The 105,942-nt window shown below is 43.2% G+C and overlaps 5 protein-coding genes across 5 annotated transcripts; 2 read left to right on the top strand and 3 right to left on the bottom strand.

The window, feature by feature from the left end:
* Positions 1-1,687: 1,687 nt before the first annotated feature.
* On the top strand, positions 1,688-74,566 carry kcnt2b (potassium sodium-activated channel subfamily T member 2b; the record flags this gene model as incomplete). The annotated part of the gene is made up of 28 exons (XM_080043766.1): positions 1,688-1,782; positions 29,424-29,503; positions 31,355-31,457; positions 32,635-32,683; positions 33,220-33,279; positions 34,003-34,077; positions 34,322-34,405; positions 34,877-34,971; positions 36,624-36,804; positions 40,320-40,484; positions 46,447-46,583; positions 47,093-47,156; positions 48,356-48,464; positions 62,653-62,761; positions 64,107-64,259; positions 64,349-64,602; positions 65,047-65,368; positions 65,908-66,013; positions 66,097-66,269; positions 66,778-66,849; positions 67,037-67,171; positions 67,272-67,383; positions 67,759-67,860; positions 67,972-68,055; positions 68,427-68,555; positions 69,441-69,786; positions 74,234-74,318; positions 74,419-74,566. The coding sequence occupies 28 exons, from the start codon at positions 1,688-1,690 to the stop codon at positions 74,534-74,536; spliced, it is 3,597 nt and encodes a 1,198-aa protein (XP_079899892.1). The 3' UTR covers positions 74,537-74,566.
* A 2,118-nt stretch (positions 74,567-76,684) lies between these two features.
* On the top strand, positions 76,685-81,015 carry LOC307262491 (C-signal-like). The gene is made up of 6 exons (XM_080043382.1): positions 76,685-76,876; positions 78,195-78,249; positions 78,400-78,587; positions 78,676-78,837; positions 78,930-79,040; positions 80,777-81,015. The coding sequence occupies exons 1-6, from the start codon at positions 76,733-76,735 to the stop codon at positions 80,888-80,890; spliced, it is 774 nt and encodes a 257-aa protein (XP_079899508.1). The 5' UTR covers positions 76,685-76,732; the 3' UTR covers positions 80,891-81,015.
* Positions 81,016-81,056: 41 nt separating this feature from the next.
* On the bottom strand, positions 81,057-84,856 carry LOC307262490 (E3 ubiquitin-protein ligase TRIM35-like; the record flags this gene model as incomplete). Its single annotated transcript, XM_080043381.1, has 6 exons — positions 81,057-81,645; positions 82,066-82,184; positions 83,011-83,033; positions 83,114-83,344; positions 83,946-84,041; positions 84,326-84,856. The coding sequence occupies 6 exons, from the start codon at positions 84,854-84,856 to the stop codon at positions 81,086-81,088; spliced, it is 1,560 nt and encodes a 519-aa protein (XP_079899507.1). The 3' UTR covers positions 81,057-81,085.
* Positions 84,857-85,547: 691 nt separating this feature from the next.
* gipc1 (GIPC PDZ domain containing family, member 1) lies at positions 85,548-92,041 on the bottom strand. The gene is made up of 7 exons (XM_080043290.1): positions 91,861-92,041; positions 90,870-91,405; positions 89,901-90,086; positions 89,604-89,784; positions 88,623-88,735; positions 87,921-88,002; positions 85,548-87,798 (listed from the first exon to the last, which is right to left on the bottom strand). The coding sequence occupies exons 2-7, from the start codon at positions 91,167-91,169 to the stop codon at positions 87,647-87,649; spliced, it is 1,014 nt and encodes a 337-aa protein (XP_079899416.1). The 5' UTR covers positions 91,170-91,405; positions 91,861-92,041; the 3' UTR covers positions 85,548-87,646.
* A 1,635-nt stretch (positions 92,042-93,676) lies between these two features.
* dnajb1a (DnaJ heat shock protein family (Hsp40) member B1a) lies at positions 93,677-98,119 on the bottom strand. Its single transcript, XM_080043124.1, has 3 exons — positions 97,543-98,119; positions 96,148-96,737; positions 93,677-96,012 (listed from the first exon to the last, which is right to left on the bottom strand). Exons 1-3 carry the CDS (start codon positions 97,751-97,753, stop codon positions 95,782-95,784), a joined length of 1,032 nt encoding a protein of 343 aa, XP_079899250.1. The 5' UTR covers positions 97,754-98,119; the 3' UTR covers positions 93,677-95,781.
* Positions 98,120-105,942: the final 7,823 nt, after the last annotated feature.

Genomic DNA, 105,942 nt, shown 5'->3' with positions numbered 1-105,942 from the left:
GATGAGTACTTACTTCCGTGAAGATTTTGTGTATGGATCGATAGGATACTTTTCCTACTCAACCGCCCCACAATGCATTGCGTCTTTTCAAAAGGCATGGAAGGTGTTTCTTTTTAATTCTTTATTGCTTCTGTATACTTCATTGTAACCGATCCGACGAATCTTGCATACACAATCGATCGTAAAGTAGACAGTATGGAGTATATACATATTGAATATATGTAGGAGGGAGGCTGTAGTATGGCTTTTCGAACACAGCCAGTAAAACCAGTGATATGCTGAATATGTTTCCTAATAGAGAATGCAACAGTTCAGATGTTTCTGAGTAAGAATTACAGTGACAGTACAATTAGGGATATGAGCTGGAATTAAGGATGGCATAACAACATTGATAAAACAATTGTTCAAAAACGTAATCTTAATGGAAAATCATTCTTATCTGTTGTTGCTTTTTATTCTCTTCAATTCAATTGGCAATAATCCTTTTGACCCTCTTAGGTCAGGTTGTGTTTGGAGCGTACAGATGTGCTGGTTCATCAAGGCTGGATTGTGCTTGATTAATATTAATCTATTGGAGTCAATTTGAATAACACCTGTTGTCTGCGGCTTTAGGTCAACGGTCCTCTTAAGCACCGCAATTGAATTTTATTAGGGATTCTATTATGACCGAAAGCTCTACAAGAATAAACCTGTGAGATGTAATGAGTGGCAGGCTGACTAATCAGCACAAATGTGTAGTTCTACCATATAAATGGTCAGTTTTCTGCATAATGAAAGAATAGTTGTACTTGTACCACTGATTACAAGTAGGCCTAAGAACTAAATCAAATATTCATGGGGGTTAGTGAACTAAATCAAATATTCATGGGGGTTAGTGTACTACGATAAAAGTGAGTTCATGGTAACATTTTGTATTTATACAATCTGATAGGCCACATTCAGAGAAACTTGTAATATTGAATATAATGATTGGTGAGAGAGCAACCTCATTTAGAGCTCAATTGGCAAGCTTGGACAAAGGAAATTGGATGTGTTGTGTGCAGAAAGAAAATCCCCAGCATGTCATATGTGCCTCCTTAAACTAGTTCTAAAAAGATATACAACTCCATCATTTTAGGAGCCCAGGTAATGCAATACACAATAGGTAGGCCGACAACCCTTATACATCCAGAAATATAAAAACAAACATGCAAGATAATAAACATTGTACATAATTAGAAATATATTTATCTTTTTAATTGTTGCTTGTTTACTATTTCTGAAATTAAAATATGTCGACCCAACGGTTAGCTACACATTTGAAGCCAGTGCGTCCATGCGTAGCTCAGGCAGGGAGGACGCTGCTGCTGAGAGAGACAACCAGTTGCTCTCCAGCTGCACAGTCAAAGTGGAGCCTCCCCTACTCACCGACGGATGCACATCACCGACCTGTTGCCTCAGCGGGGAGAAAAGTAGAGCTGCATTGTGACGCTGCCAACTAAAATCAAATAAGAAGTAGACTAGATGTATCTGTTAATGAGGAAGACCACGGACGATGTTATGAGGTTTATCAATGTGTCCGTTATTGATCTTCGTTTCCAATAGCAGAAGGAAGGAAGAGCAGCGGAGTGGCTTTGGGGGGTTCAACCTTCCTGCTGTGGAGGTGGGCTGTTCGGTTATTTCTGTCTCTGTGCTTCGGAGGAAGAGGATGACCATGGTGGAACTGGAGAAGGAGGTGCTCCCGCTGCCCCCTCGGTACCGGTTCAGAGACCTGTTGCTCGGGGACTGGCAGACAGACGATAGGTAAGGATGCAGCAGCTACTTGCATCGTTTACGCACGGCGCACTGAATACGTTGCGCATCTGTGCGCCACGAGTGTGAAAGTAATCGCTTGTTTTTGCGTTTGCATTTTCTCTCTGTGATCTTGTTGATTTCTCTGTGTGAGTGTGCTGGAGTATTTTAGTGCCAGCTGTTGTTGAGGATGCTGCAACAGGTTTACTCGTTGCCCTGCGTGCGCAGAGGCGTCTGTGGCTGATACCACCAGAAGCAATATTATAATTAAACCATAAGAGAAAACTCCTGAAAAGAGGAAAAGATACTTCCTTTTAATTCAGGATTTTTTATGTCAGTTATTTTCATTTATTAGCATATTTGAAGAATTCCTTCGGTGGCATCGGCCAGAAAGGAAATGAAAAACGTGCAAGTGTGACCAACAGTATGCCCTATTTGTGATACTACTCGTAACATAATTCCTGAGATTTACGGTGAACCACCTGCTACCTGGACAGGCAATTTCAAGTGGGTGCTCTTGGTAACTGGAAATTAACCTTTGCTTACACTCCGTTTGCAGGGTCGCGGATTTAATGTGTTATCTGATTTACATCGCTTAATTTAGCAATTTCGTCAAGCTTACTAATGGAAAACCTTAACCTCCATTTTACGCATGGTGTATCGTGTTGCTAGGTAGAAATAAGAACCAAAACATTTGATTTTGGACTTGAATGGCTGTTGTAATCGAGGAATCTTGAAAGCAGAGGTCAAACCAGGTCCATCCATTGTCAGGCTTTATACAGAAATGCTGCTGCATTCTATTTTAGAAGTCTTTCAATAATGCTTACCATTTCATTGAATATATCCATTTAAAATCATCCATCCCTCATTGGTGATAATTAAACTGTGTTTCTTGATCTGGGATGTTATGAAACATAAACTGGCCTACTCACTCTGCCTGTGCTCATTGGCCTTCTGTAATTTGTCAGCTATTATATATTGCCCAAGGCCTAATGTTTCCGAATCACAGTTCAGCTTGACCCTCAGTTTCCCGATTAGAGTGACAGATGGGTTGCTGCTTGTGTCTTGGAAAGAACAAAGGACTTTGTATAGTCCAGGTCCCTCATCCTCTGAAAGAGGTGAAAAAAACATGGATACTTTCACCAAATAATTGTAGCAGAAAGAGCATAGGAGCATAGTGGATGTGGGTGATAGAGGCTACTGCGACAGTTTGAGGGAACTATGTGTGTTGGCCATTGCCCTATGGGCTGTAATACCCTCTAAACACATAATGTGGATGAGTGTTTTCAGGGATATCCTGGTGTCAATAACGTTAAGGGCTCTAGAAGGTCCTGAGGTTCAAATGAATCTTCTCTGGATTTGAACATTGGCTTGCCTTTGTCATGGTGCAGAGCTGTAATGACCAGTGCAGACATGCTGCCTGCTTAACTATTAGGTAGATCCTGATTAGGAGTATTTGTCTCTAGCAACATAGGAGAGTGCTTTTTATCTCCGATGTGTATAACCGTGATTGTGTGTGTGCATTTTATATATGAACGTTTCATCACTTGAGAGAGAGAGAGAGAGAGAGAGAGAGAGAGAGAGAGAGAGAGAGAGAGATGGATTAACAGAGGGTCAAGATGTTGATCTCAGGGAGTATTAACAGCTTTTAAATAGACTGATTAGAAGGGAATTGATCGCTTGGATTAATAGTGACATAAAGCTTAATTAAGTCCCAATCACACAGTTTGTTTTCAATGTTCTCACGGTTGCCTTTAAGTCAAAGAAGCAGACCCACATGGGCACAGGTGCAGGGATAGCATCATACATTACGACCCTGTCCCAGCACAAAGACACATGTACTCATCAAAATGTCAACATGTGCACACTTATCTGCTTGACACATGTAGTTGCACTGTACTCTGGGAAAAAATACCTTGCTGAAACCAATCATCCCTTTTTCATCAGCCTCCTTGGGCCTTCTCCCTGTCCTCTTCGACTCTCAGCTGTGTGTGTGTGTGTGTGTGTGTGTGTGTGTGTGTGTGTGTGTGTGTGTGTGTGTGTGTGTGTGTGTGTGTGTGTGTGTGTGTGTGTGTGTGTGTGTGTGTGTGTGTGTGTGTGTGTGTGTGTGTGTGTGTGTCTGTCCCTCTGTCCCCCTTTATGATTGATGTCCTCCAATACCAAGCTTTTCCCCCCTTTCAAGGGCTCTCCTGTACCTCCATGGAATACATTATGCTGTGGCCGTTTAAAGGCCCTTAGTTGAGGCAATTTTTAAGTACTATACTTTAATTTGAACTGCTCTTAATTTTTCAAATGAGATTTGGCTAAAATATTCAAAACTCAGAACCCAGCATGGCTTCATCTCATTTTGACAAATTGTAACAAATTCAGTTGAAACAATCTTATTGTCCCTGACATGATTTGAATAGTGGTCTTCTGCTTAACCCATTGATGACTATGGCAATCTAGGATGCATGTCCTTAATGCCTGAGGGTTTTCTGAAAAAATAGTACGAATTGTCAAGTCTACCAAAACCTTAATATCTAAGCCTGTGTAGCACATAGAAACATGAAATAAAATACATTTAAAAGTTAAGGTTCACAGGTTTTATTTAAACATGCTCCCTTAGCGCTTACAAACCAACAAATATTTAAAAAAATCGTCAAAATTAGATGAATTAGAAAATTATTAAATATTGTTAATAAATAGATGCGATGTGTTGTGTGATTTTCGTCAGTAGTCTATAGTAGACCTTGATTCTGCGCACCAAACGCCACTAAACTGTTCTGTCGCCGACATAGCTGGCGTATTTTTTTTATTATTTTGTTTTATTTTTTATTTTTTTGATTGACATGATTTTCGGCAAACCACACAACTTTTGGGTGGTCACGTGGTCTTAAAAAAATCAACAAAACCCACCTCATGTGTATTTGAACCAATGACAGTGCATTCTATGCTGGGAATGCCATGAAAATTAGATAAAGTAATAATGCTGCGCGACGCAGCATCAGGCAGGAGAGCCAATGTGGCATCGCGCAGCAGCCGTCATCAATGGGTTAAAGGCCAATTATCTTTATCTATGTAGTTCCACCCAACCCATGACATTCCTGCCGGTACAGAAATGTGTTCAAGGACAAAGAAATAGTAACATTTAACAGTATTATGACTTCAGCACCATTTATATTGAAAAAATAAATACGGATCTTTTGATGAGAATTTTCCTAGTCAGGGGATGTGTCTGGTATTGGCCTAAAATCAACATGATATCTAGCCCTGAAATGGATCAATTTGTGGTGGCTTGTGGATATAAGAAGTCTCTTTCTATGTGTAAATCTCATCACAGACTGGTTCAATCAGTAAAGAAAGCTCGCTGTCTCTGTCTTTTCACACAAAAGCTCCAATCTTCCAATCCTCAGACTCAGTGTTTACAAATGATCGTTTTACATTTTGAGAATTTTCAGAAGAATACATTTTCTGTCTTAATATAGGGGAGGACGGGGAATGTGAGACATCGGGTAATGTGAGACACCCCCTGTATTCTAGGACATGGAACACATTTATGGTAATGTGAGATATATGTGTAACACTTTATTTGAAGGTGTATTCATAAGACTGTCATTACACTGTCATGACACCTGTCATGAATGGTTATGATTGTTGTCATAAAGTGCCATTCGGTCAATTATGTCACGTTTAATGCAACATTGACATTGTCTGAGATATCTTTGTTATGACAACCTGACATAAGCTAAGACAAAATAATTTGTCCATGTCTTTGTAATGACAACCTGACATTGTTACGGTTAAGTTCTGGACCCAAGAGCAGACAGAGGCAGTTGTGGATATAATAAAAAAAGGTTTATTTCAACGAGGTGGGGAAGCAGGTGGTGAGTGGGGAAGCCGGGGCGGAGAAGCAGGTAGGTAAGCTGGAGGTTGTGGTCCGGGTAACTGCAGGCAGAGGAAAAAACAACGTTAGGGTGGTGATCACAAAAACACGAGGACACGAGATTAGGACGAGGTAGAATACTTGTAGCCAGGCGTGTATAGTTACCACTGTAGTGCATGGTACGAACTGGCAACGACAGCAGGGAAGCCAGAGGTGATATAGTCGCGATGATTGCTGATGCAGACCAGGTGTGCCACAGAACAGAGGGAGTGGGAGTGGCAAAAGGAGGAGGAGCGCACAGCAGCCAGCTGTGATCACCACAGTACCTCCCCCTCAACGGACGCCTCCAGGCGGCCTAAGCTTCTCCGGATGAGCCTGATGAAACTCACGGACGAGAGAAGGGTCGAGGATGAGGCCCCGCGAGATCCAGGTTCTCTCCTCCGGCCCGTAACCTTCCCAGTCGGCGAGGTACTGAAAACCCCTGCCCCGCCGCCGTATGTCCAGCAGCCGCCGGACAGTAAAGGCCGGATGATCGTCAATCAACCGGGGAGGAGGGGGGGGGGGGGGGCATCCGGGGGAGAGAGAGGACTGGTGGAGACTGGCTTCAACTTGGACACATGGAAGGTGGGGTGAACGCGCATAGAAGGGGGAAGCTTGAGCTTCACAGAAGAGGGATTAATAATGTCAACAATCGGGAAGGGACCAACAAAACGAGGGGTAAGTTTTTTAGAGCCAGTCTGCAGCGGAAGATCCTTCGAGGAAAGCCACACCAGTTGCCCCACCCGATAGGCAGGAGCGGGAGCCCGGTGGCGATCCGCGATGCGGCGGTTCTGTTCCGCAGAGCGCAACAGAGCGGAGCGAGTACCCTTCCAAACCCTGCGGCAACGGCGGAGATGGTGCTGGACGGAGGGGACGGAGATGTCGTCCTCTTGAGCGGGGAACAAAGGTGGCTGGTAACCAAGGGAACACTCAAATGGGGACATGCCGGTGGCTGCGCAGGACATCGAGTTGTGGGCATATTCGATCCATGAGAGGTGGTCACTCCACGCCGTGGGGTTGCGTGCTGCCACACAGCGCAGAGCGGTTCCCAGGTCCTGATTGGCCCTTTCAGCCTGCCCATTGGTCTGAGGGTGGTATCCAGACGACAGGCTGACAGAGGCCCCCAGCGCACGGCAGAAGGACTTCCACACCTGGGAGATGAATTGGGGACCCCGGTCGGAGACGAGGTCCGCGGGAATCCCATGTAGGCGGAACACATGCTGCACCAGCAGCTGGGCAGTCTCGGTGGCAGAGGGGAGTTTAGGGAGGGCAATGAAATGAACAGCCTTAGAGAATCTGTCCACGACTGTGAGAATGACTGTGTGGCCATTAGAGGGGGGAAGACCAGTCACAAAATCCAGGCCAATGTGAGACCAGGGCCGGCCAGGAACAGGAAGGGGGCGTAGCAGACCAGCAGGGGGTTGGTGAGAGGACTTGGCCCGAGCACAGACCGTGCAGGCCAGCACAAATGCCCGGGTGTCAGCGTCCATAGCTGGCCACCAAAAGTGCCTCTTCAGTAGGGAAAGGGTGCGACCCACGCCAGGGTGACAGGCGAAGCGCGATGTGTGGCCCCACACCAGAACTTGAGACCGCACCGAACTGGGGACAAAAAGGCGGTTAGGAGGGCCGTTGCCCGGTTCTGGTTCGGTGACCTGGGCCTCCCGGATGAGGGACTCTATCTCCCAGGTAACAGCAGCCACGTTGAGACAGGAAGGAGAGAGGATAGTGTCGGGGGGGGCCGGTGTGTTCACAGTGCCAAACTGACGAGATAGGGCGTCAGGCTTTACGTTACGGGACCCGGGCCGGTAGGTGAGGGTGAAATTGAACCGCCCAAAGAAAAGGGACCACCGGGCTTGGCGGGAATTTAATCGCTTAGCTGTCTGGATGTAAGACAAATTCTTGTGGTCGGTCCAAACCACGAACGGCTGTTCTGACCCCTCAAGCCAGTGCCGCCATTCCTCCAACGCCAGTTTCACAGCCAGCAGCTCTCTGTTACCCACATCATAGTTCCGCTCAGCAGGAACCAGCCGGCGAGAGAAAAAGGCGCAGGGGTGAATCTTCTCATCAGAGGCAGAGCGCTGGGACAGGACCGCCCCCACCCCAGTGTCAGATGCATCAACCTCCACAACGAACTGCCTGGAGGGGTCCGGTTGGATGAGAATGGGGGCAGATGAGAAAAGCCTTTTAAGCCCAGAGAAGGCAGCGTCCGCCTCCGGCGTCCAGGAAAACGGGAGGGCAGGAGAGGTGAGACGGGTGAGAGGGGCTGCAACCCTGCTGTAATCCCGGATAAATCTCCGGTAAAAATTGGCAAACCCCAGAAACTGCTGCAGTTTCTTGCGGGAATCGGGGATGGGCCAGTCTGTCACTGCAATGACCTTCTCGGGGCAGGTCATCACTTGCCCGCTCTCAATGATGAACCCCAGGAAGGATACAGAGGTGACACTGAACTCACACTTCTCGGCCTTTACATATAGTTTGTTCTCCAACAGCCGTTGAAGAACTTGACGGACATGCTGAATGTGTTCCTCCTGGTTGCGGGAAAAAATCAGGATGTCGTCCAAATAGACAAAAACTGAGCGGTTGAGAAAGTCCCGGAGGACGTCGTTAACCAGGTTCTGGAACACAGCAGGGGCATTAGTTAGGCCGAAAGGCATGACGAGATACTCAAAATGGCCGAGGGGGGTGTTAAAGGCCGTCTTCCACTCATCGCCTTCACGGATGCGCACCAGATGATAGGCATTACGTAGGTCCAATTTGGAGAAGACTGTGGCGCCCTGCAGTGGCTCGAATGCGGAACTGATGAGGGGCAAAGCATACTTGTTCTTCACTGTAATGTTATTAAGACCCCTGAAATCAATGCACGGGCGAAGTGACTTGTCCTTCTTGGCCACAAAAAAGAAACCTGCACCAACAGGAGAAGAGGAGGGTCTCATGAGGCCAGCCGAAAGAGAATCCTTAATGTACTTCTCCATGGCCTCCCTCTCAGGACGGGACAAGTTATAAAGGCGACTACTGGGCAAAGGGGCGCCGGGGAGGAGATCAATGGCACAGTCGTAGGGGCGATGAGGAGGCAGGGTGAGCGCACGACACTTACTAAATACCTCTCCCAGGTCATGATAGATTTGGGGAACCAAGGAGAGGTCGGGAGGTTCCTTGGGCAAGGGAACATCTCCCACTGCCGGAGACAGGGCAGATTGTAAGCAGGTGGAATGACAAAAAGTGCTCCAACTCACCACCTTGCCAGAAGACCAGTCAAATTGGGGATTGTGCCGTTTGAGCCAGGGGTGCCCCAGCACCAGGGGAGTGAGGGGAGACAGGATGACATGAAACTGCAGTATCTCGTGGTGATTACCGGAAACAATTAACTCAAGGGGCTTAGTACGGTGAGTAATAAGGGCCAGGTGACGGCCGTCTAAGGCGTTAGCATTTAAGGGAGTGGGTAATTGTTCCAATTTAATGCCAACCTGAGACGCGAAGCCGGCGTCAATGAAGTTCTCATCCGCTCCAGAATCCACCAGGGCTGACACAGGAAAGGAATGCCCGAGGGACAGGAGAGTGGCATCCAGCAGTGAGCGAGAACAGTGAGAATCGGGGACGGAGGGGGCGTGGCTCAGCAGGGCCCCGAGCCTCACTGCCGAGCCCTGTCTTTTGGCAGTGACGGACAGGTGGAGATGAGATGCCCGGGCAGCGCACAGTACAGACACACTCCGGTCTTAATCCGATGAAGCCGCTGTGCCTGGGTGAGACGTGTGCGGCCCAGCTGCATGGGCTCCTCTTCCGTGACACCATGCGTCACGGGGGCAGAGAGGGTAGTCTTAGGGAAGAGTGGGGAACAGGAAGCAGCGAAAGCCGGAGGCACGGAGCTGCCCGCCTTCTCCCTACGCCGCTCGCGTAGACGATTATCCAGCCGGATAGAGAGGGAAATCAATTCATCGAGAGTGTCAGCTTCCTCCCTAGTAGCCAGCTCATCCTTGATCGACTCACCGAGACCGGAAAGAAAAAGCCCACGTAGTGACTTGTCGTTCCAGCCCGACCTGGCGGCATAGGTCTTGAACTCAACAGAGAACTCAGCTACACTGAGCCCTGACGTAAGGAAATAAGCCGCTTGGCGGCGTCCCCTCCCTCTACTGGGTGATCAAAAACTTTCCTCATTTCCGCTACAAAAAGGTCAAAATTGTCATTAACTGGAGAACTACTGTCCCATAATGCTGAAGCCCACGCTAGTGCATTACCCTTAAGTGACCCCATAATGTAAGCGATCTTAGATCTTTCAGTGGGGTAAGTGAGGGGCTGCTGACTGAAAACTAGGGAACATTGGATCAGAAAGGCTCTACACGTACCCATGTCCCCAGCATAGCGCTCAGGCGCAGGAATGAAGGGCTCACGGGCTCGTGGCAGGTGTATCGGAGGAGTGGGAGCAGGCGGAGGTGCCGCTTGAAGTAGAGGCACTGTGGTGAGGGGAACCAGTAAGTCCAATTGCTGCCCCATTTGAGTGACACGGGTAGCGAGATTCTCAAAAGCCTCCATAGCGTCCCGGAGGGCTTGGCTGTGCTCAGCCACCTGAGTGCCTTGGGCGGCGAGAGCTCCACGGATCTTGCCAAATTCCGCTGGGTCCATTTTGGCCAGTTCGTTCTGTTACGGTTAAGTTCTGGACCCAAGAGCAGACAGAGGCAGTTGTGGATATAATAAAAAAAGGTTTATTTCAACGAAGGTGGGGAAGCAGGTGGTGAGTGGGGAAGCCGGGGCGGAGAAGCAGGTAGGTAAGCTGGAGGTTGTGGTCCGGGTAACTGCAGGCAGAGGAAAAAACAACGTTAGGGTGGTGATCACAAAAACACGAGGACACGAGATTAGGACGAGGTAGAATACTTGTAGCCAGGCGTGTATAGTTACCACTGTAGTGCATGGTATGAACTGGCAACGACAGCAGGGAAGCCAGAGGTGATATAGTCGCGATGATTGCTGATGCAGACCAGGTGTGCCACAGAACAGAGGGAGTGGGAGTGGCAAAAGGAGGAGGAGCGCACAGCAGCCAGCTGTGATCACCACAGACATAAGCTAAGACAAAACATCTTATTGATGTCTTGATTATGTCTACTTGACATTAACCAATAATATGACCTGTCATAAACATGTCATAGTAGACTTATTTATCAAATGTAAATTAACTATTTCCATTTATGTGGTAAGATTATATTAAACTGTCATATGCGGAACATTGGGGGCGGGACCTGATAAGCCTTTGGCTTCTTCCGTCTCCCTTCGGACAACACAAAGTATGATGTATGAATATTTGCAAGAGAAAATTGTGTATTGTGTGGAATTGTCCGAAAGAATAATAAATAAATAAATAAAATAAATAAATTTTGACATTGACTGTCATGAGACCTTTATTACACTGTCATGAATGATTCTGTTGGCCTCAAGTAAAGTGAAACCATTTGGACATTTCATTAACATGTCATGAAACGTTATTACACAGTCTAATGCCTTTATAACATGCTCATGAATGATTCTGTTGGCCTCAAGTAAAGTGAAACCATTTGGACATTTCATTAACATGTCATTAACTGTTATTACACTGTCTAATTTTGACATTTACTGTCATGAGACCTTTATTATACTGACATGAATTATTCCCTTTGCCTCAATGTAAAAGAATTTGGACTTTTAAGTAAATGTTATTACACTTAATTACACACACAACAGTGTTAACTGCAGTAGTAGCCCCTTTATAGATGTAACATGAAGCATGTCAGTATTACATGTGAAAATACCTTAACAAAGGCAATATAAGTCAAGACAGTCTGTTTCATTTTCTTTGAGACACTAAACAAAAAATATATACAAACACTTAAAACCGAAATAAGAACCACTTTAAAATCAAATGATTTGATTTTATTTTATTTTATTTGGACATGGACATGACAATGACATTGGACGAACCAGATGCAATGTTTTCAGTGTGTTAGCATAAATGCTAGTTTACAACACCTGTCCACAGGAGGCTTTTAAAAACAACAAAATAAACAAGTCAAAACAAAAACAAGATCAAAATACTGATAAAAACTGACAATTAAAAGAGTAAAAATGCAGTATACAATGAAGTACAGAGCAGCAATATAATAAGTCAAATATACTGTATATATAAGATACGTAGAGTAAAACAAAGGCAGCATGATCAAACAATACACCAGTTGTAAATTATTTGTGTGAGCACTGTTGATTTGATTTGAGCCGTTGTTTAAGTTCTCTGTTAAAAGTGCTGCTATTAGTCTCTAGTTTTAGACTAGTGGGCAAGAGGTTCCACAGTTTAGCCCCCTTTGCAGAGAAAACAGACTGCACAAAATGCACTTTCCAGTCCTTAAATGAGCAATCCAAAGAATAAAACAGTGGCTTTAAAATAAATAATATATGTTATAATGGCTGCTAAAAATCACCAGGAAGAGATCAGCTTAAACACAAAAGGAGAGCAAATGGCACTGAGCTTTTAAACTTTGTGGGCATGTTAGATTCAGCATAACTAGTGCAAACTTGTAAGTGAATACGGTGCTTAAACAGGCAGATTGCAGATCAGCAAATCATAGAGCTATTAGCACACACAATAATAACAGAAATATACACTAGATCAGGTTGAAGTAAATAAAAGATACATCAAATAAAAGAGACAGTGTAGGCCTACTGCCCTGGCAGTGCGTAGTATGGAGCATGACAGCGAGCTAACATTTAAAAGCCCAATAAAGAATAAAAGACACAAGGCTTGACTTTTATTGTTTCTTTGTGAATCTTGTATTGGTAGGTTTTTCTTTGTAAAACTGTAAGGGTGTATTCACACATGGAAAGTCCGTTAGTTCACTTGCTTTGGTCCAGACCAAATAGAGTTTAGATTTTTTCTTCACTTTCATATTGCCCCTTTTGCAAGTGAACCAGCATTACGAAGCAAAACCACACGTGATCTGAGGTCATTCATTCATTGGACAGACATTCTGAGGTGGAGAGAAGCAGGAAGAACAAAGTAAAAACTGCGAATTTATCATTGATATAATATTGGGTTAAAAATAATAAAAAGGCCTACATCTAGCCTATACCTATAAATAAAGAAGAAAAACATACAATTATTGTTGTTTCATATGGTTATAATATGTAGCCCCATGTCAATGCCACGTCTGATTAAGCTGTGTACCAGCTTGGTGTCAGTTCGGCGCAGTTCAGCTCCAAACTGACACGGGGACAGTAGGCTATTGACGGTCCCGTTGGGAAGAACAATAAAAACACACACTTCATGCAAAGCGCAGCGTGAACCTGTTGGCACTGTAGGCTACGGGAGACGCTCCTCTCCATCTGATCGCTGAACATATCAGCATGTGTACGCGTCATTATCAACTGTAATATTTTCGCTCGGGGCTCCCGGTCAAACCACAACTAATCTTCCTAACAACGGCGACAACAACACTTTCCCATAATGTGAATCTGATGGCAATTTATTAAAAAAGAAAAGGCACAGCGCTTCCTGCAATTGGGTCGGATCGAGTCCGGCCAAATTCACACCACAAACGAACTGCAGCAGAGTGCGTTTTGAAGCGCATCGAGACCACCTCTTCAGCTAGGTCTCGGAGCGTTTGTTTGGTCCGCCCCCGAGTGCGATTGCTGTATTCACACATGTCTGAAAGATGCGCACCGAAGGCGGAAGTGCACCTGAGTTCGTTTCAACCGAACTAAACAAGGTATGTATGAATACACCCTAACATAGACATGAAAAAATAAATCAATATACACAGAAAGTACCAGACCTATACAGACAGTAGACAATACACAGTAAGTAGTATATGGTAAGTATACACACAGCTATGCTATTCCTATTTAAGTATTAAACAACACATGACTGTAAAAACACAGCTTAGCATGTATGACAAAGTATAGTGAGCTACCAAACAATTAGCTTCTGTAGTAGTCTACCTGCTAGCTAATAGAGCCACATGTGCAATCAAATAAACATAAAAGTAGCTTACTTTACATTCTTACACCTGAAAGCTAATGTAGCCAACACTACAAACTATCAACACTTACAGACAAATAGTCTCCTAGGCAAAGGCGTTATAAAGAAATACCCAGCAGCATTTATCTGTAGACTATGCTGTTCCTGTAGTCTGCATACAACTGTGAACAAAATGTAGGCTACATGAAACACCGGAGATTTGGCGCCAGATCCTGTATGCTACACATGAGGGCTCACTCTGACACTTTTTCCAAAAACCAAGATAAAATTAAAATATTAACACTTAATATTCACTTAGAAAAACTGCTATATAACAATAATTGCAATTGCAATATGTCAAGACAGTCTGTGATGCCTTAACTATAAGTCTGTGTATATTGATTTATTTGTTCATGTCTAAGTTTTACAAAGAAAAACCTACCAATACATTCTTTTATTCTTTATTGGGCTTTTTAAATGTTAGCTCGCTGTCATGCTCCATACTACGCACTGCCAGGGCAGTAGGCCTAAACAGTCTCTTTTATTTTATTTATTTTATGTATCTTTTATTTACTTCAACCTGATCTAGTGTATATTTCTGTTATTATTGTGTGTGCTAATAGCTCTATGATTTGCTGATCTGCGATCTGCCTGTTTAAGCACCGTATTCACTTACAAGTTTGCACTAGTTAAAAGCAGTCTCAAACTCACACAACATATCCGCAGCGATCTTTGATGTTTACTATCACGGCTTCGACGTTGCATGCACGTCACTGTCGTCATCCGGTTACGTCCGCCCCAGAGCACCATACAAAGGGCTCTGGCGCGCCCATATTAGATAGAACCAATTGAAACGTGAGCCCGGATTTCTGGTCTTTTTGAAAAAGCTTCAACGGAGAGTGTCCAGACCAACAGGCGCAGCAAACTTAATTTGCCAGCGCCTAGTGGCAGGTCTGGGAATGCCAGGCTATGAGACAGGTAGTTTTTTTCTCAAATTGTGGCAGTGGGGTAAAGTGAGACAAAGGCTGTGGGGTAAAGTGAGACAGTGTCTGTGCCCTATTTTAATGAATCCATTATATTTGAGGTAGCAGCAAGGAGACTAGTTTGAAAAGACAAAATACAATGTGGGTTGGAGGTGGGGGTTGATGGTTGAAGGGGTGTCAGCAAGGGCATGGTTTGGCACGTATGTATGTGGGGGACACGAGAGTGACCTTTAACATCAATAGACTCTAAGAAATATGTCTTTATTAAATGAATGATCCCAATAAAACAAATGCAGAAAAAAAGACTCAAAAGATGGAAAATGACAGCTGGGTCTAGTCCTGTTCTGAGTCCCAGACTGTTCTGGTTCTGATTGCCCTTTGCTCTGACCCCCAGACTCTAGCTGACTCTAAGGGTCCTGTGTTCTGACCCCCAGACTGTGTTTTAATCTAACTGGTTCCATCTGTCATTTGAATGTAAATTATTAAATATGAATCATATGTTGTATTTGATCAGAGTTACTTTCAAGTGTTTAGAAGAATGTTTTGCATTCTGTTACTAGTCCGACATTAGTTTTGGAATATTTGGTTTTCAAGCTAGCCGTCAGGATTCTAACTGTTACAATGTGTGTTGTTATGGTAGTTTCAGAGTGTAAAATGTAAGTGGTTCAGTTTTCCCCCTTGATTTTTCTGGTCTGTCTCAGTTTACCCCACAGCTGTGGTAAAGTGAGACACATGACAACATTTTTTAAAACAATCATATTTTCACTGCCCTTTGTCTTGAAAAAATTCAGCTAATTCCCATTTCTAGGAAACATCCTGAATTAATGGGAAATGTGTAAATTTGAGTGATAGGGGAAGGTGGGGTGATTTGTGCATTTTGGAAGTTGCAAAACCCCTTGTTTCTAGAAAACCGTGGAAGAAATTGGAAATGTGACCACATATTTAAGAAGAGCCATCCATTTGACTCATCCTGTAAAGAAGGGAGACACAAGGAATAAGATATAAGCACATTTAAGCTCAAAAAACTGTGTTTTGCCTTTCAAAGTAAAATTTCCATGATCAAGGTTTTTTGATTATTGTGTCTGAACAATTATAGACACGTTTGAAAACATTTGACACATGTTTTAGTGCTTTGTATGCTACACTTTGAGTCTATATAGTTAGCACAATGTCAACCCTAAATTGCTGCATCATGCCTATTATCCAAAATTCTGGGGATGGGGTGATTTGTGCGCAAGGGCCTGGGTGAGTTATAAGTAAGTAAGTAAGTAAAATGTATTTATAAAAGCACATTTATGACAGTTTGCACTGTCCAAAGTGCTGTACATAGTGCATTCAGTAGGTAAACAATGAAGGTAAAATAACAATAACCAAAATAAAAGACGTAAAGCCCATACATCCACATAAACACAGATAGTAGTGCAGAGGTAAGTAAGTAGTGCAGAGGTTAATGGGGAGGAAACACCAGGGTGTACATATGGGTTTTGAGCCTTGATTTAAAGGCAGTAATGTAGGGGGAATCACATTTGTCAGGTGGCAGTTGGTTCCACAAGCACGGAGCAACTAGTGCAAAGTACATTTCTGAGAGTTGTGCCAGTGGCATGGCTGTATACGCTGGTCACCAAAAGAAAGTGATTGTCTACAGTAGCTCAGAAGAGAGTGACATCTCAATTCCACTTAACGACACCACTGATGAGAGTTCAGATGGCCAGAAAGATGATGATGGTGACTTTGTCATTGTGACACAATGACGCACAAATCACCCCACTACGTGGGGTGATTTGTGCGACAAGACAACTTTTTTTCCGAAAGCTATATTTCTTAAACAGTTTATTCCAGATCCAAAGTTTTTATTGCCAGGGATGCACAACATCCTGAAATATATGTACATATTTGAGTTGGAGACTTAACTGTCAAGGCCTCACTTTAAAATCACTTTGAGTAAAAAGTTGCACAAATCACCCCACCTTCCCCTAAATCATTTTAGCTCGCTTAGAGGGGAGCAAATGTAAAAAGTGTCTGAGATTACCCCGTTCTCCCCTACTGCAATTACAGTGTTTCAGCATGGAGACCAATATTCTCAGAGTTTATGTTTATAACAGCCTATAACACACACACACACACACACACACACACACCCACACACACACACACACACACACACACACACACACATACACACACACACACACACGCCTCCCAGCACAGCAGAGCTTGTATTTCTAATATGTCAGAAGCTAAATTAAACACTAAAGAGTCTCCATTGCTCCACAAAAGAAGCGGGAGCTTTCCTCAGTCCAGAATGATCATTACAAATGTCTGGCTTTTGTACTTGGAACAATCTCCGACTGGCTGTCACTTCCACATCTTCTCTCTTCTCAATCTCCATCACAGACAATTCTCTGCTTTCCTTTCTTCCCATGCTCCTAGTCAAGCCTTAATCTAGTAAAGCCACTGAGAATGTTATCCATCATTATTGTCAATATCCATACCAGTTAGTCTGCTTGGACACCTGAGTACTTTGCTAAGCTTTTCAGATCTCATGTGCTGTATGTCTGAGTCACATCATGTATACGACGGTTTAAAAATGTGATAGCCACTGTATCACTGTCAAGAATAGTGTTAAGAGTCTACAGATGGCTTGTAGGATGAGAGGAGTCGCTTTGTGAGAAGGTGATTGGATCAGATTTTAGGCTGGGCGAGAGGAAGGCGGTGATAAGGGAGAATGCCCACCTCATAACTTCATTCATGAGTTGTACACATGCCCCAAAGACACCTTACTCAATGTATTCACATACAACCAGTATGTTGTATGCTCTGCATAGTCAATGGTAAGCTGAGATCATAGAGTGGGGTAGGCAAATAACACAAGCATCGGGCCTGATGAATATCCTTTCCTTTCAATTAGCAAAAGCTTCTAAAACAACATCCTACTCGATTTTATTGAAGAGGAAAGGTTGCGAGTAGGCCTGCACATTACGCACTGGTTGGTCTGAGAAGAAATGAGAGGGCATGGTGGGAGGGTGGAGGGCTCATACCATAGTTTTATACAATGCTCATACACAGTGATCCTGTAGCTAAGAATATTGTGCACAGGATGCCTGGTGAACACAAGCCGACGGTCTCTTTGTGAGAAGGTTGTCTACAGTACGGATTGCCTGAGGCACAATCTGAGGTCATTCCAATGTATTGTTCTTTGCAAGCCCTTCATCCCGAGGCTATGTGTACAGTACAAGATTTAGACACACAGCCTATGGGATATACTGTATGTCAAAGCATTATCCCTTTTCATTGTAATGACTGCTGAGCTGTAGCCTAGGGCTGTACAGAGAACATAGTCAGTGCAGGGTGTGTCCCTTGTGGTCATCTATTCTAGACTTATGGCTCTTTTTATGTTTTAGATCTGTTTTAGCCCCCACTCTGCATTAATAAGCTACTGCGGATGTTGAATTCCCTAACCAGCCCTTTGGTTGGACGAACACTTAAGAGCCGTCCTGCTGTGTGGATACTATAACACACACAGCCATGGGCCTAACTAGCATGTATCTGAGCATTTGATGGCTCTAGCAAAGTCGATTTGGCTGGAAGGCCCAATGTTAGGGTGGGGGCAGGGAGCTGCTGCGCCACACTGGTGTTGGGGATTACGGACACAGTCCACTGATCAAATCTCCCCTATTCCCAAACTGTGTTAGCTTAATACACAGCAGGACTTTCAAAATATCAAGCAGCCTGAGAGACACCATGGGCAATAGAGACGACTCCTCTTATGTTTCACTCCTGCGTCGCATCCTCAAAGCGATTATTTCAAGACGATGAATGATATTGTGTTGATTTGATCAAATGTTGATCAAAACGCCTTCGCACATCTGAGGCTAATTTAATCTGAAGGGACATGAAGATAGAATGTCATTGGATGGCTTTTAATAAAGTAAAGCATCAATTTAAGCCATATTTTGTTTCATGGTAGAGGGATTAATTGGATGTTCTCTAGCTAGCAAATCTGAAGAAAAACCGAAGCAACTTGTGTGTCTTGTTCCTTCTTCAGCTTACCGGTAATAAAAAGATATCTGGACAGACCCTCATAAGCAATACATAGTGAGTGATTATTTATGGGAAGAGTTAGGTAAGGCTGGTTTCCATCAGGGAGCTGGAAGGAGAAGTGGCTGGAGGACTCCTGCTGATGGTGTATGTAAAGTTTTAATACAGGAACCCAGCAGTTGTTCAGGAAATGGATTTGACTGAACACTACAGCTAGCTTACTAACTAGGAATATTCTGTGGGATATATTACACATTTCTCGTCAATGATGGCTGTTATTTTCCTCCAGTGGGGTGGAGAGAGTGATTGTTTTGTTTACACTATAGACATGTATACACAGTAGTTTGGTCATGACATAGACAGATGATTGGTTGAATCTTAAAAGATAGACAGGAGACCCCTATTCAAATAGACAAGGAGAGAAAGAGACACTTCCAAGGTCTCAGTCATCCGTAAGTTATTATGAAAGAATGTTCATGCTTGTTTTCATGCTTGTTTCATTGTAGAGGTGAAATACATTTGGTGGTAGCACTAATGGGTATGCGCTGATCATTTTCTTCATCTGACATGACTGAAAAGGACCTTTCTTTAGCAAGCATTTGTACACATATTATAATTTTTCGTTTCCTTTTTCTTCATTATTCTTCTCCACCTGCTATCAACACAGGCTAATGTGCGAGATGGTTGTGTATCTGGGTCAGGGACAAGCCGTTCTGTCGACCATTGGTTGTGTGAAGTAGAGAAGTACACCTTGCCTCTGTGAAGCTGTTAGAGCCACCCTGTGGTGATGTGCGATGTATTGCCTCTTGCCATCCCATAGAATTTTCTCCTGCCCCCATTTGTGATCTGTGTAGCCTACATTATCACTGCATGTTTCTGTCTGCTTCACTCGTTAAGCTATGTCCTCTTTTCTCAGACAATGCTCTATTCACCCCTTCACCTTAAGATCTGTGTTCATTTCATACTGGTTTATGGCCATCAGTATTTCTCTAGAATTGTTCTATAGAAGCTACACGTGTGCTCGAGTCAATAGGAACAACGTGCTTAAAAAATAAATAAACTGCCTGGTGCCTTATTATATTTGTATTCATGTTAGCCCTTTTGTAATTTTGACATTTGAGAGAGTTGTATCCTTCTTTACGTCCACAAGGCACAATAGAAGTGGAAGGCATCCCCCATCTGAAATTATAACATGTATGATTGATTTTCTCATAAAATAATTCTTTCTCTTCCCTTACAGCATATCATTATATTTATTCAGGAGACTTTTTCTTTTTCAAATATGAATTTATTAATATGTTTTCCTTTACTTTTCACTTGGTGGTCTCATTTCTTGTTTTCTTCTTCTTCACTGGTATGAATACTACAACATATTATTGAGTTGTGTGTGGAGGTTGGTGATACGCTCTCTTTGGGCTTGCATATAGTTTGGGGCTTCTTTAATCCCACAACGGCCATTGTGGTGACATTATGGAACACAGGCATGGGGAAGCATCAGGAAAACATCCCTCTCTCTATCTCTCTCTCTCCCCCTCTCTCTCAAAGATCATCCTCCGGTTGCCCCCTCATTCTTTCTGTCCATCTGTCTGTTTATCTGTCCACATTTTTTTTTTTGATTTGTCATCGTGATGTGCTTGTGTGTCTTTTCTTTTGAAATAATGCTCTTTATGAGTATTGAATGTGTTATTCTCACTCATCCTCCCGGTCGATTGAAGAGCCCGACGGTCAATCTATCCCACAGCTCAATTCTTTACTGCGCTATATTTCCACTTTACTTTTTATCCTCTGTTGTACACTCAAGTGGGAAAGCTCTCGCTTAGAGGAAACTATCAAGGGCAAAACGAGGGCTGGAATAATCTTTCTCCTGGGTAGTTGTCCCACCTCTTTATAGAGTATGAAAGGATTGAAGCACTTTGATGAATAAAGACGCAGCACACGGATGGCTGGGCTAAGAAACGTGTCACCTTAAGTGTCTTAAGCCAATAACAAACAGGCAATAACAAACTGGAGGTTTAGCAAAGGATAGACATGGAGGTGCAGTGCCTTGTGGATTTGCTTGATGGAAAGCAAACATTAAAGCTTTTATTATTTTGCTTTGTTATGAGGATGAAACCTGCCATAAGGCTGTTCTACTGTTACTGTTCTTTATTCTTATCAGTCTTTAACATTTGTATCATTACAATTTTGATCAGGACATATAAATCAATTTGTTAGTAGCAAAGTCATATAGGGGAGAACGGGGGAATCTGAGGCATCGGGTAATGTGAGCCACCCCCTGTATCTAGGCAACGGAAAACATTTGTGGTCATGTGAGATATATGTTTTCAAGCCCCTCTCATTTCCCCATGGCCCTGAAAGAGAGGACCTCATGGTGCTGTGGTAAGCATGTTTTTTTCACCAAAATATCCTGGTTTGTGCGCGTCGCCATCTTGTGAGATTTTTACTCCGCCTCACTCCTCTTGCCGAAAAGGGGAATCGACGTCACGTCGGGGGGAGGGAGATAGCTGACGTATACCTCCGAGGCAAAGTGAGGGACAACGGGCGGAGAGCTGTCACTCTAGAGAACGCGCCAATACATTTTAACCTCCAAAAGAATAAAAACTAGCGTGGGCCAAAAAAATTCACCCCCCTCAGTGTTGTCATGGAGATATGACCTAAACATACAGACTAAACTGGTTTTGTGGCCCAGGCTGTAAATAGGTTTAATAAGACTTTGAAAACGGCCTATCTAACAAGTGAGTCAAAGAAAAACTGCTCTCTTGGCGCCACCCCCAGTGGCACTTTCTGGTTACTACAGTTGTAGGTCACTTCCTTATTGGATGCCGGTAAAAATCGCTGAGGTTGGGGCTTGGTGTTGATGAACTACCAACATATGAAACCATGTGATGCTGATAACTGAAGATTAGCCTGAAATGCTAAGAGAGGTAGTTTTTTCTCAAATTGTGGTGGGGGAAAGTGAGCCAAATGCTGTGGGGGAAAGTGAGCCACTGTCTCACTTTCCCCCACCATTCTCCTGTGTTCTGAGTCCCAGGCTGTTCTCGCTGGTTCTGATTTTCCTGTGCTTTGACCCCCAGACACTAGCTGGCTTTAATGGTCCTGTGTTCTGACCCCCAAACTGTGTTCTAATCTAACTGGTTCTATCTTTCATTTGAATCTTATTAAAACCTTTTGAATTATAATATGTTGTATTTGATTTTGTTCAGAGTTACTTTCAAGTGTTAAGAAAATTTGCTTTGCTTAATTGACCAAACCCCATCATTCTTTTACTGGTCCGACATTAGTTCTGGAATGTGTGGCTAGCTTTCAGGATTCTTACTGTTACTGTTACGGTTGGGTCTGGAGGACACAGGCGCAGAGACAGTGTGAGTAAAAGAAGATTTATTTTAGGAGAAAACCAGCAGGGTGTTAGGACCGGGATCCGGGGAGGGAAACTGGCTGGCATGGGGGTCCAGGGAGAGAGCAACGGGGCAAGTCCAGGAGCCTGAGTGGAAGCAGGCTAGAGCGGGCAGGCAGGAGGGGTCCGAGGAGTAGTGCTGGAGAGCTAGGGCTGGAGCTGGTGGCTGGAGTCAGGCCGGGAGAATGTGTGAAAAACAGAAGCTACAATCTGGCAGTGTCTGGAAGGTAGGCCCGGGTATAAGTAGCGCAGTTGATGAAGATTGAAGGCAGCTGCGAATGTTGTTAATTGACTCCAGCACACCAGGCTCCACCCCTGCAATTAGCTCAGCACACAAACACAGGTGAAAAGGGAAAACACATATAAGGCCAAGGAGCCCAAACGGGATCATGACAGTACCCCCCCCTCAATGAGAGCCTCCAGGCGAGCCACCGGGCTTCCCTGGGTTGTCCCGGTGGAACTCCTTAATAAGGGAGGGATCGAGGATGAGCTGGCGAGAAATCCAGCTCCTCTCCTCAGGACCATAACCCTCCCAGTCCACCAAGTACTGAAAGCCCCGACCACGGCGGCGAATATCCAGGATCCGCCGGACTGTGTAGGCGGGGTGATCATCAATCATGCGGGGAGGTGGAGGGGGTGTAGCTGGAGGACACAGAGGGCTGGTGGAGACAGGCTTAAGCTGGGAAACGTGGAATGTGGGGTGAATCTTCATAGATAATGGCAGTTTTAATTTGACAGCGGATGGGTTGATAACAGTTTCGATTTCAAAAGGACCAATGTAACGTGGGGACAGCTTCTTAGACTCAGTGTTGAGTGGGATGTTTTTTGAAGAGAGCCAAACCTTCTGACCTGGTGTGAACTGTGGTGCTGGAACCCGGTGTCTGTCTGCCATGCGCCGATTGCGCTCGGTGGAACGGAGCAGGGCAGCGCGAGCGTCCCTCCAGACCTTACGACAGCGTCGAAGGTGGGCCCGGACAGATGGCACCGCGATGTCGCCCTCCTGTGCTGGGAACAGAGGGGGTTGATATCCAAGGGAACATTCGAATGGGGACATACCAGTAGCTGCACTTGTCAGGGAGTTGTGGGCATATTCAACCCATGGCAGGTGAGTGCTCCAGGAAGACTGGTTCCGAGTAGTTACACAGCGCAGCGCAGCTTCGAGGTCCTGATTGGCCCGCTCCGTCTGCCCGTTCGTCTGGGGGTGGTAGCCTGAGGAGAGACTGACAGAGGATCCTAACTCACGACAGAAAGCCCTCCATACCTGGGACACGAATTGTGGACCCCGATCGGAGACCACGTCAGCAGGGATCCCGTGGAGGCGGACCACATGCTGAACCAGGAGATCAGCAGTCTCAGACGCTGTAGGAAGCTTGGGCAGAGGCACAAAATGGACAGCCTTGGAAAATCTATCAACAATGGTGAGTATGGTAGAATTACCTTCGGACAGCGGGAGACCAGTGACGAAGTCGAGACCAATGTGACTCCAGGGGCGCCCAGGCACCGGGAGGGGACGGAGCAAACCTGAGGAGGGTTGATGCGAGGACTTACTGCGTGCGCAGACAGTGCAGGCGAGCACGAAGGCACGGGTGTCAGCCTCGATGGTGGGCCACCAGAAGTGTCGCTTGGCCAGGGACAGGCTGCGGTTAACACCCGGGTGGCAGGAGAAACGTGAATTATGCACCCACTGGAGGACCTTGGAGCGGACAGCACTTGGCACGAACAGCCGACCCTGCGGCCCGGTTCCCGGATCCGGTTCCTCCCTCAGCGCCTCTCGGATCCGTGCTTCAATCTGCCACCTGACTGCCCCCACCACACAGCCAGGGGAGATGATGGTATCGGGACTGGAGAGACCGTGGTCAACGGCAAACTGTCGGGACAAGGCATCCGGCTTCCCATTCTTGGACCCTGGTCGAAAGGTGAGCTGGAAGTTAAATCGACCAAAGAACAATGCCCAGCGGGCTTGGCGGGAGTTAAGGCGCTTGGCGGACTGGATATAGGACAGGTTCTTGTGATCAGTCCAAACAATAAAAGGGATCTCCACCCCCTCCAACCAGTGCCTCCACTCCTCAAGCGCTAGCTTAACCGCTAGCAGTTCCCTGTTGCCGACGTCGTAGTTGTGCTCTGCGGGAGACAGGCGTCTGGAGAAGAAGGCACAGGGATGAAGCTTCTGGTCCTCCGGGGAGCGTTGAGAGAGGACCGCCCCTACCCCGGAGTCCGAAGCGTCGACCTCGACCACGAACTGTAGAGCCGGGTTGGGATGAATGAGAATGGGGGCTGAAGTGAACCGCCTCTTCAGTTCCACGAACGCCGCCTCAGCCTCAGGGTTCCAAGAGAAGGGGATAGCTGGGGAGGTAAGTCCAGTGAGGGGAGCCGCTACTCGACTGTAATCCCTGACAAACCGTCGGTAGAAGTTGGCAAAGCCCAAAAAGCGCTGGAGCTGCTTCCGGGTCACGGGTTGAGGCCACTGTGCCACCGCCTGTACCTTCTCGGGGTCGGCCCTCACCTGCCCTCGCTCTATGATGTACCCCAGGAAGTCCACGGAGTCCACATGGAACTTGCACTTCTCTGCCTTGACATACAGCTTGTTTTCCAGGAGTCGCTGTAACACCTGCTTCACGTGTTGGACATGTTCCTCCTGTGAGCGAGAGAAAATCAGTATGTCGTCCAAGTACACAAACACAGTGCGATTTAAGAGGTCACGGAGCACATCATTAACCAAAGCTTGGAAGACAGCGGGGGCATTAGTGAGACCAAAAGGCATTACCAAATATTCAAAATGTCCGAGGGGGGTCTTAAATGCAGTCTTCCATTCGTCACCCTTCCGAATGCGGACAAGGTGATAAGCATTGCGGAGATCAAGCTTGCTGAAAACTGTGGCACCGTGGAGGGATTCAAAAGCAGAGTTAATTAAAGGCAGAGGATACTTGTTCTTGATAGTGATATTGTTAAGACCCCTATAGTCTATGCAGGGACGCAGGGAACGATCCTTCTTGGCCACAAAGAAAAACCCAGCCCCGACAGGAGATGACGAAGGTCGGATAATACCTGAAGCAAGGGACTCCTTGATGTATGTCTCCATTGTCTCTCGTTCAGGCCGGGACAGGTTATACAGACGACTGGATGGCAAAGGAGCACCTGGAAGAAGATCAATAGCACAGTCATAGGGCCGGTGAGGGGGCATAGAGAGAGCACGTTGCTTACTAAATACCTCTCCCATACTGTGATATGCGGCAGGGACTTCAGACTGGTCAGGGGGCTCAAGCTTTAAAGGCACAGTGGCTCCCTCTGCTGGGGAAAGGGCGGACCGCAGGCAAGACGAGAGGCAATAATCACTCCAACTTAGTACACGACTAGTCGCCCAGTTGATGTGGGGATTGTGTAACCTTAACCAAGGCTGACCCAAAACTAAGGGAGTGTGAGGGGAAGAGATAATGTGAAACTGTATTACCTCATGGTGGTTGCCTGACAGGACAAGGCGAAGAGGCTCTGTGCGATGGGTAACCCGTGCCAGCAGCTTCCCATTAAGTCCCTGGGCATTGAGGGGAGTAGCGAGCGGTCGAGTGGCAATACCTGCTCTGGCAACGAAGTCTGCATCCAGAAAGCTCTCGTCAGCTCCAGAGTCCACCAGAGCGAACAGTGAATGGGTTTGTTGGTTCCAGGAGAGCGTAGCCCGCAGTTGCATGCGAGATTGGGGGAAAGGTTCCGATGTGATCTTGTTCACCAGTATTCCCACCGTTACTGGGGAGCACTCCCTTTTGGCCGCTGGGGACAGGAGCTCAGGAAGTGACCGGGTTGAGCGCAGTAGATGCAGAGCCCTTCATTTATCCTCCGAAAACGCTCAGCATTGGAAAGTTTGGCTCGGCCCAGCTGCATGGGCTCCTCTGCCGAGGAGGAGGGAAGGACCAAGGAATCAGGGGACTGACTGGAGCTACGACCTGGGGAGTGTCTTATAGGAACTGAGGGAGAACGGGAGGAGAACGGGTCATGAGACCGCCCGGCTCTTTCCCTACGACGCTCTCTAAGGCGATTATCAAGTCTGATAGCTAGGGCCACTAACTCGTCCAAGCTAGCTGATTCGTCCCGAACTGCTAACTCATCCTTAACTGGATCGGCTAGTCCGTTGAGAAATGCCCCCTGCAGAGCCTCATCATTCCACCCCGTCTCTGCCGCTAGCGCTCTGAAGTCTACTGAATACTCAGCTACGCTGTGGGTACCCTGTCGAAGTGTGAGGAGTCGCTTGGTGGCATCCCTGCCGCGCACCGGGTGATCGAACACCTTCTTCATCTCAGCCAAAAATAAAGCAAAAGAGAAACAAACAGCTGACTGACCCTCCCATACTGCTGATGCCCAGGTTAATGCTTTACCCGTGAGTAAACTGATTATATAGGAGATCTTGGCTCTGTCTGTGACATAGGTAGATGGCTGTTGCTCAAACGCTAAGGTGCACTGAATCAGAAAAGGCCTACATGCCCCAAAGTCACCTGAATAGCGCTGCGGCGCCGGGACACGGGGTTCACGGGCTTGGGGAAGCGGCGGAGCCGAGGCAGGACCCTGTTGAAGACGACCGGGGTCGGCAGGAGATGGGGGAGTGAGGTGTGCCGAGACAACGTTGAGTTGCTGCCCCATAGCAGTAACACAGGTGGAGAGCCCCCTTAACGTGGAGAAAACATCTCGGAGAGTCTGCTCGTGTTTCCCTACGAGCACTCCCTGCACTGCCAATGCCTGGTGGAGGGAGTCCGTCTCTGCTGTGTCCATGTTTAGGGCCAGATTGTACTGTTACGGTTGGGTCTGGAGGACACAGGCGCAGAGACAGTGTGAGTAAAAGAAGATTTATTTTAGGAGAAAACCAGCAGGGTGTTAGGACCGGGATCCGGGGAGGGAAACTGGCTGGCATGGGGGTCCAGGGAGAGAGCAACGGGGCAAATCCAGGGGGCTGAGTGGAAGCAGGCTAGAGCGGGCAGGCAGGAGGGGTCCGAGGAGTAGTGCTGGAGAGCTAGGGCTGGAGCTGGTGGCTGGAGTCAGGCCGGGAGAATGTGTGAAAAACAGAAGCTACAATCTGGCAGTGTCTGGAAGGTAGGCCCGGGTATAAGTAGCGCAGTTGATGAAGATTGAAGGCAGCTGCGAATGTTGTTAATTGACTCCAGCACACCAGGCTCCACCCCTGCAATTAGCTCAGCACACAAACACAGGTGAAAAGGGAAAACACATATAAGGCCAAGGAGCCCAAACGGGATCATGACAGTTACAATATGTGTTGTTATGGTAGTTTCAGAGTGGAACAAGTAAGTGGATCAGTTTACCCCACAGCTGGGGTAAAGTGAGCCACATGACAACTTTTTTTAAAACACTCATATTTTCACTGCCCTTTGTCTTGAAAAAATTCTGCTAATGCCCATTTCTAGAAAACATCCTGAATTAATGGGAAATGTGTACATTTGAGTGATAAATCATTTTAGCTCGCTTAGAGGGGAGCAAATGTAAAAAGTGGCTCAGATTACCCCGTTCTCCCCTACATTTATTTTTAAAGAAAATTATATAATGCTGCATATTCCATTTCTTCCCATCTCTGCCTATTTAATATGGATGATTATTTATATTTTCTTGAGATACTAATGATTATGGTTCTGTGTGCTCATTGCTACCATGGTATGGACTGTTGGTTGCTCTGTGCATGGCATGACATTATATATACTGTATATACAGTATACTATATATTGTGTGTATTGTTTTTGCATGGTCTTCTGTTTTCCGTCATGCGTGCAAAGCCTTACATCAGGCTGTGAAGGGAGCCTTCAACAAGCTGGAGTGGGCTATTGGCTTCACTGGTTAAATGCACTTACCAAGTATGTGTTTGCTCACATCTGCTCATGTAAGAGGTAGGGAAAAGACAAAATTACATGTTGCCATAGCAACATAAAGGGAAGTCCCCCCCATCCCCAAATGTTACTGGGAAAGTGCAGCATTGCTTTTGGTCTGTATGTGACTCTGTGGGGGGCTGGTATATCGCATCATTCTGGAACCCTGAAAAGACCGCCACAACCCCCTCCTCTCCTTTTCAACAGGAGAATGGATTGTGGTTGTTCTGCTTCTCTTTCATCTGTCTGTGTGTTGTGAGGAGACCACCGGGGAGCCAGGCCGTGTTTCATCCTAGACCTGAGTCATCCCCTCTTCCCTCCATAGGATGAAAGGAGAGATACTGAGATGTTTCCCCCTGAGGTGCTCAGACAGGAAATACAGTCACCCTCAGTCTGTCTGGTTAGGTGTCTATACACATGGAAGAGGGTGTCTCTTTGTCAATTTAATCTTGTCTGTCCATTAACATCCATGTCAGATGGGCGTGTGAACAGTCTGATAATCCTAATGATCTGGTTGTGTACTTTGGGCCTGTGTGTGTGTGTGTACCTGTAACAGGGGGGTGCCAGGATGGAAGGGGAGAAAGAGCAGTAATTATGGCCTCCCAGAAACATCAGAGGGAAGTAATTTGTTGCTCTATATTTAATCAGTGGAGATAATGAGAGTGACTGCAGCTGACCGGGCCTATGGGCAGGCTGACAAGCGGGAACACCATTTCCTCCAAAAGCCCATTAGTCTTTAATGCAGCCAGACACAGTGTCTTATTTCCATACTTTTCACTCTTCAAATAATCATTATCGGCCGTTCTATCTCCAATTTCCTCACTTGTACACTTTTTCGTCTTTCTTGACCTTTATTATATTTTTCCTTTGTCCCAGCTCAACTTCTTTTCTCTCTTTTGTTTCTTGACTCTGTACAAGAAAGTATTTAAAGGTTCAGTAAGTGGAATGGTCAGTTTAGCAAACTTCCTGTCAGTGACTGCAGTTAGCAGTCCCCTCCCTCATCCCCACGTCACCACATTAATGCACTGCGGTCTTCAAGTAGCGAGTTATCTAGCATCATCTCAGATCTATAAGTGCGATAAAACATGATAAAAACCATCAAAACAGACATTGGGAAGGATTTTTACCTGCTCTGCTATAGGCGCATACACATTCACCCATCTGTCGCACTGCACGTGCACCGGCAGTGAGACGGGTGCCGGTTTGTAGCGTTCTCACTTCTGATTGGTTATTAGTAGTGGAATCCCCGAAAAGTTTATTTGCCGATTACATGCAGAGCGAGTGACTGAGAGATCGGCTTTATAAAATGCGCACACTATACAGTATAAGTGATCACTGTGTGAATAAAGAGTGATTTAACACTTATATTAACATAAATAAATTGCTTACTTCACCTTTAATCTCTTTAGTCACCTGTGTACTTTTTCCTCTTATTCTCCCTGGCACCCTCCTGATCTCTCTCTCTCTCTTCCTCTGTTTCTGCCCTCTCTCTTTCTTCCTCTCTTAGGGTGCAGGTAGAGTTCTATGTGAATGAGAACACTTTCAAGGAGCGCCTCAAGTTGTTCTTCATCAAAAACCAAAGATCCAGTGAGTTTTTTTCTCATATGAAATGTTTTTATTTGTATTTATTTTTAATGTACATGAATGTCACTACGCATTGTAATTTAATGTAACTTTATTTGAACAGGGACAGTGTACAAAAGAAACATTAACCTTGTTTAAAACAAGGAGAGATGTATTGTACCAGGTTTTAGCAAACTGCTATATTCCACCTGTAGTCCCTGGGAAGGTAAGAACAATATACTAAATACTAATACTAAACTAAACAAGACACAATAATATCTAGACATGGGATTAAACATTAAAAGGATAACAAGATATAATGATATAAATACATAGGATTAAAAAAAGTTCACAAAAAACACTACCTTACATATTTTATAAAAAAATATACCCCTATCCTAGTTGCACAAAATTCTATATATGAGTACAGATCTGTTGCGCAAGCAGCCAAGCCTTTGTCAGACGGGAGAAAGATTTAAAAAATGTATCGGTAATTAGATCTGATACAGAGACTGTTCCATTGTTTGATGCCTACAGAGGAGAAGGACGACTTTCCAACTGTGGTTTTGCATTGTGGGATTCTGCATTCTCCCTTAGTTGTTGACCTGGTTGCCCGTGCTGAAAATTCTGAGCCCAGTGTCACAAAGTTCCTTAAGGGAGGAGGTGCAGCATTGTGTATGATTTAAAAAATTAAGCGCACATTAGCATACACAATGCGATTTTCAAAATTAAGGAGATTGTGTTTATCCAGGATTTTGCAGTGGTGATATTGACGAGTTTTTTTATCATGAATTTTAAAGGTCACATATTATGCTAAATGCACTTTTTAAATGTGTTCTAACATATCCATGGGTCCACGGTGTGCCTAGAGACTGCCAAAATATTTTAAAAAATAACAATCTCTCCTTTTCTCACTCTCCCCCTTTCTGAAACCCCCACCCCTCCCCCCCAATATACTCCAGTCAGAATTCTCCTCGTTTCTGACCTCACAAACTGGAAAGCCAGAAGCTTCCACTGTGCAGCCCACTCCCCTATTTCTTATTGGTCCACGGCCCTGACAGACAGAGGGCGAGGCGTATCTGGCTTCGCTTCCGTGCAGTTATCTAAATATTCTTTGGGCTCCTTTTATTTAAAAACAAATGTCTTGCCTTTATATTTATTTTATTTTTTATATTTTATTATTATATTCATAAAATGGTAACTAGAAACAGGTGTATATGTTTTTTTTATTTTAAATAATATTTTGTTAATAGTAATATAGTGATATGTAAAGAATCCAAGATTACCTTTCAATTGACAAGATAAAATACAGTTACATTACATTATAACTTCTTCTCTATGAGGCCAACTATTGCCATGTGTCATTGTGATTGAGTTTTGGAGAGAGCAATCTAAGGGACTGGAGGATGTTCTGGTAGTGATGATGAATGGTTTATGAGCTGCTATTGTTCCCAAAAACGATTGTGTATTTGTGTGTTGTGTCTGTATGTGGATGTACGTTGCATTACACTACGGGATATTCATAAACCAAGCAATCAGAATAAATCTTTCAAATATCTTGAAAAATAAAATAAAATACAGCTGTGGAAAAAATTAAGTGACCACTCCACATGTTCAGTGTCTCTTGTTTTACTATTTATAGGCATATGTTTCAGTAGAATGGACATTTTTGTTTTATTTAATAAACTACTGACAACATTTCTACCAAATTCACAAAATAAATATTGTCACTAAGAGCATTACCATGAAGTCATGTATTAATATAGATTGAAGAATAATCCAGACTGGTCTCTTCATTTTTTCCGCGGCTGTATGTCTTTAAAAATTGTAGCTGCTGATATTTTTTTCAATGGCTGCCTTCTTTTTCCATTGCAGGTCTTCGAGTGCGAATGTTTAACTTTTCTCTGAAGGTGCTCAGCTGCCTCCTCTACATTGTCAGAGTCCTGTTGGACAACCCGCAAGCGGAGAAACAGGACTGGTGAGAGAAATGGCGCTAGCAGGGGGCTTAATGAGGTGAAACAAAGACTCTGTGAGTGTGTGGAGGCCAGGAACAAGTGCATCAGGTCAATAGATGAGATAAAGTATTGCATGGTTGGAGAGATGTGAGATGATGGTGTGAGAAGACAGGGGGGTGGAGATGCAATCACTATCCTGATATGGACTGAGAAGAGGAACTTGTTGGCGGTTGTAAATGTTTTTCTGATTGTCTTTTTTATTCCCTCCTGCAGCGCAAGCGGAGCAAACTGCACCAAACAAAACACATCCTCCCATCCCTGGAGTGAGTTTGACTGGTAAGCATGGGAGTCCCTCACATAGATAATATACTGTATAAAGGTCCCTCATTAGGATTGAGGGTTTGACTGGTAAGCAGGTGAGTCTCTCATTGGGATTGATGGCTTGGGCCTGCATACAAGGACTGTGCAAACCACACGCCCTGGAGGATTGGCCTCTCCCACCCCGCTTGGCTTTTCGGAAATGTTGTGTAACAGATCAATGCAACTGCTGATATTGAGCATTTCATATCTTAAGCTCATGTGTCACAATCGTACTGTATGGATTACCTGTCAACCTAACATGTATGTAGTGCCAGTGCGGCCCTAATCAATAGCGATGTAGTGGAGATAAAGCCTGGGATATACATCAGCAGGGGAGGAACCAGGAAGTGTATGCTGACCTTAGGCTATACCAGTTCTTCTGCTCAGGGACCTATTGATCTAATTGGTTGGCTGGTGACACTGGCTAAGCTCTGGCTTCTCATGAATAAGGAGCCTGACAGAGTGAGCTCAAGGGAAGGGATGGGCCTTCTCCTCCTGCAGCAGATTCTTCGGAGCAAATTTAGAGCGCGGGGCAGGAAAACATCAATGACATGCCCGAGGGTGTCGTCTTTCACAATAAGGCTTTTCCATTTCCATGTGACTGTGTGAATATTACTTTCTCCTACAATATGAACTCATCGGCAGCTGTCCACTCCTTTGTTGTTCACTTGTAAAGAGCCTAATCAGGCTTCATGTGGTGACATGAGACGTGTACACGGTCCCCTGTTAAGTGTCATACTGTTAGAAGATAATTGTAATATTTGATAGCCTCTGTCTTGGTTTTTTGACGCACCCCTCTCCTTTACTCACTATTGTTTGCTTTTTTCTTCTGCCCTGTAGGAAACTGATCATCTGGGTGGATAGACCTCTGGCTCTGTGGGCATTACAGGTCAGATACAGATAGACATAGGTGCACCTCATCAATTTGGGATTTGTTTAACAGTGCACTTTATTTCTTTGTTTACGTCGGAGCATTTCAGCGCTTAAATGCTCGAAATCTGATCATTCTAAATTGCTGTGAGAATTCACACTTATACTGTGTGAGATGCATTCTCTGTCAGACACGACATCGTCTCTTAAACCTGTTCCCTCTGAAGATCAATCACCAGCACGCCTACTGATTCCACCCACGTTCTCCTCTTCCATTTCTGCCACTGCTAATTTCTCTGGGCTCTGTTCTCTCTCCAACTCTCTTGCCTGCTCTGTGTCTACTCTCCCACTGTGTCTGCATCTCTCTCATACATTCAAAAAGCTATTGTAGTAAACAGTATTGACCGAGCATTACAGATACTACAAGTATTACAAATGATAACAAATGGGAACAACCAGAACAACCCCCCAATTATCCCAGGATTAGAAAACAATATGTACATATAATTTATAAAATAATGCTAACAATCATTTGCATGAACTCTCTCTTTGCAGGTGCTTGTGGCTTTCATCAGCTTCTCAGAAACTATGCTGCTCCTGTATCTCAGCTATAAGGTGAGTTACCAATGCCCCCCATCCACAATGGCCTGTGGCATTGATGTCCACAATGTGTGTCGGGGGTGAAATGCAAACGGATGGTGTTGCTTTTAGTCGAGAATGCAGAGTGTGTCCTCTCTACAAAACTGAAGATTTAGTTTCTCCCCTGATGCTGCTCCTTTGCTCTTGCTTTTGGAGAGCATCCCAGCATCCTCAGCACCAACCTGTTAGTGACAGACCAGAAAGAGTTTAGGGGAGGCCCCTGTGATGCTACAGTAGGGAGGTGTGGTGGGGGGGGGGAGATGGGGGGTTGCCCTGCCTTTGAAGTACTATAAGCCTATAAAGGGCTAACTCTGCAGATGATTCTGGAGGTTAGAGGCCTTAGCATTTAGAGCCGACTGATTCCTGTGGACATACCACATGCCCGTCCACCAACAGGACTCAAATTCAGGTCAGACATATGCAGGTGCAGGTGCAGGTGCAGGTGCAGGCAGTCACATACAATCAGCCCTGGTGAACATCTTAATTTAACCTCAACGCTTAGTGGAAGGAGTTTTCTCTTGAATGGCACCAGGGAGTTTTACAACCTTTATACATAGTGATCTATTCTGTTGTGCAAAAGCCGGTTAATTAGTCCCCTTTCACTCTCCTGCAATCGGGCCTTTTATTTGGTAATCCCCCCAAATTGGTGCATGACAATGGAAATCTCCTGACCCCAGTGTGTATGGTTTTTGTTTCCAGGGCAACGTTTGGGAGCAGGTATTACGTGTCCCCTTCATTCTGGAGATGATAAGCGCCATCCCCTTCATGATCACTGTGAGTGGAGGGATACACATTACACCAGCACACCACTTAAGCACCACAGTCCCATCCTCCCTCTTTGAACGCACACATCACACGTTTGATACTTGCCACAGTAATATACAGAAAGGACATGACAACAGGCACATGCTCACGTCGCTGCTTTCCTTGCGAGAGACCCTGTGTCTGTTAAAACAGCGTCTGAATGAGTGATGAGACCAAAGAGTCAAGAAAAACTGAAGCTTTCGTTTCTTGACAGGTGATTTTGCCCTCCTTCAGAAATCTCTTCATCCCTGTATTTCTCAATTGCTGGCTGGCCAAACACGCCTTGGAGAACATGATAGTGAGTGAAGCGCTATCCCCCTTTTCGATGTTTTCCTTACAGTACTTTCATCTCACCATCTCTTTTGTTTTGTATCATTGTGTCATCATGGGATTGCCCCGCTTTGTCCCCACCATGTCAGCTCACCAGCTTTTCTGAGACACAAAATCAGTCACACAATCTTTAAAGTTGCACATGGGTTTGAAATAGAAGCTTTTACACATCTCCTGCCTCCATCTCTCTCATGACATCCAACAGACTCAAGCTTGCATCACATTTTTAAATCAGTCTTCTCACACTCTTGTCCATGTATTCCAACACTTTCATCATCTGCCATTTTTCATCTCCTTTTTAAGTGCATCATCATGTGTCGGTCATCTATATATTGTATCTTTTTCTATTGTCCACCCCCTGCATTGTATCATCATTTAACATTGGAGCTGTTTGGCTCTTGTGATTCCTATCCATTAACTCATATATGTCTCTCTGCAGAACGATCTCCACAGGGCCATCCAGCGGACACACTCCGCCATGTTTAACCAGGTGGTGATACTCATCAGCACACTGGTCTGTCTCATGTTTACATGGTGGGTACACACTTGCTGATGACACTGATCTAGGGGAGGGGTTAATAAGAAAAGAAAAGAGACATTTAATGGAGGTTGGATAGGAAGTGAAAGGTGTCAGAGCTGTGGACATGGTGAGGACAGGAGCAGAGCTAAGGGTGAGATGGACAAGAGTCACAATGCAATAGTGTGAAACATGAACAAACAAAAAGAAGAGAGGAGAATAAAAATGCTGCTCCTGTAGCTGAGAGCAAAGGGACAGAGGGCAGAGAGGTAATTGGCAGCTGTGAGAGTGAGATAGTGCTCTGAAATGACAACTGGCCATTGCTTCAGGATGTGTCAGCTTGCTGCATATCTGGTGTGAAAGCCTGAGGTTAAGCCAGCACATTCTACACACAGCCATTTCAGGGTTGACATTTTCCTTGATGACTAGAGGAGTCCTAGCCTGGCTCCACCCGCCTACCTACTTCCGCCCAAATTTCATTTTCCCCTCAGTAGTCAGTCTGGGGCTGGGGTGTATTTGTAATAATAATAATGGATTGGATTTATATAGCGCTTTATTTCTCTGTGACTCAAAGCGCTTTACAGGGTTTCATTCATTCACACACAGTCATACTGGTGGTGGTAAACTACAATAGTAGCCACAGCTGCCCTGGGGCAGACTGACGGAAACGTGGCTGACATTCAGCGCCAACTGCCCCTCCGACCACCACCTCAAACATACAGCAGTCATACACATTCACACAGGCAAGGTGGGTGAAGTGTCTTGCCCAAGGACACAACAACCATGACACAGGTGGCCGGGCGGGGATCGAACCGCCAACCCTTGGATCGTTGGCCAACCCGCTTAACCACCTGAGCCACAGTCGCCCCAAAAGTGGGATCCTGCTCAAATCAGATTTCTGATTGTCCAATCAGCGAACAGAGCGAGGCGCTGAGAATGATGACGTCGAAGTCGCGCTCCAGTTTCAGTTGAATGCTGCGTTCCTTTATACTCGGAACTCAGAAATGTCCGACTTGGTAGTTCCGAGTTCCGACCTGTCTGTGTTCCAGTGCATCTGCTCGGGAAAGTATGGACGCCTACAACCTTTCTCATCCAAATAACTAAACGTTAGGCTCTAGCAAGTTACCGTTGCCAGGTACCAGTAGATCCATAGACTACAATATGTAGTGAAGTCGGAAATTTCCGAGTTCCCAGTACAACTGGAACGCACCGTCAGAAGCCGGCTCATGACATACGTAACGACCAAACGTTATGCGATTGGTTGGCTGATCCAGAGTGGCACTGGGCAGATCCAATAGTTCAACACCTGTAGCGACCTTCTGTACAAATGAAATGAAGTACAATGGTCTGGTTGGACCAGGCTAGAGGAGTCCCTTAAAGATCACAATAATATCTGCACCTTGTACTAGCACACCTAAATACTAAACAATATGCAATGTCCCGCAAAAGCGTTCAAGCATGCATCCATCTCCACACACACACACACACACACGCACACACACACACACACACACACACACACACACACACACACACACACACACAGGAGTGAAAGGCAGCTGTCTGTGTATAATGGCCCCAAGGCGCACCTATACTTCACCCAGCATGTGTCTCTTTCTCAGTGATGCAGACACTTGCTCTTCTTACTTCCTCCATTTTTTCCCATCAGCATCTGTGGTATCCAACACCTGGAACGAGCAGGCAACAACCTGACCCTGTTTGACTCACTCTACTTCTGCGTTGTCACTTTCTCCACGGTGGGCTTTGGAGATGTCACCCCCAAAATATGGCCCTCGCAGCTACTGGTGGTCATCATGATCTTTGTGGCGCTCATTGTGCTTCCCATCCAGGTGAGAATCACTCATAATCGGGTAAATAAACAAAGTTTGTGTTCTGCGCCTGCTCGGAATCCCTGCCGGGGAGACGACGTATTAAATAGAAGGGTTGTTGCCGGAAGGGAACCGGACGTGGCTCTATAACCACTTGTTGAAAGGACTACAGCGCCACCTAGCATAGCGGAGTCAGCCATGCTCCGGCCATTTATCCGATTCTCTGAAAGGCCATGTTATACTCAGACAAGTGACGCGGTCCGTTCGAATGGCAAGTTCGGTATATGTCTTAATCCAATCTAGTTGTCCCATGGAAACGAGTGGTGTTACCAGATAAGATCAGATCAAAAAGGAGGTTTCATTATGTCTGAGGTTCAACTGTAATGCAATGTGATAAAGAAGGTATCACTATAACAGAAAGCTTAAAAAGGGAATTTTTAAGAAAGTGATCCCAAAAAACCTTTGATTTGATGAGTCACAGGGAAAAACCATCCCGACCATCTTATGTTTTGAATTGAACTTTAAGGTTAGCCAAGAGAACTCTACAAGGCTGACCTCCAGTTTATATGGCGGTAAAAACAGATAAACTGAGTACAGTTCATGTGATCAGAGAAATCTTAAAATCCCTCCTAAAACTAAAAATAGCCTTGTTTTTCGCAATCCTCAAAAGTAAATTTGCTTAATTTACAGTAGTTAGGGAGAAGCAGTAATACTGATAATTATTTTATGCTCCCCCTTGTACAATCATTTAATGAGTCATTGCATCCTACGTAGATATACAACAATATTTTTCAGAGAACAGTGGGAGTGTCTCCCTTGCTCGTTTAATTCCCAAAATCCCTCTCCTGTCATTTAGCCGCTCCACAGAGGGAACACACATGCTATTTGTTTATGGACTGAGAAAAACTAATGAAAAAAAACACATTATATTGTATTCTAAAGGTTCAGTTGTTCCTTAAATGTGTTCAAACCTTTTTTCCCTGAGTTAGATGGCATACATGCCTCTGTCTAAAAAAAATTCAATATGCTTAAAGGAGGAATCTCCTCAAAGTGTATTTTTTATCTGCAGCCAGACGGGAGTAAAACTGATGAACAATTCACAAATGATTTTGTTTACTGACAATCTCGTATATACTGTACTTTAAATCATAAGCATTATGTCTAGAGCTGCACACTTAGCATGCCTGATCAATAGCTATTGAACATGCTCTCCATTGCCTATGGCTAGCTAGTTGCAAGTATTTTCACAAAAAATAAATAGAATGCAGATGTCACTGAACTTGCATCAGCCCACTCCAAAATGGCAACCCGTGATTCACAAACGTGAATGCAATGTCATCCTCCCTATTCCCTCTCCCCATCTTTCATCCATAAATATCCCTTGACATTTAGAAACTGGCCCCCCTTAGCCCCAACCCGAACCTCCACCCTGTGGGTGCTGTGTGTGACTCCGAGTCCTGCAATGCCCAGTCTCCAGGCTGCACAAGGAATCAACAGAATCAGGATTCACAAACGTTTTTTGTCTTATTGATGACTTTATTGCACACATTACTGGCCATTTTGAACGTTGAACAGGATTAATTTAAAATGTGTTAAATTCTAAAATTAAGGCAATTTCTCTCATTTGCAAATCAGTGTCAACAGTTTGCAGACTCATACCAAAATAGATACTTGATTGTTGTCAACAGCACATGGTGGTATGGATTCCTGGGGTTTGCTGGCATCTCATAAAATGATTACAGATGATTATATCCTGCCGGAATGATTTCTTCCCACAGAAGGATGGCACTCAAATGAACTGTGTCTATCAGTGATTCTTGAGAAGTGGGACAAAACAGGGTGCAATGTTGAAAAAATACAAAAAAATCAACACCGTCAGATGTCACCACCGTCAGACAGGAAATCTGACGGAGTTGACATCTGACGGTGTTGACATATTTAACGTTTCTTGAACAAAACAAATGGAATTAATCTAGTTAGCCATTTGGTTTTACTTTTGATGATTGGTGCTAGTATGAACTACTTCAGGAATATAAAATTATCGAAACATTTCAAATAACTTCTTCAGAAATTGTAAGTCGGTGTTGACACATCATGGTTGTGATGCATGACTTTCAAGATTTGGAATGTAAAATATTCTAAAACTACAACACTTATCAGAGCCTGTCTGACTCTAATGTACTCTGCAGAGGTAGAATGTGACAAGAGTTCCTTCATAGTGACAGCTGCCCCTTATTTTGGCTGATTTTATTACATTTTAATGGATTGTCTGACGGTGGTGACAAAAAGTGTCCCACCACTTTGAAACCATATGAAACATGAATGTGTTGAAGAAAAACAGTTTTTTATTGATATGAGAGAGTATTTAGTGTTGCTTATGAAAAAAGCTCTTTTTAATCATTAAAGTATATTTTTAATAGGTTTTATTGCATATGAAAGATTCAAACCTTCTCTGTGGACACACTGTTTTGGACGTCGTGAGAAGATAACAGGTGTCATATATTTGACATAATAATGATAAAATTAAATTTAAGGGGATAATTGTGCTCCAGACATTCTATTCTTAATCCCTAATAACATCTAACATTTTGAATATTTTTATTTTTAAAGATAACAGCAGTTAGATAGGTGAGACAGCCTTTTGTCCCGGTTCTCAAGAATCACTGCTATATAATTATGTTCTCAGCCAAGGTTTATGTTTAAGAACATTATCAGCTGTTATTTATGACTGTTGCTGCTCAAGCTGACAGAGGATTCATTACATCAGCTCGTCTCCTGTTTAGTATTGACTTCAGGTCACTTAAATCAAGAAGATAATCAATGTAAATGATGTGTGTAGGCTAATGTCCAACAAATGTCTTAACACCATAAAATGGATAAATAAATACGGTTTGTGGGAACTGCACTTTCCCTAAATGCACAGTGGAGGAAATTAAAAAATATGTTGACCTTTAGCGTTAATGAGGTTGAAAGGTGAAAGAAGGGCTGAGTGAATGATCATCATTTGTTCATTTGTGTTCTCATTGTCTAATTCTGGAAAACCTTCTGAGCTCTGCTTGTCGCAGGTGGACTGCAAAGTAATCAGAACCTTTTTAATCTGTGCTATGAATACATTCAAAGCAATGGGTTCACTATACATTCGCTGTGTATTTTTTGGTGAACATTTTGTGTAGAAATAGAATTCTCTTGAATTTATGACATTTTATCTATAAAATAGCTACGTAAATCCATCCATCCACCCATCTTCCACATCAGATAAATCACAGCTGTGCAATTTTGCATACATCTTATTACTATTACTCTGGGCTCTCATGTTCCATTCAGCGAACCATCCTGAACCAAATCTAGACTCTTCTTAATTTAATTCCCCCCCCCCCCCCACCCCCCCCCACACACACACTCTCCCTAATCAAACGGAAGCACTATACAGTACAAGCATTGTTATCTTTCATATACCACCTGGCTCCTCCCTGTAATCCAACTAACTAAATCCAATTTCCATCTGTTGAATGTGATGGATGTCACCCTGGATGCAGTTTGAGCAGCTGGCCTTTCTGTGGATGGAGCGGCAGAAGTCTGGGGGGAACTACAGCCGCTACAGGGCCCAGACGGAGAAGCACGTGGTGCTGTGTGTCAGCTGTCTCAAGATCGACCTCCTCATGGACTTCCTCAATGAGTTCTTCGCTCATCCCCGACTACAGGTCTCTCTCCAAACGCTTCTCAGTACAACTAGAGCAGGGGTGGCCAACCAGTCAGAGACAAAGAGCCACATTTTTTACTGTGTTACTGCAAAGAGCCACATCGTACACACGGGTACACACAGTGGCGATTCCAGGAAATTTTGACTGGGGGTGGCCAAGGTGGGCCACAGAGTTAGAGTGGGGTGGCCATCGCCCCCCTGAATGAATAGCATGTGATATGCTGTACAACCAATTCAAAGATGATTTATAATCCAAAATGCCCAAATCATGTTAGTATCCATTGTAATGTTTGTCAGAAAACTAAACCCCTGAAGGGGGGGTCTGGATGCATCCCCCCCAGAATATTTTTTTGTGTTTTTAACATGTAATCTAAGCATTCTGGTGCATTCTGGCGAAGATAATAAAGGAAAAAGTCAATATTTATTTCAGCTCAGATGAATAGTAAAATTAGCAAGACAACATAACTTGCTAGCAGCCAGATGCCTAACAACTGCACGGAGGGACGGATGACCACTAGCTTTTGACCAAATATCTTGCTAAAAAAATAAACCTTTATTTATGAAAGTCTGCCCTTGCTAAGAACATGTTACACTCGCTAACTACAAACTTTAATTTTTTTATTCAGATTTAAAAAATCTGCTGGGGCACGTGTCTATACACATGCATGGGTGGCACGCATGTCACAAGCACACTTATGCTGTTTTCAAGACCTTTGCTGACCAGAGACCAGTTCTAGTGGCCACAGTCCTACCATTAATTTAGTAATTGAAAATTGCAAACTGATCTCATATCAGTGGATTGGAGTGTTTGTGTGATGAACTTGGCAACTACCTATCAAAAAAAGTTAAGAAAGAAAAAAAATATACATATCATCTCTGAACTAGGATACATATCAGGAAAAAAATGTAATTAAAAAAATTAAATTAAAATAAAAAAATTTATTTTCGCGGGGAGCTTGCACATGCATGCACAAGCATTATTTATTAAAAAAAAAGAAAAAAAAAAACAGGGGGCCCCACACTAGGACTTGCAACGGGCCCCCAGATCGTTAAGGCCGCCCCTGTGATAATGACAGGACTGGACTCCTACAGTACTAAAGACGACAGGGCAGTCATTTTCAACAATGAACATTGTGTGCACTGCCTCACCAAGTCCACAAACAAAAATATAACAATTTAAAATAGCGTTTTTCTCTTACTATGCATGTTGCTTTGTGGGACTTACTTTTAGCATGGAGAGAGCTGAAGTGGCGCCGAAGATTTGAAGCCTTGAAATGCGCAAATGACACCTGGCATATAAGGCAGAATGGCCTGCCATAACGTTCAACAACAAATATGAACTCTCCCACTCTGTTTCGGAGCGAACTTGACACAAATAGTTTACTCACGGAAAACCTCCCTCCAAGCTGAGCGGGCAGTTTTATGTTGCGTCCGCACCAAACGTTTGCGAACGTTATGTTGCGTCCTCAATTAAAAATTTGCGAACAGGCATACACATAGGGCCTACACATTAATAAAATTAAAAATTAAATAATAGACAACATGTAAAATGAACGTAAGAGCCGCATGAAACGTTTGTGAACATGCACACACATAGGCCCACACAAAAAAAAAAGTATAAAAAAAAAAAAAAAAAAAATGATAATCACATAATTTGATATGAATTGAAGAGCCGCACGAAGCTGGGCAAAGAGCCGCATGCGGCTCGCGAGCCGCGGGTTGGCCACCCCTGAACTAGAGTCTGTTGGGGGGATCTTGTGTTTGTGTGTATTTGTTGTCTGTAATCCTCTCCATGAGCCCAAGCAGCTGAGGTTAATGCAGAGGATTAAATCAGCAATAGAGACAGTGCGGAACGCGTCATAATTGGAGGCCACGCCCATCGTGGGGGAAAACAATTCACAGCGCTCCATTCACTTTGTATTGAATGACACAGTATTCTGCAAACAAAGTTAATAAAAACGTAATAAGACATGCCTTTCACAAATACACGTTACTTTCTTTAAAGCCACGACTCTTGTCTGTCTATACGAGCTGTTTTTGTGAAAAATTATTGAGTAATTTTCAATATCGAGACAAAATGCTGTATGCTAGGCTAATGTTAGCCTTCTGCTGTAGGCTTGCTAATGTCATGGTCTGTCTTTGTCCTGTCTTGTTTTGGTGGTTTCCTGTTTTATTTTGGTAGTTCTGTCTTGTTCCTCCCCATGTCCTGTCAAGCTTCCCTCGTGTTTGATTACTGCTCCCTCCCCTAATGTGTTACACCTGTGTCTCGTTATGTCTTGTATATATACTCCTTGTGTTCCTTTGTTCCTTGTCTGTGCATTATGGTTTGTCCTGTCATTGTTGGTGAGTCTCGTCCCGTGTTTCTTGTGTACTGCGCTCTCTCTGTGTTTTTTTGCCTTTTCGCCTTTTGGGAGTTTTTGTAATTTTTTGAGCCTTAATAAACTACCCTTTACTTTTTACGTTCTGCATTTGGGTCCTGCATGCCTGCCTGTCTGCCTCACCATAACAGAATGCACAGATCAAAATTGGACCCAGCAGACGCTCTTTTTTGCCGGGAGTTATTTTTTATTATCAGTGCCATGGACGGCTGGGAGAACACTCCCAGTAGGAAGGAGCAGGTGTATGTGTTGGGGCGTACATACAAGGCTGTCGCTGCTAAGCCCGAGTTGGAGGGCGCCTTACCCGAGTGGGCAGTCGAGCTTCTCAACCCCACCGTTTTTTGGCCTGAGAGCTACATGCCACTGCCATCAGACTTTTGCGACCGTCCTAAGCCTCCGCGCTCCAGCCTCCAGCCACTGCCTCCGGTTCCCTGCTTCCAGCCACAGCCCCCGGTCCCCAGCTTCAAGCCTCTGCCCCCGGGCCCCAGCTTCAAGCCTCTGCCCCCGGGCCCCAGCTTCAAGCCTCTGCCCCCAGTCCCCAGCTTCAAGCCTCTGACCCCGGGCCCCAGCTTCAAGCCTCTGACCCCGGTTCCCTGCTTCCAGCCACAGCCCCTGGGCCCCAGCTACCAGCCCCCTCCTGATTTAAGGACTATCAGAGTGGGGGTGGTGAGTTTGGATTACCAGCAGTTTCCACAATGCTCTCCAGCTCCCGAGTTGACTCCGGCCTCCAGCAGCAAGCTCCAGCCTCCGGCCTCCAGCAGCAAGCTCCAGCCTCCGGCCTCCAGCAGCAAGCTCCAGCCCCAGGCTTCCAGCAACAAGCTCCAGCCCCAGGCTTCCAGCAACAAGCATCAGGTCCCGGGCCCCAGCAACCAGCACGTTAGCCACCTGCCCCAGCACGCTAGCTACCAGCCCCAGCATGCTAGCTGCCAGCTCCTGAAGGAACCTAAGCAACCACAAGACCACTGTCCAGTTCCTGAGCCCACTCCACGTTTTCGTGAGGGAACCCGCCCTCCAGGCCTGCCAGGGGAGGCCTGTTTTCTTCGCCTCGCCCCCTGCTCGAGGGGCCCAGCCCCCTGTTTCTGCCTGAGAGGTCTTGCTCCCTGCTCGAGGGGCCCAGCCCCCTGTTTCTGCCTGAGGGGTCTCGCCCCCTGCTCGAGGGGCCCAACCCCCTGATCCTGCCTGAGGGGTCTCGCCCCCTGCTCGAGGGGTCCTGCCCCCTGTTCCTGCCGGAGAGGTCTCGCCCCCTGCTCGAGGGGTCTTGTCCCCTGTTCCTGCCTGAGGGGGACCGCCCTTCGCTCCTGCCTGAGGGGGACCTCCCTCTGCCCTGCCTTCCTCCGGGGGCCTGCCTTCGCCGTAGCCGGCCGTCTGAGTGGTTCTTCCTTCGCCGGTCTCCTGCGGAGGTCCGTCCTCGTCAATGCCGGCTACCTGTGGGCCTTCGCCGATGCCGGCTACCTGTGGGTCGTCGCCGCTGCCTGCCTCCAGCAGGGGGCTTCGTCGCCACCGGCCTCCAGAAGGGGTTTATCGCCTTCGCCGGCCTCCAGAAGGGGGTTATCGCCTTCGCCGGCCTCCAGAAGGGTTTCATCGCCCTCGTCTTCGCCTACGCCGGCCTCCAGAAGGGGTTTATCGCCTACGCCGGCCTCCAGAAGGGGTTTATCTCCTTCGCCGGCCTCCAGAAGGGTTCCATCACCCTCGTCTTCGCCGAGGTCGGCCTCCAGAAGGGGTTTATTGCCTTCGCCTCTGCCGGCCTCCAGGAGGGTTCCATCGTCCTCTTCTTGGCCAAGGTCGGCCTCCAGAAAGGGTTCCTCACCTTCACCTTCGTCGCTGCAGGCCTCCAGAGGGACTGAGCCCTCATCGTCTTTGCCGTCGGCCTCCTGAGGGGTTCCACCTCCACTCTGCCCCTGCTTGCCCCCCAGGCCGTCTGCCTGAGGCTCCCGTTTATGCCCTGGGGCATGTTTCTGGCCGCCCGCCTGACACCCCTCCATTCTGCCCCACTCCAGTTCCCTGACCAGCCAGTCACCCCCGTGCTCTGCCCCAGGCCATTTTTTTTGGTTTCCCTCCTCCTGGCTCCCCTCCACCCACCCTGGTTGGGTTTGACTTTCTTTTCTTCCAGTGTTTGGTCGCCTGGTAGTCAACCTTTTTAGGAGGGGGTACTGTCATGGTCTGTCTTTGTCCTGTCTTGTTTTGGTGGTTTCCTGTTTTATTTTGGTAGTTCTGTCTTGTTCCTCCCCATGTCCTGTCAAGCTTCCCTCATGTTTGATTACTGCTCCCTCCCCTAATGTGTTACACCTGTGTCTCGTTATGTCTTGTATATATACTCCTTGTGTTCCTTTGTTCCTTGTCTGTGCATTATGGTTTGTCCTGTCGTTGTTGGTGAGTCTCGTCCCGTGTTTCTTGTGTACTGCGCTCTCTCTGTGTTTTTTTTGCCTTTTGGGAGTTTTTGTAATTTTTTGAGCCTTAATAAACTACCCTTTACTTTTTACGTTCTGCATTTGGGTCCTGCATGCCTGCCTGTCTGCCTCACCATAACAGCTAACCCTCACGTATACTCCATCCTCGCCAGGTCGGACGGGAAAAAACACCTCAATATTGAAAATTACTCAATTAATAATTTTTCAAAAGAGTCGTGGCTTCAAATAAAGTAAAGTTTTTTTGTTGAATGGATGTTTGAATACGTTTTAATTAAGTTTGTTTGCAGATGACAGGTCTCCTTCAATACAAAGTGAATGGAACGGTGTTCAGCGGTTTCCCCCACGATGGGTCCGACCGGACAAAAACACCTCAATATAGAAAATTACTCAATTATTTAAAAAAAAAAAAAAAACAGCTTGTATAGACAGACGAGAGTCGTGGCTTTCAAGAAAGTTATGTTGCTTTGTTAAATGGATGTTTGATTAAGTTTTAATTAAGTTTGTTTGCAGAAGACAGGTCTACTTCAATACAAAGTGAATGGAACGCTGTTCAATGTTTGAGACCACCCACCACTTTGGCTGGTGAAAGATGTGTGCTCTGCTGGCTTTTCTAGCGTCTAATACATTTGTGTCACCACCGGCAATGCCTGGGGCATGGCTTACAACATTAAAAAAACACTATAAAAGATCAGCGCATAGCAGTTAAGTTACTGTTAAAACATACAGAGCATTAAGGCTGCGGCTTCACATTAAAAGCATTTCACTGGCTTCACAATTGCATTTCACTGGACAGAGTGAGTTGACTTATATTTCACAGCCCTGCAGCGCTGCAGTCACTAACAGCATGTCTTCTGTTTTCACCAGTTCTACGTGGTGAAAGAAGAGGACAGAAAGCTTGGCATTTGCAATACTAAGCTCACACCAAAACCTTAATGAACATTCGTGGCATTCATTTTCGGTTACAGTAAACGGATGTTTCAACTTTACCGGAAGAGCTATCTACTATGCCACAAGTGTCACTGCCAACTACTGGCCTGGCATGCGTACTACAGCAATTTCGGACCGTTTTTCCGAAAGCGTGTGCATGATGAAAGTTTTCAAAACAATTGTGTATGAACACGGAAACTTTTGAAAAGGGAAAACCTTTCCGTTTGTGTGTGTGTGTCCGTGTGTGTAGGACTATTATGTGGTGATCCTTTGCCCAGCAGAGATGGATGTCCAGGTTAGAAGGGTCCTTCATGTCCCCCTGTGGGCCCAGAGAGTCATCTACCTGCAGGGTTCTGTCCTCAAAGATCAAGACCTGATGAGAGCTAAGTGAGTCACTGTGACAACAACAGCAATACAGAGTCTATCTATATATAGCTGTCTGCATGATCTAGCTCTGAAAATAACCCAGAATACAGCTGAGATAAGACACCTTGAAATGAAACACAGGTTGGAGCTGGGGCCCATAATAATAAATGCCTAAAGCACCCATTATGGTTTATGTCCTATCGCTTAATGTTTACCACTTGGCTTCTGATAATAACAGCTGCAGCACTTTGGCTGGCACAGGGAGAGAAAAAGGAGCAAAAGCCAGTGGGTTCTGTCTCCCTGTCTCCCAGCCTCCTTCTTGCTCATCTATAAATGGCGTGGGCTTGAAAGACACATTGGTTTGTTTGTTGGTCTATTGTCCTGATTTTTCCCTTTTGTCCTCTGCCTCAATAACATGACAACACCCTATTCCCCATGTCTTCTCTGCTCTTCACTTCCCAAATCCTCTCTCTCTATATATATATATATCCCTCACTCCCATGGCCACATGCTCTACTCACTGCCCGCAGAATGGACGACGCTGAGGCCTGCTTTATCCTCAGTAACCGGTTTGAAGTGGACCGCATTGCTGCTGTAAGTTCCCCCTGCTTCCCTGTTTCACCACCGCTTCTCACACTGCCAAACATCCATGTTACAACTTGGTAACAAGTGTTAACAAAATAACAAGTTAAAATGTACTTTTTCTGAAAACAAATGTAATGTTCTTGTAATTTGATTTCAACAGCGTTTTACTTAGATATTAAATGAATGTATTAATTGAAGCAGCATTGGAAACAAGTGGATTTGGCTCACTAGAGAAACAGGCTGTCTGCTTCAAATGGATAACACTGGCATACGTGCAAAAAAAAAAAAAAACTTTATTCACACTTTATTCACAGAACATTTCGAAGTTTGAGAGTAACACTAAAAGAGTTTTGTTTAAGACCATGTTCTAGTGCATTCGGTCACACTCAGGACTGCTGTTCAATTAACTCTTTCCACAGTGTTAACATCTCAGAGATTAATTAGCTCTTAATTATTTTTAATATCTAAATCTATATTAATCTAAACTATTAGTTTTAAGGTTACTGAAGGTAAGCCTGTTGATAAGCCCTAGAGACATGGTTCTACAGATGGCAATGCCCTCCATCCACCAGTTTGGACTAGACTGAAATGTCTCAATAACTGGATTAGGTATATTAATTGAAGTGAGTGTGAATCCCACTGACTTTGATGACTTTTCATCTAGCACCACCATGATGCAGGCAATTTTGTTTCAACACATATTGAATGGATTGCTGTGCCATTCATGTCCCCCTCAGGATTAACAGTAATAACTGTGTTGATCCTTTTATTTTTGTGTCTGTACTACTGTAATACTCCGGTCAATATTTCTTTCATGATTTATAATCAAATGCCTGCAAAACATATGACATTCTCATCAACCACAGCGCTACTTGGAAACACACTAAATGAATATGCTGAATGTGGTAAACATGGGTAAACATCAGGGTGTTAGCAATGTCACACTGAGAGGAAAGCCACAAAGAGTTGCAAGCATGGCTGTCAACTCTTCTTGAATATATTGAGGTTGGACGGCATTGCCACTGCGAGTACAATTCAATTGCTCTGTGAAGTCAGTGGTTTAAGAAGATTATTAGAGAGGAGCTACAATCTGTTGCTGCTAATGATGGCTTTCTACCTCTCTTTTTCGCTGTCTCACTTTCCCTCTCTTTACCACTTGTTTTCAACCCATCCGTCTCACTCCCTTTACGTCTCCAATTTTCTCCCAGGATCATCAGACCATTCTCCGAGCCTGGGCAGTGAAAGACTTCGCTCCCAATTGCCCGCTGTATGTCCAGATTCTCAAGCCAGAGAACAAGTTCCACGTTAAATTTGCAGGTGGGCAAAGGGGAGTGTGAAATCAAGGGTTGTGGTTTTGAATTTAGGTGTCAGCTAAAGGTGTGTGTGTGTGTGTGTGTGTGTGTGTGTGTGTGTGTGTGTGTGTGTGTGTATATTGTTATTGCAACACAGCGCGGTATCAAAGTACCGGAAATAATGGAGTGGCATCTAGCAAGAAAAGACTTCTCTGTGGCTCACATTGACAGGCGATTATGCTCAGTTTGTGACTGGAATTGTGTTATCGCCAGTCATGATGCATGACAATTCAACAGTTGGGTTATTATTACTTAAGCTTTTTCGTTTTGCTTGTTACCATTTATTGCACTTCTCATGCAGTTAGCCGTGGCTGCAAGGCTTTCTGTTTTTACATTGCCTTTGCAGATCTTCCTTTTACTTTCTACCAGTCAATCATGTGAGAAGGAAAGAACCAAACTCTTTCTCTCACCATTTTCCTCTCTCTCAAACATATCTCTGCTTACAGCCCTGGAGAACGTCAAACTTTATTCTAGCTTGCCGCCCTCATCCCAGCTGTCTCTATCAATGATTAATGTTTTTTACTTTGCTTCCATGGCAAAGAAAACTACCCCTCTTCTTCACTGCTGTTTAAACACCTCACTGCCACTGCCAGACTGAGGCTCTTTTAGTTAGAGGTGTGAAACAAATTGCTAGGTAGAAAGATACATTCATGTTCATCATTTATAATGCTTGGTTGATGCTGAATAAAAAAATCCCAGTAGGGTTATATACGTACAAGGGTACAACACAAGTTTTAACAAAATTCCTATTCAGCTGACTATAATGTCCCTCTAATCCTGAAGTCCACATGGGAAGACTCAGAGACCAAATCAGTGTGTGTACTGTGAGTACAGATGCCACGTTTTGACTTAGAATATGCTCAAGTGCTAGAGTGTGAGGTATTAATGAGCAAGAGATAGGATTTAATTTGATCTGCAGGAGCAGCAAAAAAACAGCCTGGCATTCATTCCAAAAGATCTGTGGGTGTGATGCCACCACAGGGAAGGAAACCCTGAGGCGTTTGAGTCCCCAACATATTTTGGGTAGACAGTGTCAGGGACTGATTATCTCCCAGTTCACGTTTTGAATGACAATAGCCAGTCACCCCACTTAGCTAGACCCATTGTAGTTGACAGTGTTGATACCCGCTGACTTGTTCAAACATTGAAGGCCTATTGGTTAAATTAGCCCACCAGGTGGACATGTGCTCAGAGTGTAATTGCGCTCTTGCAGAGGGTGCAAATTACCTGCTCACATGTCTGCACACAGGATCCCATTTTCAATGCCAGGATGTGAAAGAAAACAACACAACATAAAGAGAAGGTGTGTGTGTGTGTGTGTGTGTGTGTGTGTGTGTGTGTGTGTGTGTGTGTGTGTGTGTGTGTGTGTGTGTGTGTGTGTGTGTGTGTGTGTGTGTGTGTGTGTGTGTGTGTGTGTGCGTGCGCGTGTGTGTCAGAGTCAGTAATTGGTTTCTCACCTAGTCTGGAAGCTGGGCTGTGATGAGCATTAGGCACAGAACACAATGGCAGGTGAAGGGATCACCGTGGTGAGGAGAGAGGACATTGGATGGAAAAAAAGACTCAATTTGCCCTGTGACTATTGTCTCTGTGCTTTTGGGGTTGGGGGTGTAAAGAGACACAAAGTGTTAATGTGTGGGTTACAATCATAGATAGTATAATACTGAATACTGTTGCTCCAAAGACACAACATCAATGTATGTATTGTATTCATTCAATCATTTTGATCTTTTCCCCTGCAGGATTTAGAAGCCCTTTACCCTGTCAATGCTTTGCTTTGAAAGAACCTCAAAGGCCGAATAGCAAGAGAGTACTCTGTGTGTTTGTGTGTGAGCTGCATTATGATGAACCGCTCTCAGTCAAAAAGACTTTCGGTAGCCTACTTCAACATAGGATAAACAATCAGCAGTAATCATTATTTTGTCTCTTACCTGTTTATCTTCAGGCACACACACAGGCTTGACTAATTTATAAAAGAAAAAATGCATTTAAATCTCTTCCGGCCTCATGTTACTCGGACTGGACACTGATTGAGCCTGATACTTCATGTACAAATTCTGACGCTTCACATAAATTATTTCCTAATACAGTGGACATATTGAGCTTTGAGACCAGGCTCAACACTGTTATGTAGACAAGGCAGCTCGTACATGCTTGTGTGCTCATCACTGAAGATAATGCGATCAAGAATGACACAGCAGGGGGGACATGGAAGCTCCCTAGGCCTGATCCATTGATTAGCGTACTACATGCATTAATCGCTCTGTTGGTTTTTCCTTTCAAAGAGGAACCTGCTGTGTGGCAACAGGTAAAGGAGAGGACTGTGATCTGTGTTTGTTCAGTGTAGTTTAGTTGCCTCACAGGCAGGGCTACATTAAATGTTTGGTGTGAGTGAAAGGTATTGAACTAAGCTGTCACTAAATCACTGCATTGTTGCTAGGTTTTCCCATCATGACTGCTGGGTCACAGGGGTGACATAAAGCTGACCCCATGGGAAATGGGCAATGTGTCAGAGCAGGGGCGACAGGATGATGGAGGATCTTTGACTTAGCTGTCTGTTTGACTCAGCTGTGTTAGACAAACATCAAGTGACATTTAGGTATTCTCTATCATAAAATGGAGACGTGATATGGGACCGTGTGTGTGTGTGTGTGTGTGTGTGTGTGTGTCTGTAGCCGTTTACACAAGGGCCATAATAACATAGTCTAATAAGTTAAATGCATTTTACATTGCGTGTTTTTTCAAGGACCACAGAGCACACGAGACAACACAGCGTTGTATAAAAAGCTGGTTCTAGCTTCTCAAATAATAAAATTAGCTTCTTTTGCCTGTTTTGTAAAAGTATAAACTCAATATTTGGGGTTTTGGATTGTTGATCTAACAGAACTAGCAATTTGGAGATGTCATTTTAGGCACTAGAAACATTTGATGGGAATCTTTTACTGTCTTACATTTTCCAAATCAAATCAAAACCATCAAAAAATAAGATATCAGCCCTTCTTCTAGCACAACAAATGAAATTGTATTACCTAAATCCGAGTATCTTCCGTTCAATCCATATCCGTTTGGAAATCAAAACACGAAAAACGAAAACAACAGTTTGATTTCATGTTTTAATTATTTTTTTCATTTAAAAAAACTAAAAACTGACTGTTTTATTCAAAATATGCCGGTAAAACATGAATTGATTGCCATTTCTTATTTTTTATTTTCCATGTCGCCCTTTACATAAGAAAATGGGAAAGGAGACAAACAGAAAATTTAAAAAATGTGCATTTTCATTTTTGAAGTTCCAAATAATCATTTATATTAATCAGCGGGTTAAACTGTGTCCCGCTGCCACAATGACATGAGCTATGTGCGGCCAGCTGGTGGCTCTGACCCAGGGCCGGCGGTAGCCAGGGGCCAGAGTGGGCCGTGCCCACCCAAATGTGGGCTGTGCCCATCCAATCAAAAAAGAAAAGGTAGAAGTCCAGACCCACTATTGGACGGACCTGTTCTTTCGCTGTCCAAGAAAATGTCAAATAAAATTCAGACAATTAATTAATACTAAAGAATATACCATTACCATGCATTGCTTCTAATTGTATTATTGGGTGGGCAGGACAGCCTGCCTCCAAGTTACCCACCCGCTTATAGTGGTCACTGGTCAGCAGAGCCGGCCCAAGGCATAAGCTAAATGAGCGGTTGCTTAGGGTCCCGACTGCCAGGGGGGCCCCCCCAAATTTTTTTTATTTAGTTATTTTTTTAGTTTGTGTGTTTGATATCAACATCATATTATGTAAATGTCATACAATAAAAGGAATACAATGTTTTGGTAGATAGTTAACAGTTTAATAATTTAATCAGTTCATCTGGGAGGTAATCCGAGGTTAACTGATCACGTCACGTTCAAGTCCATGGCATGCACAGTGTGTGAATGAACACTTTATTCCGGACTCAACGTTCCATATAAAAAGACAATACAAATACATGACAACACAAATTAAAATACATACAAGCATCGATTCCAATGTTTCCGCAACCCAGAGGAGAACCCTGTATCACTCTGTTTAGTGTAAGTGAGTGCAGTTATTACTTTGTTTTCTGACTTTAGGAGTTGACACATACATTTATACATTAAATTCCTCAACACAGCATGAAAGGTGGGGACATTACTAGTCACAAACAAAGAGCTAGCACTTGTCCATCTAGGAAGCTTAAGGAGGATCCTAAACGCATCGTTATACGCTACCTGTAACTTTTTCAGTTTTGCTGTTCTATATTTACACCAGAGCTGAGCTGTGTAAAATGGATTACAGTAGGCTCTGAAGAGACTAACTTTAACATCATCCGTGCACATATGAAATTTGCGTGCCAACATATTGGCCTGAGCATAAAGCTTACAGCACTGGCACTGGACATCATCATCATCACATAGATCATCAGTGATGATGTGACCTAAATACCGTATCTTCCTAACCACCTCTAGAGTACGGTCAGATAGCAAAAATTAAGGAAACGTTTGCTTTTGATCCTCCTTAGTTTTAGCAATCATAATAACACTCTTCTTAGGATTGAACTTGATGTCATATTGAACTCCGTAGCTAGAGCACACTTTAAGCAGTTGCTGTAGGAGACATGATGACCAAATCATCAGCGTAAATGAGGTGGTTGATAAGACTGTCTCCCACCATACAACCGTCTTACATCCGTTAAGCTTCTTAGAAAGATCATCCATATACACATTGAAGAAGACAGGTGACAAGATGCCACCCTGTCTCACCCCATTGGTGACTTGAAAGGGTGCAGATAAACTACTGCCCCATCTAATTTGCATGGTTTGTTGTGTGTACCAGAACTGCAAAATCCTTATCAGGTAAGGTGGAACTCCTCGCTCTTGTAGTTTGGCAAACATCTTACCATGGTTAATCCTATCAAAGGCTTTTGATGCATCTAAGAAGCACATAAACATGGTAGAGTTCTGTCGTCTGTATTTACTTATGACTTCTTTAAGTGCATATATACAATGATCTGTTCCAAGTTTACTTTTAAAACCAAACTGGTTGTCAGTGTTTTCCATATACTCACTAATCCTATCCAAAATAATTATTTCTAAAACTTTAGATAGTATGCTAGCCAGAGCAATTGGCCTGTAGTTATCTACGCTGGAGATTTTCCCAGTTTTGACTTTAATCACTGGCACTAACAATACGGACAACATAGAGTCAGGTTACAGTTCCCTGTATGAAAAAGTCGGCTGGACATCCCTGTCATTGAGACGTGAGTTACATTGGTTTTTATTTATTTTTAAATCCTTAATTGGTAAACAGCCACCTTATTTATCAGCTATGCTCGACTGGAACTCTCAGTCTTTTAATACCCGATCCAGTGAGCTGCTGCTTTTAAAGGTTCCTAGAGCTCACTCTAAGCTGGGAACAACTGCTTTTAGCTATAGTGCCCCCACCTCTTGGAATGCCCTTCAGAGCAACTTCAATATGACCATTCTCCCCACTTTTTCTTCTTTTAAATCTATGATTTCTGATTTTCACCATCACCACTGCATTTGTTTTAACTGAATTAATTTTTTAAGCTCTTTTATTGTAATTTTTTTATTTCTTTTGATCTTTTTTATCTTGCTAGGATTTTGTGTTTCTCTGTTTTATTCTGTCACTCTGTTGTTATTGTTGTTGTTGTGTTGTTGCGCGCTCGTCGGCGTTGTAAATGAGGGGAACCTCAATGCCTTTCGAGTTTGAATAAATAAAGGTTTCAATCAATCAGGTAGTATGCCATGCATCAACAAACCAGTAAAACACATAGCAAGCAAGACAGGTATTCTACCACAAGCATGTTTTAGATGTTCTGCTGTTATCTGGTCCAGACCACATGCTTTGTTCATAGACAGCTTGTCAATGGCATAGCACACCTCATCAGGTCTGATAATCACCCCATCATTAAAAAGAACCTTTCCAGCATTAAATTCCTCACTCTTAACACAGTTAAAAATGTCACTATAATGTTTTCTCCAAAGCTCTGCAATATTTTCAGGTCCAGTGATTCCAGCAATACTAGACGGCAAGGGCACCTTACTGTTATTAATAACCTTTACTTCTTTCCAGAAATCATTGGAATTATTCTGCTGAAGCTTTTTAGCCATGGAGTTAGCCCTCATAGCCTGCTCGTTTCTTTTAATAAAGCGTACAGCATATTTGAATCTTGCATTTGCCTGTTTCTTGCGCTCACACTCAGGACCATGCTTCTTTGGCCTCTGCATGGAGTTCATACACATATTCATTCCATCCTGGTCTGACATTATGTTGTTTACCACTTTTATTGCAGAAAAGCTTACCACTACTAATAAGACAGTTCACAATCTTCTCATATATCATACACAGATCTTTCCCATGATTCTGGTCCTTACAGTTAATGTCATCACATAGGATAGCATCAGATGGGATATCAGCATTACTAAAAACATTTTCAGTCAATGACTTGTAATGCCAGAGGTCCTTTTCTGTCATCCATGCTATGGGGGCGGGACCTGATAAGCCTTTGGCTTCTTCCGTCTCCCTTCGGACAACACAAAGTATGATGTATGAATATTTGCAAGAGAAAATTGTGTATTGTGTGGAATTGTCCGAAAGAATAATAAATAAATAAATAAATAAAAATGCCCAATTTAGTTTTCCTATTGGTTCATGGTTATCATAGCTGGACAACTCAGGTACATTCTTAACATTTAACACCAATGATACAGGTATGTGATCCGTTGTAAGTTACAACGGATCACATTTACAACCATCCCATACATGATCTCAATTTTATCTAAACAGTCATGACCATCATCTGTACATACACAGTGATCCAGCCAGGATGTTGTATGCCATGCTTCACTTGTATGTGTAGCTATCTACAGGCAAAAGTACTTTGCTGGAGAGAACCAGCTTGCTGTCATCACAAAACTGCACTAAGTGTTGGCCAAACAGGGATTTCTTGTCAGAGATATCAGCATTCATGTCGCCCACAATAAATATACATGTACATTCATTTTCTTTAATAAAAGAGCTAATAAAACCAAGCCGGTTAATATATTCATCCTCATTTTTGTAACATTCATATGGAGTATAAACATTTAAAATAACAAAAGCTTTGTCATTATGAACAACTTTGATGGCAATACCCCAGTCAACCTCAAGCCAAATCACACTGATCAGTGGATCGTATTTCTTATGCCAAAGTATGGCCACTCCCCCAGGAATTCTTCCCCGCAGTATTCCAGTGCTTAGATCTGTTGTAGACTCCCCTGCCCCATAGAAGTCATTATTGACAGAGTTCAGCTGATCTAGGTCTTGTTTTGTGTATTGAGTTTATTTAAAAATATTTGAAAATGGGGCTGCCCTCAGTTGCCCATGCACTGTGTATAGACTATAGCCTATTTCAGCCTCGTCTGTGGAAAAAAAGATAACTGGACAACAGAGTTCTTCTGCTTCGTTCCTCTCACTGCATTTAAATGAATTCATTATACTACAGAAAAATATGTCCCGTAAAAGAAAAAGAGCACCAAGGACCCTGCATAATATTATATTTCAAATTTATATTTCTATGGAAAATCCATGTGTCTTTCTTCAATAGCTTCTAATTCATCCGACCCAGTGTCTCCAAATTATTTGTTCACACAAAATTCCTCAGATTTAGCCTCTTAAAGGAATACGGAACCATCGTTCTATCATTATAAAATAACTATTATAATATAATAAATTAGGTTTTTCTTCCCTCAGTCTTCCCTCAGTGTTCCCTTGGCCCAGCTGTCCTGTTAATCCTGACCCTTACTGTGATGTCACAAGAAGGAAACTGTAGGGTTTGACAGTGAGACCATAAAACACTCTTTCTGCCTTTTCTCTGGCTAAGATGATCCGATTTAATTTTTTTTGCACGTTTATACTAAATAGGATCTCCGAGTTCGATACACCTTCATATTCCAACCGGTGTGCACCAGATTCATGCAATTCACTTTAAAAAGGTAAAAAGAAATCTCCCGGGGGGAGCCAGCCAACGTCACGACCCCCCTAGCAGGGTCGTGACCTTGGCTGGCTACTATTTTCACCCAGCTGGACATCGGAGCCAATAGTGGAAAGACTATATATCTATAGTGTGTATAGTATAGCTCTGGACTACCACCGTCCAGGTTGCCCAGTCCCAAAGCTTTCTCTTCTATCAGCTCAGGCTGCCTACAGCTAATACTGCGATTAAAAAAATATATACATTATGTTGTATATAATGTATATTATATGTTATTCATAAACATTTTGGAAAAAAAACGTGCAAGAATCAAATCTCCCACACAGCAACACAGTTTATTTGCATATTGTGTTCTACACAATTCACAGTAAATGTGCCAAAAAGCAGATGCAGAGATCTTACAAGGGCAACAAAAATTCTTCGGTCTCTCTGTCCAGTGTGCCCACGTAAAATTTCTACAGGCCCACCCTAATCTAACTGTCTAGAACCGGGCCTGCTCTGACCCATGTTTTCTGACCGTGGCTATCTCTGTCTATAAGTAGGCCTAGGCTAAAGCCTCTTGTCGGTAGTGGAAAGGCATGGCAGATCTAGTTGGGTAACCCTGCCGAACCGTGCCGAACCGAACTGTGCTGCTCAGAGGAAACGAGGCATGATCTAAACAGCGACAGACAAACAGCTGTTGATCCAGATCAAAACGGGACAAACAACCACCAAATGTTTAATCTTTATTGAGAGGGGAAACATATTTTGGCTGGCTGCCAAAGGCTGCTATGTCACTGTCTGTCATAGCATATGCTACCATCAAGAGCCTTATTTTACAAAAGCTCAATTCAGATAATTAATGAACGTGGACATAATATAGCCTTGACAAGTTTCTTCTTTCCTCGACACACACACTCACGCAAACACTCAAAAGGGGCTTTTTAAAGCTCACAAATTATACACTTTTCCGTCAATATTATATGGTCTTAGAGGTAATAATAAGTTTTTCTTTAGTTGTTTGCTGAAAAAAACGTTCAGATCATTTATTGTAGTATGCCTCTATCCTGATGTTCAGCTAATCTCACGATGGCCTATTTTTTAAACCGAGCTGCAGCTCCCCTCGTAAATATACAATCTTTGAGCAGCCCCCGCCCCTCTCTGGAAGCGACGGGTCCATAGCCTGTAGTAGTAGCCTGTCCACAGTGCCTGTACTGAATGTTAGCACGGAAGCTAACGGCTAAAAATATCACGAAAATCAGTGAAAAAATTAGCTTCAAAGTTAAACTTAAACTCTATTGCCTTCCTATGCTTTGTCTGGCTAAAAACGAGGCATTTTCAGACTGCTGTGGAGAATATAAAGAGCTTGTTATGGGCAAAATATCAATGCTTTTCCCGAAGCTAGCTCGGAAGCTAACGGCTAAAAATATCACGAAAATCAGTGAAAAAATTAGCTTCAAAGCAAGACTTCGACTCTATTACCTTCCAATGCTTTGTCTTGCTAAAAACGAGGCTTTGTCAGACTGCTGTGGGGAATATAAACAGCGTGTTATGAGCAAAAGCTGGTTGCTTGTCCCAAAGCTAATAGCTATACACCAGGCAGTCAAAAATACCAATAAAAACAATTATTTTAGTTTCACCGTTTAAAAAAAAGCACAAGTAGCTTCCTATCCGTTGTGTTATTAAAAACGAGGCATTAATAGACTGCTGTGGTTAAGATAAATTAGTGGAGTATGAGCAAAAGCATTCTGTGTTGGTGTATGTAACATTCAGGCTGTACTATGGGCATCTTGTCGCTTAGCGGGGAAAGCAACATGGCTGTCGCTCGGAAAATTTTCTAGAGGATCTCGGGGCCGTGGACCAATAAGAAATGGGGGGGGGTGGGGTTATCATAGACTAGGTGGAAGTTTCTGGTTACTAATGTGGGGGGGGGGGGGGAGCATGGACATCATGGACATATAAAGAAAATATGGGGATGTGGCTGTGCAGTTTATGACGTCATAAACCACGAGAATTCTGAACGGAGTATATTGGGGGGGAGGGGTGGGGGTTTCAGAAAGGGGGAGAGTGAGAAAGGGAGAGATTCTTATTTTTTTTTATATTTTGGCAGTCTCTAGGCACACCGTGGACCCATGGATATGTTGGAACACATTTAAAAAGTGCATTTAGCATAATATGTGACCTTTAAAGCGGGTCGCATGCCCCCCAAATGGGGGATTGCCCACTTTGACTCAGCAAGTGAAGTGAAGACAGGGAAAAAAGGGAAAGACAGAGACAACGATAGCTTCAAACGCAATTTTCACTCGTGGACCTAACCAATAAAAATGCTTTCACATGCAGCTGTCTGCACTGGGGCTCATGCCTCAGCTGATCACGAGTATCAATAACATTATCAATAATGTAGGATGTGTCCCTCAGTTCCCAGTGCGATGCTGACGTCTGCACGTAATCGGTGATTAATGAATGAAGAGTAAAACAAACATTTATTAGATGACCATGAGACCCAAGGCAATTGCCTACCTTTGCGTAATGGCTAAAGCCCAGTTCAGACCAAAGATTCGCCTTGCAACTGCTTGAAACCATAGATAGTAAATAATATGGATGTAGCATCCGGGCTGACCTCAGTTATTCACACGGCATCCAATAATCCTGGTTTGTGCGCGTCGCCATCTTGTGAGATTTTTACTCCGCCTCACTCCTCTTGCCGAAAAGGGGAATCGACGTCACATCGGGGGGAGGGAGATAGCTGACGTATACCTCCGAGGCAAAGTGAGGGACAACGGGCGGAGAGCTGTCACTCAAGAGATCGCGCCAATACATTTTAACCTCCAAAAGAATAAAAACTAGCGTGGGCCAAAAATATTCACCCCCCTCAGTGTTGTCATGGAGATATGACCTAAACATACAGACTAAAATGGTTTTGTGGCCCAGGCTGTAAATAGGTTTAATAAGACTTTGAAAACGGCCTATCTAACAAGTGAGTCAAAGAAAAACTGCTCGTCTTGGCGCCACCCCCAGTGTCACTTTCTGGTTACTACAGTTGTAGGTCACTTCCTTATTGGATGCCGGTAAAAATCGCTGAGGTTGGGGCTTGCTTGAAACGAGAAGGTTTTAGAACGTTGCGGGGGATAAAAATCCGTGTATCTTCCGTTCAATCCATATCCGTTTGGAAATCAAAAGACGAAAAACGAAAAGTGACCTGTTTTTTTAATAATCAGCCTCTCATCTACATTATATATTATACTAAAACACGTTTTTATATATTTTTAATCACAATTCATGACCAGGATATCAAATATGAGAATAATGGCCTAGATGTTGATTTTGAAAAATACATGTTTCAATTTAGTGGTTGAGGTTCCGGTTTCGTGCGAAAGTTACCTCCGATAAGAAGTGCGTGCGTGCGCCAAGAGGCGAACTTAACCATTACGCAAAGGTGGCAATTGCCTTGGGTCTCATAATCATCTAGTAAATGTTTGTTTCACTCTTCATTAATTAATCACAGATAACGTGCGGACGTCAGCATCGCACTTTAAAAAGCCCCTTTTGAGTGTTTGTGTGTGTGTGTGTGTGTGTGTGTGCGTGCGTGCGTGCGTGCGTGCGTGCGTGCGTGCGTGTGCGTGCGTGCGTGTGTGTGTGTGTGTCGAGGAAAGAAGAAACTTGTCAAGGCTATATTATGTCCACATTCATTAATTATCTGAATTGAGCTTTTTGTAAAATAAGGCTCTTGATGGTAGCCTATGACAGACAATGACATAGCAGCCTTTGGCAGCCAGCCAAAATATGTTTCCCCTCTCAATAAAGATTAAACATTTGGTGGTTTGTCCCGTTTTGATCTGGATCAACAGCTGTTTGTCTGTCGCTGTTTAGATCATGCCTCGTTTCCTCTGAGCAGCACAGTTCGGTTCGGCACGGTTCGGCAGGGTTACCCTACTAGATCTGCCATGCGTTTCCACTACCGACAAGAGGCTTTACCTACTTAAAAGACGGAGATAGCCACGGTCAGAAAACAGTCTATGGGTCAGAGCCATCACGGCACTGGCCGCATATAGCTCGTGGCATTGTGGCAGTGGGACACAGTTTAACCCGCTGATATAAATTATTATTTGGAACTTAAAAAATGAAAATGAAATTTTTTTACATTTTCTGTTTGTCTCCTTTCCCATTTTCTTATGTAAAGGGCGACATGGAAAATAAAAATAAGAAATGGCAATCAATTCATGTTTTACCGGCATATTTTGAATAAAACAGTCAGTTTTTTTTTTTAAATGAAAATAAAATAATTAAAACATGAAATCAAACTGTTTTCGTTTTCCGTGTTTTGATTCCAAACGGATATGAATTGAACGGAAGATACACGGATTGAATCGCTCACACCTACTCAGTGCAGCGTTCTTGGGCTCAGAGCTTTGTGAAGCACAATGGATAGTCAGTTAATAATCCTGCTAGAAAAAAGAGTTCAACATTTACAATACAATAACATTTTCAGCTTAGATGTTGCACTTGGTAAAATTGCAGTGCTCCTTAGTGCAGGTTGTGCATTTTGGAATGTTTTCGTACAGATTGCAGTAAATTAAATTTCTCTTATTTTATTTTTTTAAGATTTTATTTTTTTGTTATTTTTATGCTTCATTGATAGTGTAGAGACAGAGGTGAAATGGGGCAGAGAGGGGAGTGACATGCAGAGAACGACCGCGGGCTGGAATCGAACCCGGGTCCGCTGCTGACCGAGGCCCATGGGGGGACGCCTTACCAACTGAGCTAAGGGCGCCCAGTAGCCTAAGTTAAAATTTAAACGTGAGCGTCAGAGCGTTTGTCTTCAGCTTGGGGCGACTGGTGGCTCAGGTGGTAGAGCGGGTCGGCCAATGATCGAACCACCCGACCTGCAGTGCCGCTGCTAAGCTTTTGGGTGCCCTAAGCTTAAATTGTCAGTGACAATTTCACCTTATCAGAAGCTAGGAATAGTCCTGTTATAGTAAATAGACATATTTTAATTGGCTGAAAAAGTAAAAAAAATATTTTCTTCACTTTTGATTTGGTGGGCAGGGCACACATTTGGGTGGGCAGGCCCACCCTTGCCAATCGGCTGCCGCCGGCCCCGCTTACCATTATGAATCGCCATTCAAAAACAGCTTGATAAAGATAGTCTATAGTTGGGGGAAACATCTAATTTGCCCGAATTGAGTGATAGGTTACACAATTAAGAAAAAACAACGATGGGCCTGTTCATAACTAATTGATATATTTTTTGGGTAACACTTTATAATAACTATCCGTTGTAACTCGTTAATAGATCATTAGTAAACTCTTAATTAATGATTATTAATGATTTGTTAAGTGTTTGTTAGCAGTTTGTTAAGGATTTATAACAATGGTAGATAGTTAATATCTTAATAATTGAATCAGTTCATCTGGGAGGTAATCCGAGATTAACTGATCACGTCACGTTCAAGTCCATGGCATGCACAGTGTGTATTGAGTTTATTTAAAAATATTTGAAAATGGGGCTGCCCTCAGTTGCCCATGCACTGTGTATAGTCTATAGCCTATTTCAGCCTCGTCGGTATCTCGGATTACCTCCCAGATGAACTGATTCAATTATTAAGATATTAACTATCTACCACTGTTATAAATCCTTAACAAACTGCTAACAAACACTTAACAAATCATTAATAATCATTCATTAAGATTGATTGATTGATTGATTGATTTAATTTTATTCCAGACACAGAGACACAGTTTACTAATGATCTATTAACGAGTTACAATGGATAGTTATTATAAAGTGTTACCATTTTTTGTAATGTAATGATTATCGTGCATTTTTTTTTAAGAAACCTCAATTTTGGGGGTCCCCGGATCATCTCTTTTTCCTTTGTAATTAAAAAAATAAAAATAAAAAAATTATTTAAATTTTTTTTTGCGTACCTTGCGTATAGGGAGCGGCGGCCCTGCCGACCTGCCACCTGTGTCATGGTTGTTGTGTCCTTGGGCAAGACCCTTCACCCACCTTGCCTCGTGTGAATGTCAATAGTTAGCCTGCTATCGGTGTGTAAATGGGAACAGGTCTCCCTTGCAAAAGAGTCTCTGGTCTCAATGGGATTTACCTCTATAAATAAAGGTTAAAAAAAAATGCTAACCAGGCTTACTCTGCCCTTTCTTGTTTCCTTTTTCTGCAGATCATGTGGTGTGTGAAGAAGAGTTTAAGTATGCCATGCTGGCTTTAAACTGTGTGTGTCCTGGTACCTCTACCCTTATCACTCTGTTGATCCACTCCTCCAGAGGACAGTGAGTTCACTATCTACTTTACTCTCTCTACCTCTTAATTGTTCTCAGCGAAGTCATTACAGTATTAAATATAGTTAGGTGTGGTGAATTTTGATTATTTTTTTATTTTTTTATTTTGTTTTGTTTAGAACAGCGCCCCAAGAGGCCTTTAAGCATCGTCTAGGAGCCTTTCAAGCACTCAACAGGTATGGTGCATCTGACCTGTATTCACACCAGACATTCTGTGGGATCTTTGTGCTCAATCTTGACCCAAATCTTTTGTCAACCGCATTTTATTTGCACACTGTGCTGTGTGATTCTCTGAGGAGATTGTGTAAGAGAAAATAAATATTAGAAAATTGTGATTGGAAGATAAATTTTAAGTTAACGATTGCTTGTTCAAGATGGCAGTGTGTCGAATGAGTTTGGAATATCTGATTTCAACTACCTAGAAATTGGACATCAGAAAACCAAAGACAGCATGTCATGTTTGTGAAGGTGTACACAAATCTATTAAAGAGTTGAAAAAAAACAATGGAATAGGAATGATATTTTGAATTGGTGGTTAAAACTTTCTGGTTAAAGTGAATATTTGGTATTTTGCATAGGTTTCTTTCTAGGCAAAGTCAGCTGTATTTGTGATGTTGGACTATACAGTATAAACAAAATTGAATTGACTTCAGTTGAGGTGACAGTAGAGGTAGATTTAATTTGCTACTTTTCTTCTGTATTACAACTTGCTATGTGACAAGAATAAGAAAGCTATTGTTTGAATTATGAAAATATATGTGTTCATATGTGTCATGATTTTAGTGTGTGTATGCTGAGTTCAACATTAAAAAGCAGGCTGTTTTAAGTCCTATATCACAACTGTAACAATGCTACATGACTAGAATTTGTGACTTCTCCCCTACCCTTAGTTCTTGTAAAATACAAATTCGTTCAAACACTGAATAATAAATATGCAGTCTTTGTCGCGAGCCACCCACATTCACAAGTCTCCCACGCCCTTACTTCCTGTCATCACCTCTTTAGCCTCCACATCTAAAGCCAAATCTGTATATATATATATATATATATATATATATATATATATATATATATATATATATATATATATACTGTAGAAAAATGTAGTCCACTTAACTGAATGTGTTCATCTTGGACCCATTGTTATTGACAGGCTGGGTGTCCTTGTGTAAATCTGTGGGCTGATTGAAGAATTGATCAGCAGATGACAAAGATGGAAGATGTTATCTCTGCAACCTTGAGTAGAGAATCTTCTGATGTGGCCCTGCTTGTGTTGTGTTTTTTAAAAGGTCAATCTTAACCCACATGGCTAATCAATCCTGTATTTCTTTCTCAGGGAGGGCGGGGCATGTTCAGCGGACCAATGGCACAGAACCTACCGACGCTGCTCAGCCAATGAGGTGCATCACATCCGCCTCGAGGAAAGTAAATTCTTCGGGGAATACCAGGGCAAGAGTTTCACCTTTGCATCCTTTCATGCTCACAAAAAGTAAGTCGTAAAGTGAACAGGCCAAGAAGTGAGAAGAACACACACTAGCCGGCAGGATTCAGAGCTGACCTTGTTGTCTGCGGTTGCAGGTATGGAGTGTGTTTGATCGGAGTGCGCAGATTGGAAACCACAAACATCTTGCTGAACCCTGGGCCCTGCCACATCATGGGGGCCTCTGACACATGCTTTTACATCAATATCTCCAAAGAGGAGAACTCTGCGTTTGTCAGGGGCCAGAGGGAGCCATCGTGGGGTGGAACAGGTGGAAACGCCAGAGGAGTGCAACAAACCATCTACCATGGACTCACCCGCCTGCCAGTCCACAGTATCATCGCCAGCATGGGTCAGTCAGATGGGCATGGCACAAAGACATTCACATTCACACATTGACCTTCTATTTGCAGTTTCTCCATTGGTCGAACATGCAAACCTGTAATTAAACAGTTTTAGACGGCATCACAATCACAACTGTCAGAATGATGCAGTTCTCACCTTTGAAACCTGAAAAAATATTCATAGTTTTTCCTAGGAATTATCGCACCATCAAGACGCACACACTTGATAAAATAAACTGCCAAATCAAGTGAAATGTCAGGTACTGTGGTTTTACAAACACACCCCCTGGTGGACAAGATTGAAGTGTACAGCTCACTGGTCTCCACTGCTCTCACTATAGAATATGCATTATCAGGTATCTGTGTAAACACATCATGTACTGTATTAGTGTTGGGACCTTTACCTTGATCTCTGCCTTGATAGTCGCTGTTGCTGTGTGTCTATGTTTCAGGAACAGTGGCCATCGACCTGCAGGAGTCCAGTGACAGCAGTCCTGAAGGCCAGGACCAGGGGAGCACAGGGCTGGGCAGTGGAAGAGGAAGCAGGAGCAGCTCCAGGACGGAGATGGGCGCTAACACCTTGGCCCTGCCCAACATGGGAGAGTCGGCCGAGGAGAGGAGGCACAGCATAGCCCCTGTTCTGGAGCTAGTGGACGGTGTCAACAACCCCACCTTCGACCTGCTGGGAGACCAGTCAGAGGACGAGGCAGGGGAAGAGTGCAAGGAGGACACCGACAGAGATGAAAGTGCCCACTGGTGGGGTCGACACAGCGAGTAAGCAATTAGAGGATGCTCTTTGACTTTTCATTCAAGGATACTGTACATACCTTGCAAATTTTTTAGGTTTGAAATTGTAAGTTTGGTTGCTACTGGAAACTGTTTTCATGGTGTACTGTTAAAAGAAACACAAATCTCCCCTTTTCAGCCTCTGTCTGAAACGCTAGAGCCTGTCTCTTTAAGCCCTGCTTTCCAAAAAGCCCAGCTGCCCTGATTGGCCCTGAAACTACTTGCTGGATTGAATGTAAAGCCCAGTTAGATTCAGGGGTATCAGGGGGTGTGGCTTATCACAGGTGGAGGTCGTGCTAAGTTAAGTTGGTAATGAGGGGACGTGGCTTATGGCGTCATAAGGGGAGAGAAATCTGACTGGGGTTTTGGAACACAGGTTTTCATATAGGTGGAGAAAAATAGGAAGGGTTATTTTTTCTCTCATTTGGGAGTCTCTAGTCACACGTACATTTTGCTTAATAGGTGACCTTTAATGTATGTGTTGAAGTGTAAGCTTGTTCAGAGGTAACTGTGGGCTTGTGTTACAGGTGGGTGAAGGGATACCCACTGAACTCTCCGTATATTGGCAGCTCACCCACACTGTGCCACCTTCTTCAAGAGAAGATGCCTTTCTGCTGCCTCCGCATGGATAAGGTATGGGATTGAATGGCCTGCTATTTCTATTTATTAAGTTCACTTTGCCGTCATCTTCAATGGCCACTGTGCTTCTCTCCTAGGCTTGTCACCACACCCTGTTTGAGGATGCTCGCTCTTACGGCTTCAAAAACAAATCAATTATTGTGTCAGCCGAGAGTGCAGGGAACGGCCTGTACAACTTCATTGTGCCTTTACGGGCCTACTACCGACCCAGGAAGGAGCTCAACCCCATTGTGCTGCTGTTGGAGAGCATGTAAGGAAGGACACATCTACTGTATGTTACCAAGTGTGATGCTGTGGACATGCTTGCAAACACAGCTTCTTCTTTTTTCAAACTGAAAGTGGGTCATATGTTGGTGTTGCTGTGAGCATGACAAGCTTGGCTACAAATCTAGGTTGCACAGGATAACAAGTAATAGGTTATTTCATGTATAGCCGGCTGAAGAGAAACCTGTGCTATTTAAGGTCAAAAGCTGAATGCTTTCAGGACAATGCGCTCAGCCACCATGTGTCGTGTTTTATGGCTAATACACAAGCGCAGTTTGCCAAATAAGAGTGGAATCCAATAAAAAGGCAATAAAATGCTGAGTCACTCCGGCGTAGCACGGTTATTTTCAGCTTTCTCCGCAGGCAGTTGTGGCTGTGTTGTATTTCTGGGCCTTGAGTGAGGGGCCTCTGTCTCTGTGGGGACGTAAGCAAGGCATGTATACATCTCTTTTCTGCTGGGAATCTCATGTCTATTTGTGATTTGATTGGTTCAGACCAGAAGCCGACTTCCTGGAGGCAATCTGTTGGTTCCCCATGGTGTTCTACACAGTGGGCTCCATTGACAAGTAAGAAGGAAGCTCCCTGCCTGTTTCCATTATCCATGTTCCATCTTTTGTTCTCTCTTTATTTACTGTTTTCTTAATCGTTTTTCATGTGTGTGCTGTTTCACCCTGGAAATTATTGAGTTAACCCACAGATGTATTCTTACTTTTTCTTCAACATTGATCTTTTCCCACCCCATGCATCCTACAGTCTGGACAGCTTGCTGCGATGTGGAGTAACGTTCGCCAACACTATGGTGGTGGTGGACAAGGAGAGCTCCATGATTGCAGAGGAGGACTACATGGCTGATGCAAAGACCATCGTCAATGTCCAGACCCTTTTCAGGTCTGCTTTGCCCAAACCTCCTCAACCATCATGTCACTCTAGCTTTAAGTCAGTGGAGATTGACCCAGAGTCTCTCTGCTGTTGTGTTTCTTCCTCCCAGACTGTTCCCAGCTCTCAGTATCATCACAGAGCTAACCCACCCAGCCAACATGCGTTTTATGCAGTTCAAAGTCAAGGACCACTACTCGCTTGCTCTGTCCAAACTGGAAAAGGTAAAAGCTTCATACCGTCTTTCTCCCTCATTTCTCTCAACGAATTTTTTTTTTTTAGAAAACACATCCATTGCGTCACATTATGCCTTATTACAGTTTATGTTAAAGTGTGTTCTCTGAGTGTCAGATAATGAATTTCCCCTTAGACATCCATGATATTTATCAACAACAAGGTATCATTGGTGCATGTCTGATGATGATGCTAACAAACTGTCTGGCTTTCAGAAATGTACATGGCATCATTTAGTCTCTAGTGTAATCTCCAGTGTAATTTTGTTTGTTTGTGTGTGTGTGTGTGTGTGTGTGTGTGTGTGTGTGTTGCGTGTGTTGCGTGTGTGTGTGTGTGCGTGTGTGTGCGTGTGTTTTTATCTGCAGAAGGAAAGGGAGAAGGGGTCCAACCTGGTGTTCATGTTCCGCCTGCCCTTTGCTGCGGGGAAGGTGTTCAGTGTTAGCATGCTAGACACTCTCCTCTACCAGGTTATCTCAAACACAAACACTCTTCAATGAATGAACAGCAACAATTCTGTTTTCTCAATATGGCAAAATGCCAAATATGATGTTTGCTTGTTTGCCCTGTTCACCTGCCAGTCGTTTGTGAAGGACTACATGATCTCCATCACCAGGCTGCTGCTGGGTTTAGACTCTATGCCTGGCTCAGGCTTCCTCTGTGCAGTAAGTAGCCTAACACAAACAGCTTGAATTATGTGTGTTTGCACTGTGAAGGTCCTCAAATCAAATCAAATCAGTTTTATTTGTATAGCCCAATATTTTGCCTCAGTGGGCTTTACAGTACGACACCCTGCCCTTAGACCCTTAGCTCGGCTGAGAAAAAACTCCCAGTAAAAAAAACTTTATCGGGATTAAAAAATTGAGAAACCTCAGGGAGAGTTACAGAGTAAGGGATCCCTCTCCCAGGACGGACATGCTGCAATAGATGTCATGAGTAGAGAAAATCATAAAGGAGTCAATCATAGACCAGATGTTTACATGGTAATACTACATTAATTCCTCAGAGGTTGATTATTGTGTTGTTTGCTTACTAGATGAAAATCACTGAGGATGACCTGTGGATCCGCACCTACGGCAGGCTCTACCAGAAGCTCTGCTCCTCCAGCGGAGACATTCCCATTGGCATCTATCGCACAGAGGCACAGAAGCTTCCAGTCTCTGAGGTCAGCTGCTGCTGTTTGTAGTTTTGAGTTCTTTAAAGTCCCCGATGCCACAATGTTCATCGTATCCATGTACATCCATCCATATACATGGGGGGATGTAGCTCAGTGGGTTGGGTGGTGGACTCACAACTATTTGGGTGGTTTGATCCCCGTCTCCCCGCCACATGCCAAAGTGTCCCTGGGCAAGACACTGAATCCTAAATTGCTCCCGACAGTTAGCTTGCACCCTGCGTGGTAGTTGCTGCTATCGGTGTATTAATATGTGCTCCAGTTGTAAGTTGCTTTGGATGAAAGCGTCTGCTAAATGACATGTAATGTAATGTAATATCCCACAATACAAACCAATAGGAGAAACTAAAGAGATACTTGTGATTTTGGTATTGTTAAAACCTAACTGTTACAGATCTTAAAGTAAAGGTGAAGCTTGTGACCTTTCTACAGTTTCCACTCTATGAAATCTATGAAATAGTCAGCTGTTATTCATCAAACTCTTTTTGTCTGATTATCTCAGATAGCTAGATGTTAGTTTTGAAATGTGTAAATATTATGTGAGAGAGACTAAAAATAAACAAAAAAGTATCTTGCATAGTCAGAAAGAATTCTACGTATTAAACATTATTCAGTGACAATTTACAATTTTCTCATGTGGTACTATTGATCTCCTTTTTAAACAAAAATTGGGGCATTCTTATTAGATGCAAAAGACTGTACATGGTCCATCATTAATAATGTGTGTGTGTGTGTGTGTGTGTGTGTGTGTGTGTGTGTGTGTGTGTGTGTGTGTGTGTGTGTGTGTGTGTGTGTGTGTGTGTGTGTGTGTGTGTGTGTGTGTGTGTGTGTGTGTGCGCGCGTGTGTGTGTGCGTGCTTGCGTGTGTGTGACCCAGTCCCAGGTGTCCATCACAGTGGAGGACTACGAGGACACCAGAGAACCCAGAGAGCCTCTGTTGTCCCGGTCCGGGGCTCATCGTAACTCCACTTCGTCCGAGCCGGTGTCCACCACCTCCTCCCACTCCTCAGACCACCCTCTGCTCCGGAGGAAGAGCATGCAGTGGGCCAGGAGGCTGAGCAGGAAGGGAGGCCGCGGCTCCAGCTCCAAGGGGGGACCAGGCAGCGCCGCACAGAGAATCAGCCAGCAGAGACTCACCCTGTTCCGCCGCTCCGAGAGGCAAGAACTCAACGCCCTGGTGCGAACCAGGATGAAACACCTGGGCCTTTCTCCAACCGGATGCAGTAAGTCTGAAGATCAATGTGTGTATGAAAGTATTATGGGCTGTGTAGGTATAGGTCTATTGTAGAGATTTAATGTAAATAACTGCATTTACCTGTAACGTTTGTACATTAGTATTTCCATTTTATGATTATTTATAGTTATTCAGAGGTAAATATTGTGACTTTATACTTTTATTTGACAGCGAATGTTACTTTACTAATTAAAATTTACATAACATTAACATTTGACAAGATCATGAAATAAAAGGGATTGTTATGAAGATTAAACCACTGCTTATGTTTGGCTTGTGACCACTTACTCTTCTCGGGCCCCTTGGTATTTGTTTAAAATCTCTACAAGATAAAATTGTTCATTATTTAACAAAAAAAGATCAGGTACATTTTAAATGTCTGTAACACAAGGGTTAAGACAGATGCCTGAAACTCCAGCTCCGGGTGACTGGCATTATTATTATTATTCTATACTTAAATTTCAAATGATAAAAAAGGTTGAATAACAGCTTAAACGTAATAGATGACAGAGGTTGAGGGGAGATTGGTCATTCCGGAAAGATGCTTATATGAAAGCTCAAGCCAAGGTAAAGAAAAATCCTCCCACCCCAAAATCTGAGATGGCTTTGCTGTAGGGCTGATCTTCTCTTCTTTTTTTAAGATCTTATTTTAATGTGATACAATACAAGGAACGACAAAGTATTACAAGACATACTCAAGACCACAATACATTAACAGACAGTCACATAAAAATAAAAGAGTAAAGTAAAATAAAACTAGCAGTAGTAGCAGTAGTCACAGACAGCCGTTCCTGTGCTTACTCAGTCAATTTTCAAATGCATACCCCTTTACATATAACTCTAGAACATTCTTTCAGGTATATTTCTAATGGGGACCGTTCCCTTACAAAAACCTCAAGCGTATCTCTTAGTACATCTGATAATCTCTCCGATGCAAGATGGACGTACCAGGAGGGTATACAATATCAGGAGAATCTTCGTCTATCCATTTCTGTAGTATTGTGAGGCGTGCAGCATAAATCAACTCAACAAAAATAATGTACCTGTACCTATACCATCACATAGGCAATCAGGCATCCAGTCCCACTGCAAAATGGTATGGATTTAAAGGAATATCAAACCTAAATATTTTCTTAATGTCAGTTTGGACTGATAGCCAGAAACTTTATTTTTTTCTGATAATATTTTTTTGGCATTTTCAAGCTTTATTAGACAGTACATAGTTGAAATAGGGAGACAGAGAGAGAGAGGGGGGATGACCTGCAGTAAAGGTCCATGGGTCGGTTGAACCCGCGACCACTGCAACGAAGGCCGGAGCCAATATGGTACGCACTCTATCCACTACACCACCGGAGCGCCCCGATGAAATGAATCCTCCAAGGAGGCAGGTTTAACTTCAGTTTAGTGGTGTTTGTGAGAGAGCATGGACTATTTGGAATATCTAAATGAAGACCAACTCCCACTACAGAGGCCAGCCAGGAGAGTACTTGTGGATAGGTCTTATCCAAAACATTTATTTGATGAATTTACATTTCGAGACCGCTTTCAATATGGAAAATGCACTGGAAATAACAACTTTGCTTGAGCTTATTAGATGGATGCATTTAAATTGAAGATGTATTCAGCATAATACAATGAGTGTCTAAAACAATTCTGTTTTCAAATGTGGTTGTTGTGATTTAAAATACTGACACACGTGTGTGTGTGTGTGTGTGTGTGTGTGTGTGTGTGTGTGTGTGTGTGTGTGTGTGTGTGTGTGTGTGTGTGTGTGTGTGTGTGTGTGTGTGTGTGTGTGTGTGTGTGTGTGTGTGTGTGTGTGTGTGTGTGTGTGTGTGTGTGTGTGTGTGCAAGTGTTGGCGCTTGATAGCTTGATAAAACTAAACTCATCTGTGATATCAAAATTTGATTCTATTTTATTTCACTTTTCTTTCTTTTTATTTTAAATGCCACTGGCCGTTTGGAAAGTGAACAAGCTAACTAGGTCAATATATTTCTAGGTTGTTATTGCCCATAATTGTCTAGAGGCTAAGAAGAATGGGTTATCATCTGTGTGGGGATTGGGTGGATCAGGGCTGGATCTGCTAGCTATTTTAATCATCAAGCATGTGCAATTTAAATGTCATGAAAAATCTGGTGGAAAAGGTAGGATTATTTTATTTTTGGCAGAGATTCAAGGATAGTCAGTGACACTGGCCAATATGTATGCTCCATATGGCGATAACTGGGCTTTCTTTGTAGACCTTGAGACCAAATAACTTGAGAGTGTGGATATTTTAAAATCTTTGGACCAGACTTTAGATCAGAATAGAACTCAATGCATTCCAAAGAGATTTGGAGGATGTTGAATCCTGCAGTCACCTTCTACAACTTCTCCTCTAATGCTGTTCTCAGGAATTGATTTATTTCTGATTGCCACTATATTTCCTGCTGTGTTATTCAGTGGCGAAGTGGGTAGGGAGGTCGCCTCTGGAGTGCAGGGTCGGAGGTTCGATCTCCCGCCTACCCGCCACATGTCGAAGTGTCCCTGGGCAAGACACTGAACCCCAAATTGCTCCCGATGGTTCAGAGGGCGCCTTGCATGGCAGCTACTGCCATCTGTGGATGAGTGTGTGTATGAATGGGTGAATGTGGTAAGAAATGTAAAGCGCTTTGGGGCTGAGAAAATCGTCTAAAAAGCGCTATATAAGTCAAGTCCATTTACCAATTTGATCATGGTAATGTTGTGTTCGACTTAACAACCTAATACAAAAGATGCAACTCCTCTCTCTAACAGAACAGTTTTCAAAGAAGAACTAAGGAAACAAATTAAAAACTACATGCAAATCAACTACCGACGCATCCCTCTACTGGTATTGCCTGCGAGGCCACAATGGCTTATAGTTCATTCAACATGCGTCACCAGTCTAGAGAGGAAGACACAAGTAGCTTTGACTAATCTAAAGTCAAATATGTCTCCTTTTAGTTTTGTGAATTTAACATAACTCAAAGCAGTTGAGTAAAACAGTTTATTCTACAGTTTGTCTTTTTTTTACCTTCATTTCTACAGGTAAATCCTATTGAGTCCGGAGACTCTTTTTGCAAGGGAGACCTGTTCCCATTTACACGTTACCATTCACTCACACTTTCCTACACCGATAGCAGGCTAACTATCGACATTCACACAAGGCAAGGTGGGTGAAGTGTCTTGCCCAAGGACACAACAACCATGACACAAGTGGCAGGGCGGGGATCGAACCTCCAACCCTTCCATCATTGGCCGACCCGCTCTACCACCTGAGACACAGCAGGAGTATCTTTTTTAAATTTTTTTATGGGGGCATTTTATGCTTCATTAGACAGTTTGGAGAGACAGAGAGATGAAATGGGGCAGAGAGGGGGATGAAATGCAGAGAACGACCACGGGCCGGATTCGAACCTGTGTTCTGCTGCTTCTGAGGACTGAGCCTTCAAGGGGTGGGGGGGGGGGGAAGAGTGCTCTAACCAATACACCACAAGCTCCCCCCAGCAGCAGCAGCAGCAGCAGCAAGAGTATCTTGATGGTCCAATTAAAAAGGCAGATTTTTCAAATGTAATAAAGGCACAACCTTCTTACAACGTATGATGCCATCCCCTACCGCCATAATAACTTCAATGCAATATGGCAACAATGATGGAAGCATCGGAACTGTGTGGATTGGACACCAGTCTTCCAATTGAGAATCCCTCGTTTGGTGTTTTGAAGATGTGCCTGTTCAGTTCTCTTGGTGTATGCTACACATGACCTTGTCCACTTAGAATATGGCCAAGGAATGAGTCGTCTTACCGTTGTATTTTTTTCCACATCGATGCTGCATGACTGTACTCTCCAATATGCAGTCATCCTTGTAATGAGGGGTGATCACTGACATTCTTGGTCAGCTCAGGAAGAGTTGCTCTTCTGTTTTTCCTTAGGCTTTGCACTAATGCACAAGCATAACGCTCATCAAATGTGCACTGTAAGCCACATTTTCTGACCCGATTTACTGATGTCTTTCCCATAGATCTCAATGAAGCCTGTTGAGCGGTCATTTTGGCTGAAGCTCCTGTCCTCAGTGCCCCAACAATGAACCCTCTTTTAAAGTCATCAACATCTTTTCCTGATGTGTCGTGTATATACAGTATCTGCGTGGGTACATAATAATGTATGAGACCAGTCTTTATTCCTTGTTATTTTGTTTTAAAATGTTTCTTCTGTACTTGACCTGTTATATATGTGTTGTTATGTTTCTGTAAAGCAGCCTTCCCCTGAGCATATGTTCATAGCATATAATGCTGTTGTAGTGGATAATAGCAATTGCAGTGTTCCGACTCACAGTATAGAAGCCTCTAGTCTGTCCGTACGGATGTTGCACAGCCGGCTGAACATCCTGTGCCTACTTTATTTCCTGCCTCACGTAGCTCTCTTCTCTCTGTGTCAGATGGGATGACAGACCAAGGGAACAGACTGTCTTATATCCTCATCAACCCTTCTCCAGACACCAGGCTGGAGCTGCATGATGTTGTGTGAGTACACAAGGCCAAAATATAATCGATAGCACTGTAAAACAAAAACTACTTCTTTTGTTCTACTGATTTGTCAAACCTGTCTGTGGCCCATCTGCAGGTACCTGATCAGACCAGACCCCCTCTCTCTGGTTCCCAATCAGGGCAGCGGGAGGAAGTGTAGCGCTGGGTTGTCGGAGAGCCACAGGTTCGATACGCCGGACAGCACCCATCTGTGAGAAACAAACAAAAAGAGACTAATATACTGTTTAAACACTGCCAGACAGACTAGGAACCACAACAAGACATTTGAGAGAGGGCGAAGTTAAAAGAGATGCCAAGATGCAAAGGGATGCAGCCAGATGGGTCTCGTATTATCTCCACATCAAGTCTCGGGAACTCAGAGGTGCCAGAAAAATGCATGGACCTTTTGTATAACGATGGGAATGTTTTGTTTATGCACCTTCCTATTTTCAGAAGCGGAGAGCTGCGGACACAGAAGTGCATTTAATTGAAAAAACCTTATGTATTTATATCCATGTATGTGCATGTTATGTACTGCATCATGTATTTGCAGTGTGTATGTGTGTTTGTGTACTGTATGTGTGAATGAGTGTGTATGAATCAGTGCACATGGATCAAGAGCATGACACTGCCAATGCTATCTGGACAGCAGACGGAATCTGCTGCCAAACGAAAGTCAAGAGATGTTTCATTGTGTCCCTTTCTGTGTTGTAGGTGTGTTCTGTCACACTTAATGTTGTTTGACGTATTTGACAGTGGCACAACACACCTTGTGAGGTTCTATTTATTTTATTTCTTTATTTATCAGTCTCCATACAAAGCCTTTACGAAACTTTTTACCTGTTGCCAACATGACACCCTCTCCTAATCCAGCATATTTTAACTGACACATTTAAATCTATTGAGTGATCGAGCCTGACTTGTCACGGTGACTTGCTGAAATGTTGAGTTAAAGCGGAGGCTGACACACACAGTGGCACTACAGTGCTTTGTGAGGTTCTATTTCTTTTATTTACTTGTTTTCTTTATTAATTGGTCTTCATGTAAAGCCTTGACCAAACGTTTTACCTGTTGCTTAAACAGTCAAATACACACCTTTCACATTGTGTTTACATCCACCAGCAGCAGAGGAGTCAAAAGAGCACCTGTCTCCATAGTTGACACAAGCAGACAGCCAGCAATGTATCATCAGTGCAGGGCATTCAGTTACATTGCTGTCTTCAGTAATGTGAGTTGTCATAGAACAAAAAAATATCCATATGTTTTTTGTTTGCCTGTTTCTTCCTTAAGATGTTCTCTCTGCTTCTGTCAGTCAGTGTGATGAGATGTCCAGCCACCAGCTTGCGTTTGCTGACATGCATGTTAAGAGATGCATGGGTTGGACAAAATAACAGGAACATACTGTATACCAAACTATAATGACATTTACTACAATTGCCCTGCAATCCCATAAAGGCTTGTAAATGAACATCTTGGAGACATTGTCAGAGGTGTTAATTCAGCTCCAGTTATAAGATACACAATGAAATATTAGATGTATTTATTGCACGCTGCAACAAATATCAAATTTTTCCAAGTAATTAGTTTAAGTCTCATTTCTCAGACAGCAGATCATTCTGCTCGTTTACCAGATTCTGTAGATTTTAGGTGATTGAAACAAATGAGGTTTTAATCAAAGTAAAAAACGTGTTAGGCTGGAAATGTGTGCCATTTGTTTACCAAGGATTCCCAAGCCTCTGTAAATCTTTTGTCAGAAATTCTGATTGTGCCAATTCACCAAGACATGGTGCAGCCATGTAATGGGAAAGCTAAACAGCATCCCTGCCAACACCACTGGTGTAGCTCTAGTCTAGTGCCATTATAACAGATGAAGAGATGTATATATTAAAGTCCAACCTTATAGATTGTCCTTGCATTATTGCTGTTTTGGTGTCTATTTGTGCAGCCTTAACCCAACATTACACCCTCTCCTAATCCAGCATATTTTAACTGACACATTTAAATCTATTGAGTGATGGAGCCTGACTTGTCACGGTGACTTGCTGAAATGTTGAGTTAAAGCGGAGGCTGACACACACAGTGGCACTGCAGTGCTTTGTGAGGTTCTATTTCTTTTATTTACTTTTTTTCTTTATTAATTGGTCATGTAAAGCCTTGACCAAACGTTTTACCTGTTGCTTAAACAGTCAAATGCACACCTTTCACATTGTGTTTACATCCACCAGCAGTGGAGGAGTCAAAAGTTGACAACACACGGTGACTTGCTGAAATGTTGAGCGGAAGCGGGGGCTGGCCTTTACTCACACTGGGCTTTGAGACTGTGGGTGTGGTCAAAATACAAACCAAACATTCAACAGGGGCATTATATAAGAGCTCTGAGTCGGAGAACTGTGCAAACTGAAACAGAGGAAATGGCAGCTAAACCAGTCAGCGTGCTTATCACAGGAGCCAACAGAGGCCTAGGCCTGGAGATGGTTAGGCAGATGCTTGCAGGCCCCTTTCCGCTGGGAAAGCTGTTCGCCTGCTGCAGGGACCCAGACGGACCCAGGGCTGAGGTGAGGGACTTTACTTTCACTGTGTCTCGTTGAGCTCTTCATCAAATAGCTGTATTTGTATTCCCCAAAACAATGTTTAAAGATCTTGCAAACCACAAGTTACCCAGGGGGCAAAATTATTTTATGGACATGGAGCGTTGTAAAAGGTTGTTCACCAAAAATGACATCTAGGACCTTCCACGATCACAACCTGGGTGGACAACCTGGTCAACAAGCTGCTGGAAAGCTACAGCGTGCCGACATAGCAAATCAGAACCACTGTTTAAGTGAATGGGGGTGAATGGGGATGGGCTAATGGGGAATTTTTTGAACTTATAATATCATTATGAAACTTTGCCAGTTGATTACTGACTTTAAAACAAAAACTTTTTGTATTTCAGTATTTTCCAAAATGTTTAAATAAATATAAAAAATCATCAATATCTTACTAATGATGTGTACATTTGCATATCTGCAAAGCCCCAAAATCTAGATGTTGGAAGAAAACAAAGTCAATTTGTTTTTAAATTTTGAAAACAAAACAAGTGTCCAACTGCCTGAAGCCTTTCCTAATCACAGTTCAAATTTGATCAATAACCCATAGAAAATAAAAAATTTTACACAGTTACATTTCATGTGCCATGGACCAAAAGTGTCCTTTTGGAGTCTCCAGCTGGTATTTTAGGAAACGGCTAGACATTCCCTTGGAAAAAACAGTGCAAAAAATTCATTTTCTATGGGTTATTGATCAAATTTTAACTGTGATTAGGAAAAGCTTCAGGCAGTTGGACACTTGTTTTGTTTTCAAAATTTAAAAACAAATTGACTCAGCTTTTGTCCAACATCTAGATTTTGGGGCTTTGCAGATATGCAAATGTACACATCATTAGTAAGATATTGATGATTTTTCATATTTATTCAAACTTTTTGGAAAATACTGTAATACAAAAAGTTGTTGTTTTAATGTCAGTAATCAACTTGCAAAGTTTCATAATGATATCTATAAGTTTAAAAAATTCCCTATTAGCCCACCCCCATTCGCTTAAACAGTGGTTCTGATTTGCTCTATGTCGGCCCGCTGTAGCTTTCCAGCAGCTAGTTGACCAGGTTGTCCACCCAGGTTGGGATTCTGGAAGGTCCTGGATATCATTTCTGGTGAACAACCTTTTACCATGTCTGTTTTTTTTTTAAAGGGGGTTTGCCCCCTAGGTAAGTTGCAGTTGTGGTGGACTAAGAGGAAAAAAGATTTCTGTATAAATAAATGTGAAATCAATGGTGTTGGTGTGTTGGTGTCATTGCTTTATTTTATAACAAACATGTGTCCTCTGTGTCTTTACAGGCCTTGAGAACATTGGCAAAGAAGCATCCTAACATCATCTCCATCATCTGTCTGGGTACAAGGTCTTTCTAATATTCTGTTGAACTCTTTATCCTACTCCTATGTCCAGTTATGCACCTGCCTCAACTCTATCAATTCAGTGCTGTGATTTATCTGCCTGTCTGCTATTGACTGCCGCTGATGCTCCACTTTATTTCTCTGTCAGATGCCGCTGACCTTTGTAGCATCAAACAGTGTGCCAAGCAGGTGGGCTCTCTGGTGGGGACGGGAGGTCTCAACCTGCTGATCAACAACGCGGGGTTCCTGGCCAAAGGCATCCTGCAGGAGACCAATGCAGAGGACATGCAGAAGTCCTTCAACACCAATGTCATGGGCCCTATGAACATGATTAAAGTAAGCAAGAGGAAAATCTTTTGTTTGTTTAATACGCGGAACTCCAATACTGCATTTTGCTGACTGTCTTGCTGTTGGTCATCGTTAGGAGTTTCTGCCTCACCTTCGCACAGCAGCGAAGGCCAGCACCATGCAGGGGATGTCCAGCTGTAAATCAGCCGTGGTCACCATCTCCTCACAAATGGGTTCAATGGAATCTGTGAAATGGTCATATTCCTTTTTCCCTGCCGTCTCCTACCGCATCAGCAAGGTAAGTGACCATCTGCTAATGCTGTGACCTGCTACTCCAGAGCTTCACCTGGCAGTCATCACCTCTGTTGTTCTGCCCCCTCTTCCTCTCAGGCCGGGGTGAACATTCTGACACTGTGCGCTGCAGAGGAGCTGAAGAAGGATGAGATCCTGTTTTCCCTGCTGCACCCTGGATGGGTGCGCACTGACATGGGTGGGGAGGAGGTGAGTCAGCAGTTTTCACTGAACCACAGCAGTGGTATAGCCATAAAGGCTACAATGAATAATGCTGCTCTCAATTGTAGTTTACTCTATTAAATATGAAGCACAATATGATCATCACGTTGTATGATCATATGTCACACACAATGGTTTGGAGTGTTAATGTACTTTTTTTTTTTAAGATATTTTTTTTGGCATTTTCATGCTTTATTGATAGTGTAGAGACAGAGTTGAAATGGGGCAGAGGGGAGTGACATGCAGAGAACGACCGCGTGGAATCGAACCCGGGTCTGCTGCTGGCCGAGGCCCATGGGGGGGACGCTCTACCAACTGAACTAAGGGCGCCCCCGTGTTAATGTACTTAATGGAATGGAAAAGATAACTACAGTTGTTATTGTTGAATTAATAAAATCAACAGACCAAATCTAAGAAATCTGAGCAGTTCTCATGGTGATAGATCTATTTGATGGAATGTAAAGCCCACTGAGGCAAATGTCTATGTGATATTGGGCTATACAAATAAAACTGATTTGATTTACAAAGAAGAATGTATTCACATTACAGTAGTTGGTACTCAGTTGCTTGTGCTGTATGTTTTTCTCAGAGCAGATTTTTTTTTAGGTTAATACAAAACCAAAGACGTCACATAAAGCAGCTTTGTAAAGTTAGTATTTCATCATACCTGTATAATTAAATACTTGGTGAAATGTTGCCAATTATTTGCATATTATCATTAGGCCTATATGCATAACAATCACATTCATAAAACTTTATATTAACATTTTATTTTACATTTTCAAATCCATTTTACTTTCACAACTATTGACACACATGTATGTTCCTATCATACTTATTCTGTGACGTTACTTTGCGGTATGCTGATGCAGCGGTATATAACCCCAATTCTGAAAAAGTTGGGACGTTATGTAAAAACAGAATGTGATAATTTCATAATCCTTTTTGACAATTATTCAATAAATAGCAGTACTATTACATCATATGTATTTGTTTTAAATGATAAACTTTATAGTTTTTTGTAAATATACCCAAATATAAACATTTTTATTGCAACAGGTTTCAAAAAAGTTGGGACAGGGGCATGTTTACCGCTGTTACAGCACCTTTCTTTTAACAACACTGAGTAAGCATTACAGAACTGAGGACATTAATTATTGACATTTTGAAAGTTCAATGATTTCCCATTCTTGCTTGAAATACAACTTCAGATGCTCAACATTCTCCATTGTGATATTTTGTGCTTCATAATGGACCACATTTTTTCAATGGGAGGCAGGCATGGACTGCAGACAGACCAGTCTAGTACCCTCACTCTGCACTTTGATTGAACACACAACCTCCAGTGTTTCATGGGGGAATTGCAGCTTATTCTATTCATTTGGCTCCTTTGAAGTTAGTCTTAAGCCTTTAAATTCCTCAACGCTTCCCCTTGCCAACATAAATTGACATAAAAATCACATAGTTTCTGACGACTAGTCAGACTGAGGTCCTATTGCCGCATATTAGAAAGATTGACTGAAAAAATTGTTTGTTTGACATTGGAAAAACAGCTCTGTCACATTGGAGGAGCAGGGGAAAAAGAAAGTTATGAATTACTTTTATATTGTCAATGCAGCAGTGTATAACTGGTCTGTGGGTAGATGGCCTGTCATTTTCTCAAGTAAGAGAGATTTGACCTCCTGTGTGAGCCTTCATGTTAACTGAGTTTTTCCTACCACCAGGGGGACATCGATGCCCCGGAGAGTGTGCAGGGGATGCTGGGCGTAATGGCTTCCCTGACTGAGAAGCAGAATGGAGCCTTTCTGAATTATAAGGGCGAGACCATCCCCTGGTAGCTCCAAACAACCAATGTGTGCTTCATAAACTGCTGCAATCACTAAATGAACTAAAGGGAAATAAACCCATACTTGTTATAACTATCTTGCTTGTATTGTGCTCGTTTTTACACACAAACATACACTAACATCCTCTGCTTACATAATTAGATCCAAACTTGTTGAAGGCAATGTGCTCCATAAGGTGTTCTCATTTCACCATGTGGCACTGTTCCACACAGCCACCTTGACGGGGCAGATCTTAAGTGGCTTGGGGTTATTCCCATTGATGTTAGGTCCGGGGCAGAAGAAGGGGTACATCTTGTCAGAGAAGAAGTCGTTGAAGGTGTAGATGGGCGTCATGTTGACGGGGTTGGAGAAGGCCACCTCTCCAGACTCATAGTCCAGCTGCACCCTGACCCGGGTCAGCTCTCCCTGCGGATGCAGCGCGGTGCTGGGCCTGGTCATGGCCGAGTATTGGCCCTCGAAGTGTGAGATCATCCAGAAGCCACCCTCGGGACAGCCAGAGATGCGGCCTTTCCTGTCGATGCCGTCCTTGACCACCCCGAGCATCCAGTCCGACTTGTCGCCCACCTCCACCTCCCAGGCGTGGCGGCCCGACGTGAAGCCCTCCGAGCCCAGCACGAACACAAAGTGGCCGAAACGTTCAGGGTTGTCCGGGAGCTTCTGCAGGGAGCCGCCATTAGTGACACTGGTCAGGTCTTTAGAGAGGGACAACCAGGAGTAGGCAGTGTTGGGATCCAGGGTGATGGGTGCTGAAAGGAAAAGAGGAAAAAACAGACACACCACTTTGTTTAAAGGTAACATATTGTGCTAATGTTCAGGTTCAAAATGGTCATTTAGGTTTCTATTACAAACTGTTTTTAAGGTTGTGTTTAAAAAAATATTTCTCACAGTTCCATTGCTGAAAGGTGGAGAGAAAGAGAGAGGGTTGTTTGTGCCCATACATTGGGAGTCTCTAGTCACCCCGGGGGCCGGTGTAAATGTTGAAATGCCATGAAAAAGTGCTTTTTTCCATTTTTCAGTACAAACACTCAGCCTCCAACAACATGCCTGCATGGTTCAAAAGATATCCAGTCCATATTGACCCTATACTTGTCTTTTTCGGGTTCAAACTATTGATTGAGTAATAGCTGCTCCAAACATCCCACACACAGAGTCAAGTGAGTGCTTACTGTAGTGAACCAGCTCCACCAGCTTCTCCCAGACATGGTACTTGAGGGCGCTGACATGCTTGGCCACATTTATAAGAGGACCTGACACTTTTTCGGGATCCTTCTGTGTGATCTGTGCTCTGTGAGAAGAAAAATTGAAAACAATACTTTACAACCAGTGAGCTGGACCTTATATATAGGGGAGAGTGGAGTTAGTTGTGCCAGGGGGAAGTAGTGCCACCCCTTGTTTCTAGAAAACCATAGAAAGAATTATCATGTGACCACATATTTTTGAAGAGCCATCCATTTGACTCATCCTGTAAAGAAGGGAGACACATGGAATGAGAGGTAAGCACATTTAAGCTAAAAAAACAGGTTTTTGACTCTTAAAGTAACATTTCTATGATCAAGGTTTTTTGATTATTGTGTCTGAACAATTGTAGACTAGTTGAAAACATTTTACACATGTTTTAGTGCTTTAGTATGCAACTCTATGACTCTTTACAGTTAGCACGATGTTAGCCCTAAACTACTGCATCATGCTTGTTTTTCCAAAATGCTGCGGTTGGAGTGATTTGTGCCAAAGGGTTGGTTCAATCTTTGAAAAATATTATCTTTAAACACACCTTAAATGAGTAATTTTCTAATGGATTTGTCTTGCTTTTATATAGCATTACAGTTTATGGCCCAATTTACCCCAACATATTCTCTCCAAAGGCACAACTTTCCCCGCACCAGGGTTAAGTTGTGCCACGAGACCACTTTTTTCCGAAAGCTATATTTCTTAAACTGTTTATTTCAGATCCAAAGTTATTGTTGCCGGGGATGCACCACATCCTGAAATATACGTACATATTTTAGTTAGAGACATTACTGTCAAGGCCTCACTTTAATGTCACTTTGAGTAAAAGTGGCACAACTCACCCCACTCTCCCCTAAAGATGCAGAAGGTTGGAAAATGCTTACCTTTTCTTTGTGTTGGCATAAGTCTGAAATAAAATTAAAAAAAGATTATTAGAAACTGTTTTTTAGAAATTCAGGGAGAAACATATAGGAAACACTCTCTTACCTTAAGGAAGAGGGCGTCACTGGTAGCAAGCTCGTTCTCAATGGCAATGACAGCATGAGAGAAGGTCAGGATACCACTGGTGATCATGTCTGACTTCCTCTTCACCAGCTCTCTCTTCTCCTGGCTCTCCTGCTGCAGGGCGGCCAGTCGAGCCGTCTCTTCTTTCTGCAGAAACTCCCTGAGCTGCTCAAACTCCTCTCTGATCTGCTTCTCTGTGTCCGCAGTCTGGCCCTACCACAGGTCAACAGTGAGGGCTCAACAAGGAAATACAGCAGCTGTACAATAACATGGCGTCTACTCATCCATACAATGTTCAGCTACATCTCCTCCTGAATCTTTAGTTTGATTAAGTTTGGCCTCTGGAAAAGTGTTGTTTTGTATATGTTGTACATACAGTAAATGCAGCCCCTCGCAATAAAACTAAACTAAAATGGACATAACATCCAATCAGACCCACTATTGAGTATCTTTAAAGGCATTATCAACTGTTGGAATTAACATCCTAGTTTTGCAACACTATGACCCTAATACCCTTTTGAAATACTATATTAAATATAGTATATATATATATTGCTCTTGTTCTGAGTTTAGCAAACTATCCAAATTTAAAAAATGTTTTCTAAAAGTGTCAAAATTGCTAACTTTTTGTTCTTATGTCTGAAGCAAACAGTAAAAAAGACCAGGAGTTTGTACCTTAAACTATGTAGGACATCTGACCCTTGGCTGAAATGTTTACACACACACACATATACACACACAGTCATCAGTCATTGTAATGTCAGCAGCTATGCTGGTGTCCTTGTGTTTCGCGGAACTCTGTGTTTATTGATACCTTGATGTGCACCGTTGTGTCATCACACTCCTGCTTGGCTTCATACAGGCAACGCAGGCTCTTCTTCAGGGGAATCAGCTCTTTCTTAATCTCCTCCTGAAGGTTGAGGGTAGAGAAAGCATCAAAATGTCAGACAACAGTCATCCTAATATCATTCCAACAATTAGCTTAAAATGGGAAATGTTTCTGATGTTCCTGACTTTGCACTGCTACTAGGAGGGACATCAGCAATAACCACTTCTATACGTTTCATTGCAGTGCTGTGTTTTATTTAAAGTTGGTTACAATGCTAAACAGTTCAGAGTATTTCCACTAATGACTGAAAACATTGAATCCGTTTCAAACCCATAACAAACTGCAGCTTAACAAGAAGACTTTACCTTGAGGTCCTGCGCTCCTTCTTCCAGGGGACACACTCTGTGTCCCTGGTGCTTCTTGGAGGTGTGACACACGCAGCAGAGGGCTTCCAAGTCATCCAGACAGAAGAGCTTGAGAACTTCCCCGTGTGTGATGCATTTGACCTCCACCTCCTGCTCCCCTGCCCAGCCGGACCCTGTCCCCTGTGAGTGGGCCTGGCGCTCCTGCTCCCTCAGGAAGGAGTCGGCCACGTTCTTCAGAGCCAGGCTGACAGTGGGCTCCACCAGGGAGACTTTCATCCTGCACACGGGACACTCCCGCCTGGCCTTCTTCTGGTTCCAGAACTGCTGCAGACAGGCCCGGCAGAAGCTGTGGCTGCACTTGAGCACCACAGGTTCCTTGAAGATCTCACAGCACACTGGACAAGTCAGCTCCTCTTCCAGCATGGAGCCAGACCGTGAGGAGACCGCCCGCGGCCGGAGGGCTAAAGCTACTTTGGGACTGTGGAAGAAGGAAAGCTTCCCAGGCTGAGAGGAAGCACGTGGACGCGCCATGGCAGGTTCCTGTTGCTTTTATAGCTGGGGTTGTTTGTTGCACCAAGCGCACTGCTAGGACAAAGTGCTCCTCTGCAGTGTGAGGCAGGAGTAATCTGGACCCAGTTATGTACCACCAGGGTTATACAGCAGGGACTTGAAGAACAGGTTCCCTTCACCTGTGGTAAATACAGGTCATGTCACCACCCCCTCATCTGACAGCCACTGCAGCAGCGCACTCCAGCCGAGCCAAAAGGCATGCTTTTCTACTTTTGAGGTTAGACAAGATGTGCTCTGACATTCTCTTATCTGAGCAAAAATGACAGAAAAGGCAGAAGGTATGATAGTAGGTAACTGGCGGTTAGAAAAAAACAAAGTCAAAATGGCTGCATACACCTATCTTATGAAGGTATTTAGTGTTGTACTGGGGCAAACCTTCCTTGATTTAGACGCTAGGCCTGGTGGTGAGCTTCACCAGCACTATCAAGTTTACCAAAGTGTATCATATTACATTTTCTCTGCTGACACTCAAAGGGATTTCATTGTCAAGTTAAATTTCATGCATATTTCAGGACAAATACACACACACTCACTGACACACACTGATACACACACACACACCTGAATATACTTCCAGCTTAAATTGGGTTATGTGTGTTTAGGATAGACAAAAAAGGAGGAAGACTGCCATGTTAATATTATTATTGCATTATAATTGGACATTGACAACAGTGTAATACAAAGCCATCAAAATAATGTGTTCTTCTCCGTGTTACAGTGTTTCTAGCATCAGTTTCATTACACAACCCATTGAGATATTCACCAACTGTGAAGGATGAAACAAAACTACAAAATAGCTTCATACATTTATACTGAAAAGGTTAACACCAAAAATTGTTTTTCTTTTTTAGGGAAGCGTAATTGGTGCAGCGTTGCCTGATTTTTCTCTCTAAAGAACATCACAAGTGGAATGGAAGTAGTTTTGTATCGTTCTTCTCCAAAGATAGGCCCTGCGTTCCAATCTCCATACTTCCCTACTATTTAGTAGGACTCGACCCATATGGATTTTTGAGTGCCGATGCCGATTATTTTCAGAGAAAAATTACGATAACGATTAAATCGGCCGATTATTATATTTTTAAATCCCCAAAATATATATATTGAAAGAATTTATTTTTGGAACCCTTAAATATATTTAAATACGTGTTAATGTCGATAGGTGTACAGGAACTTTTTATTTATTGAAATATGCATTATCTTACAAATATGTCTAAAGTGACATGACGCATTTTAAACTCAGACATTAAGCAATTTTCTCTCCCGTGGCCCTAAAACTCTTCTGTACTTTAGTATGTAGTGTAGTAAAAAGAAAGAGTATGTGAATTGGAACGCAGAGAGGATCATAGATTTTTCAGCACCAATGCACCAGGATGCACACACTTCTTCTTCAAAAAAAAAAAAAATGCATGCCTTGAGAAGAGATGCAAGCAGTTTGTTCTCAACGGACTGCTTTTCCTTATTTTGTTTTTGTACAGAGCTTCTCCATCTCATGCTTTCTATTCTTTAATACTGCCTTGGATAATGCTTGGTTTCACCACATGATCAAATTCTTCATTTGTTACACAAACCATGTTCTAAAATAGACATCACATCACTTTATATAAAAACACAAGCTATTAAAAAAAAAAAAAAAAAAAATCCACCACAATCCACAAACCTGGACACCAATCTGCTGCTCATTCTCATACAACGACCTTCAATAAAAATGTATCTCTGTAACAAATGTGCTGCGGTTAATGTCATTACAGCATGAGTTAACGGCCAACACAGACCGCTGATCTGCAATCAGCGAGCTAGACTTTAAAGTATGACCCTTTTGCAGTTATTTTTTCAAACAAACATAAAAACCAGCAGAATTCATTATGAAGATAAAAATATAACAGCACATGCTTGTGAAACTGATCCACAACAGTAACATTGGTGGTTGAGAACAACACTAACTCAGGGAGTCCCCATGCTTTATACTGTGGAATAGCTATGCAGCTCACCAATGCAAATCTCTGGTCACGTCTGTTGTTGGTTTACAGCGCAACGCAGTGCAACACAGTGGAAAAAAATTATCTTAATTTTTTCAAAGTATGACTTTGCGTTACGGCCTCCACACACATCCTGCGTCTACCTCTGGAGCGCTCTCAGCAGAGTATTTCTCTATCAGTTAAAGCAGAGAGAGACGCACGGCTCTCAGAAAGAAATAGGCTCCTCCTCCTGAGGTAAAGTGGAGCGGCGGTGCAGACTCGCCTCTGACGTACGTCTGCAGCGCGGCACAGGTTGGATGTGTGGCCGCTCTAGGTTGATTACACGGTCAGTGACAAAAAGTCAGACGCGCAGTAGATGCTCAGTAGAGGTAGGATGTGTGTGGAGGCCGTTAGCCATCCTCTTTCCTTTCTCCCATATTAGAGATGTGTGCTGTACTTGTCCCACTGCCAGCAACTACAACATTGACATGCAAGGGTCATGTGATGTGGTCAAAAGGGAATGCTCATCTGCGTGCTCGTAGTTTCTGGAAAAAAAGCCGGAAGACGAATAAAAGCACTTGGGAAGTCATCGCGGTCCCCCTCTTCTCCCATTCACTGGCATTATCCTCTTTGCCGAGGCGGAGTCTCCCAAAAGGGTTAACTCCAAATTAAAAATATAGTACACTGGAATAAAACCAAACTCATGACGGTAGTGTTGTGTTTCCTAGTAGTGCTGAATGTTGTGGGTGTCTCACACACACACACACAGGTTGTTCCGCTCCATTAGTGTCTGTGGTTAAACCCGCCCGACCTTAGCGTCGCCGATGGCGCCCCACACGTCAAAGACAAATTCGTCCGGGAAGGCGAAGTCTCCCAGGGTTTCATCTAAAGCCTCTGCAAACTCATCTGGGTTCTTTTTGTCCTTTCCCAACTCCACCATGGTGGCCGCTGAGGAGAGAGAGAGAGAGAGAGAGGTAGGAGAACATTTAGTCACCACTAAACAGCTAGTGACACAAGCTTATTCTGACTCACGTAGATATACAGTACATAGAAAATATGCATCAACATACCCAGCTCGCTGTCTCTGATGCCCATGTAGCTCTCCAGCAGATCGTCCACCTTCTCAATGGCCTTTTCCTCAAATGCAGAGGGCTGGAGGGGAAAATAAAAACAGAAAAAATAAACTCAACCACAAGAGAGAGAGAGAGAGAGAGAGAAAGAGAGAGAGAGAGAGAGAGAGAGAAGGAGACCGGGCACATCTTGCTGCCCAGTATGTATTTACATGCCACAACTTGAGGGACAGTGAATGATTGAGGCAGGCGCGCACACACACACACACACACACACACACACACACACACACACACACACACACACACACACACACACACACACACACACACACACACACACACACACACACACACACACACACACACACACACACACACACACACACACACACACACACACACACACACACACACACACACACACACAATATAATATTCATACAGATGTATATATCGTTCATATTGTATATTGTTTTATTTTGACACATTGTGTATTGTCTGAATATTTGTTTGAACTATTTGAATTATTTGATGTTTGCTTTGGCAATATTGCTTATAATGCCAATAAAGCCAATTTTGAATTTGAATTTGAGAGAGAGAGAGAGAGAGAGAGAGAGAGAGAGAGAGAGAGAGAGAGAGAGCCAGAGAGAGAGACAGAGAGAGAACTGTTCAGTAAGCAGGGCTTGGGAACACACTCACCAGTTCCTCCACAGTAGCCGGACCTTTAGAGCGTAGCCGCAGTGTCCCTCTACCGGTGCCCAGCTGAACCCCTGATGCTGAGCGGGAGCCTCCAGACCGCTGGCTGATCATATCTAAACACATTCAAACCAACAACAGTCCTTAAACCTCCTACCACAGACTATTACATGGAAATTAAACACTCTCATTTTCCCCATGATGATCATAAATGACATGTAACAGAAAAATTAGACCAATAGCGAAAACAACGATATGTGTATTAATGACTTAGCTTGAGTCTGACTTTTCCGGTGGAATTTAGACCAAACGATTAACAGCAGGCAGACCGGTAACCTGTGTTTCCTGAACGGTACTAAATCAAAGTTTAGGTCACCACGACCATGGTCATATTAACATTATTAATCTGACAGTCAAATATAAATATATTACTTCATCCTGACTGAAAGCATCTGTAGCTACTTCACACAAATCTAAAGAACCCTTTTCCTCCTCTTATCCTCCAGCTTTTACAGTGCTGTGCAGCCCTGCCACGCTCACCTCCCCTTTAAATGAACTCTCAGCGAAGAGCCAGGGAATTCAGTTTGTTTGGGCCTGTGTGATTCCTTTGTGGTTGTTTAGTTTCTAACTGAAGACAATGGCTTAATATCCTTACACACTACACTTTATACAGTATTTGCAGCAAAGGGCACTGATTTCATTACTGAGGCTTGTGTCTATTCATTTTTAAGAAATACGATTTTAGTTTATCAATCAGAAATCTGGGAGCAGCACTGAAAAGCAAAATAAAGAGGTAAAGAGCATGAAGCATGGGCGACTATAACAGATTTCACAGCCACGTGACAGCAGCATTGGCCTTTAGTGACTGTAGACTACAGCAGCAAGTCAGTGTGCAGATGAGATTGGGACAAATGTGGCTGCTCCACCACAGCTGAGATCATGGGGCTGAACTAACCCATATCACAGGGTAAGTCTAACACCCACCGAAGGCCTTGAGAGGCTCCACCAGCTTGATGGTGAACTCCTTCCCTTTGGGCAGCTCCTTCAGCATCTTGGCCACCTCGTAGTGTCTGCAGCCAATCAGCCGATGGCCGTTGATGGACTCGATCATATCACCCACGCTGATGACCTGGATCTGGTGGATGACGCTCCCCTCACGGATTCTCTGCAAAACACCATGACTCAAATGAATGACACAACACACTACCCATCAAACCACTCACTTTATTCACATTTCGTATTCTGTCTTATCCGTTCTTGGTTTGTTTTAACATCTCTCACCTTGATGAAAGCGTAGCCCGCTCCATTGTCAGTGATAGTCAACCCTAGTGCATCCTCTCCTTTGTAGATCTCGATTTCTTTTTTCTGTCCTTTGATGTGGGCAAAAATAAAGTCCTCCAGCCCAATCTGACCTCCCAACAGTTTGTCCATGTCCACCTTGTGAGTGTTCAGTGTGCAAAACATAACCTGCGGAGGGACACAACAAACAAGTATGATTTACTACAATGCTTTCTCCCCTGGTCAACTTGAACTGAAGCCGATCTATTTATTCTCCCTCTAAGGTTGTGAGGGAACGCATTAGGGTTGCAAAGGGGTGGAAAGTTTCCGGTATATTTGGGGAAACTTTCCAAGGGAAGTTAGGCTGGGGAATTTGGGGAATATTCAATATTTGTAAATGTGAAAATGATCTAGAAATGGGGGTAATATTAATGATCTGTATCATATCCCAACATAAAAATAAACATTATTTTGTCATAGGCAGACATCCATGCACAATAATACAATTAAAAAACATTACATTTCAACAGATTAATTTGTAAGTAGAGCTTTATCAAGTTTGGATTATTTTATTGAAGAATCAATTATTTCACTGAACATCAAACACATGAATGTTGAGCAAAATATTACTCATCCCCCGACTCCACCCATTCAATAAATTAAAGACCTACTTCAGCTGTGGAAATATGAAGGTGTATTGAACTCTGAGATCCTATGTAGTATAAATGTGCAAATATTTTTTAAATCGGTTCATCCTAGCCTGAGAAAAGGCAGAAAGAGTGTTTTATGGTCTCACTGTCTAACCCTAAATTTTTTCATGACATCACATGGGAAAATATACGGTTAGGCAAAGGTAACTTCATCGTGATGAGTTCAATGTAATCATGTTAATTGTAGTGTTGGGCGAAACACATACGTTTTCGTAGAAACAGGTATTAACCGACATATGATGGAGGTTTAAAAGGTACTCACCTCAGATGGAGGTATCCCAAAGGCCTCACCAATCTTGGCATAAAGCTCCCGCACGTTGCTGAAGCCCTCAATGCGTCCCGTGGGGCTGCCATGAGCGAGCTGGGTGTGGAAGATGAGGCGAGGGCGCATGCTACTGTGTGGCGGAGGTAGACCTTCGGAGGTGGCGCCTTCTCCCAGCCCGAGGACACCGCTGTCCAGGCCGTCCGTACCTGGCACATTTAGACCGGCACGGATAGGCTCTGCTTCCTCGTTCTCCACTAACGGGGAAGCCTTCTTCCTTCTACCCAAACCCAGAGGCATAGTAATGGTGCAGAGGGGGGCGTTATGCTATGATCCAGGTCAACATACACCACCTGTCCAGCCAAAGCAGCTGCAGGTCCGTCGGATGTTTACGTCACAGTAATGGTACTCCAGACCAGCTTGAAAGTGTCTGTCTTATCCAGACGCTGTATGGAGTAACATATCCACACATCAGAGCAGGTCACATAGCTGGATCTGTCAGGGCTGGCAGTCTACAGACAGTGGGGTGTGTTCAGCTGCAAAAACACAAGACAGAAACTATTTCTGTTTCATTCAGGTTACACCAGCAGTTTAATTCGTTGTCATTACTTCTCCTCACATTATTGTAGTATTAGTATATGCTATACGGTTGTTATCAGTAAATGAGAATTATATTTATAAATGCCAAAATAGCCATTACTTTGTACCTTAACTTGAATAGTCAGGACATCAGAAAGAGCTAATTTTAGCTGCTAGCTGTGAGGCACACATCTTTCACTTTGGGAAATACAAACACTTACAACTCTCAGTCAATAGCATCTTAGCACACAGCTTTTACTGTAGCTCGTTAAATGAGTGACTGTTTGTCCCTCTCGGTAGTAAATTACAGCGTCACTATTCTCTAAGTGGCTTGAACATCTGAGGAATGTTAGCTAGCTTAAGCATGAATGTGAGCAGACGCGAGTAAACATGGCAGGCCACTCATTCTTACCGGGGCAGGACCTTTTAGCTCTTCCTGTTAGCTTAGCCCGCTAACGGTTCTGCTATGAGTTCACCAAAAAAATTATAATAATGTTTCGCTTGTAGACAAAGTCCCATGTGATTTGCTTTGGCGTCTCCTGAGCAGATAGTGAGGGAAGTACAGTAGCTGTGTGTCGCTATGCCGCTGTAGATTCAGCATCCTGCCATGCCAGCCCAGCAGGGGTGGAACTATGACGCCTTCAAATGTCCTCGTAAACCGCAGCTTCCCAGTAAAACGAATGTTCTCAAGTTTTTACCATAGATAGATAGGCTATACATACACGTTTTTACAGGTTTTTACCAAAGATAGTATATAAAATACACGTCGTGCTTCAGCGAAATAATAAAGGGAAATGTGAGACATGAGTTTGCTGTTTAAAGCGTCAAGTACGCGCACGGGTTGTGTCTTATAGCCTAATAATAATATTAATGTTATCGTCAAATTAAGATGAGTAAATGGGTAATCGGCTTTCCTATTTAGTTTGAAAATATTTTTCAGAGTTGTTAATAAACAATGCTGGTTGGTGTTGATCTCATAAAAGCGGTGATGATCTAATCGTGATTTGCACTGCCTTCCGGTAGTCTCATTTAAAAAGGTAGTTTCGGTGCATCGCTACACTTCTAGCTGCCAAAAAGGCTTTTTTTTAACGTTAAAGGAGGAAGTATTGTTATGCTATTATCTGACTTTAAAGTTATGTCCTCGTGGCTATGGCCACTATAGGTTGTAGAAATAATTCCTGTTCACAGTTTGCACTGTAGCCTACATCACAACTGCCTTTACAAGCTACTTCGTTAACTAAATCGGAAAACGATGCGAGGTTTGACACAATAGCCTGTTTTTTCTCTTCTGGCCTTTATTTCGTTTTTGACAGTCGTAGGTGTATGATACTATCATGAGTTTTCCTGCCCTCTTGCGGTCAAATAGAGTAACTGCAGTGGCACTGGCGTAAGGCAGACAAAATAGCAAAGCAATATTCCGGTTTAAACCTTCAAAATAAAAATACCCAATAGTAGGCTATACGCACCATTTCCATGTAGCTTATTTGTATGTAAAGGGATGAAATTGCATTTACCCCGTATAGTAGTTATACTGAAGTTAGTGCGGGTTTAGTATAGCGCTGCAGTTCCTCATCGTGAGCACTTTGAGTGCAGGGAAAACGTATGTTACTAAATATCAGGTCAACCGATCAGTCTAACCTTGTAAGTCAGACACGACACTATCTGCATTATTGCATTAATACTTCCGGTAAGTGCTTTCGAAATAAAACCATAAAAGCAGCGTTTTGAATACTGTCAACTACCAAACGGGTAAATGGAAGTGAACAACAACAGAATCATTCAAATTCAGCTTATTGGGGTTCAAAACGTGCTGAAATAATGTATATAGTTTGATGTAAAGACTGCATTAGTAGTTTACTAATTCTAATTATTACTTACACAGACCTTCATTAACTTGACATTTTTTAACTACATGAAGAAAAATTGTCAACTTCTGCTTACATTTCCTATTGTCTGGTCACAATATATTGGAGTTTAATTAATCTACTAACATCAAATTTGCTTTAAGAAATAAAAGTCTGTAATGACCACTTCAGCCTTCAGGTGCATATTGGGATGTCAAACTTTTACATGTTTATTATGGTGTACAATGGAGATAAATAATAATGATTATTAATTGATAAAACATACACTGAATTCTCATTTAAATTAAAGACATCAATCAAAAAAATGTGTTTTGAGTTTATTGCTAAAATGCCCTTTATAACTGAAACATGTAGGCCATAATGGATTAGTTAGCCAGTCTCTTTAATATGGAAATGCAAATCATCACAGCATAGGAAACATCTCTTAAACATTTCCATCACATTATCAAATCATAAAATATATTGTATCCCAACCTGAGGAATTTCAAAACACATGGACAAGTGGTAAAACAAATCTTAATGATTTTACATTTTTCCCATACAGAGGGTTTTTTTTTTCAAACAAAGAAAAATTCGACATTAGAGAGATTACACATCTCTACATTCATGTTAAACCACAGGTTAGAAACATTACACTCCAGCAGGAGCAGGATGAAGTGATGACTGCCTCTTACAGTCACATCAACACTAAAATAAAAATAATTTAAATGTGAAAACTGATCAATTAAACGTCCACTTACACTACAATTCAAAAGTGCACAGGGTTGAATATGACACAGTTCGACGGTTGTGTTTAGAATTGCCACTGAGCTGTGAAATTACACATTTCAAGACACTATGGTTGCATTCCGATTCGCATACTCTTTCTTTTTTCTATTCTACATACTACATCCGACGATAAAAATTATCTAGTTAGGATGCAGTAGGCATACTATTGGGACATACTTTACTCTCTTATTTCATCATAACACTCAGCCTTGATCTTGCCTCTTGCTTTTATATCCGTCACATCCCTGTTTGTTTTCATAAGGAGGCTTCGTCGATGTTACGTCACTTCACGTGCGCACTGGATTGTGGGTCAGAATCGCCCAAATAGGATGCAGTTTTCAACACTAACAATCTTGGCCGCATGAAGTAGGACATCCGGGTACTTCTAACCATCCTAAATCTGGCCACGAGAATCGGGACATCCTAAATCTTTTTTCTACATACTATATAGTAGAAAGTATGCGATTCGGAACGCAACCTCAATCTTGGAGTGAATGCTGCCCAGTATGAGCTTTATAGAAGGCATAATACAAGATCAAATATATTCTTCAGGCTTCTACTTATTTTCAAAATCTCATCTCTCCAACAGTTTATCCTGTTAATAAAAAAAAAATAAAGTCACTGGCCAAACAGCCGGGGTAAAATCAGCCCGGTAGGAACTGAAATATCACAAACTATACGTTGGTCATCCTCAAAAGTGAAGTAAATAAGATTAAGATTTTGGTAGTTTGTCAGTCACACATGCTAACGATACACACATGTTCGCCACATACAAAACTGGTAGACACACACATTATTATATCATAGGGACATTTATATGGCATGAAAAGTCCTTCCCACCAATATTCCACACAAGTAATAATCTGCACTGCTCAGATCTGATACCTAAACTCAGAGGCTCTCTTTGCTAAATTTAAAATGGTGGCATCTTTATTATGTGCGGTTCATATTCTTGTTTATATCAACTGTAGAGGTCCACACATCTGTTTAGTCTTGTGGATATTTTAATGACATTGTTCTGCTCGGTTTATGGGATGGCAGTCTGCTGTGACGATGATTGAAGTCGAAGGAACGAAACACTGAATAGACATAGACAAGGAAAGTGTATTTATGACTGACACATAGTCAGTATTAGTGCCTGTGGATCAGGACAGTGCATCTCTATTTAGAGCTCCAAAGTCTTCTCCTCTCAGCCTCAGTTTTATCTAATGGCAGCCCAAACCATGTCCTGCTGAGTGGAGTAGCTGTAGCTACGTTTAGCCTGCGTCACTGAACCTGAGGTATTGTTCATTTGGTAGCTTGCTGTGTGCTACCTTAAGAGTACTACGTAAAACAAAATCCTCACTTACTGTAATACAATTTCAAGGGTTGCAATTCAACGAAACTCACAGCCAAAGCATGATCACTCAACACTTTGCATTATTATCTATTATCTATACTGTTTATACACTCTTTATTTTCCACTTGTTCCTGTCCTTCTTGATTCTGACCATTGTGTTTGTTCAACACAGAGGTAAAGCACATCTCATTAAAGCTGACTATAAACTGGGTAAGAATATGGATTTTGTGTTCAGTCAGTAAATTTAAACTAAGATGGAACCAAATCTGCCCTGAGCCTCAATGGTCCAGGCTTATGTTCACAGGAGAGTGTCACTGGGTATGTCAACTTGTTGGATTTTTTCACAATTGACCATTTCAAGTCAAGGTGGAAGCACTTGCTTGAGTGCGTCTCGCGTGCTTTGGCCGAGTTTGTCAGGAAACTTTACAGTGAAGTCCAAGATCATGTCGCCTCTCTTCTCGGGGAATTTGGACAGAGGGAGCCCTTCTCCAGAGATTCTCTTCTTGGTCCCGGGTTTGACAACGTCTCTGGAGCTCACCGTGATGGTCCGGCCATCCAGCGTCGGGGCGTTGACTGTACATCCACACAACGCCTACAGAGAGATGGAGAGAGAAAGGGAAGACAAGGAAAAGATGGCAATGTTTGGTTTAGATCATTAACATATTTATTCAAAATATTATTGGAAGATTTCTTTCTAATAAAAAAATGTGTTTCAGTGTTCCCTTACGTCTTTGAGTGATATTTTGGCGGGATAGATTATATCTGATCCTTCTCTTCTGAAAACTGGGTGGGGTTTGTCTTTGACTACAAACACCACATCAGCAGGAATGTTGGAGGGAGTCTCGTCTCCCTCCTTGGGAAAGGTGATCTTTGTGCCCTCCTTCCAGCCGCGCTTGATGTCCACCGTTAGGATCTTGTCCTCGTTACGTATGGTGCAGCCGTCAGGGTTCAGTCTCTTGCGGGAAATCTTCATCTTTTTGGTGCAGCCCGAGAACACCTCCTCCAGGCTGACCTTCAGCTCATGCACCACGGGCGGGTCCTTCTTCTTCTGGTGGGCGCGGTGAGGGCCTCCGTGGTGTGGGGACTTAAAGGAGCGGGGGAAGCCGCCCGCTCTCCCCATTCGACCCATGCCAAAAGGCGCGAAGGGGTCGTTGATGTCCATGCTGTCCTCCCCATTCTGCGCAAAGAAATGATCGAAAGGGCTGCGGCCGCCGAAGAACTCCGTAAACATGGCGTGAGGGTCTCCGTGGAAGGTGTAGTTGTAGCTCTGGCCAGTGTGTCCTCCACCTCCACCTCCACCAGCTGGACCCTTCAGCCCTGACATCAGAGCACAGAAGAATCACACATCAATTCAATCAATAAAATGTCTTTGAGGTCATTCATTGTCAACGTTAGTCCGTCCACATTTCTTCAACCACAAAACGTAGGAGATTCTTAACAAAACCTTGCTTTAAAAAAAAGAATTTCAGAGGACGTTGTGTTTTTAAACTATTACATATGTGTCTGTATCTGCTTCAAATAGGATTATCACAATAACCAAAGTTGAGAAAATACTAAATATTGCTGGTTTGGTTTCAAGTTGGAACTTTTCGATATGAACGTGTAATTTCACCAGTAAGTAATCAACCAATCCCCGCAAAGATTAAATGAATAAACTGATCACTCATGATATGCTCCAAGTTTAGTTATATTGATCATGCTGCTAGGAATGAAATGATAGAAGTAAATTTAACTTTCAATCTCTTTCTCTGACGGTGCATCATTAAAAATGCAGACCCTACAAAATGTTACTCCCATAGACATAAAGATGTGCAATTTCCAACTGGTTAAGCCACAATTATCATAACGGGGACAGATTGACAGGACAGGCAAGAACTAGTAGATTCCAGCAAGTTCTCCAGCTCAACCTATTGTGTACACACGCCCCTTCATTGTCTGGTGACTGCTGTCCAAAGATACCAGAAACAGCAATGATGACCGATTAGATTAGAGTCATGCCTCATGCATCAGCTAGTTCTAGCAGTATCTGAAACGTGCAAATGAATGTTTGCTGAAGATGACAGTAACATCACAGATTTGATGAAAATCCCATGCAAGCTGTGTGGATGAGGAGTGTGGTTACCTTCTTCTCCAAAGCGATCATAAATGTCCTTCTTCTTGGCATCGCTGAGGACATCGTAGGCTTCAGCGATCTCCTTGAATTTATCTTCAGCTCCGGGTGACTTGTTTTTATCTGGGTGATAACGCAGGGCCTGTTTTCTGTACGCCTTTTTGATCTCATCTTCGGAGGCACCTTTGGCTATTCCAAGCACTTTGTAGTAATCTTTACCCATTACAATGACTGCTCAGTTCTTCTTCCAGTTCATAAAAACATTGTCAGTGCAGACGGGTTTAGTTTCTGGTCAGTGCCGACTACACGTCCAGCATAGCGCTGTGTGACACCAGGTTCAGGGGCTCCACCGCCGCCGCAGCAGCTGTCAGGGCTGCAGACGATAGCACGCTAGCTTACTGTCAAGGTTAGCTTCCCTCACTCGTCACGGCCCGTAGACAACTCTAGTCTTCACCGACACGAGGAGGAAAAGATGTCACTTCACTTAAAACACGTAACACAAAACGAGGCGTTCACGCGTCATGGTTCACACAGGAGAGTGTGTGTCGCCGCCGAGCTGCTGCAAACGAACCGAGGAAACTTCTGGAAGAAGCTGATGATGCTGCTGATGTGGGTCACCACTACCGAGACAAGAGGACGCACTCCTATATACTTCCGGCTTCGCGTGAGCCACAGCAGACATTAATAAGTTGACAGATCTTTCTTTAAATTAAAAGCCTGAAACATATACTGTATATTTGAAAGAACACTCCTCCTTAATAATGTCTCTATCTGAATAAGTTAATTGCTTTTGCATCAGCCATCGGCCGGCTAATGTAGTAATGTTTTTATGTAATTGCGCATGCGCGGGTGCTTCGGTTCTTGCTGCTTTTACATTCATTTGCACGTTTCAGATACTGCTAGAACTAGCTGATGCAGTAGCCGATAATAGTCCAGGCAAAATAACGTTTTACGACAGACTAATTGTACAATATTTTTTTTCTGATCAGATCATTTCTATGAGGTGTCCAGAACAACATACTAAAAGTCCTAGTGAGGAAATATTCTCATCAATCCGAGATTTGTGCCAAATAGCGAGACACCAATACACCCCAATAGGGCTATGTTTTCCTTTACTCCTATCAAAATGAAACTTTACACAATTAAAGTTTCCATGAAAAGTAAAAATGTTTGTATTACAAGTTTCTTTGAAAATGAATTTGAATATGCAAATGAGCTACACTAATCAAACATGCCCAAAATAAACCCAACCAGGCTTAATTTTTTTCCTTTACTCCTACCACAATACAACTTTACATAGTAAAAGTATACTTGAAAAGTAACTTTTTTTGTATTACAAGTTTCTTTTGAAATTAATTTGAATATATGCACATGAGTTTTTTTAATGATTTTTTTAAAATCCAGCCTGGATCCTCGACCCCTTCTCTGTGGCTCTTGGTTCTGACACCCCCTATATCAGTTCCTGGTTTGTTCTTTGCTTAGTTCTTCCCCTCTGGGTCATATTCATCTGATAAATCAGGCAACTGTGAGTTTGTGAAGCTATACCACGACATTCTCCGCAAATGGCAGTGCAAAAGAATCCATGTTTTTTGTATGTGCATTTATTTGTGCTGCAGTCTTTCTTGCAACTACAGCGGACTACATATTTCTGATGTATCGTCATTATTGGCCTAAATCTCCACTCCAAAACATGCCACCCCCAGTCTTTTGGGTCCATCATTTGGTAAAAGACCCAAAGACTATGGAACTTTGCAGCTGAAGTTGGAGGGAGAGTTTGAGGTTCCACTGGAGATGAGTTACTTTATCACAGAATCGCCTGTATCTCAGTATATCCAGTCATTCACCTGCTGCAATGATGATGCCTTTTCGCACATTTTCCGGTGACTGGCTGAACACCTTAGCTTGTCTGAGAAAGCTAGTGTCATTCTTTACTTTTTTCAGTGCCATTCCCTTTTTTAAATTCTTTATTGCTTCTGAATACTTCAGTTTAAACAGTCCGACCAACCTCGAAAACACAATCGATTGTTAAGTAGACAGTATGTAGTATACATGTTGAGTATGTAGGAGGGAGGACGTTAGTGGCTTTTCGAACACAGCCTGTGTGATCACATACTAAGACTGTCTTTTGTTCTGACAGAGGCAATGGCAGTTTGGACAATGAGCACATCTGCATCGTGCTTTGCATGGTCTGTGATAGACCCCGCCCTCTCAAGTTTAACACTGAGATAAACCAAGAACCGTTGTCTCTTTTACCATACATGGAAAAACCTGCTTTGTTCTACGTCACACAAGCCAGGATATTAGGCACTATGCCGTGGACAGCATCGGAGTGTTGAGGCTGTGCACAGCCACCCCAGACAGTAAGCAGGGAATACGTCTAAATGCACGTACGTCATTATCTGACACTTTGGTAGCATTTACCATGACTGTATTACATTATAACAGCATTTATAGCTCAGAAAAGATGAAAAAGCACAATAGGTGCTCGTTAAGGTCAATAGCCTATAAGTCTTTTTGTGGAAAGTGACCCAGGTAAGTGGGGCAAGTTACTTTAAATGTATCATGTTTATGCACAGGTTAACTTACTGTATGGACATGAATTTGTTAGTTATTTGGCCCCTGTTTTTTCTCCTTGTGACTTTATGGCTTCTTAGCCATACAGTGCGTTCCAAATTATTATGCAAATTATATTTTTCTCAGATTTTCCTAAATAGTCGATGCAAATGACAGTCAGTATAATTTTCAAGTCATCAACCGTTAAAGTATGATTCAAATTTTATTGAACAAACCTCCAAATGATAACAGTATTTTTTTCAAAAATAAACTCAAAATGCACCGTTCCAAATTATTATGCACAACAGAGTTTCAAAACATTTTATAGGTTGTAAAGAACTAAAAATGGTCATTTGTTGAATTTGCAGCATTAGGAGGTCATATTTAGTGAAATCAAAAGCTATTTCAATCAAAAACATCTTAACAGGCCAAGTTACATGTCAACATGCCTCTTTGATATCACCTTCACAATTCTTGCATCCATTGAACTTGTGAGTTTTTGGAGAGTTTCTGCTTGAATATCTTTGCAGGATGCAGGAATCCCATAACTGCTGTTTTGATGTGAACTGCCTCTCATAGATCTTTTGCTCGAGGATGCTCCAAAGGTTCTCAATAGGGTTGAGGTCAGGGGAAGATGGGGCCATACCATGAGGTTCTCTCCTTTTATACCCATAGCAGCCAATGACACAGAGGTATTATTTGCTGCATGAGATGGTGCACTGTCATTCATGAAGATGATTTTACTACAGAAGGCACTGTCCTTCTTTTTGTACCACGGAAGAAAGTGGTCAGTCAGAAACTCAACAGACTTTGCCAAGGTAATTTTCACACCGTCAGGGACCCTAAAGGGGCCTACCAGCTCTCTCCCCATGATTCCAGCCCAAAACATGACTCTGCCACCTCCTGTCTGATGTCGCAGCCTTGTTGGGACATGGTGGCCATTCACCAACCATCCACTACTCCATCCATCCGACCATCCAGGGCTGCACGACACTCATCAGTAAACAAGACTGTTTGAAGATGAGTCTTCATGTATTCCTGAGCCCACTGCAACCGTTTCTACTTGTGAGCATTGTTTAGGGGTGGCCGAATAATAGGTTTATGCACAGCTGCAAACCTCTGGCGGATCCTACACCTTGAGGTTCGCGGGACTCCAGAGGCACCAGCCGCTTCAAATACCTGTCTGCTGCTCTGTAATGGCATTTTAGCAGCTGCTCTCCTAATCCAATTAATTTGTCTGGCAGAAATCTTCCTCATTATGCCTTCATCTGCACGAACCCGTCTGTGCTCTGAATCAGCCACAAAACTCTTCACAGTACGATGATCACGGTTCAGTTTCTTTGAAATATCTTTTTTTTTCATACCTTGTCCAAGGTATTGCACTATTTGACGCTTTTAGGCAGCAGAGAGATCCTTTTTCTTTCCCATAGTGCTTGAAACATGTGGCCTGCTTAATAATGTGGAACGTCCTTCTTAAGTAGATTTCCTTTGATTGTGCTCACATGGCAAACTAATTATCACAGGTGTATGAGATTGATTTCAATGATCCAAGGTGCCTTGAGAGAGACAATATCATACATGAGTTAAATTGAAAAACAAATGTTTATGACACTTCAATCCAATTTGCATAACAATTTGGAACACGGTGTATGTCAATTAGGCCTCGTGTTGAACTCATTTGCACATTTAAAATAGATTTTTCCGAGGAACTTGTTAAACAACATTTTTACTTTTCATGTATACTTTCACTTTGTAAGTTTGATTTTGATAGGAGTAAAGGAAAAGATTAAGCCTATTTGGGTGTATTTTGGGATTACTGTGTTGCTCATTTGCATATTCAAATTAATTTTCAAAGAAACTTGTTATACAAAATGTTTTACTTTTCATGGATACTTTCATTGTGTGAAGTTTCATTTTGATAGGAATAAAGGAAAAAAATTGCCTTATTGGGATGTATTGTTGTCTCGCCTTATTGGCACACATCATATTTATTAGGGCTTTTAGTATGTTGTTCAAGGGCCTCATTTATAAATCTTGCTGCGCACAAAAACCTTGCGCAGACGGCAGAAATGTGCGGTCAAATGTGCGGTGGCAAAACAGTGGAATTTATAAAAGAATTCTTTGCGGAGAAGTGTGCGTATTTCCACGCCAAGTTTTGACCATGCGTAGAGCTACCGCAAGGTTTTCCTGACTCGGGGAATCAGCGACACCACGAAATAAAGCTCTGTCATCAGAAAAAAACACATATCCTTGTGAAATGCATGGCACCCGACAGGGCTGGACTGGGACAAAAAATTGGCCCTGGCATTTTTGGCCATGGCAGCCCACCATGATTATTTATACGATATGCGGAGGCAGGGGCGTTGCACCAAATTCTGGGCCCCTATACAGGAAGTCCTGATGGGCCCTCTGAGAGGCGGTCTTACAACACAAACATGCAAAAGCTATGTTTGTCTATAGTCCAAAACGTACGAGTGACTGGTCCCTCTCCGAGCCAGATAACAACACAATGTTTCTATTGATGAATGACCAAATCATTACGCGTACTTGAACACAACCCCTGGTCTATTGACTCTTAATAAACATGCACACACACAGTTTTTTTCACAGGAATTTGGGAGACTGTGTCGTGGACCTTGACCTTCTAGGGGGAATTCTCCCCCGGAAGATTTTTTTTTAAATGTTAAAGTAAAATTCATCAATCTGGTGCACTTTGAGGAGAAAACTAAGGCTAAATCAACAATTTCCTATGTAAGCTATTTAGTACTATTTTCTGGAATAATTTATAGACACAAAATGACCAAAAAGCAGAAAGAAGAAATGTACATGTTTAAAAAATCCAGTCAGCTTCGGGATTTTTTTTTTACCTTCGTTTGTATTTTTTAATGGCCCAATATAGGCCCCTGATCTTCGTAGCCCCGAACAATGTTATTTAAAAAATAACATAAATGTACTGACGAATGAAAGGCCCCTGATATCTGTTTTTTTTCTCCCCTAAATTAAAATTTTCGGGGCCTTCAAAGATCCAAATATTCCAAAACTAATGTCGGACTAGTAACAGAATCATGGGGTTTGGTCAATTAAGAAAAACATTTTCTAAACACTTGAAAGTAACTCTGATCAAATACACCATATAATTCATATTCAATAATTAACATTTAAATGACAGATTAGATTAAAACACAGTCTGGGGGTCAGAACACAGGACCCTCAGAGCCAGCTAGTGTCTGGGGGTCAGAGCAAAGAACAATCAGAACCAGCTAGAACAGCCTGGGACTCAGAACACAGGACTAGACCTAGCTGTCATTTTCCATCTTTTTAGTCTTTGATTAATATTTTTCTGCATTTGTTTTATTTGGATCATTCATTGAATAAAGACATATTACACTCTCCTGTCCCCAACATACATACGTGCCAAACCATGCCCTTGCTGACACCCCTTCAACCATCAACCCCCACCTCCAGCCCACATTGTCTTTTGTCTTATTCAAACTAGTCTCCTTGCTACCTCAAATATAATGGATTCATTAAAAGAGTGCACAGACACTGTCTCACTTCACCTCACAGCATTTGTCTGACTTTACCCCACTGCCACAATTTGAGAAAAAACTACCTCTCTCAGTAAATTAGGCTAATCTTGAGTTATCATCATCACATGGTTTCATATGTTGGTAGTTCATCAACATGTATACAACATCACCATGACGTCCTCTCTTTCATGGCCAAGTGGAAATGAGAGGGGCTTGAAAACATATATCTCACATGACCAAATTTGTGTTCCATTGCCTAGATACAGGGGGTGTCTCACATTATCCGATGGCTCACATTCCCCCGTTCTCCCCTATATACAGCTCCGGAAAAAAATAAAAGACCACTCTAAATGTTCAGTGTCTCTTGTTTTACTCTTTAGAGGCATATGTTTGAGTAGAATGAACATTTAGATTTTATAATATAAACTACTGACAACATTTCTACCAAATTCACAATAAAAATAGAGATAAAGATTTAAGAAAAATCCAGACTGGTCTGTTTATTTTTTCCAGGGCTGTGTTTAAACACTCACCGGCCACTTTATTAGGTACAGCGGTTAATTTTCTTGTTAACACATATAACTAATCAGCCAATCACATGTCAGCAACTCAATGCATTTAGGCATGTAGACCTAGAGGAGACAACTTATTGAGGTTGAAACCGAGCAACAGAATTGGGAAGAAAGAGGTTTTAAGTGACTTTGAACATGGCAATGTTGAGGGTACCAGAAGGGCTGGTCTGAGTATCTCAGAAACTGCTGATCTACTGGGATTTTCCGTCGAAACCATTTCTAGGGTTTACAGAGAATGGTCCGAAAAAGAAAAAATATCCAGTGAGCGGCATTTGTGCAGACGTAAAATGCCTTGTTGAAGTCAGAGGTCAGTGGAGGATGGGCATACTAGTTTGAGATGATAGAAAGGCAACAGTAACTCAAATAACCACTCATTACAACCAGGGTATGCAGAATACCATCTCTGAATGCAAAACACGACCAACCTTGAAGCAGATGGGCTACAGCAGCAGAAGACCCCACCGGGTGCCACTCCTGTCAGCTAAGAACAGGAAAATTAGGCTACAATTCTCACAGGATCACCAATATTGGACAACAGAAGATTGAAAAATCATGCCTGGTCTGATGAGTCTCGATTTCAGTTGCGACATTCAGATGGCAGGTTCAGAATTTGGCGTAAACAACATGAAAGTATGGCTCCATCCTGCCGTGCACCAGCAACCATGCCATGTTCAAAGTCACCTAAACCCGCTTTCTTCCCCATTCTGATGCTCGTTTTGACTTCAGTACATTGTCTTGACCACGTCTAAATGAATAAATGCATTAAATTGCTGCCATGTGATTGGCTGATTAGCTTTATGTTTTTATAAGCCATTGAACAGGTGTACATAAAGTGGCCAGTGAGTGTATATACAGTATGTTACTTAACCCTTGTGTGGTGTTCGGGTCTGTGGGACCCATTTTCTTTTTTATCAAAAGAAAACTGATACTATTTATTATGATTTCAAACTGAGACTCATTGGCCTTGGCTCATTTACTGGGAAGAACATATATCAGAAAAAAAATGTGGTTAACACACGCTGTACACCCCCCCTACACATTTATATTACATTCAGGATGTTCGGGTCTACTGGACCCAGGGCTAATACAAGTGTAGAAATGGTAGGTTTTGGAAGAGAGAGAAGCTTTTAAAGATGATGTCGAGTTATAGGGTTCAGAATGTGAGGATCACTCACTCTCTCATGATCATTACTCATCATAAACTGCTTATTAGGGGTCGGGTCTCGGGGCCAGCAGCTTGAGCAGGGGACCCCAAACTTCTCCTTCCCGGGCCACAGTAACTAGCTCGGACTGGGGGATCCAGAGGTGTTCCCAGGTCAGGGTGGAGATATAATCTCTCCACCTAGTCCTGGGTCTTCCCCGAGGCCTCCTTCCAGCTGGATGTGACGGGAACACCTCCCTAGGGAGGCGCCCTGGGGGCATCCTTACCAGATGCCCGAACCACCTCAACTTGCTCCTTTTTACACGTAGGAGTAGCGTCTGTACTACAAAATCTCTCAGGATGACTGAGCTGCTCACCCTATCTCTCAGGGAGATGCCAGACACCATGCTGAGAAAACCCATTTTGGCCACTTGTACCTGCGGTCTAGTTCTTTGGATCATGACCAAGCCTTCATGACCATAGGTGAGAGTAGGAACCAAGATCGATCTGTAGATCGAGAGCTTTGCCTTCCAACTCAGCTCTCTTTATGTCACAACGTTGCGATAAAGCAAGTGCAATACCATCCCCACTGCTCTGATTCTCCGGCCAAACTCAG

This window comes from Ammodytes marinus (assembly GCF_949987685.1).
Source record: "Ammodytes marinus genome assembly, chromosome: 16".
Taxonomy (NCBI): domain Eukaryota; kingdom Metazoa; phylum Chordata; class Actinopteri; order Uranoscopiformes; family Ammodytidae; genus Ammodytes; species Ammodytes marinus.
This window is presented reverse-complemented; position numbering and strand designations above follow the sequence as displayed.

Bases quoted from the DNA above. Each gene is read 5' to 3' on its own strand.
- dnajb1a (XM_080043124.1), bottom strand. From the start codon at position 97,753: ATGGGTAAAGATTACTACAAAGTGCTTGGAATAGCCAAAGGTGCCTCC. The intron at 96,738-97,542 runs GTAACCACACTC...CTCTGATGTCAG, and splicing joins TGATCGCTTTGGAGAAGAAG to GGCTGAAGGGTCCAGCTGGT. The intron at 96,013-96,147 runs GTAAGGGAACAC...ATCTCTCTGTAG, and splicing joins CCAAAATATCACTCAAAGAC to GCGTTGTGTGGATGTACAGT.
- LOC307262491 (XM_080043382.1), top strand. From the start codon at position 76,733: ATGGCAGCTAAACCAGTCAGCGTGCTTATCACAGGAGCCAACAGAGGC. The intron at 76,877-78,194 runs GTGAGGGACTTT...GTGTCTTTACAG, and splicing joins CAGACGGACCCAGGGCTGAG to GCCTTGAGAACATTGGCAAA. The intron at 78,250-78,399 runs GTACAAGGTCTT...TTTCTCTGTCAG, and splicing joins CATCTCCATCATCTGTCTGG to ATGCCGCTGACCTTTGTAGC.
- gipc1 (XM_080043290.1), bottom strand. From the start codon at position 91,169: ATGCCTCTGGGTTTGGGTAGAAGGAAGAAGGCTTCCCCGTTAGTGGAG. The intron at 88,003-88,622 runs GTGAGTGTGTTC...TTTCCCCTCCAG, and splicing joins CGGCTACTGTGGAGGAACTG to CCCTCTGCATTTGAGGAAAA. The intron at 87,799-87,920 runs GTATGTTGATGC...CTCTCTCCTCAG, and splicing joins CATCAGAGACAGCGAGCTGG to CGGCCACCATGGTGGAGTTG.